The sequence below is a fragment of the Eubalaena glacialis genome, chromosome 1 (genome assembly GCF_028564815.1).
Source record: "Eubalaena glacialis isolate mEubGla1 chromosome 1, mEubGla1.1.hap2.+ XY, whole genome shotgun sequence".
Taxonomy (NCBI): domain Eukaryota; kingdom Metazoa; phylum Chordata; class Mammalia; order Artiodactyla; family Balaenidae; genus Eubalaena; species Eubalaena glacialis.
In genome coordinates, this window is record NC_083716.1 from 229,338,409 (window position 1) to 229,482,587 (window position 144,179).

Here is a 144,179-nt window from a genome sequence, read left to right on the forward strand (position 1 = left end):
GGGTCTGACTTGATTGGGCAGGACAGGGAAGGATCTCTGAAAAACAGATATCGAGCTGGATCTGAGAAATGAGAAGGGAAAGAGGAGAGGGAAGGCTGTTTTGGGACGCATCAATGGCATTTGCAAAGGCCCTGCAGTGGGAGAGAAGAGAATATAAAAAACTCAGAAGGCAGGGGGGTTGGAGAAGACTGGTGGAGACTTAGGGTGGAGCTGGGGCAGGGTCGGGGAGACCAGCATGGGTAGCAGGAAGGAGGCTGCCTGTGCAGGGCTGAAACCGAGCAAGACCTTGTGGGGCCCTACTGGGCAAAAAAGCCTTTGCTTATCCCCTATTCCTTGTTTGTAGGAAAAAGGTTTCAGCCTCCTAGACCTTTCCTGAGTTCCAAAGGGCAAATTCATGCTGTTACTAATTAGAGGCGTGAGGGAATGCAGAAACAAGGGAAAGGCAGTCAAGAAACAATACTGCAATGATGGGGCAGGGTCCTAGTTCCTCCTTAAGGGATATACACAACAATCTGATATGAATCTCTTGAGTTCTTCTACAGGAACTAAGGCCACCACCCACGTGGAGGATGGTAACTTCAGGCTGAACACAAGCACATGGACCCCAGACTGGTAGGAACCAGAAGGCTGATGATTGAGAGTTCTGGAACACCACTGTGTTACCTCTCCACCAACCAGTCAGAGGAAGATCATGCATTCTGCAGACCTCCCCCCAAATTTTGCCTATAAAAACTTTTCCCTGTAAACCATTAAGAGTTCAGGTCTTGGACTTCCCTGGTGGTGCAGTGGTTGAGAATCTGCCTGCCAATGCAGGGGACACAGGTTCGAGCCCTGGTCCGGGAAGATCCCACATGCCGCGGAGCAACTAAGCCAGTGCGCCACAACTACTGAGCCTGCGCTCTAGAGCCCGCGAGCCACAACTACTGAGCCCATGTGCCACAACTACTGAAGCCCGCGCGCCTAGAGCCCATGCTCCACAACAAGAGAAGCCACTGCGTGAGAAGCCCGCGCATCGCAACGAAGAGTAGCCCCCGCTCGCCACAACTAGAGAAAGCCCGCACACAGCAACAAAGACCCAATGCAGCTAAAAATAAATAAATAAATAAATCTATAAAAAAAAAAAAAGAGTTCCGGTCTTTTGGGCATGACCCACCCATTCTCCTTGCGTGGCCCTTGCAATAAACTTTTCTCTGCTCCAGACTTCAACGTTTCAGTTTGTTTGGCCTCACTGTGCATCGGGCACAGGAACTTGGGTTGGACCACAGGGCCTCTGGGTCTCCTAGGGTCTCTATCTTCCTATCAGCAATGCGAAGTCTCTGAAAGGCAGGGGGAGGAGACTGAGGACGCCTGAATCATATTTGCATTTGGAAAGATCACTCTGGCTGCAGAGCTAACTTCTCTGAAGGTAACTTCTGCTTTGCAAATCCAATATGCAGGATCGGTATTCAGTTACTGGAAGAAGAAGGTGGCGCCTTGCAGCCGGATCTGGGTTTGAATTCCAGCTTCATGCTTCATTTATGGCGAGGCCTTGGGCAAGCCAGCATTTCAGAGCCTCAGCTTCCTCGTATACAAAATGGGGATAATAATACCTCCTTCTGCATTGTTGTGAGGGTTAAGAAAATTAAAGAAAATAGTTTTGCTTGACACGCTGCAAACTCTCCTTGGGATCTGAGAAAGTAGAAGCCTACTTTGATATTATATGGGGTATAAGAAAGGTAAAATTCAGCAGGTCATAACCACTTTCGGCTTTATTTGGAGAAAACATTTTGGACTTCACCTGAACTTCACCTTCCTACAGAACGACAGTCTGGAAGTACCTTCTCCTGACTCTAAACAACAACACAATAATACAACAACCATGTATTAAACTGTTTGTACCGGGGCTACGGTCGCGCCTTCGGATTTTGGCATTTATCAGACGATAGACCATGCACAGATGAACAAACAGAAAACATACAAATGACAAGTGAGCGTTATAAACATAGAAACAAGTAAGCCATTGGCTGTGGGTTGAGTGCATTTGTTGGTGATGAATAACAGGCTGCTGGGTGTCACGTTTAGTCAGAGGGGGCTGAGTAAGCCTTGTTTTGATCAGTCCAGGATTGAACATTTCAGTACTCTCCTCTGCTAAACAGCCAGGGATCCTGTGGCAATGACACTCCACCTGACCTTAGCTCAAGGGTTTTGTCAAAAAGACTCGGGAGTCAACTTTAAGAGGCTCCCCCATCTGATGTTGAGACAATGTGAGTGCCGAGGATGTGAAATATATCAAATATGTTTTCAAATTCTTGAGTTTGTAACGACACTGAAAAAATATTGATCACCATTGCAAGGTGTTAGGAAACCAATATATTATTTTGAAAATTTGTGAATAAATGAAAGGAATCAGATATTCACCCTGCCTTTCTGATGTGAACTGTGCCAAAGAGCAGCTGAGGGAGAGTTTTTCTTCATAGGAAAACTTTTCTTTCAGCTGATACATGAGGAAGGAACAACAGAGTTAGAATATCACCATTTTTGAACCCTTAATGAATTAATGAATCTAGACATTAATCATCAATGGCTGCCAATGTCATAAAAAGATAGAAAGATACCCCCCCCCACCCCGCCCCATTATGCGACTCCTGATGGAAGAACACAAAGATAAAATTTGGCCAAAAAACAACAGCAAAAAAATCGAACTGGATACAAGTGGACTGGATCCAACAACATATTCTTAGGCAACAGAGAGGACAGAGAAAAATGTTAAATGACAGAGACTGTGGGAAATGACATGACGAAGGGTCCAGTTCCTAAAAACAAAATGAATTGCAAGGAAAAAGGAGACGGAGGGGCAACCATAGACTAAAAGAGATTTTAAGAGACATATTACCCAGTTGCAAGGTGGGGATTCAAACAAACAGTAAAAACCTTTTTTAAATGTTGATAATCGGAAACTTCAACTCTGATGGGATATTTGATGGTTTTTAAGGAATTATTGTTAATTTTTTAGGTGTGTTAATGGTACTGTGGTTAAGTTAAAAATCCATTGGCCAATCCAAAATCTGTCGATCCCTTTCTTTTAATATTAAAAAGATTATTACTAATAGTATTGTTGACTTGAAAAAAAATTCACAACCTAAAAATTGAGAGTTACGTTTTATTCGGCGGGAAGTTTTAGGACTTCAAGCCCGGGAGGCAGCATCTCAAGTAACCCTGAGAGAACTGCTCCGAGGAGGCGAGGGGGGAAGCCAGGGTATATAGGAGTTTCGCAACAAAGGGCAGGTAGTCTGAACATCAAAAATTATTGTTAAAGCAAACCAGATATCCCAAGTTAAGGAATTTAGTGCTTTTCTATATATGGGAAGAGGCAAGAGTCCGGGCTCACTGAAATCATTCCTTTGATAGGCACCTCAGCTATCTGGGGCCGATATCCCATGTTGTCACATCCTGAGTTTCCTCAGGGCTCCCTGTAGGGAGTGGCTGCAGTCTGATGGCTGCTAGATGGCAGGTATTCTTTCCTTCCTGAGTTTCCTCAGGGGTCACCAGCCCACCATCGGCTGTGGCTGCAATCACTGATGACAGTGACATCCTTTGTTTACTGATATGGCAGGCAATATTCCATTTCTCAGTATTATATTAATATGAAGTCTCATTTGGTTGATTTATCCAGTCACTTTCATGGGAGATCTGGAGGCTGGCTTTGGCAATTAGGAAACCTGGAATCTAATCTTACTTTCAGTCATTCACCGGCTGAATGACTTTGGACTCACTGGGTCTCCCTGTATTCTTTTGGGAAATGAGGGGCAGGGATGATTTTTAACGTCCTGCTGGTTGTGGATTCTTGGAGTGATTAAGAGATTTGAGTCCGGCAGTCTGACTGTCTGGGCCAACCCACGTGTATTCTAGGGTAAATTTACTTAATCCTCCAGAGCTTTGGCTTCCAGATTTGTAAAGTGGAAAGAACAATAATGCTTACCTCGAAGAGATCTTGTGAAGATTAAATGAGATAATGCATTCATTCCATAAATACTGAGCACCTAGCCTCCAGCTCTGGGAGGGGCAGAGGGTGGAGTCGTGAAGAAAACACTGGGGTGCAGGCTGTTTTTGGAGCCTAAAGGGAGATCCCAGATAAAACATAGTAAACACTAAAGGAGTAGGATTTTAAACAGCTAGAACTATGAAGACAATACAACACAGCCATTTCATGGAGAGTGACTTTCCAGGAACGTGGAAATATTCACATGGAAATACTGCACTTTCCAGGCTGCATGGATGCATGGATGCCGTGGTCTTCCACGTGTAGCAGTGATCCTCAGCCCCGTTGATTTCACTTCCCTCTCTCATCGCTCCACATACAGCAATGTCAGGGGATTTTTGGTTGCCACAGCTGTGGGAGGGATGGGGAGGTCGTTCTGGCATCTAGTGGATAAAGGCCAGGGATGATGCTCAATATCCTAACACCGCACAGGATAGCCTCCACACCAAAAAATTAACTAGTCCAAAACGTCAACAGTGGCATGGTTGAGAAACCCCGCTATAGAGAGAACAGCAAGGGCAAGGGTCCTGAGTCAGGAGGGAGCTTGCTGTGTTCGGGATACATATGGAAATCCATTGAGGCTGAATAAACCAGGATGAAGTGAGAGAGGTAGGCTGGGCTAGATGATGGAGCGCTGTTTAGGGCACACGGTGAGGAACTTGGGATTATCCCCAAAGCAGTGGACAGCCCTTGGAGAGCTTTAGGCAGCGGGGGAAGGCAACCCAAGTAATGCGCTTAGCCCTGTAAGCGTGGCCGCAGTAACTCCTCCTGGCCAGCAGAGGGCGCCGGCCGACACTTGGCCTCCGGCCGCCCGGGGCGGGCTTCCTCTTGCCGTCCTCCTTCCTCGTCTTTTCCCCTCAGGAGAAGTCGGGAAGGTGGAGGAGGAGGCGGCGGCGGCGGCGGCGGCGGCGGGGGCGGTTGTCCCAGCCGGGCCGGTTGGTGTGGCCCGTCAGCCCACGCTCCGCAGCGTCCGCGCCGCGCCCAGCCCAGTCGAGTCCCGCCGCGGCGGCCGGGTCCGGCGCGGGCGGCGCGCGCTGACGGAGGGCGGCGGCCGCGGCCAGGGCGGCCGGTGGGACCGTGGGTCCCCGGCGCAGCGCCGCCCGGCTCCCGGCCCTGCCGGCCTCCTCTCTCGGCGCCGCAGCCATGGCGGCCAGCGCGAAGCGGAAGCAGGAGGAGAAGCACCTGAAGATGCTGCGGGACATGACCGGCCTCCCGCACAACCGAAAGTGCTTCGACTGCGACCAGCGCGGCCCCACCTACGTGAACATGACGGTCGGCTCCTTCGTCTGTACCTCCTGTTCCGGCAGCCTGTGAGTGCGGGGCCGCCGGGCGGGCGGGGGGCCCTTCCCCGGGCGTGGGGAGCGGGCGGCTGGGTGGGGGTCCTGCGGGGGTCCGGCCGGCGGCGGCGGTTGGGGCGCGGGCTCGCGGGGCGGGGCGGTTGAGGCCAGGGGCCGGGATGCGCTGGGCCCGGGCCGCCGGGCTGGGGATGCGCTTTCGATTTCGCCGGGCGAGGGTCCAGGCCCGGGGCAGCCTTTGTGGGTGGGGCGTGGGCGGTGTTGGGGTCCGGAGGGGGCGCCCGGCGTGAGCATCTCTGGTCCCCGCGGAGCCGGCGCCGCCTCCCTCGGGCCTCGGCTCTCCCGGGCGCTGACCCGACGGGGCTGCAGGGGAAAGACGGGAGGAGGCTGGGGAGGGCCGTGCGGGTCCTTTGTGTGCCCCGCCTCTCCGCCGGGGCGCGGCGGTCCCGAGTGATACACCTGCCGGGCGCCGTTGCGGGGTGGGGGGCGAAGCTGGGGTGGGAGAGAGCAGGGACGCTCAGCTTGGGCTTTTTTCCCTCGGGTCGAGAGTACCTAGGTCAGTGCGAGGAAGCCGGCACTTAGGAATAGTAGCGGGATTAAAATGTCTTGATGGCAGAGATGTGATTCCCAAGGGAAAAGTTAGCTAAGATTAATTGCGGGAGAGGGAGGCAGAGAAAGCAGACGTGAGGTTGCGGGGCTTTAGCTTTATGGTCCAAAGAGAGTCTTGAGGAGTTTGGGGGAAGTTTTAGTGGAAATAAGATATTGACTCGGAGCTGTGTCATTGTAAATATGGTGGTGGTATCTGTAAGATTTCTCTGTCAATAGCTTAAGTGTCCTGGCTGTGTACAGAAATGAGGAGGGATGGAAAGACAGCATTGTTTCAGAAAAAGGGAGACCACCGTCTTGAATTACTGGGATGGTTTGTATTTCTTCCTCTTTGCTCCATTAAGCTGCGTTTTCATAAGACTTTTGTTGCTGTGATTGAAGGTTTCTTTTGGAGAGTTTGCAGATGAATTTGGAACCGAATAAGTTGCTTTTATATGCTAAATTATTTTGTATTAAGTTATGGACGAAGTGGTAGTTACTAAATGTTTGTAAAACCTTTGGTCTACCAAACATCTACTTAAGTTCTTTCACTTGTACCATTCTTTAAAATAAAGTAATTTGGTATCCCACCTCTCCCCCAAAAAACTTGTAAGAGTAATACTGAGGCAATGGATATATGAGAAAACTCATTCTTGGAAAATGCAAGGTATGCCTAGTAGTGTACGATTTGTTTTTGTTTTGTTTTCTTCTTAAGTTGGGCAAAGAAGCATTATTACTCTTCCATGACTACTATTTCTTCAACAAACATTTATTGGGTGCCTACTAGGTTCTTTGTAAAGCCTTGGGCTGTGCTGATGATTAGAGCAAAATCCTTGTTCTCTTGGTGCTTACGTTCTAGTGGAGGAGATGGGAACACATAATAAGTAATCAAATGAGAAAAATGTCAGGGGCAAGTATGCACTAAAATAGTATGATAGGAGAGACCTTCTCAGAGAGGTCACTTTTATTTTATATATATATATATATATTTTAAATTTATTTCATTTTATTTTTGGCTGCGTTGGGTCTTCGTTGCTGCGCGTGGGCTTTCTTTAGTTGCGGCGAGCGGGGTCTACTCTTGGTTGCAGTTCGTGGGCTTCTCATTGCGGTGGCTTCTCTTGTTGCGGAGCACGGGCTCTAGGCCTGCGGGCTTCAGTAGTTGTGGCACGCGGGCTCAGTAGTGGCTCGCAGGCTCTAGAGTGCAGGCTCAGTAGTTGTGGCGCACGGGCTTAGTTGCTCCACAGCATGTGGGATCTTCCCGGACCAGGGCTTGAACCTGTTTCTCCTGCATTGGCAGGTGGATTCTTAACCACTGGGCCACCAGGGAAGCTGCAGAGGTTACTTTTAGATTGTAGAGTCAAGAAAGCACTCTGAGAAGTTGATAATTAGTGATGTTATTGAAGTACAACACAATCCTAGAGCTAGGTGGTATTTAGGAGATCGTCTGGTTCATTCTTTTCATTTACAAACAAAGACTTAGTTTGTGGGCAACTTTTGGTTTTAAAATGAAGCCAGTAGTCCAATTTGTTTTGAGTATACTTTTATTATGTGCATGATAAGTATGCCAGTGTTTTTACTAAACACAAGGTCCTTTGATACATTTAAAGTATTTAGTTTGAAAAGTATGTATATATTTACTCTTCTGGATTTCTGACATTTCTGCGTAGCCATTTGCAAGTATAAATTTACTTTATTGCAGCAAATGTGTAATATGAAAAATATTTACAAATTTCTTCCTAGAGGTCACATTTCCGAAACATTATATATGGAAGGATATCTTATTATACATGACAATTGTTTATTTTATTGGAATTTAATCTGTAACAGGTAGGACTCCATATCTCTGTTTAGTGGTGATTTTACAAATATTTATTGCTCACTTGGCCTTTGTCATGTACTGTGGGAGGCACTGGTCCTACTTGGATCCCACTATCCTTAAGGAGCTTGCATTCTAAGTATGTAAACATAGTTACGATACACTGTAATATTTCATATCTTTGAGCTATCCCTGAAATATGTAAATGTATAGGGAAAGCTTCACAGAAGATTTGATGCCTGAGCAAAGACCTTTAAAGACAAGATCCACATGGCAGGTGGCTTCATGTAGTTGAAAGAACAAGTACTTATGAGCTAGATAAACCTGGTTTTGAATCCTGGCTCCACTTATTAACTGTGTGGTACTGAGAATGTTAGTCTCTTTGAGTTTGAAGTTTCTCATCTATGAAAAGGTGAGGATAAGGTTTACCTTATACATTTGGGATGTAGATTAGTTTTCAATATTAGAGATATTGTATGTTTGACATCTCACATGATGCCTGGGATATATAATATCAATAGCTCCCCAGTATATGAGGGGCATTATTAACAAGGGGGACAGGATATTCCATGAGTAGGGAACAGTATGTGAAAGATGCTGAAATGAGAAGCAGCTTTATAAAAAAATCTATCAGTTTGGATTCTTTAGATGTAACTCAAAACCTGACTCAAGTTGGTTTAAAAATATGAGCGGAGGGACTTCCCTGGCGGTCCAGTGGTTAAGACTTTGCCTCCGGTGTAGCGGGTGCAGGTTCCATTGCTGCTCAGGGAGCTAAGATCCCACATGCCTCCAGGCCAAAAAACCAAAAAGCGGAAGCAATATTGTAGCAAATTCAATAAAGACTTTAAAAAATGGTCCACATCAAAAAGTCTTTAAAAATATGAGGGGAATTTATTGTTTGTTTTTAAATAAGACTTTATGTAGCGGTTAATGATGTTGCCTCGATTTTCCTCATCCAAAGATGGCTGCTCCCAGCTCCTGGGGCTACATACTGCCTTAATTTATTTCACTGTTACAACTTTTCCAGAAGTTGTGATTCGGTCTGGGTTAGCTTAGGTCATATGGCTAAGTAGAACCAGTGCCCTCATTGGATGCGTTCTATGATGACGTTATTGGAACAACAAGAATCTCCAAATAGAGTTCCCAAATCAGAAATCTGGGATCCTTGTGAAGGAAAGAATGGATCCTGGATCAAATGTCTGCTGCAGAAATATTGAAAGGACAGTAATTCCTGAGGATTTTTTTCTTTGGAAAACAATAATATAGGAAAATACTTTAAGAATAATATAACTATTGGATTTAATAATAATGTCTTTGCTATTTAGATGACATGGTATAATTGAAAGAATATGAATTTTGAAGTCACATTTTGACACTGCCACTAGCTTTGTGACTTAGGGCAAAGTATTAAGGCCACTATGTGTAGGTTGGCCTGGACCCATCCTCTCAGCCTCAGTTTCTTTATTTGTGATAAAAGATGATAATATATAGCTTAAGGTTGTTCTGAGGATTAAATGGTACAATTCATTGAATGTTTATTGAACATATATTATTTTTGAGTATGGGGCTAAGCAGTGGATATACATATATGAACTGAGTCATGTTAGCTGCTGGTCAGAAACCTTGATGTGCCTAAAAAATGCTGATACATAGTAAAGAGTATCTACTATCATGAATTTAAAATTTTAGGATAGTCACATGCCTTTTATCATTTATTTAGCAGTATCTTTGTTTAAATAAATCGAACAAGTATCTTATTGTTAATGTTACTAGACTCAGCTGATCTTTTATTTCCTGTTTTTTTTTTTTCAGATGACTGCACTCTTTGCTTGTATGATGCTTATTTAGAATATGTAACTGAATTCCGATTGTGAAACTTTAAAATAGATTTGAGATAGATGTATTAAACTGTTTGTCACTGAGGTAGATTGGGGTTGTTCTAACAGATTGATTTGTCACTCTTTCTGCTTCTGTCTACAGAAATATTTAGAATTATGAATGGCATTCTGTTACAGCCAACATAAAATATTACCTTCATGTTAAAGAACTTACAGTTGATTTAAAGACTAGGTTTAGACCAAATTATTTATTTTGTGGAGAGTTTTAGCATTTGTGTAATCAGTAAATAATATGAGAATTGTTCTATCCTTTAAAAATGATTCATAAACTTTTCAGAGCGAGTTTAGATAAAAATAAAAAATTTGAGAAACACCGTGTCCCACTTAATACCAGCCCTTTTATGTGAACAGTGCGTTTAAACTTGGAATTTCACAGGAGGATAAATGTAGACAGATAGTAACTTATACTCTATTAATTTCGTGTGCATTTTGAGTCTTTTGGTGAATCTTATAAGAATTTTGACTTTAAAGTTGGACAGATGAAAAGAGGCATTTGTTTTTATACACTCATTAGCATTTGAGTGGATTGCAATCAAATACCCTTTTGGAACTCTGTTTATAATATTCAGTACCACATGAGCTCACAGTTGGCGGTGATTTATATCCTTAATGCCCTTTTCACTTTTTTTAGTACTCTAACCTGGCTACATTCAGTGAGATATTTTGACAGTGTAGTACAACTTCAATTTAGTGTGAGTGGGAAAACTGATACTTTTTCAATTGTGAAGGGCAGAGGTTTTTTTTCTTTTTTAAACAAATATTCATTAAGTCCAGGCACCAGTACATGTGTTGGGGATACAAAAATTAAAGAAATGAAAAATAAGATAATAATAACTACTAGTTAGAATTACTGAGTGCTCACTCTGTGTCAGGCATTATTCTAGTAACAATCATATAAGGAAAGTACTGTTATCCTCCACAACTTTAAATTGTAAAATGTAGCTTACACTCTTAATGCTTGATGTAAATTGTTGTGAATTCTATATTTGAGGGATTTAAATGGTGGATTTTACTTCATTGGATTTTAAAAGGCAGGACAGGTAGTTTACGGATGTATCATGCATTTTTGTTTTATAGTTATGTCATGCTTTTCTTTAAATAGTTTTAGTTAGCTTCAAATGTCTGTTCGTTGACTTATTTAGAAACTGTTGCTGTGTATTGTGAGTGTAATGGGATATGGTGCTGCCTGGTTCTGATACTGAGTGTTTTGAGTTTGGCACATAGGTACCAAGGCACTTTTATATCAAGTTCGTATCTGTTCTTCTCTCATTTGTCTGTGAATTTGGATCAGTGTGGTTGTAAACACTTTGACCTTTAGTCAGTTTCAAAGTAGTGGTTGTACAATTTATCTAGATTAAATCTATATTAAAATTTTGTGAGTTGGATTACAAATAAAAAGAATTAAAACATTCTTTTAAGGAACTTGCTGATCTCTGGACCTCAATTTAAAATTTATTGCCTCTTTAGAAACCTCTGTATCTAATTTCAGTACACTCTTTGGAAAATAAGCAAATCCCCAGACTGATAATTTTCAGTCTTCTCTATGCAACATGCATAATGCTTACATTCTTGAGAAGCTTCTGTGGAGATATTCAGGACTAGGTGCCATTACCCTTCCTGTTTTTTCCTCCACTCAGTAATGCATTTCCCAATCCACATGGTCAAATCGATGATTATCTAGGAATATAAACCTTGGATTCTTCTAATGTATATTAAAAAAGTAAATCATTCATAACTTTGGGTACTTTGTTGATAGGTTCCTCGTGACATTCTTTACAGCCTCACACATTAGAGCTGTTGCCCTAAAGACACCTGATTGGACATGATTAGAATGAAATTTATTAACTTATAGGAGGGATAGGAACCTTATTTGAATTGTTCTATGTATGGGGAATGAGTTTTTGTTTGTTTTTAAGTTAGAACGTGTTTTTCCGAAGACTCCTGAGTAAGACATGGTCTCTTTTTGATTGGTACCATAACTGCTTTTTAGAGGGAGGGAAGTCATAGTTACACTTTGCTTTTATTCTAGTTGCTTATTTTAAGAGATGAATTAACAAACTGGAGCATGGTGTAAGGAAGTTGATTAGGATAAGGAGATTTGAAATTCTGTATGAGAGGAATATTTGCAGGGACCAGAAGTGTTACTAGCTTAAAGAAGAAAAAACTAGAGAGTGAGGGTGGGGCGCTGTTCGTGTAGTCACTGTCTTTGGGTAAATTAAGGCCTTTATGTGGAAGAGGTAATAGGTTTATTCTGTAGGGGGAGATACAAGATCAGGTATGGAAGTTACAGAGAAACATACATGTTTAGAAAAGGAAGAGGAATTTTCCTTGTAGTGTCAGATTCTAAAAATTCTTGTTCTTCCCCCATTTTTTGGTTAAATTTTGCAAGATCTTTGATGGGGGAAGTATGAAAATCAGCAGAACTAATAATGTGGGAAGATGTGAAAACTTCCTCATTTCTCTCTTCTAACCTTTATTTCTTACTCTGTGAATCTTGGTGGCTCTAACTTGGAACAGTTGTGTTCAGTAGGTACTTCTATAAAAAGATTGCTAGTGTCTAGTAAAGAGACCTGATATTTTTGAAATAGGAGGGATTTAAAATTTTAAAAATTCCTCATGTTTTCTAGGAATGTTTTTTCATCAAAGAAACCAGCCTACGTATATGTCAGTTAAATTTGATTTTGAAGGGAAAGAACCATTTATTTTCCATTCTTTTTTATGCTTAGTTTTAAAAAAAAATTTTTATTTATTTATTTATTTTTGGCTGTGTTGGGTCTTCGTTTCTGTACGAGGGCTTTCTCTAGTTGCGGCAAGTGGGGGCCACTCTTCATCGCGGTGCGCCGGCCTCTCACTGTCGTGGCCTCTCTTGTTGCGGAGCACAGGCTCCAGACGCGCAGGCTCAGTAATTGTGGCTCACGGGCCCAGTTGCTCCGCGGCATGTGGGATCTTCCCAGACCAGGGCTCGAACCCGTGTCCCCTACACTGGCAGGCAGATTCTCAACCACTGCGCCACCAGGGAAGCCCCTATGTTTAGTTTTTAATTGAATTTTAATTTTTATCAGAAGAATATATGCACGTAGTTTAAAAAGGCCAAGACTTACAACGAGCAGCAGCAGTCGCCTCTTCCCTTTCTCTGTTCCTGATTACCGTAGACCGTCGGTTCTTTTTTTCTTTATTCACCTTAGTATTTCTAGCTAACATGCTTACAGCTATTTTTTGATTTTTCAATTTTTGCTTTTATCTGTTGACTTCTCTACTGTACAAGAGGGAAGATAAGGCTTTGGCCCTCTTAACACTCCTCTCACTCTCACTCTCCACCTGTACTCTGCATCTACTCCTTCAGTATAACATCACAATTTTTGGTTAAATCACTGTTTAGTATTTACCTTATTGCATTATGTACATACTGTTCTCAGCTAAGTCGTACAGTATATTACTACTGCATTTTCTTTCTTGTACAGCCTTTTCCCCCTGAAGTTTGTAATTGTCTAGGTTTCTTCACTTGCATTGTTTTCCATGTGTGTATCATTAATATATCCCCAGATAAATTATCTCTGGCTGAGGTATGTAACTGTTTTCAATATGACCAGATATGTCAGATACTTTTTCTTTTTTTCCTGGGTACTTCTGTCATCCTCTCGTCTGGAAATGCTGCTCTCTAGGCCTGCTCCGCAGCTGTCATCCTGGGACTTTCTCCTGCCTTCACTGTGGAAATTCCCTTCATGCCTAACCTGTGTTGAAACCTCTTTTTCCAGGACCCCCACATTTCCATCAGCCTCCTGATTCAAGGTTAATGCGAGATCAGTTTTGAGAGCTACATGGCTGAAAATGTCCTATTCTGCCCTCACATTCACAAAGGTGAAAATACTTTACCCTTGGAATTTTTAAGGCATCGCTTAATTGGCTTTAATTAATTAATTAATTAATTAATTAATTTTTGGCTGCATTGGGTCTTTGTTGTGGTGCGCAGGCTTCTCACTGCGGTGGCTTCTCTTGTTGTGGAGCACAGGCTCTAGAGCGCAGGCTCAGTAGTTGTGGTGCACGGGCTTAGTTGCTCCGCGGCCTGTGGGATCTTCCCGGACCAGGGCTCGAACCTGTGTCCCCTGCATTGGCAGGCAGATTCTTAACCGCTGCTCTTACCAGGGAAGTCCCGCTTAATTGTCTTTAATCCTTCAGTACTGCTATTGAGAAGTTTGATTCTATTCTTATTCCTCATTCTTTGTGCCCTATTTTCCACTCCCTCTTTGGGAGTATATATGATCTTTTTATCCCTGCTGTTCTGAACCTATACTGAAGTATTTTGGTATAGGTCTTTTTGTTCAATGTCTTGGGCTTTATTTTGGACTTGTTGGATTGGAAACTTATGCTTGGCTAGTTTATAGATACTTTTTTCTCCAGTCTTCTTACTGGGGAATAAAAAAAACCTGGCTGTCATTCTTCTAGGCGCAAGTTGAGGGAGGGAACTGGGGGCATAGAACCTATTATCATTCAGTGTGTAGAGTCTCAGATAAGCCTCCATTTTTTAGCATAGTACCCAGTAGTGATCCTCAGCTGTGCCTGAGTCCAGAGTCTGTTTGGTTTAGCCTCTCCAGATCAGATTTTCCTTCAGACTTCTGCCTAGGACTTCTTAGGGGTAGTCTTATGGAAGTAGGGAAACTGGGTATCTATTTTTGACCCTATGTAAATCCCCCAACTTGTGGCTTGATTCCTTTCATGAATCTTCCAGGGGTTCTGTGGTGGGAATCATCTTTAGTTGGCTTCTCCCACCTCTACAGGAGCATCTGTTTTGGCTTTCTTTAGTTTGCACAGTCAGTTACTGCTGGTAATTTTCTAGATTTTGGTATGCCTTTGGGTTCCTTCTTTGTTCTCTGTTCTCTTTGTGGGTTAATGCCTTTTTATTACTTTGCTATCATTTCAGTAGAGTTTAGAGAGGTAGTAAAGACATTCTTGGGTTTCGTCCACTTTTAGCAAGAATACCTTAATTAGGTTTAAATTGTTACTTGGGAATTATTTTTCAGGTGCTTGCCCTAAATGTTACAAGGACCTTACAGTGTAGTGTTTCTGGCTTTGAAAAACAAAAACCCAAAATAACAATTATAGTTGGCACCATGGGTGTGTGTGTGTGTGTGTGTGTGTGTGTATTTTCAGTGTTTTAAAGTTGGGTTCTGGATAAACTAATATTCTGGACTATCTAATACATACATATCTTGGTATCAAAAGTCTGTAGATTTTTGATAACCTGTTAAAGGCATCTTCCATTTGTTGTAGATTTTAAATGTATAATTTTTATAATATGAAGTATTGTATGTAATATTTTTACTAAATAAGATTGGAATAGATTTAAATGTCAGATTAGCTTTATTACTTTATGCCAACATTAACAACCACCTAAATTTCCACAGCCTAGTAAAATATTTTAACCAGCTTTTCCCCCAGCAGGAGAAAAACAATTAATAAAACTAGCTAAATAAGCTTTCTTACCTATTCATCTAGCACACATTGTAATTTGAGTTGAACAAATGGCTATTTGGAAGATTGAGGCGTAGTTAAGAGTAGCATACTGGTGGACATATGGAATGAGCCACACCATCTGGTTGCAGTCATACCTGGGTGGTGGTCGTTAAAACTAAAACTCCTGGGAATCTGCATATGACTTAATTATACTGCAGAAGCATATTGGGCTCCACCAGTAGATGACTTTGGAACTTCTTGAAACCAATTAAGTGACAAACATGCTTTCAAAATATTAATACTGCTGTTATTAAATGAGTCATTAAAAAAAATTTTTTTTGCACTAAACTGGAGACTTAAAACGTGTATTTTAGGATCCAGAATGGGTGGTACTTCAATATTGGCACAGTAAAAATGATGTGGTTTACTTGCCTAACACTTTCATCCAATAGTTATGACTAATGTCATTACAGTAAAGTGTTTTATAAACACTGGATTCACATGATAGCTAAACTTGGCTTAGCAAAAAAGGGGAAGTGGCACCAGCTTCCAGGAATATATCTTGAAAATAACTAGATAAATGAATAATTCAGTTTTGATTGAGGATTTCATTCATTTAAGTGATCAAATTTGGTAGATGGAGAAGGTAGTCTGCCAATGAAAAAAATTTAGTTTGTGTAAAAATTGTGGTTCTATAGATAGTAAGATGGACTCTTAAGTTGACATACATTAAAACCAACTTTTTTGTTGTGTAGTTTTCAGAGTCTTAACATCTGTATAGATTCATGTAACTACTACCACAATCAGAACATGGAATGGACCTGTTCAGTTACCCCTCAAGACTCTCTAACCCTTGTCTTTCCTTAACCCCTGGCCTCTACTGATCTATTCTCCAACAACTATAGTTTTTCTTTCTGAGAATGTCATTTATACAGTATATAACCTTTTTAGATTGCCTTCTTCACTCAGCATAATACCTTTAAGATTAATTCAGGTTAGTTGTTATTGGATGGGCCAAAAGGTTTGTTCCGTTTTTTTCTGTAGGATGGCTCTAGTAGCACTTAGTTGTCTTTAACTTCATTTGAAACAATTTTGTTAGATTGTATGTGGCAGCTGTCATATCAGCATGCATTTAAAAAGACTTATCAAAATTGGCCATTTCAATATTGAAGATGGAAGAAAAAAAAGCAACATTTTCGGTATATTATGCTTTATTATTTTGAGAATGATAAAAATGCAACTGAAACACACAAAAAGATTTGTGCAGTATATGGAGAAGGTGCTGTGACTGATCGAACGTGTCAAAAGTGGTTTGCGAAGTTTCATGCTGGAGATTTCTCCATTGGACGATGCTCCATGGTCAGGTAGACCAGTTGAAGTTGATAGTGATCAAATCAAAACAATAATTGAGAACAGTCTACGTTATACCATGCAGGAGATGGCTGACATACTCAAAATATCCACATCAAGCGTTGAAAATCATATGCACCAGCCTTGGTTATGTGAATCACTTTGATGTTTTGGTTGCACATAAGTTAAGTGAAAAAAACCTTCTTGACCATATTTCCGCATGCGATTCTCTACTGAAATGTAACGAAAACATTCCGTTTTTAAAACACATTGTGACTGGTGATGAAAATTGGATACTGTACAACAATGTGGAATGGAAGAGATCGTGAGGCAAGCGAAATGAACCACCACCAACCACACCAAAGGCCGGTCTTCCTTCCAGAGAAGGTGACGTTGTGTATACGGTGGGATTGAAAGGGAGTCCTCTATTATGAGCTCCTTCTGGAAAACCAAACGGTTAATTCCAACAAGTACTGCTCCCAGTTAGACCAACTGAAAGCGGCACTCAACAAAAAGCGTCCAGAATTAGTCAACAGAAAATGCGTAATCTTTCATCAGGATAACACAAGACCGCATGTTTCTTTGATGACCAGGCAAAAACTGTTCTAGCTTGGCTGGGAAGTTCTGATTCATCCATCATATTCAGCAGACATTGCACCTTCGGATTTCCATTTATTTCGGTCTTTACAAAATTCTCTTAATGGAAAATATTTCAATTCCCTGGAAGACTGTAAAAGGCACCTGGAACAGTTCTTTGCTCAAAAAGATAAAAAGTTTTGGGAAGATGGAATTACGAAGTTGCCTGAAAAATGGCAGAAGGTAGTGGAACAAAAGGGTGAATACGTTGTTCAATAAAGTTCTTGGTGAAAATGAAAAATGTGTCTTCTATTTTTACTTAAAAAACTGAAGGCACTTTTTGGCCCACCCAATACATATTCCAGTAGTCCATTTCTCCTTATTGCTGAGTAGTATGTCATTGCTTGGGAGTTTACCCATTCCTCATTTGAGGGACACTTGGGTTGTTTCCAGTTTTTGATACATATGAAACAACCCAGTTGTTTCATACAGATATTTATATACAGATTTTTTGGTGAACACAAGTTTTCATTTCACCTGGGTAAATACCTAGGAGTAGAATTGTTAGGTCTTATGGTAAGTGTATGTTTAATTTTTTTTTAAAAAAAGACAGTGTTTTTGTTTGTTTTGATTTGATTTCCCCTTTATACTGGTTAGGAAGCTGTAAATTCTATGTTATTTTATGGTCGCTGTTGAAATTTTATCATCCATCCTAACATTCTAGAGTTAATCAGTATTTTAACCTTCCCCTAATAATACAAAGTCTTTAAAAATACAAAGTACTCTCACTTAAGTGTTATTTTTGGTAAAATGTTAAATTTGCCCCCTCCCCTCCACCATACATAGGACATTTTGAAATCAGATGCTATTTGTTTAGATTTGCCAATGTGTTTCCCAGTTTTTTTGCTCACCCCTTTGCATCCCACGACCTTCTTGGGGTTATTTTTCTTCTTAAAGTGTATACAGTCATCCTTTAGTATCCATGGGGGATTGGTTCCAGGATGCCCCACAGATACCAAAATCTGACGATGCTCAGGTCCTTTATATAAGATGCATATGACCTATACACATCCTCCTGTTTACTTTAAATCATCTCTAATTACTTATAATACCTAATAAAATATAAACGCTATGTAAATGGTCGTAAGTACAATGTAAATGCTATGTAAATAGGTGTAAATACAATGTGAATACTGTGTAAATAGTTGCTGGGCACATGGCAAATTCCAATTTTGGTTTTTGGAACTTTCTGGAATTTTTTTCCCCCAGTGTTTCTGATATGCAGTTGGTTGAATTCCTGGATGTAGAACCCAGGGACACAGAGAGCCAACTGTATGTTTCTTTCGTGAAGATCTCCTGGGGGTAAACTCTGGTTTTTGTTTATCTGGAAATGTCATTTTGATCTTAGACTTCAAAGATATTTTTGCTGAGTTCACAACTTTTTTTTTTTTAACTACTTAAAGATAATAATATTCCACTATTTTCTGGTTTCCATTGAAAAATCTTTCAGTCAGATTTTGTTTCCTTTGTCTTTTCTTTCTGAGTGCTTTTAAGATGTGCTGTTTATCTTTGAAGTTTCACCCAAATGTTTCTAAGTGTGAATTTTATTTGTCCTGATTTTGATAAGCTGTGCTTCCTATATCTGTAGACGCATGACTTTCATTGGATTTAAAAAAATCTCAGCCATTAGCTCTTCAAATATTGCCTCTCCTTCATTCTTTCAATTCTGTCTCTCAAAAGCAAGAATAGCCCCCCCACCCCTGTTTTTTTTCCTTTTCTAAAAACGCTTGCTTTTTCTGTCTCCTTAAGTGTCTGCTGCCTTCTGGGTTATTCCTTATTTCTGTTTTCTAATTCACCAAATCTCTCTTTTGGTGTGTCTTATCTGCTCTTTAACTAATTTGTTGAATTTTTAATTTCCACATTTATAATTTTTCATTTCTGAAAGTTCTGACTTTTAAATTTAACTGTTATTCTGATAATTACACATTTCCTCTTCATTTTTATTCCATCTTTTGTTCGTTTTAACGTTTCCTACATGCTATACTTTGTATTTTGTATTTGATAAATCCAATGGCTAAAGTCTTGGGAAGAGGTGGCATAAAGCTTTTGTTTCTACTGACTCAAGCTCAGTGATTTGTTTTGTTGTTGTGTGATGATTTTTATTATAATCTCATCTTTTATTGAAATTAATATTTCCAAATCCTGATAGCATAATTTATAAATTAGAAATGCATTTCTCTTGAGAGGATTTGTATATTCTTCTGCGATCTAGGGATACTACCACCCTGAAGCTACTTAATTCTCCATCCAGGGTCTTGGGTTTAGCAGGGATATCTCAGGTTTACCTCTCATCTTGTCTTAGTTATTGTTGGTATTTGCCTTCTGAGCAACACTGAATTTTCTTGTATGACATGGGCCACTCTTCTGGTTTCAGCTCACTCTTTTTTTTTTTTTTTTGGTCTTTTTTTTTTCTTTTGGGAAGGGGGAATTCTTTGAGAGCCCCCTTACTTTCTAGAAATGTTAACAATTAGGGGTTTTTTTTTCTTTTAAATAATTTATGGGGTATCATGTTTTAGCAGAGGAACCTTTCGAAATATCTAGTTTGCTATACTATTGTAAGTAGAAATTAATGAGATTAGATATACAAAGTGCCAGTCTAGGTTACTTTACAAATATTAATTTCCTTCTGTCTTATTAAATTATATTTTGTCTACCAATTTGTATAAGTGTGCTTGGCATCATATGGTTACTTTTTGTGGACACTTTCCTTAATCTCTTCTAAGGGTTTCTATTTTCTTTTATTCTGGAAATAGTAAATTTATGGGAAAATTTAAGTTTTTTGTTGTATATGAGGTAAATGTGTAGAATGTTCTGTAGAAGATTGAACCTAGGTAGAATTTATATCTCAGTAGTGATCCAAAGGAATTCTGCTTCTTTCTTCACTTGGTAGTTAACATATTTGGTATATTTAGAGCAGTGGTTCTCAAGTAGAAGGACTCTGCTGTCCCACCCCACACCCCTGAGGGACATTTATCAGTATCTTGAAACATTTTTCATTATTCCTACTGGGTTGGGCATGCTTCTGGCATTTAGTGGGTAGAGGCCAGGGATGCTGCCCTATCTCCTACAGTGCACAGGACAACCCCCTCATGGTAAAGAATTCTCTGGCCCAATATGTCAGTAGTGCCTGATTTAGAGAAATGAGGTAAAGATAAATTGTTGATGCTGGTGGCTATATTTGGGAGGAAAGTTTTCCAGGTTTTTTAGAAAAACTGAAAGAAAGCCTTAAGAACTGTTCTTTCATTTTCTTTCTGTAATTCTTCAGCACAGACATTCACATCCATAAAGCCAGGACTGAAAGTCCAAATTTTTTGACTACTACTAGTTAATTGAATTGTTTATTATTTCTTGCAGTTTTTTTTTTTTCTGTTACAGAATAAGTAACAGAATAAGTAACAAGTTTTCATTGTGGAAAACTTGGAGAGAATAGAAAATTATAAATAGAAAAAAAAATCAATCAGTTCCATAATCTATAAGCAAAGACTGTTAACATTTTGGGGTATTTAGTTTGTCTGTTTTCTTTGAAGATATTTTTAATATAGCTTTGAGAATACTATATAATTTTCGTCTTAAAAAAAACAAGCATAAGTATGCATAGTTGTATAGTTTTATTGTCACTTAACCACTTCCCCTTCGATAATGAAGTGTTTATGTTATTTATTTATTTTTTTTAGTATGAGTGATGTTTGATGAACATCTTGTACATAGTTAAGTTTCAGATTCCTCCTTTAGAATAGATTCCTAAAAGGTTATTCCTGGGTCAAAACACATGAATAGGGTTATTCACAGGTTGGTGAATTTATCCTACTGTCATCAGTGTATGAGACTACATTTTTTACTACAGCCTCATCAGTCTGCATTCTTCTTAAGAAATTGATAGAGTCAGCCTTCTATTTTTTTACCAAACTATTTTGTTTTAAATTAATTAATTAATTAATTTTTGGCTGTGTTGGGTCTTCGTTTCTGTGCGAGGGCTTTCTCTAGTTGCGGCAAGCGGGGGCCACTCTTCATTGCGGTGCGCGGGCCTCTCACTGTTGTGGCCTCTCTTGTTGCGGAGCACAGGCTCCAGATGCGCAGACTCAGTAGTTGTGGCTCATGGGCCTAGTTGCTCCGCGGCATGTGGGATCTTCCCAGACCAGGGCTTGAACCCGTGTCCCCTGCATTGGCAGGCAGATTCTCAACTGCTGCGCCACCAGGGAAGCCCACCAAAGTATTTTATAGTCATGTTATATCCACATACAAAGCTTTTGGAAGCTAAAAAAGGAAAAATTTTTGCACTGAAAATACAGTTAATCTACCAGAATTAATGGACTATAAAAGAGTAATTAGAGAAACCAATATGAACAAATGTAAAATTTCCTTGGAGTTACTCAATTTATGTAAGTAATCTGGCCTTGCAAAATTGTGTCTACCAGTTTTGTAAATTGAATCTTATATTAAGTGCAGTGAGAGAGCGCATTTAAAGAAGCTCTGTAATAGGTCTTCTTGTTAAGTGGGAAAATGTCCTGTCATATTTTGGTTATGAGTATGTTATGGTTTTGTTTGTTTCACAAGTGAGAAATTTTGTTCACTTATTTAAGTAATATGAATACCTTCTTTATGCAAAAATGGACATTGTGGTATGGTAGGGCCTCGAGATGTATGAGAGAATAAGCTATACAGTGCAGTGCTTTCATGAGATTACATCTGTATGTAACTTTTAAGAGTCAGGGGGTTCCCTCATTTGATGATTTGAGAAGTACAGGGATATAATTCATTGCTCCAAACTTTCTTATTCAAAACATACACCCTTGTAGCAGTGTTTGACATTACCTTGTTAGAAAGTTATTCCTTTGCTTTTTTTATTGAAAGGATACTATAAGGGAGATGGAAGGGTAGAGGGTTGGCTGGAACAAGGAGGCAGTATTAGGGAATAAGGAGAGACAAAGATGCTAACTGTGAGGGAGGGAGCAGAGGAATTTGAGAGAACAATAATAAGTCAATTCCTTTTTAAATTGTTTTGGAACAAGATAGGACTTGTTAGGATAAATATCATAAATGAATAAGCTGTGAATATGATGAATTTAGTCTTATTCTCATAATACAGATGAATTTGTAAAACAAAATGTTCTGCTTTAAAGGAATAATAATGACTTTGCTAAATTTTCACTTTTGGAAATTTAGATGATATCGTTAAAGCCTTAATTTGTGATTGCTAGTTGTAAAGGTACTTGAAAGTAATTCATATGGTAGTTGTTTCTTCATAGTTAAGTTTGGAAGTTTTACTAGGATGAAATTGCTGTGTTCAGTTTTTCCTACTGTGCAATCTTCTTTTCTGTATTTTATGACTTACCAAGAGCTGGAAGGAAAGTAATTTATTAGTTTAAAACTTCAAGCAAAACAACAAAACCTAACTTAACGTTTCTCTACTTCGAAATGTGAAACAGATAACGTCCAAACCTGACATATCATTGTCACTTTCTTAGGAAATATGAAAATATTTAAATAATTAATAACTTTGAATTCTTTACCATTGAGCCCGTCGTATATATATTATTCTCCTTCCATCAGACATACACTAAAGCAATATTTGTGTTTCCAGGAAGCTCATATGTTACAGGTACTGTTTGCTTCTAACTAGGTGGTTACTTGAATTTATCTTTAAATATATTATTTAGTGTGGGTCTGACTAAATTTACATTGACATATCTATTGTGGGGATTAATAGTTTAAGATAATTTTTAAATATTTGTAGTTTATGGAATGAAAACACTGTTCCAAGTTTAAATGTGCTAATTAAAAATGTTTTGAACTATCTGATACATAATTTTTAAAATACTATAGTTTGTAATAGTAAATCTGTAAAATATTTTATCTTTCAGGCGAGGGTTAAATCCACCACACAGGGTGAAATCCATCTCCATGACAACATTCACACAACAGGAAATTGAATTCCTTCAAAAACATGGAAATGAAGTAAGTGTTTTTTACAATTTTCAACTTTTCTGTTGGTAGTCATTTTAATAAGATTTAATAAGTTGTTTAGAATGGTGAATTTTCACTGTGTAAAAAGTTATTTTTGTATTGTATATTTAGATGTTGTAGAAAGTACTCATTTAATAATGTGTTTAGAATTAATGTCTACTACATAAATACTTTGCCTTAAACCTGAGATGAAACCTGTGTGTAAACTTTGTCAGTATTGAATGTAAAAGGCATTTTTGGAGGACATCTAGTATTGGAGTAACTGTTAGTTTTTGCTTTAAAAGACAAAAAAAAGAGAGAGAGAAAGGGAATTAACATTATGGTATTGTAGTAAACTTTTGTTAGGCTGTTGTATGATCAGCTTTCACTTGAGGACCCCTCTTTCCTTTTTACGTTTTTAACTTTAGATGTATGTGTGATGTTTAATATTGAGCAGGTGCTCAGTAGGGAGGAGGTTAGTAGTTCTGAGGGGGCAGCCTAGCGTCATGAGGAACTCAGTAGAGTAAAGATTTGCAGGGGAGCCTTTTCTTTCTACTCTGCTTTAATGGGCTTCCAGGAATTCCATTCTGTTTGTTTGCTTTCTTGTTTTAGTTCCATGTTTTTTTATTAGTAAAAGTGGTGGTCTACTATTTTTTTAAAAATCTATAAAATTAACAGCGAAAGCAAGCATGTTTTATATTTTATAATCTTGGGGCAAGGATGAGCCAGTCAACCCAATTGATCAGTAATGGCCATTATTATTTAATAGACACTTTAATTACTTCCTAGAAAGGAAATATTACTTTAGTTGTACTACAGTGGTTGCATGTTTTTGTTTTTTGGGTTTTTTTTTTTTTTTGCATGTTTTTGATATGACACAGAAAAGAATTTAAGTCTTAAGATTTTATTAATTTCAGTCTTCTTTTTCACCCTCAGAAGATATGTGCAAGCGTTTTGTACTCTTCCTCTTTTTTTCCCTAACACTTTGATAGTAACATCTTAAACTTGCTTGTCTACTTGTGATTCATGTGTGTATATGGTTCTAAAGTAGTAAAGAAGTGTAGATTTAAGATTATGAAATATTTTTAAATACATGATTTAGAGAATTGAGCACACACTTTGAAGTTTCCAGATTTTGCCGATAAAAAATTATCTTGAGTAATCAAGTTCCAGACTGATGTAGGTACATTACAGGAAAATCTAAAGCAAGATGAAAGGGCAGAAGGTGTGTAATGACAGTCAGTGTAGAAATGTATTTTTGGATTAAAGGACAATTTGAACTATTTGTATAAAGTTTGGGATTAGCCTAGCAGTGCATATTTTAAATTACTTTCTTAGAATTTTGGCCTTCTGTACAAAATTTTGGACGTCAAGAGTGGAGTCAGAAATGAAAAAATATTATCTGTTCTTAGATTAAAAATCTATTGACAGTAGATAAAGTCAGAGTAGTAGAACTGGAAAGGTAACAAACAGTGCATTGGAGAAGTAAGTAAAAAACATTCAAACCTGTCAGTAGATAAGATTAGGTGGAGACTGGTTCCCGAATACTACGATTGAAGGACCTTTTTTCCTGAAATTGTGGGAAGTACAGTTGACATGAGATTTACTCTTTTAAAAAATTTTTAAGTGTAAAATGTAGTATTGTTAACTATAGGCAAAGTGTTGTAAATGGATCTTTAGAACTTACTCATCTTGCATAACTAAACTTTATACCCATTGAATAGCAACCACCATTCTATTTTCTGCTTCTGTGAATTTGACTGTTTTAGTTGCCTCATTTAGGTGGAGTCACGTAGTACTGTTCTTCTGTGACTGGCTTATTTCACTTGGCATAATGTTCTCAAGGTTCAGCCATGCTGTTGCATATGACAGGATTTCTGAAGGAACAGTTATTAAGACTGTAATATCAAAATAAATTTAGAATATATGAAAAGAAATTTTAGGTAACTCATTATATCAAATAGTAGAAACAAAATACGAACAATAGAGATGACTGAATCTTTATGAATCTTAAATCCTAAAAGGAGTCATGCAAATTAATAGGCCATTTAAAGCCCTCACCATGACAGTCACTGTACTAGGTACTTGGATACAGTTATAGAAATGGCACATAGGCTTAGCTGACATAGAGCTCATGGTCTAGTTAGGGAGACAGGTATGTAACAAATAATTACAACAGTGTGTTAGATAATTAATGATAAAGAATAAGAAGTTTCAGAAGTAATGTGGAAGGAGGGACTCAATCTGTTGGTGAAAAGGAGAGGATTGGGAAGATCTCACAGAGGGGGCTGAACATTTGCTGGCTTTTGAGGGTGACTAGGACTTAGGCTGGCAGAAAAAGATATTGCAGGCAGAGCAAACACAGTGCACAAAGAAAAAGAGAAATTTGCAATGGTTCTTACTGCTAGAAAGTGTACCAACCATTTAATTACTTGTTAAGGGAGAAAAACATACTTTCTTGTGTCCCTAAGGACATCTTAGAACCAAAATATTGGACTAGGTATATTTGATTCTTTACAATATTAGCAACATCTGTGTTCTTAAAATTTCAAGAGATGTATAGAAGGTGAGGATTGATATCATGAAATGCAGGATGATTGGTACAACTTAATAAAAAACTATAGACTTGAAGTGCAAGTGCTTTATTATCAGTTTATCTTATTTAAACATTTAAATCTTAAGTATAACATGCATAGAGAAAAAATACAGATGTTTATTTTTTGTTTCAAATTATGTTGCCATATTTGCACTGTGTGTTCTCTCTCAGTAGTCTGGATCATATAAATTTTGGATTAAAAAGAAGGTACTATCATACATCTTGTGCATGAATGGGTTCATGCCTGAAGTTAAAAGATCAAAAAGTATATTAACTGGCAGAAGTCTTGGATCTTCTACCCCCATGAGGAAGTTTTAACGTTGTGAGGGGCATGTTTGGTTGTCACGATTAGGGAATGTTGCTGGCTTAAGCAGGCAAGCACCATGGTTGCTGGATGATTCACAAGATGTTGAATAGAGTTAACCTATATTCCACATGCTTTGGATGTTCCTCCAGACCTTTATAAGTGGGGAAAAACCTTCTTACAGTCGGTCTGCATGTATAACTTAAATCTGTTTTATATGCTTTCATTAATAGTCGTGAACAACTTATTGCCAGAAGTCATGCTGCCAAGTCCAGAATCAAGTGTGGGAGGGGACTACCAAGTTACAGGGCAGAGGGCTTGGATACAGGAAGCCTTTAATTGAGACCGTTGATGCAGTGACTTGACACATTTGTATATCTGGGAAAGATTTCACTTTTCATTGAGAACTTTACTAAGAATTGTTCACTGTTTTTGGCAAGTCACAAAACTGGTGGCAGCACTACTCACGGTATTTGAGTCATTAATAAAGTACATCTGAATTGGTCTGAGTTGGTAGCTGTGGTAAGCAGATGATGTTATTAGTATTTATAAATATGTATCACGGACACCCTTGATGTTTATAACATATCATGAGTATCTACAGATATAGTTTATAAGTTACTTGAATATTACTCTAGAATTCTTAGACTCCTACAGTGTGTTCATTGGAGGAGATATGTACATTATCAGGTTTTAGAACATACCTGCCAGATGTTAGTAAAATATTTTATAGCAAAGCACTTTGTGCTTATTGGTGTTGACATTTTTTCCAAAAGTCAAATATTTCACAAAAAATTTTCACATATTTATCTTGTAATGCTTTCTTTTGTATCATGATGTTACTTTAAAAAAATCTTTAGTGGTTTGCTCCATATGTCCTCTTTTATGATGTTGTGGGTCAACCGTGGTCCTCTAGTTGAAGGAATTTCACTATTGGGTTAACTTCTGATTATCAAACTTAATGGAAGGAAGGCTGGCTAACAGTGCTATAGATAATTCAGTAAAAGGAAAATGTAGAAGTAATTTTATTTTGAACCATACAGTTTTTCTTTTCTAGTAATAAATTAATCTTCCTAATTATGTTTCAGGACTGAGAGTAAAAGGGTTACTGCTGATGCTCCACAGGCATAAAATCTACATGTAGAAATAAAATCATGCATTGATTGACAGTATTTGATCATCTTTATGCTAGATTAAAAAAAATAAGCCCCAACCCAGAAGCTAAAGCTTTAAAAAAATCCTTCTTAAACAGTAGACCCATAAGGTAAGGTGTGCTTTTCCCTGGTTAACATTCATGATTGATTCATTCTTCATTCTTGAAGCAGAGATTTATTAATCATCTACCATGTGCCAGGGATTGTCCTTGGGTGCTAGGGATACTGTCCATGATTTGTGCCCTCAGGTAAAGCTTACAGTCTAGTAGGGGAGAGAGACAGTAAAAATCAGTTTTGTCAGTTCCATTTTGGTATAAGAGTGAGAAAGGGCTTCAGTTTAGAGTTGTAAATGCTTGGGATTATGCAGATAGTTTTTTTCAAGAAGTTATACTTATGGCTTAAATAGGCTTTATTTTATGAGACAGCTCTTTAGGCCTTTTGTGTAGTTAAATTGCATCTTTGGGAAGATTAGAGCTATTTTATAATCAGAAACAAGCATTGCCACAAAGAAAAATATTTTGATATCTAAAAAATTTAAAATTCCAAATTCACATGCTGTGACAGTTTTGCTGGAATATTCAGGTATCATTTTATGATATGTTATACTCAATCTATTATGCTGTTAAACAGGACATTAGTGGTTATTTCCTAAATCATCCTGTCTTATAAACTATAATAAGTGATGGTCATTCTCAGTACAGAACAGTGGACTCTGTAAAGTAGAAGGCCAATATCAGAAAGAGCCCGTAGGCCATTATCATAGTAAAGACAATGAGCTTTTGAATTAATCCTGAATCAGGGCATGGAACTGTCAGGGAGTTTCAAAGTGTTGTATTCATTTCTTTTAAGTTTGATTAAAAACTAAACAATCTAACCCAAACTGCAGCTCTGTAGGGAAATTGATAAAATTTGGGCTGGGCCTATTAAAAGAGTCCTTGAAGTGCAGTGGTCTTGTGCAGAAAGGATTGGATTTGGACTTGGAAGGTTGAGAACGATGGACAAGATGCCTCTGAGCCTCAATTTCTCTAAGTGTAAAATAATAACAATATCTTAATATAGAAAGGCTAGAATAATTTGAGCTCAAGCACCCTGTGAAAGTTCCCAGCATATTTCTTATAGAATAATATAGATATTCAGATGTTTGTTGAATCAGAATCTAAGATAGTAGAAGGTATAGAAGGATTATCAATATTATTTTTTTTTTTGACTTTTTGCTCAGAGTGGTTTCATTAGGGGAATTTTTCACTTTTAGAATACAGTAGCATCATTTACATTAATATTTAGGTTATGTATTTAAACTCTTGGAGCATTTTAATTATATGCTGAGCCTAAATAATATTAGTAAAATTTGGCAGTTATTTTAGTAACAGCATATTAAATGTCATTATTTAGTGGCAGAGTTAAGTTACATACTCATTACTCCAGGGTCTACAATTACCTTGCTGTCTGTGCAGAGGTTGGCAAAACTGTTTCTGTAAATGGCCAGATGGTAAATATTGAAGGCCACCTACGTACAGTCTCTGTTGTATATATTCTTGTTAGAAAAAATCTTAAAAAAAGTAACCCTTTAAATATGCATAAACCAAATGATCAGGGGCAGTACAAAAATAGGCCAGTGACCCAAATTTGATCTGCAGGTGGTTGGTTATAGACTCCTGGTCTATGGAATTCCAAAGTTTTCAGTTCTCAATATAAATTCTTTTATAACCTTGCTTCTTTTCCTAGTTAATCTTTTTCTTGCTTCATTACCAATAGAAATGTTTGAACGCCAGTGGTTTCTGGTTTGTTTTCTATATATGCTGTCTGTATCCCACTTTTCTTGCCATTTTGCTCAAGCTGAATCATTTATCCTGAATCTTTTTTTCAAGACTTATCAAAGTTTTTACCCTTCCATCAAGTCTTTCAGGAGTATTTTAGCCCACAGGGACTAACACTCCCCCCCATACTTTAAACTTTTTTTTTTTAATATAGCATTGACTCTGAGATTTTACACAGATTTTTTTTATTGCTCTCATAGTTTCTTCTGTATTGGTCTTATTACCCTCAAAACATTATAGACATTTCCAAAGCATAATCTTATATACTTCTTCATTATACCTAGAGCAGTGAGAATGATGAATGTGTGTGTTTGTGTTTGTGTGTGTGTGTACATATATGTATATGTAAATGTGTGTGTATTTTATTTTATTTTTAATTTTATTTTAATTTTATTTGTTTTATTTTATTTTATTATTATTATATTTGTAAAAATTCCTGGGCTTTACTCCTCAGAGATTCTGACCCTGGGTGTGGGGTGAGGCAGAGGAGTGTCTGTCTGCATTTTCAGCCAGAAGCCCCATGTGATTCTGTTGCTGATGGCTACAGACCACCTTTTGAGAGAACCAGTATAGTAACTAAAGGCTCCATCCAGTCTAGACTCAAAATAATCTGTGGTCTAGTTTCGGCACCACTAATTGATAAGCCTTGTTACCTTGGGGAAACTGCTTTTCCCTGAGCTTCATTTTCCTTTGTACTCTATGGGAAGTACCTGTCCTGCCTCTATTTGATGAGGTTGATTTGAAGGCAGTATATGTGAAAACGTTTTGAAAACTGATGTATTGGGTAGATGGAAGATGTCAGTTTTAAGTGCAGATGTACTTTTTCATTGACTTCTAAGCTCAGGGGAAAAAAAAGTATCATATAGGAAAATGGTGTGCTTTGAACTGAATTTAGTTTAGGGAGATTTTTGCAGAATTACAGTCAATATGATGGTATTAATCAGTATGAAAAGTTAATTCAATAATAATAGTAACATTTCAAAAAATTTTAACTAAAAGTATGTAATTATTTGAGAGACTAGCTTCCTAGTGAGATATTTGAGGTTTAAAACCATCTAGCTAAAATATCGAAGCATGTTCTGTATTAAAGAGGCTATTTGTTCAACTTCTGCATATTTATGAAGAAACACATATTTTAAAGTCTGGCCTCTATTTTGAAAGAAAGGCGAGGTGTTAAGAGTTTCTAAAAATTCTGCTGAATCAAATCAGTAATGACATAGTAATCTTTAAAATATTCAGAGTGCATTCTTTGATATTAGTTGTTGGCTTTCAGAGAAATATCTAATAATACTAATTAACAAAAAGAATGTTGGAAATGTTATCTTCGTTTTGTACATATTGTAGCATGTGGATCTTTCTGAATGATGACTGAAAACTCAAGAGTATTGTAGAAGGAGCTGGACGGTAGTTTGTAACTACTCTGAGCATTTATTTAACTTTTTATTGCATTTGTATCCCAGTTCACATTATTTATTTCCTTCTAACTCCTTGCTTCAGCCATTCTAGCTTCCTCTTATCTCTCAGCTTTTGTTTCTTTCTTTCTTGCCATTAAGTATGTTATCTTTTTTTTAAAAAAAAAAAATCTTACTTGAATCTAATTAAAAAGAAAATTATTCATTCATTTTGTTCTTTTTAAAACTTTTTGTTGTGGAGCTGCTCATATATCTACACAGTAGACAGAATAATGTACCAAACTCCTGTCCCTTTTTTATTATGTGAAGCAGATCTGAGACATACAATTTTCCTCTGTAAATTCAGGAACTAGATGTTATCTCTAAAAAAGGACTTTAAAAGAGTATATAACTCCATATCGTTTTCATATCCATAGAAATTAATAGTAATCTAATTACATAGCTAGTGTTCAAGTTTCCTTTTATTTCATAAATTTCCTTTTTTCTCTTCCCTTAAGTATATGTTTGAATAGAGATGCAAGTAAGGCTCACATGTTATGAGTGGTTAATATGGGTTTTGAAACTCTGACAAAGGATTGGAGGCTAGATGGGTCAGACTTTGGCCTGCCTAGGCCTGGCTGGGACCAGGCAACTTCCTGGGGCCTGTACCACTTGGTCTATGGGATAGAGTCAGGTTTGTGCCAGGACAGTGGGGGCCTCAGACCAGGTGGTTACTCTGGGGCTGGATAACCTGTAACTGGGGGCCCTGCCAGCTCAAGTCCCTGGGAAACATAGCAGTTGAGGTGAATCCCAAGCTTTGCAGTGAAACTCGTAGTACAAGTTCCCCCGGTACATATCTGAGTTGTAGTCTTTCACGTGTGTCTTCCATTGCTCCAGCATCGCCTGCTACTAGGCTGCTGAAAATCGATGTTGGGTTCTTATTATAGAGCAGGAATGCTAGTTGGTTGCTAGGACCAACCAACAACCAACAACTGGCATTCATCTTGGCAACAGAAGATGCCATCTGGATGCAGGGTGCTTTATGAGCTGGTAAGAAGGAACTTAAGACAAGCTCTGGGGCCATAGATTTTTGAGGAATTGGTGATGACATCGAAGGTTTTTTGGTTCTGTTTCATGAAATTCAAGCCATCCTGCACAGGCAAGATCATCTTTGGGTAGTAGTAGCCATAGGCCATGCCTGGCAGGAACTTCTTAGAGATTTAGATGGTATCTTTTGTCAGTTTTCTCCTAGACGATGGGCTCCACCAGTTCGCCAGGGATGATCTCTTACTGGCCTGTGATGCTAGGATTTTTCCAAGGATGGGGTGGCTGTGAGCAGTCATCTTCTGGCACCAGAACCTGTCCTGCTTTGTGCCACCTAACTGCAGTATGGTGCCATAAGTCTTACTGAAGGTGAGCAAGGTCTCCTGGTAGTGTGAGTGCTGTAGCTGCTCTGCTAGAGGTGGGCCTGGTTGGGTTATCTGCTAAGTTGTCTCTCATACCTCCCTCTCATGGATGGCCATAGCAAGATCTTGTCCCCGGCAGAGGCTGCTCAAAGCCACAGCACAATGGCCATATTTGGCTGTCTTCTGCCCCCCACCTCTCAACATTTTATTATGAGAAATACATAAAACTTTAAAAATTATGCAGGTACATTAAACACGGTGCTGTATTTGCACTAGCAAATATCTGTGTGTGTCTCCATTTGATCATCCACCTTATATTTTTCTTGCATTTCAAAGTAATTTGCAAACATTAGTTCATATCACCCCTAAAATTTTTTGTATATCATTAATTAGAATTCGATATTTGTTAAGAGTTTTTTGAGGTATAATTTATGCACAGTGAATGTAAAAGTCTTAAGTGTACGTGTGGAAGAGTTTTGATAAATGTATCCAGTTTGGTAACCCAGAGTCCTATAAAGATACAGAACATGACCATCATTCCCCCAGAGTCCCCCTAACATCTCTTCCTGTTCAATCCCTCCCCTTTCCAGAGGCAACCACTGTTTTGATTTTTATTCATACTCGTATAAAGAAAATAATTAAGAATGTGCTTTTTTTGTTCTACAAATAACAAATACTGGAAAGGGTATGGAGAAAAGGGACCCCTCCTACACTCTTGGTGGAAAGGTAAATTGGTGCAGCTACTATGGAAAACAGTATGGAGGTTCCTCAAAAAACTAAAAATAGAGTTGCCCTATGATCCAGCAGTTCCTCTCCTCGACATATATCCAGACAAAACTATAATTCAGAAAGATAGATGCATCCCTATGTTCATAGAAGCACTATTCACAATAGCGAAGACATGAAAACAACGTAAGTGTCCATCAGCAGATGAATGAATAAAGATGTGGTACATATACACAATGGAATACTACTCAGCCATAAAAAGGAATGAAATAATGCCATTTACAGCAAACATGGGGGACCTAGAGATTATTTGTACTACGTGAAGTAAGTCAGAAGACTTATCGTATGATGTCAAGTATATGTAGAATCTAAAAAAATGTTACAAATGAATTTACTTACAAAGCAGAAACAGACTTAGAAAAGAAACTTATGGTTACCAAAGGGGAAAGGTGAGGGGGAAGGATAAATTAGGAGCTTGGGATTAACATATACACACTGCAATATATAAAATAGATAATCAACAAGGACCTACTGATTGCCTTTTCTTTTGATTATGGATCACGCTCTCTTGTTTCTTTTTGTGTATCTAGTGATTTTGGATTATATCTAGAGCATCGGCAAATGGTAGGTTGTAGAGCCTCTGGGTTCTGTTTTGTTTGTCCAGAAAGTATTGATTTTGTTTGTTTGTTTTGTTTACTTTTTACTTTAGCAAACTCTGCCTCTCCTGGTGGGAGCCAGTTGAAATCTCTGTTCAGTTCTTTTAGTCCTTAATTGAACTGCTTTGAATTGTCCCTGTACATGCCTCGATCAAGGGTGAGCCAGAGATTTGTGCAAAGTTGTTATGCAAGTTTTGCAGCTCTCCCTTCTTGGACATACCCTTCACTTTCCAGTTGCTGTGGTTGTGAACTCTGTCTTTAAGCTTTTAGATTTGTGGATTTCTCCTTGAGTTTTGGCAGCTCTGCTTGGCAGAGGTCTGCTTTCAAATGATGATCCTTAAAAAAAGAGTAGATACTTAGTGCTGTTTCTTTCTTACAGGTGTTGACTCTTCTCCAGAATCTGTTTACCTTGTGGTTGCTTTCTAGTGTCTTCTGGTAATTCTTGTAATGTGTGCTGAGTTTATAGTTGTTAATTTCTGGGAGCTGGGTTTTAATTTGAGCTATACTGACGTTACTGGAAGTGGAACCTGCTCTGCTTGTCTGTTAAGTTTTTTTTTTATTCTATAAGTTTCCCCTTCAGTTATTTACTCCTATTCTCTCTCCCCCTCCCTTTTTCCCTCTCTCAGCTCAGTAATTTTTCAGTAGTGTCCCACTATCACGATTTTGCTGATTCCATCCATGCAGTGTCAGTGTTCCTCTGTCATCTCAGTTCCCTATAAATTGATAGTCGGATCTAGTAGCTTCCTAAGATTCACATTTAATTGAGGGAAGAGGGAAGACTTAGTGTTTCATAGGGTGGGTGGTGTGTTCTTTTGTGGAGAAACACATTTTCGTGTTTTTGTCTGTGTTGAGAGGGGGTGGCTAATACTCTATGCCTACATCCATTAGTAGGGATTGTAAAATGGTGATAACTTAGTCTGGGAACCTGTAAGGGGATCCTTAAGACCTTTACAGGGGTTCTCTGAGGTCAAAAAATTTTTTAATAATAATTCTAAGACTCGATTTGCTGTATTTACTCCCAGTCTCATGAGTATACAGTGGAGTTTTCCAGAAGCTACATAACATAATGCAGAAGCTCATCAGAAATCAGCTGTCTTCTATTTAAACAGGTATTAATGAAATTTGCAAAAATGTAAAGCAGTGCCACTCTTCTCACTAATTTTTGCTTCAGAAAATATAGCTATTTTTACGATTAAAAGTTAGTTATATTAACATACAGTAGTTTTATTGCTGTTAAAAGTACATTAATATTGCCTAGGATGTGGGAGTAGGGGTAATGTAGAGCGACTGCTAATGGATATGGGATTTGTTTAGACTATAATAAAAATGTTCTAAAATTGAGCTGTGCTGGTGGCACAACTCTTGAATATACTAAAAACATTAAATTGTACACTTTAAATAGGTGAATTAAATGTTATACAAATTATATCTCAATAAAGCTTCTAAAAAGTCAAAAAAAAGTACATTAAAACTGTTTTTCATAAATATCAGTAGATAGAGTGCACATAAACAAAGCCATTTATGGTCCTCAACATTTAACTGTTTTTAAAATGAGTTAGTTCTGTAGCATCTCCCACAGTGACCAATCAGGGTGTGTGTGTGTGTGTGTATACAATAAATTGGTCATATGTATATCATTGTGAAATTGTTTATTTGACTTATTTCAGTCAGTAGCAGTTATTCTTGTTGATGTTCAGTTGTCCCCTTTGGACAGTTAGATAATCTGTTTTGGAAACCTACTATAACTTACCACTTCTGCAAATCTCATTTTTACTTAGAAGAGCTTTCCCTAAATATTCCTTTTCCTCTTTTTATATTAACCTGTGAGCCATCTGTCTATTTGCAAATATTCAAAGAAAACTAAATGTTTCTTCTCATGACTGATTTATGTAGAATATGGTACAGATCACGTTTACTTCAGAGACTTGTTTTGCATTTGGGCCAGTTAATCTCTCTGTTCCTTTGCCAAGGGCTACATTCCCAACCTTAGTCAACTGCCTGGCAAATGCATGCCTTCAGTCACCAGGACAACCAGACAATAGAGTGTCAGTCCAAATCAATCACTATTATTGAGCCTTAGATGAAGCTAAACAGTGGATGAGTAGTGTTCATGCTAGAGGTGGTGCTCTGGTATTGATGCTATCCCTAAACATTGATAATCCACGAACAGTTCTTACTTCATATCAAGACAAGTAAATAAAACTTCTTAATATTCAGTTCTAAATGAAGTATCAGACCAACTTACCCATTCTCCTCCCTTTCTCACCTCTGTGTTTATTCTTGTTATATTCTGAAAAATGTAAAAAATGTAAAACTTGCCCTGTAGGGAGAGAAACATAAACCTTTGGTAATTTTTCCTTCTTGGCAAGCTTGCTTATCAGATTCATACTGTCTTAGGGAATGAGAATGCTTTGCTTTAAGAGACTTCACAAATTAAGTTTAGAACAAATGGAACCAAAATGTTGGTGGGAATTTTTTTTAATACCATTTTAGCAAATGGTTCTAAAGTTTATCCAAAAGCTCAAAAAAAGTAAAACTAGCTGGAAAGAATTTATAAAGCAAAGAGTAAATAGGATTGGCTCTAGTAGATACTAAATGTGTCTCTATGTTTATAGGCAGTAATTTGCAATGCAAACTTGAAGTAATTAATTACAGTAATCTGAAGCTAGTGCAGGGCCTAGTAGACTAGATCTGTGGAATAGATCCTGAGATATACTATAATCCTTATGTATATTAAATATGTATATGAAGTTATTATAAAATAAGTTCAGCAGTCTGCTGTGGAAGGAATTTGTTATTCAGTAAATGGAGAGTCAATTAGAATGTTAACTGACATGGTATGCCAAAATAAATTTCAGAAAAATTTTAGAGTTAGGAAGCCATAAAAATATAGAAAATAGTCTCAAAGTATTTCCCTACAAGATACTTATTCATCTTAAGGGGAAAAATAGTGTCTTTACTGTGGAGAAATCTGGCCTGTATTGTTTTAACCAAGTGATTAAAGTTAACATCACCAGGAATGGGACAAACTGACATCATGTGCTTCCTGATATGATGCACTGGGAAGGATACAACATCACTTATGTGGTATTCCTTCCCAAAATGCATAACATAAATTTAATTATGAGGAAACCTAAATTAAGGAACATACTATAAAATAACTGACTTGTACTCTTCAGAGATGTCAAGGTCATTAAAGACAAAAACAGACTAAGGAACGGTTCCCGATTAAAGGAGACAAGACAGTTACGGATACTGTACCAGGAGAACTTTTTCCATTTGCTGTTAAGGATACTGTTAAGATAATGGTTAGTCTGTAGATTAGATAGTAATAGTATAAAGTGTTAATTTCCTGATTTTGATAATTGTGTTACGGTTATAGGAAAGAATGTCCTCATTTTTAGGAGATACACATTTAGAGATAAAAGGTTCATGTCTGTAATTTAAATGGTTCCAAAACTTTTTTTGGAGAGAGAATGATAAAGCAAATGTTAATCTTAGAGACTCTAGGTAAACAGTACATGGGATTTCTTTCCACTACAATTGCAACTTTTCTATAAAACAGATTATTTCATAACTAAAAGGCAGGCAAAACTAAATGGTAGTGTTTAAGGTTAGCTGACTACATATTTAACATTTAAATGTGTGGAGACTTTATAGACTAAAAGCAATGGAAGAAATCACAAAAGTAAAAATTGGCAAATTTAGCTAAAACATGGAAACTTATTAAAGACATAGCATACAAAATTGAAAGACAGAGCAATACAGGGTACAGGGTAATTTACATATGTCATCTTAGTTTGATAAAATAGGGCAGTTGATAATCTTTCTCCAAACTACTTGCCCCTTTGCTAATATACTAAATCTTACATTTATAAAGCTGTTTATAATTTATAAAGCACATTCATGAATAAACGTGTGTTTAGGAGGTGGGGGGCAGCTTACCAAGCTCATGCTCCTTACTGAAGAAAGGGGGGAAGCCTACCTCTCCTGGGAAAACCACAAAACACACACACAACACACAAAACACACAGCTGTTTGGACTAAGAATGGATGCCTAACCCTAGGGGCCAGGGACTAATCAGATCCTCTCTCTTTTACGAAATTGAATTAAGGTTCACAGAGGCTGGACTGAAAAGATGAATCACTTAACCGAAAAGGCAGTATGTAGTTGGGCCATGTGCAGTCTTAACAAGTAAACAGGAAAAAACAAATTGTACTAAGATAAGCAAGAGCAGGGATTAGACATAGTATGAGAAGCAAAAGCGATAAACTATGTGTTTGCAGGGGGCGGGTTGTGGAGAAGGGCTTTGGAAACAGGTTATCAGACTGCCTAGGTCCCAGATGGCTTCCTGTTTGCAGTGCAGGTTCCCATGTTTTAAGTGTTACTGTTCACTTTGCATAGACTTGTTTTATCTGATCAAATGTGGCTGAGTTTTGGTTCTTTGCAACCTACCTGGAATGCAGTTCTGACATTAGAGACATTAAATGAAACAAGGCATGGGAGTGTGCTGTGAGTCGTATATACTGACTTTTACCGTAGGTGTCTGAATTAGATCTGCTGGTCTCCTTCACAACTCGCAAACACTTGAAATTAAGGTTTATTGCTATTTCCACTTCATTTAATTTCTCTCTAGTATCCTAAATATTTTCTTCTTTTATCTTTTCTATTTCTTTGTAATTATCAGTTATTTTGAAAAGTGTTACTCTCTCCCTGAAACTTAAACTCTGGTACTTTTCTCCTTTATTCTCAAGTGAATGGGTATGTATTATAATTGGCCCTTAGATAGTCCTCACTCTTGGAAAGTTCTTCCTGCAGGGAAAGGCTTCTTTCATTTTATGTTCATCTCTCTGTTGTTATTCCCCATGCACATTATAACACATACCTCAAAAACAGGCTTTTATTTATTATACTATTTAAATCATTATTATTCTTGGATGCTGGGATGGTATCATAGTAAGTCCACGTTGCACGTAATTCAGGCATCGGCAAGCGTTTTCTATAAAGAGCCAGATAGTAAATATTAGGCTTTTGTATCATACAGTCTCTGTTGCAACTACCTAGCAAAGCAGCCCTAGACAATAGATAAACAAGCGGACATGGCTGTGTTCCAATGAAACTTCAGCTATAAACACAGGCTGTAGGCCAGATTTAGCCTGGGAGGTATAATTTGCTAACCTCTGGCCTAAATTTGATTTGAGAATTTGGATCAGTGAATTTATTACTTCTGCGTAAGTTGGTAAGCTGAATGTTCTAGGTCAGCATGTATATTTTAGATGGAACGAAGGGGAAAAAAAGATAATTTCTACTGTACATATATTTCAGGGCTGTTAGGAAGTTGCTTCCACTCATGCACCAGATATTTATTTAGTGTCTGCTCTATGTTTGGCAGGCACTGAGAATACAGATAGTGGCGAATCAGAGAGAAGGTTCCTGCCACGTGAAATTTACATTTAGAAGTTGTGAGATAAAGGTCTGTGAAAATAAATAATACATTGTGATAACGTGTATATGAGTTTTGGTGTGGGGAATGTTACCCCTTTAGAATGGGTGGTCAGGGAAGACTTTATGAGGGGGCCTTTGTGGCTGGAAAGAGTGATGATGTAAGATGAGTTTGGAGAGTTAATCAGGCGTAAGATCCTATGGGGCCTAAACAGGTGGTGATGAAGAATTTGATTCTTAGGCTAAGGAAGCCATTATAAGGTAGTTCGTGCTTAAATTAAAAAACAACAACAACAAACTAGGATTAAATAAATTGGATTTGATGTCTCATAAATCTGATACTCCCTCACATACCCAAATTATCTGTCTGGTTCACAAAGGCTCTGGTGTCTCGGTGGTCTGCACATACAGCTTGTGCATGCCTGTTTTCAGTGACTCAGTTGCATATGTTCTAATTCTTGCTAAAACATTTTTTAAAACCAAATTTTAAGATGGAATATTACCATACAGTCCTAAAAAGATGTAAATAATTGCAAGACTGTCTGTTTCTTTGCATAAGGCACATGGATAGTGTTATTTCTTTAAGCATTATTAATGAGTATAAATCCTTTATAGATAGGTCATCACTGAGAAATAACCTGTCAGCTGTTGACCTAGAAATACTAGCATAGTCATGCTCATGTAGACTTGGGTGAGTGTAGAAAATTTTAATAATGTACTTGTTTTTTCAGTATTTAACTTAAATCATGACATATATATGAGATATTGTTTCTGATTGTTAGTTTTTAGGACAAAATAAGGCAAAAAAAAAAACCCCCTTGTTTTCCCTTTTAGGGAAAAATGTTATGTTGCTGATAGAATTTGTGTAGGTCTATCGTAACTCTCCAGAGAGCTTCTAATGTTAATATTTATTTCTGTTAAATTTTTCTTTCTGCTTCCAAAAAGTGGATGTTAGTTACTTGCTCATGAATTTTTCAGTTCTTTAAGTCTCCTATTTGTTCCTATATTTTATGGGCAGTACTGTTAACTGCTGTAATTATATCTTACAGAAGAAGGCGCTCCATCTCTCTACTGAGGAGAGAAAGGACAGAAAGGAGTCTGAACTCTAGTTGATGTGTATAGATTGGCTTAATCAAAAAAGTTTCTCTACTTCCAGAGCATCTTTCTGTCCTTTCCTTATTTTTATATCTTTGGACCTAGAGGTTGCAAGCAGGGTCATGTCACATTGTTTATTCTTTGTATCTCTTTTATGAAAATAAGGGGTTGTCTGAATCTTAAAGGTAAGTATCTATTCCAGCAAGTTTCCACCACTCTTATTTTGTTGTCCCTGAGAGGATTATAAAACTATAACATGTTATCTCTATTCATATCTATTTGTCTGATGCAACACTGTTTTCTTACTCTTCCTTTTGTATGTGAGTAATTGAGAATTAGTATGGATGTTCCCTGTTTTTGGTGTTCATAATTGAGTTTGTTAAATTGCTTGCACTGCATGTATTTACTATCATGATTTAGGTTCAGTGCTGCATAGCTTTCAGCTGCCCTTCTAACTCTAGCTTTTATCCTGCTCTGTCTCCAAGCACCTGGTTTGTCTGGATACGCGAATGGGCTTTATTGCCTCCTGGCTTCTGGGAGGGGGGGGTTCCGCTGATGGGAGAATGTTGTCAGCGGATCAAAGAAAGGAAGGAGGGAAAGGTTAAGATATTTACTTTCTAAACTTCTTTCATGTGGGATTTCTGTAGCCTGGCTGCCTCCTTTCATTGAAGGTCAAAACTCCCATCAAATAGCCTTCTTAGTTTTAAGGTTGCCAACCACTTCCTCTCCTTCTACCTTCACTGCCAGCAGGTGGTGGTAGGTCCTCCTGTTGCTAACCCTGGGACACTATACTCTCACTTGTGATTTCCTTACAGCCTACCTACGCTTTGAACAGTCTCTATTAAACTTCTCAAATTACCCAAATTGAGTGTGCCATCTGTTTCCTAAGGCAACCCTGACTGATAAATATACTTTAAAGTATTTTAGATTCTGTCAGTGGTTATTGTGATTGCAATTCTAAAGTGGATTAGCACTAGAATAAGGGAAAAAATTATTCTGACAGTTTCATGAACTTATTCTGTTGGTTGATGTGTGATTTTATTTTTAATTCCTCCATAAGATCTGGTTTTGAGTAGTATCGGCCTAGTTACTGAACACTTAATACGGCACAACCCATTGTTTTCAGTATTGTGGGGAATTCAGAAGTAGGTGAGACACATGCTCAGTAATTCTAATAAAAAGCAGTTTGTGGTGAGTTTCATGTGAGAATTACAAAGTGCTATAGTAGTTCAGAGAGGGTGATTGTTCCATTAAGACCACTTTGATTCCATCTGCAGCAGGACTGAAGAGAGACCTACAGTTTCCTGTGTTTCTGGTAAGGCCTCTATTTCCCAGTCCTTGCTTACTTCATCACCCCATAACACACCAGTGCAAACCACATAAGATACCAGGCCCCAAAGTAATAATAACTAATACTGTTTAAAATTCACTTACATATACCTGTTCTGAGTAGACAACATATTAACTCATTTAACCCTTCCAACATCTCAGTGCAGCAGGTTCTCTTACCTGAGTTGGAATTCACATTAAGGCAGTCTGATTTCCTAGTCTAGGCTCATAACTACCATACCTACAATATTATTCTCTAATTAAAACTAATCATCCACCTCTCCAGAGAGATCATCTAAACGAATCCATCACATATGCAGCCCTTTCAAATGCTGGCTTTTTAGGCGTCCTCCTTGCTCCTCGGTGATGTTTCAAGGCCCGCAGCCCTGTGTTCCTCTTGCCAGTAGAACTTATCACTTGCTCTGTCATCTGTTGCAGTCATACCAGTTAGCCCCCCTCATTCAGTATAGATTTCAGCACTTCACGTAGTGAGTGTCTTTTTTCCACTAGTGTTAATCATTTCTGCCAATCCCAGTGTCTACACAGATAACTCAGCCTCTGGAATTCTTTGACTTCTTATGTCCAGTAATCCTTCCTTCTGTTTTAGACTTTATTTAGCAGTAACTGTATTACTTCTCAGATTTCAGGTGTAAGCATCCTGTTCTCTGACCATCACTGCTTCTCTCTTCCCAGCTCGTTCCCTCTAATTTCTTACTCCAGCAGCTCTGGGACAGCCACAGGAGGCCTCCAGTCCACTGACGCTGAATTTCTTTCTTGTGTAGCATCCTTACTGTGTTGTCATTTTTCTTAACCTAGCTTTGATTCTGTGGTCTGTTGTTATAACCACTCACTTTAACTCCTGTTGTATTTTACCTGATTAAAGCCAATACTCTACCTACTTTGTACCTAAACAACCAGATGAGACTGGTGGAAAACACACCACTGTCTTGACTAGTTTCACTTTAAATACTCGTGACCTCAAAACCTTAGTGCTGCCTGCAGTTTTAGTTGGTTCACTCTCCCATTTTTCTTCAGCTCTGAAAAACCCTCCCTTTTCAGTTGGTGGTATTTATTATTTTACTTTAAAAGAAAAAAACAAAACAAAACAAACATGGAGAAAAGAGAACTTTATCCTTTCCTATCAGCAGATCTACAAACCTGAAAGAGTAGTTTCAGGAGAATGGTGGGAGCAGAAGCCAACTTTTCAGGGACTAAAATGTGAATGGATCAAAAGAGATAGAGACTGTGACGTTTTCCCAGATGTATCTCTGGAACACTGTCTTTATTTAATGAATCTTGTTGCTCAAGAAGAGGTTTAGTGGCTAAGTAAATTGGAGAAGTGCGGAAAACTATGTATAGTATTTATATGGAAAGGAAGTTTCCATTTGCTGGTCTAGATTTTACTAAAGCATTGGTTTTCAAACTTTGGCCTATTTCACAGTCACCTGAAGGGCTTGATTGCTGGGTAGCACCTCCAGAGGTTCTGATTTCACAGGTCTTGGGTGGCTCCTAAAAATTTGCATTTACAACACGTTTTTAGGTGACACTGATGCCGCCAGTCCAGGAAATTTGGGAATCCCATTTTGAGAGTCACTTCACTTGAGTAAGAATTCAGCTGCCAAGAGTGGCAGGTAGAGTTAGGATTCTGAGCAATATAGCAAATAGCTATTGTGGGATAGCATAGTCGGAAGAAATAAGAGCTGACTAACAACAGCATGGAACTTTGATAGTAGGATAGCAGGAATTTGTAGTGGACCCAAGCAGTGAGTTTTAATGATTTTCCCCAGCAGTTTGACCTGCCAGAGAGAAGGATCAGAACTGCCAGCAGTTAGTACAGAATTTTGAGTGACTCGTCCAGGCTGCTAATGTCAGATAGCTATAAAATGTATCATCCAGCACTCCATCTTTGCTTTGTGTTCCCATGATGAGTGCCAAGACAGTAACTTTATGATCTGTCTTTAACCCATCTCCTTTTTATTTGTTTGTATCAATGTGTTTATTATTTACTATTCATTAATTGTTTTTAGTTAAAAAAATTGTATATGTTAGTTACTAGGGGTTTTGGAATGCAAAGACTAAATGTCATGAAGGACTAAATGTCTGTCCTAAACTAATTCTGTCCATTACAGTTAATAAGTCTTTGAGCAAATTTCTCTTGTTTTCTCACTTGGGAATTTTTAAAATAAAAGAATTAGAAACTACCAGTTCTCGCTTTATGAATGTAATTGTAAAGCCACAGAATCTTTTCCTGAGGAGAGTCTCATGTGGGGTTTGGTTTTTTTTTAATATTTTAATTTTATTGGAGTATAGTTGATTTACAATGTTGTGTTAGTTTCAGGTGTACAGCAAAGTGATTCAGTTATACATATGCGTATATTCATTCTTTTTTAGATTCTTTTCTCATATAGGTTATCATAGAATATTGAGTAGAGTTCCCTGTGCCGTACGGTAGGTCCTTGTTGGTTATCTATCTTATATATAGTAGTGTGTGTCTGTTTATCCCAAGCTCCTGATTTATCCCCCCTCTCCCCTTTAACCATAAGTTTGTTTTCAATATTTGTAAGTCTGTTTCTGTTTTGTAAATAACTTCATTTGCATATTTAAAAAAATTAGATTCCACTTATGAGTGATATCATATGATATTGTCTTTTTCTGTCTGACTTCACTTAGTATGATAATTTCTAGGTCCATCCATGTTGCTGCCAATGGCATTATTTCATTCTTTTTTTATGGCTGAATAGTATTCCATTGTATATATATATATATACCACATCTTCTTGATCCATTCCTCTGTTGATGGACATTTAGGTTGCTTCCATATCTTAGCTATTGTAAATAGTGCTGCAGTGAACGTTGGGGTGCATGTATCCTTTTGGATCATGTGGTTTTTTAAAAGTAGCTAAGTATATATTGGAGAAGCTGGCCCTCTACAAGATTTATATAGTATTTCTAGCATAAGTTGCATTACCGTTCCTGGGTATCTGAACTTCTTGGGCTTTGCCACTGAAATGTTTTTATAATGAGATTGTGCCTTCACCTAGGCCTCACTTGTGTCAGTTGTACTGCCTTAATGACTTTGTAGTGTCTGTACTGAGCCTGGAGTAGGAAGGAACCACAAGAAATGCTGTTTTGAAACATGCTTGGGATACATAATAAGAGAGGAAAAGGGTGAATCCTTTTTTCCTATCTTTATTTCTCTCTTACCCACTTCAGTGAGGAGGTAAGCTTGAGAAGGGTGCTACCTTTCTGTCTCTGATTTCTCAAATCTTTGTCAGGCTTTTGAAGTTAGATACTGCCTTCTTTTCACGGTGTTACAACTGGTTATCCTTTAAAGTAATATAATTTTGGAAACTTGTGGATGTGTTTTTATAGCATTACTGAGGAATAATTATAATAAATTGTGTATATTTAAAGTGTACAGTTTGAGTTTTGACATATGTTAAACCATCATTACAGTAACAAGATAACATACATTTTCATCATCCCCAAGAGTTTTTTGTGCCCCTTTGTAATGCTTCTCCTGATCTGCTTTCCATCACCATAGATAAGTTTACATTTTCTAAGATTTTAAATGAATGGAATTACATAGTATGTACTTTGTAGAGGGTGGTTCTGAGGTCTCTCAATCAGCATAATTGTCTTGAGGTTTATGCACATAGTTTCTTGTGTCAATAATTTGTTCATTTTTATTGCTGGATAGTATCTTACTTGGATATTCCACAATTAATCCATTTACCTGTTGATAGACATTTGGGTTGTTTTCCGTTTGGAGTTACTAGCAGTAAAGCTGCTGTGAACATTTGTGTACAAATCTGAGTATGGACATGTGCCTTTATATTTCTTGAGTAAATACTTAGGAGTAGGATGGCTGGGTCATATCGTAGGTATATGTTTAACTTTTAAGAAACTACCAACTGTCTTCCAAACTGGTTGTACCATTTTTACATTCTTGAGAGTTCTGGTTGTTCCACATTCTCACCAACATATGATATGGTCAGTCTTTTTTTCTCTTCCTGGCTAGAACCGTTATTATTTCAGAAATAACCATCCAGTGTAACTTGTGGTTAGAATAGTTATTTCTGGATGACTGTAATAAATATTTGTCAAAACACCAAGTATCTCAATAATCATACACTTATTTCATTCATAAGAACTTCCAAAAGTTCTTATGTATCAAAAAAACTTACAAATGGCACAAGAGAGTTAATGGTCTATAGAGGAGAGAAGGAAAATTATTCTAGGGGAAATTCTAATGAAGCATTTTCTCCATTGCATTTTTGATTAACATAGTTCATGAAAAAAGTCTTGCTTTGCCTTCCTTTAGTGTTTTTGTTTTTGGCCATTCTAGTGGTATGTATGGGTGTCTGTGTAGTGGGGTCTCAGTGTTTTTTAAATTTGCATTTTCTGCATGACTAATGATGTTGGGATGCTTATTTGCCATTTGTATATCTTCTTTGGTGAAGTGGCCAACTTTTCTGCCCACTCTTTGAAAAAAATACTGATTTGGGCTCTGTTTTATCACTGAGTTTTAAGAATTCAAGGTTTTGTACATTTTGTAACTACCTTTTTTCAGTTGTTGGCTTGCCTTTTCATTTAATTTTTTTGAAGAGCAACAGTTTTAAATTTTGATAAAGCCCACCTTATAAATTTTTTCTTTACAGTTCTCTTTATGCTTTGTGTCTTATTTGAGTTCTGCATCATTTCATTTCTTTGATTTTACTGAAAACTTAAATCTCAGATTCTCATTTTTTAGCCATTAGGGGGAAAAAAGCATAGGAGGTAATTATAAAGCTAGAGTTGTATCTGCGTTGTATTTGTGTTATGTTATATTTTAATAGCAAATTACTTATGATTCTAGTACTTTTTATTTGTTCTTTTTGGTTGATTTTTAAACTTGTCAAGGATTCAGGAAATTGCCACTCACTGGTCTAATTCCTTTGTTTTACGGGGTGAAGGAACTGAGGTTCATAAAGGTTGCATGACTTTGCTAATTGTTTACAGTGTATGATTATTTTAAGACCAAGCAATCTGAGGTCCTCTTAAATGCCATCTCACTGTTTGTTCCCCTGTGAGGGGCTGCTCTTTGTGATGCTGTTGGTAAGATTTTACTGCTGTAACATTAACATCAATTCAGTTCCTTCATTTGTTGCTTCTTCATTGCTCATTGCGATAAATATCCTCATTGAAAGCAACATTATTAAAATTAAGTAGGTTATCTTTCTGAGAGAATCTTAATTATCTCTTAAAATTTCATTAAGTTAAGATGTCAAATTTAACACTTTTGTTTTTTTAATTCTTTCCAAAGGTCTGTAAACAGATTTGGCTAGGATTATTTGATGATAGATCTTCAGCAATTCCAGACTTCAGGGATCCACAAAAAGTGAAAGAGTTCCTACAAGAAAAATATGAAAAGAAAAGATGGTGAGTGAATAGTTTGTATTTAGAGCAAAGCCTCCCCAAATCGCATTAATTATGGGTAAGATTAGTATAACAGGAAGGAAGGAAGGAAGGAAATAGGTAGGTAGGTAGATAGGGAATAAGGAAATAGGTAGATACTCATTATACTTTGGCTTTTTATTGAATTTCGTTTCCACAGACCTTTACTTCTGCTTTATCTTAACTCATCTGTGCCTAGCAGTAGCCTGTTTCTTATCACCAGACCTCCTACCCTTTTTTGGGAAGTTAGGGATTCTTCCTTCTAAACCTTCTCTATCCCTGTTAGCTTCTCTAGACATTTTAGTCTTATAAAGTTTCCTTTCTTAAAATCTTCCTTCATTTCGCAAGTGTTTATTTGGTATCTTTTATATACTAGGCACTATGCTAAAGCACTCATGAAGCAATCTATTCATTCACTTAATTGCATGTTGTAGTAATTCTTTGCTCAAAATATCACTCACTGTGCAACCAAGAAGTCATTTTATTACCTGTTTAAGAAGGAAGATTTTATACCTTTTTAACTAAATCTGTCAGATGTTAATTTTTAAAAAGGAACTAAAACAGGTATATATTGGCTAGTAAGCCTTTTAAAGCAGAGCAGGGGGTATGTTCGTAGAACTAGTAGTGTTCAATTACTTTGAGCTGTTCATTTTTACCTGTATGAGTACAATTTAAGTCAGTTTACTAAGACTCATTAATGATGAATTCTTGGTTGTTTCTTTATCAATATTCAGTAGTGTATATTTTCCTTCTTGGGACGTTAGGAAGATGAGAGAGAGAGTCACAGATAGAAGGAATAGGTAATGAGGAAGTACGTGGCCTTTTGTTTCCCTGAGGAGCTGTATTTGAACCCAGAGAATATCTTCAAGAGCTTGTTTTGGTTGAGGGAATACTTGCCGTGGTTATGAGTGAGGTATCTCTACCTTCATTAGGTGAGCATAGTAGAAAGAAGTGGCTCTGATTTGTATGTTCTGTGAACTTTGTATTCTTACTGTTCCCTAGAGGAGACTAATTTTTGCCAGGGCTATATATTCAGCATTACTAGAAACATTAAATATGAATATAGAAGAAAACATATCAGTAAGATTTTAGTTCAGGAAAGAAAAAACTTAGAAGATGCGGTGATAGTAAAAACATGGTGCCATAAATGATTCTCTTAAAATGAAGTGTATAATTATCTTTTTATCATTTTAGTTCTTAATTTCCTAGACCTTTTCCTAGACCCTTTCCTGTAGTTAAGACCTTTCTGCTTGATAGCCTTGGCCTAATTTTTGATTTTCCCAACAGTTATACTTTTACCAGCTCAGAGTTAGTTTGAATAGGACTTAGCTGGGATTTCAGATAGTTTAGCTTCAACTAGTAAGAGAAAAGTGTGTGTGAATAAGGTTTATAGAATTAAAACTAGGAAACTCCCCCCCCACATGAATAATAATAACAACAAAATAAAAATAATAATAAAAATTATTCATTCAAACAGTAAGCAAATAATTGTAAACCTCAAATAATTGTAACCCTCCAATAATTACAATTTGTGTTATCTTTTCTGTCCTGAGAAACAGGATAGTTAATAAGAGTAATACAAATACAAACTTCAGTTGGTGGGTGGGGGAGAGGGAGTGACCAACATTCAGCTAGGCTGGGACCTGTGCATTTTAAACTCACGCTCCTGCATAGCTGCATACCTGTGACATGTAACTAGAGTGGTGCAGTGGGTTTTTAACAGGACATAAGCACTATCCAAATGCAATCTCCCTAAAAATCCTCACTATGGGCAACTACACTTAAAACATAGAGCCTGTTGCTATCATCTAAAGGGATTTTGAAATTGTTCTTTTAACCGGTTTTCAGACTCAATTCCTATGCTATACATGCTTAGCTGTTTTACTTTTAGTTAAGCAAGCCTTTGAGCCAAAGACTATTATCTGATTTTATCCTTTAATAAGACTTGGCTATACTCAGAAATTGGCATTATCACTGATAGACCAAAGTATGGGAAAGTGTGACTTCCTGTTTTCTCCCATATACTGGAAAAAACAAAGCAGTTTTATTGTTCGTGATTATTATATAATTTGATAATAGCCAACACTTGTGTAGCTAACACCTGTACCAGAAAACGGTTCTAAGTGCCATAAATGTTAACTTGTTTATACCTCATAGCAACCATATGTCAGTGTTTTAGAAGAAAATTTGGATGCACAGAGAGTTGAAGTAGTTTGCCCTGCGTTTCATAGCTATCGAGTGATGGAGCTGGGATTTGAACTCAGGTTCTAGAACAGAGCAGAAAAGCTCTGTTTTTCTACTTCTCCCACCTGTGTGATATGGGGAAGGAGAGTAGGTAGAACAAAACCCAGAAATACAGAGAACAAAAGCTCTCACATAATCCCAGCTCTGGAGATTAGTGTTGCCAATATTTGGGCATTATATTCTTACTACCTCTCTTTCCTTCCTTTACTCCCTTGATCCCGTGAATTCTTACATGACTGAGATCAAATGTGAAAGACCTGTAAAGTCTTACGGACATCTTTCCATGTCAAGACAGAGTAGCTATGTATTATTCTATTATATAGATGTTAGTATAATCCTTTTAAGCATTTTTCTCCTGGTGGATTTTGGTTTATTGTCCAATTTTTTGAAATTTTAAAGAGTGCTGTGATAACCTATGTATACATTTATTTGTGTACACTTAGTCAGTTATTTCCTAAGGATAAGTTACTGGAAATGGTACTTCTGGGGCACAGAGTATACCTATTTATGTATTTTAATAGAGAGTGACACAGTTTGTAAAGTTTATACTCAGATCAAATGCGACTGTCATTTTAATTTACATTTTTATTCGGTTACAAGTATTTTCATTTCTTTGTCTGCCTTGGTGAATTGCTTCTGTCCATTTAAAAATTGCGTTGTTAATCTTACAGATTTGTAATAGACCTTTATATTTTGGGCTACTAACTGTAATATAATAAATGTTTCTCCTTCCTTCTGCCCTGTTTTCAAACGTTATTTATGAGCTTACGATACTTCGGTTTTTAAAAATTAGAGTTATTAACTATCATCATGATTAACTACGAGTCCTCTGTTTTTTTAAAAAAGCAGTTATTTAATATATTGTATTTATTAGAAAAACTGTAAGTAAATAATCGAAACAAGTTTTGTGTTTAGTCTTTATTACCCTTTCTCTGAATATTTTAATTAAGTGTAGTCTTAAGCTATCAATTCTAAGATGGTTTTGAAATAAGATTAATATCAAAACAGTCTTGTACAAAATTAGAATTAAGCTTATCATTTTGAGCTTAGTGTTCCCTACATCTTCCTTAGTTAACTGCCTGTTCAACTTTGCGTATGTTTTAGGTATGTCCCACCAGAACAAGCCAAAGTGGTGGCATCAGTTCATGCATCTATTTCAGGGTCCTCTGCCAGTAGCACAAGCAGCACACCTGAGGTCAAACCACTGAAATCTCTTTTAGGAGATTCAGCACCAGCACTGCATTTAAATAAGGGCACACCTAGTCAGGTGAGTAGTTTTTAAGTCTTTGCAGAGGCTTCTGTTTAAGGAGGATTGAGTACCATGAATTTGGGAATTCATTAAGACAGTTGCATAACCTTGTATACCAGTAGCATTATGTCCTAATGGTTTATAATACATTAAAAGATACTTGGTTAAGTGGTTAGAATGTGTCTATGTTTGTTCTTTTTGCTATTGCGAATGCTATTGCGAATACGAGTTTGTAAAGCTGTACAGGAACATTGTTATAGCTATCTATCAACATATATGTATCATATGTATCATATAACATACAGTGGTAAAACATGAATCTGTGGTGACCATCAGAGTTAGAACAGTATGGCCTCTGTGATATTCTTTTACAGGAAAGGATTTCTCAAGCATAGAATTTTTTCTCCATCCTGATTGTGAAGCATGTTTATCGTTGAAACGCAGGTGGCTTTGCATTACATAGCTTATTCTAAAAAACTGAAGTCTTTTCGGCAGTTGGTGTCTAGAGTTTATGCTTCTGTACTTCATGATAGTCAGTGAGCTGTGACAGATCTGTTACTGTGTGGCGTTACAATGTCTGTCACACACAAGAATGATTCTGAGGCATGGTACTATTTGAATTAAATTCCACCTTTTTTAATAATGCGTATACTAGGGCATCTAGATAAGTTGCTCCACTTTCATCAAAGGTTTGAGTAGAAAATGAAGAGAAGGGTAAAGTCAGTATATTGTAACTCTTCCCATGGATAAAAGATTTGTTCTGTGAAAGCCTTATCATCATACTGTCTTAGCAGTAAGTCTGTCTCGTGTCATGAGGTGTAACAACTGTTGTAATTGTATTTCATTGCTTTTGACTCTGTACTTAACATTGAAAGATAATATGGGAATAGATGTTGAAAATTTGTGCTTTTCAAAAAACATCAAAGAACTCAAAACTCTACAAATAGAAGATTATGTAATCTTTAAACTGTGTTTTAAGCTTGGTGAATTGGAAATAGTGTTATAAAAATTCAGCACATCTGACTGGAAGCTCTTTATAGTTAATATGTGGTTTATAGTCCCCTGTTGTAGGTCGCTCTCAAGGGCAGCAGCAGGAAAAGAAGCAGTTTGACCTTTTAAGTGATCTTGGCTCAGACATCTTTGCTGCTCCAGCACCTCAGTCAACAGCTACAGCCAATTTTGCAAACTTTGCACATTTCAACAGTCATGCAGGTAAGTTTTTTCCCAGTAGCTTTTGCCAGAGTGAGTGAATAATCATCACATTAAATGTTGTACACTAATTTAAGAATTGATTTGGTCATTTTTTTTTTTTTTTTTGATTTGGTCATTTTGAAGCAGTTTTATTTGATAATTTGAAACTTTGCTTTATGTTTTTTGCGTGTATATGTTTCACTGTTTTATAAGCATAACAGAAGCCAGTGCTTACTGAATTGATTTCCTATTTGTATTTTGGGATTTCTTTTACCTTCTTTTATTCACCTATGAAATTGTGATGCTATCCCACTTTTTTTTTTCCTTTCAATTTCATGTCCTGGCTTATAGTTGGATAATAATGGTACAAAGTATGTCATGTATATATGCATCCAGAAATGTGCCTTTTGAGATAGTTTGGAAAATTATAGAAAACCTGCTCTTCAGCCACATTTCTTTCTATCAAGCGTTGAAGGAATTTTTTGTTTTAAATACCGGTGGAAACATTTTGTAAGAATATGCTACAGAAGGAAGTTGTGGTGTGACTTATGTATGTTTGTGTGTGTGTGTGTTTGCTTTTTCAAAAGGGATTCTAGGATGAGAATTTCTTTCAGGAGAGATTATACTGAGAAGGGTAAAAATCGGGAGGCTCACGCTGTTAGGGCTGTGGTAGGTTTCCATCTGCTTTACATTAGCTGAGCCCAGAAATCCAGAAGGAGACTGAGGAGACTCTTTTCCCTTCATACTGTAGGTGGGAAGCCAGTTCCCTCTCTGAGCAGACAGGAGCTCTAACTCTCTGTTTCCCCTCTTGCTTTTCGAATGGTGGCCAAAAGAGTTGGTGGAAGACTCAGTGAATAGAGAGTGAACCTTCTGTAATTTATGAGTATTCTGCATTTATCTCAGTTTTAGGTTTATGGAAATGTAATTTGAAATGACGGAAAAGTAACTGCCAAACTCTTGTGTAAATTTTCAGCTTATTTCATGACTTATTTCATGTTTCCCTTGTGTGTGTGTATGTGTGTTTTTGTTTTGTGTTTTTGTCTCTAAATGCAATTTGTGAATATTTGCAAGTCAGGGAATTGATGTTACACTTTTCTGTGTAATCATATTAGCCAAAAATAGACAAGACAGTGCAGCTCCACAGGCTAATTTGTACCGTGATTACCCTCATACTTTCAATAACTCCCTTAAAATGCTTTTTGAAAATAATTGTCATTATTTGATTGTAGAAAATGTTAAAAGAGAGAAATGTATGATTTTATCAGATTGATAGAAGGTAGTATATCTTAACTATTTTGTCTCTTTTCCACATGTGGCAGAAATGGTAGGACAGATGTGTCTGTGAGGAAGTAGTTGAATAACCATGTAGATTAGGTCAGGTTGCCTGAGAGTAATAGTTTTTTAGCCTGAAGTTCTTTTGTATTTACAGATGACAACTCACATCACTCTTTTCTTACTTCATTTGATTGATCCCAGGAGCATAAAATATATATGGATATTGCAAGAACAAGCTAATAAAATTACCCATTTATTTTCCCTTCTAGTATAGTTGATACCATCTTTCACATTTTACCTTAAGTAAGTTTTAAATCAGTGTCACGGTTCAATCTGAAATGTCTTTTTCCAGAGCCTTTGCAAGCACTCTGAATTTTTACTTTTCCATACATGGTTCATAGATACAAAGTCATTGATAGCTGAGTTTTTGCCCTGAAATTATCATTTAAAAAAAAACAACACATTTGGTGAAAATTTTCTCCTGAGCACATTGATGTGACAAATGGAACTTTTAATAGCAAACAGTAATTATTCAGATACGCCAATCTGGCCGGCATTGTTTTAAAGGGAAAACTGTTCTTTTGCAGATAGTTCAATGGGTTAAAAGCCAGAAGTCTTCACCCTTCTTTATTTGAACATTCTGGCTGAGTTGGTGTGTGTGTGGATATGTGTCAGTGGTGGGGTCAGTATTATGTTCAGGAAAAGTCATCTTCTACAGAAATAGGCATGCAGTTAGAAACGTAATTTACTACAGCATGTAATAGTTATTTTGCCTGATAATAAACGTATCACAAAACCTGTGAACTGTAAACTGTAATTGATTTTGGCCACACCTTGTATGAGGGATGTCAAACTCAATTGCCTTGCCACCCAGTTAACACAAATGAATAATATAATGCAGTGCCCCCTTTCAAAGGGGGATGGTCTATAATCTCCTGTCGCCACATGAAAATACAGGCTCAGGATTACTAAATACACCGATTTTCTTTTAAGAGAAGTACGAAAACTTGTTATGTAATGTGAAATGCTCTCTTTTTAAATGTTAGGAATTAATGAAAATAAACTGTCATATAGGTGAAACAAAGTCTGTTGGTTAGCTGAATTTGATGAGGGTTGCCTGTTTCCATCCTCTGGTCTCTACATTTTTTTTTTCCTTTCTCATGAGTATCTGTTGCTCAACGAAGAGTAAAGACAACTCTTGGCAAGATTCAGGCTCGTGAACTTGGTGCCTTAAATTCTAAATTCTGAGTTGACTCCTTTGTACTTTTTGAATAAGACTATGTAAAAAGCGTCTTTATTATTTTGTCACATTCTTTTTAGTTTGGATTTCTCTGTGTAGAGATTGATTGAGGTTCCAGATAGTAATTTTTGTTTATTGAATTTATTAGTGTTTAATTTCCAAAGTTATGTTTATCAAAGTTTCATTCCACAACACTTTACAAATTTAGAAAGTTACTATAATCAGTTGTTGAAGACAGTAAATTCAGTGTCTACAAATAAAAATGAATAGTAGCATTACAAAGCCCTGTCTTGCTGTAGTGAGTAGGTACTTGAGGAGTGTGTGTGGTGCTCTGGTTGGAAAACACTGGGAAAATATAAATGTGACGAAATAGGCTGGCCCAACAAAATGGATTGCATTGAACTGATTTTTTTCCCCAATGATGTTTGAAACATGTTAAATGCAAAATTTTCCCATATGATGTTCTAAATATAAGTTAAATGTAGAGTATGTTATTATTATAGGCTACATATATGTTCGAGGTTACAAGCCACAAACTAGCTTAGGGATCCAGTTCTTGTTTCTGCAAGGGACAGATGTTTCATTTGTTGTTCTCAACTGTACAGCTAAGTGTTCAAAAAACTTGGAAACTTGCGTTTTGGAATATAATCCACTCTAAATTTGAGAATTTCCTATATCGTGTTCTCTATTCATTTGGTTTATAGTTATATTATCTATTTATTATCTATTTTGGCCTTAATAAACTCATTTTGTCTTTTAGTAGAATTTTCTTCTCTTTGGCTTAGTATTTCAAAGCTCTTAAATTTATTTCTGTTGTTTCGTAAGTTGTAGAATCATAGTGTTTGTTGGTTTTGCTAGTAGAGACCATCTAGCACATCTTCTCATCTTGTTAGTGAGAATACTGGTAGAGCCAGAACAATTGAGGGACTCGTCCAACGGTTTACAGTTACTTATGTTAGGATGGAGTTCCCTGATTCTTATCTTAGATTCCCTTTTCACTAAACTGTACTTGCTTACTGGTGTTCTCAGCAATGCTAAATGGTAACTGTATTTAAGCTTATATTTAAACTGGTATAGATATTCCTTTCAAAATATTTTTTAGGAAATTAATTTTTTTAATTTATTATTTATCTATTAGTATTTCTTCCATTATATTTCTTTTGGGGAAAGTAAAATTTCAGCCTGTAAAGAAGTTGAATTTTATCATATTAAGTAAAAACAGATAAAATATTGTAGGGAGTCCAGAATACAGAATTTATATTGTTAAGCAGTAAGCAGCCTTTTAATTTAGGTTCTTCTGTATAGTGCTTAAGGGCCAGGTCAAATGTGTTTCAAAAAAGTTTTCAAGAACGCAGTGTGAGCAGTGATATGTGGGGATAGCACTCCACTCGTCAGAAGTGGTAGGTTCGCAGACACTAGAAGGGAAGTGGCACAGGTGTGTAGGAAAAGGGGGTTACTCTAGGTACATTCCCCCCCCCTGCCCCCATCATATCCATTTAGATAGATAAAACAGCAATTACATGAAATACTGTTAAGTTTTCCTGATTTTCTTCCTAGAATAATGTTTTACTTTGTTAATGGAAAGTTTTTTTGCTTAGTGACTTCTTTTGGTTTGTTTACAAGTAGAGTACATATTCATTGAAAAAGCTTGGCGAACTCAGGCAAACAAAGAAGGAAATGATACCTACATGAAATCTCACTACTTCGATTTAACTAAAATGCAGATTTTCTATGCACATGATGCCATGTTTAATGAAATTAGCAGATGAAAATGTATCTGGAATTTATTAACCTATTTATCTTATTTACTTTGCTGTAAGTATTTTTGTATAGGGCTGAATATTCTGTTACGTGAATTTTTTAAATGGCTGCATTATATTCCATTGTATGATGTTCCATAATATATTTAAGTGATCTCTTGTTGGCCATTTGAGTTTCTAAGTTTTTCATTATTATAAAAAACACATTGTTTAGCTGTTAGATTCAGCCATGCTCATTTGCAATATTATCTCTTTACAAAAACTACCTAGAAGTAGAATTGCCTGCAGAGGGTTTAAGTGGCTCACTCACTTTGTTGGTGACATATAACCTTTCTCCATCTTTTGGACATGCTTTTCGTTCTTACCACTTAGCATTCCCTTTCCTGCATACCAACCACTTCTTATTCTTATCTTATCCTCTATAAAAATCTTATCCAGCATCTGTTTTGGCCTTAAAAAAAGTCTTTTGAGTTATTTCGTTTTACTTACATATTTTAACTTTAGGGAAGCCTAGAATTTTGCTCTTAGGTTGGTGACCAGTTGGGAAATACCAGTTGGTCTTTTTCACTGGGTATGAGGTGCATTTATGCTATGATTTTTATGTTTCTATCGTTTCTTAAGTTTTAATATGTTTTTTAAAATGGCAGGCTCCTAATAAAATATGAGTATCTTCAATTTATTTGGTGATCATGTCCTTCTTTTTATACACTCGAGTTTTCTTTTTTTAAATATGCTATGGTGTGACATAGTTGTAAACTTAAAAAGCAACCAAAAGATTTAATGTAATTAAGCCATCTTTGTATCATTATTTTAGATTCACATAACTGATGAATCACTTATCACTATTTTAAATCTGAATTTTCCAAATGTATCCTGTATCCTGCATCTCTGTCTGCTTTACTGTAACTAAATATTTAGTGCTCTTAATTCAGAGTTTCCTTTAATAGAGGTACTTTACAGTACTATTCCTGAGGTCACTCAAAGGCTATTGTGTACAAATTTATCATTGTACAAAGCGTTTTTGGAAATTCCTGGATACCCTTTAATAAATTGCTTGAAGTTGGGTGAGATAAACACTGGTAGAATTTAAAATCTGATTTCTAAATGAATTTTCTTTAAAGTAAGTTGTGAGACATAGAAACTTTCATAGAATTCTTAAATTCATTTATCATATTTTTCATTTATAATTTTCATATTCATTAACATATATTGTTCCTTACCATTTACAGCTCAGAATTCTGCAAATGCAGATTTTGCAAACTTTGATGCATTTGGACAGTCTAGTGGTTCGAGTAATTTTGGAGGTTTCCCCACAGCAAGCCACTCTTCTTTTCAGCCCCAATCTACAGGTAGAGCTCTCCAGCATTATGCTTAAATGTTTACTTCAAAAAATAAAAAACTCTCTAGAGGTAGTTTTGGAAATTTACTCTAAACTTAAATTCTGTGATTATCTGGTTCTAAAATAGTTCTGTCTTACAAAGCTCTGGGGAAACCTGAAATCTTTATATTTTTCTTTGTTCGTTTTTCTGAACGCTAGTATTTTGTCTAATTCACATCTATTCTCCTTTTCCTGCACATGAGTCTTCCTTAAATTTCTTAGGCACAGAGGTATTAAAGTACTAAAAGTTTTTTAGGTTCACAAAACACATTACAATTTAGGCTCTGAATAAAGGAAGCTAGTTGATTGCTTCCATAGAACTAAAAACGTTAAGTAATTTCCAGGGCGACAGGCTTCAGAAAATAAATATTATTAGTTGAGTCGATTATTTAACAATCACTTTAATAAACTTTAAATAGTTTTCTGTGCAGGAATTGGTCTTTAAACATTGAATACTCTCCCATAAACTGTATTGTTTTCAGAAACTCATTGAACCTTTGTTTAGATCTTTTGGCTGATTATTTTTCGTTCAACTTTTAACTCTGTATTGTCTTAAAGCCTTTTCTTTCAATTTTCTTTTTTTTTTTTCCTTTAAATTTCATCATTTACATAATATCTGGCTGTCCAGCATTTAGAATGCTTTCATCTAGCTGCAGTTTTGGTGAATTTACTTCAGCTTTTCCTCTCCAGGCTTCCAACAGTAAGTTCTGTTGTCAAGTAGGCATCTTTTACTAATTTGTATGTTTTGTGCTATATTTTATAGGTTTTTCAATTATAGAATGTTAATCATCTTTTAACGATAATACTTCAGAAATTCTCACTTTTACTCTCTCCACTATTGCTAAACTCAGAGAACACAGTAGTATACCATAACAGAGTTAGTTGATTTAATAATTCAGTTTTTATTAATTTGAAATAAATTTCATACAGATTTTGAAAGCTCAGTATGTACTTTGTTTATCGGCTCTTTGTAACAGATCACAGTCTTTTAAATACAAACATTACTTAGTTTTAATCGAAAACAACTAGAGTTTAATTCCTGAAAGAAATGTATTTGTTTTAGAATGCATAAGAAACTGATTGATGGAAAGTGTTTGTGGTTTTTTAAAAAATAGGGTGTAACCTTTCTGTTTCTGAAATACCTATAAGTGTGCTTTGCTCTCACTTTAATATATAAATATCTATATCTATACCTACTATCTTGATTGCTGAGACTAATGTTTAGGCATAAAGAACCAACATCAAAAGTGTAGCACCAAAAGTGTAGAATGAATATATACTGGTTTTAGTATTTTAGTAGTACCTTAGGGAGTACTCTAGAATACAGAACAGTCTTTAAAATCTTAGCAGGATAAAGTTGATGTAATATTTATATTATTTATATATTATGTGCTATAATTTTTTCCTTGAACTATATGTTAGGGCATAATTTTACTGAAGACATTGTGGTGGTGTGTGTACATTAAATTATTATGTGGCATTAAGTAATAACTATTCAAGTAAAAATAAGTCTAAAGCTCAAAAACCACCTTTTAAGAAATTTGGATCAAAATAGTACATTGTAAACATTTTAAATCTCTACGCTGGGATTTGTTTCAACCAGGTCTCCATTGTAACTACAAAAACTTCTGTAGTGTAAGATATTTTGCATCTTGCCTACAGAGTTTGTTTAGGGAGAATTGGTAAAAGGTCATAGTATACATAGCTGAATGTTCTATGAAGTAACTGAGTTTCAAATTAGGTAGCATGGAGACACTCTCCTGTGAATTATTTTCTTCATTCCAGGGTAGAAAATTACACACAGAAACTTGTTGCCCTATATGTTGCCAGGGCCTTTGAAAATCTAGTTTTGTAAATTATGAAAAGTCACGTGTAGATAAAGTTGAATGCCACTTGCCAGTTTTTAATTTTAAGAATTTAGGATTGCTTATAGCACACTTAATTTAGGAAGAAATGATCATATAATCTTTATCAAAGGATATTGGGAAAAGTCTAGCAATTTCAAGTTTTCTGTCTATTCTGTTACAGGTGGAAGTGCTGGATCAGTAAATGCTAATTTTGCTCATTTTGATAACTTCCCCAAATCCTCCAGTGCTGATTTTGGAACGTTCAATACTTCCCAGAGTCATCAGACAGCATCAGCTGTTAGTAAAGTTTCAGCGAACAAAGCTGGTCTACAGACTACAGACAAATATGCGGCACTTGCTAATTTAGACAGTATCTTCAGTGCCGGGCAAGGTATCAAGCTTTAAACAAACGAATACAAATTTGTATATTAAACAGTCCTCTAAATTTGGTTGTATTTATTAAAATCTGAGGATGTGCTTTTCTTAGTTGTATAGACGTTTAGTTTACACTAAATGTTCATGACTATTTGGCACATTTTGGATCTGAAATAACTACACAATGGAAGGCCTAGAAACTAATTTGTAAACGTCTAGATTTAAAAGAAAATAATTGACAAAAATTTAATTTTGTCTTAGAAAGCTTGCTTTATTGTTCTAAGGCCATAAAGGGCCAAGAAATCCTATTAATAGAGACGACTAGAGGATTATTTGGTAGTTCCGTGATATATTTGTTTTGAACTATGTTCTATTAATATTTTAGTATTTATTAAAAAAAACAAGATATTTACAGTGTATTTTTATACCTAGTTTTGGTCTTAAGGCTAGTATTTTTGCCTCTCAAAGTGCGTAGCGTAGTGGGGGAACAGCAGGGGGTCTCCTTTCAGACTGGGTTCTGCATCCTGATCTCTGAGCCTGATTCTCATCCACCCTCCGAAACGAGGGCAGTAGTAATAGCATTGAACTTAAAAAGTTGTATTATATGTGTTATTGCATGGGAGGCATTTAGAACAGTGCCTGGCACATCGTTAAGTGCTCTGTGAATGTTTCCTCTTACTACTATCTCTAATTTTTTCATGAACAACCCTGGGAAAATGATATTATTAATAGACTGTTCACATAGTTCAAGCATTTTATGAGTGTATATGTTCACTTTGATGAGATGTCCCCATCTTGCAGATTTAATGTAGCACTTTGAGAATTTCTTCTTTATGTGTAATCTAGACATGTTATTGGTACTGGATCTTAGTTTTTGTTACAGAAACAGTATTTTGTCTTTATCAGAGTGGTATGTATAGCACTAATCTTGTCCAATATTTTCTGGATTATTTATTGGATAAGACTCTAGAATCATGTCCATTTATTTGCTAAGCTCCAGATCGGTTTTAAATTTACATGTGTTTCATGGCAAGTGTGGTTGTAAGTTGAAAGCGTAAGTTAAGCATAAGTTAAAATTTTTGATGTAATATGTTTTTGTTTGTTCACAGGTGGTGATCAGGGTAGTGGGTTTGGGACCACAGGTAAAGCTCCTGTTGGTTCTGTGGTTTCAGTTCCCAGTCAGTCAAGTGCATCTTCAGACAAGTATGCAGCCCTGGCAGAACTGGACAGCGTTTTCAGCTCCGCGGCCACCTCCAGTAACGCATATTCTTCCACAAGTAATGCTAGCAGGTAGCTTGTCTTAGTCTGTGTTCCTGCTTTGTGTTTTATCTTTTAAACTTTTTTTCAACTCTGAATAATAATGCTGTTAAGTAATGATCATTTGGGGCTTAAAGATTCCTGAATATTTTTGTAAGTTTGAGGAAACTGTGTTTAAATTTTCTAATTAAAATATAATCCTTGAGTAAGTGCCATAGTTTTATTTTTTTATTTAATCGAAGGCTTTGTTACTTTTTTCCCTTGAACACTAAAATGTAATTTAGAGTATATACACATCGATTTTTTTTTTTTTTAATTATTAGCACCTTTAATTATTATTTATTTTATTTTATTTTATTTTGGCTGTGTTGGGTCTTCGTTTCTGTGCGAGGGCTTCCTCTAGTTGCGGCAAGCGGGGGCCACTCTTCATTGCCGTGCGCGGACCTCTCACTATCGTGGCCTCTCTTGTTGCGGAGCACAGGCTCCAGACGCGCAGGCTCAGTAGTTGTGGCTCACGGGCCTAGTTGCTCCGCGGCATGTGGGATCTTCCCAGACCAGGGCTCGAACCCGTGTCCCCTGCATTGGCAGGCAGATTCTCAACCACTGCACCACCAGGGAAGCCCTAGAGTATATACACATCTTGAAATGGATAGTCATATACACATTTAATTGTACTCAGCAGAGAATCCATTTACAAAATTATTTGCTTTTAATGTACAGTTCTCAGTCATGAAAATTAAACACTGAAAGTAGCATGTTATGGCCTTAGTTGTAAATAAGCAGTTTTAGAAATGTTTGCACCAGAACCCAAGACCAATTCTGTATCTCTTTTGTCATACTGGTATTTATAAATAGACATATCTGTTACTGTGTTCAGATAGATCTGGTGTAAGAAATTCTTGGCAGCAGAAAGTCTACTGCATTTTAACAGTGTTCGGTCTTTAAAAACTCTTCTAGTTTTGACTTCTTCATCTTTGGGTCAAGGAAGCAGACCTAGAAGTACAGGTGACTTACCTGTACAGTGTCTTACCCATCTCTTAGTTTTCCATTCCTGCAGATTGTCTCTTCTTTTTTTGTTACCCGAGTAGCTTTTTATTTCCCTTTAGCACCTTTTCCAGAGAGAAATGGTAGGATTGTAACATTAACTAGTTTGGCTCACTCTCCAGTAACAAATTTTCTGTATGGCAGATGGGAAAAATTGAATCCAAAGAATAAAATTTAGAGTATTTATATATTTTTTGCTTTATTAATGTTGTCTGCATTACACATATATAATAGTGGACTATAGCAAGGTGGTCGTAAAGTCTGGAAACGTAGACAGGTATATGTAATGAAATGGTTTATTGGTATTACATTATAATCATAAGTGGTCCCCAGAGTGTAACCCATGGAATGTTTGAAGTACCTGAGACCCATTCAAAAGGTCTGTGAGGTTAAAACCTAAATTCATAATAATTCTGAGGGGTTATTTGTGTTTTCAGTAATTGACCTTTGTATTGATGGTGCAAAAACTATGACAGGTAAAACTTGCTGGTGCCTTAGCATTGATTTACAGCTTTGGCACCAAGCCGTACAGTCATCTAATAGTCATTATATTCCTTACCACCACACATTCAGTTTTACTTAGGAATATTTTTGATGCAGTTTTTATTATGAATATGCTTTATGAAGCAGTAAAGGAATTTAAGTCTTGACCCTTAAATATGTCTTCTTAATTTTCTGTGTGTTGAAGTAAGGTATGCATCAGGTAGTTCTGCTATATACTGAAGTATAAAGCTGTCTTGAGTAAAATCAGTTTGTGTGGTTGCTTGAGTTGTGGAATGAACCAGCCACTTGTTTTACGGAACACCATTTTTCCTTGAAAGTATGATTGATAGACAAACCATGGTTATTCAGATTTGGATATTTGGTAGACATTTTCTCAAAAATGAAATTTTAAGTCTGTCACTTTAAGGAAAATAACTACTTAAAATACATACTCTCAAGCAAATAGTAGAGTTTTGGAAAATATAGGGGCCACCGTGGGCTTAAAATTAAGCTTCCCATTACTTTTCTGATGAGATGGATGGTGATATTAATGATTGTAATTTTTTATTTTGCATAGGGATATATGTTGACATTTGAAGGTTGGCATCAAGTATTTTCCAAATGATATAAAGTTAGTAAAAGATTCATTTAAAGTGTAAGATAGACTAGTGGATGTTACTTTACATAAAAGTCCATTGATATGGTTTCAACTTCCATATTGCAACTAACCTTTAGGAAACTATCCCTGGTGTTTTTTGTATGATGTCAAGGAAAATATCCACAGTTATCTGGAAAAGGTGTTAAAATTCTCCTGTTTTGTTCAACTATGTTACCATGTGAGGCCAGTTTTTCTTCATATGCATCAACCTAAACAACATATCACAACAGCTTGATCTTATATTAAGCCAGCCATTAAAGAGATTTGTAAAAGTATCAGACAGTGTTACTCTTCTCATTAGGTTCCTTTTGTTTTAGAAAATATATTTACTTATAAAAATGCTACTTAGGTTAGCATGTAATGGCTTTATTGTTATTTTTAAATGAATAAAATTATTTAAATTTGTTTTAATTGATGTACTATATATTGGTAAATATAGCAACTTAAAGTTCTTTGGGGTTCTCAGTAATTTTTTAGAATGTGAATGAGTTCTGAGACTTAAAGTTTGAGAACTGATGTGATACCTGATATGTTCAATATTATTTGTTTCCATATTTTATGGCAACCTTGTAGATAGATTACCGTTGCTTTTTTTTCCCCTCAAAACATGAACTCTTTCAATACTTGTTTTCAGTAATGTTTTTGGAACAGTGCCAGTGGGTGCTTCTGCACAGACACAGCCTGCTTCTTCAAGTGTGCCTGCTCCATTCGGAGGTGCGTGTTTCTGGTGTATATATACTGGTTTTTATAAAGAACCCTAATACATAGTGTATCGCATTTTCTTAGGGATACCAGAAGACAATCAAAGCACCAGTTTATTATCAGAAAGCTCTAGTTTTCTATCTTCATAAATATATGAACAAATACTTTAAATAATTGAATACAAATGCATTAGGATTTTATAGTGTATTTTATAATTTTTTAAAGCTACACCTTCCACAAATCCATTTGTTGCTGCTGCTGGTCCTTCTGTGGCATCTTCTACAAATCCATTTCAGACCAATGCCAGAGGAGCAACAGGTAAGAAATAAATATAAATTATAGAACAGTAAGCTTTGGAAAAGGTATATATTGCAAAGACACCATGTGAAGAACATCAGAAAATAAGGTTCCTTTCTTACTGAAGTGACTGTAAAGTGGATTAGTTTTGTCCGTAAAGACATATAGTACCTGAAAGTTTATAGAATCCTTGAATTTAATATTTGAAAATGGACCAGAGAAGGTATCTAGCACCCACCACTCAAAGCTTTCGTTTTTCAGGTGCGGAAGCCCAAGCATGGAGATGAGAGTTAAAGCCTTAAAGCCCACAGCCAATATATGACAGAGATGGTACTTGAACATTGTAATTCTGGCTTATTTGTTGGTCTGGTTTCACAATTATTGGTTATAACTCAATCTTAATAGAAAAAATGTGTAAGTTTTTTTGCTTTTTTCCTTTTCATGGGATTGCAAGGAATGGATGGGCATTATTACATGAGATCTTAATAATGAGGTCTTTTTCTAGTACGTATTTCTTTTAGGTGTTCACATTTTTTTAGGTTGTGGGAAACTGGTTTAATTTGTGGTATATAGCATTTGAATATTTTCTCTTCTGATAATTTTTTAAAAATCCTCTTTATCGCTCCCCCCTTTTTTCTTTTTGGTTCACAGTGTAAGCCAGCTACATATTTCTTGTATTGTACCTCTTTGATTTTTGTCTTATTACCCTGAACACCAGAGTTATTTGCCAGTACCTTGGAATATTAGCAAGTGCATGTGGTATGGCCCAGTACCCATTAAACTGAATTTGTCAGTTTTGTTTTTAGATTTAGATAATTTTAGAACTAAAGCCTTGAACTTCAGTTATAGCCTTTGTTGATGTGGTGTTTTGAGAGATTAAGGTGTTTGTAACATCACAATAAATTTGCACCATTAAGAATTGGTAATTACTAGCATATCTTTTTGTCATTGGCAAGGTTGAGAATATGTGATATTGGGAGTTTGAACCATAACTTTCCTTTTCATATAAATGTATTCAGTCATAATCTGTTGATATCTCACATAATAGATGTTTAATAACTATTTGAATTTTGCACATAATTTGATTTTTAAAAATGGTTTATTTTAATTCAAATATACATAATCAGCGATTGTTTCAAATTTCTGTTGTGTTTTGGACAAAATATTTATACATCACTTGTGATATATGTAATATTTCTGTTTCTAAGCATATTATTTTGACTTCGTGGAATGAATTTATAAAATGTCTCATGACACAGGGTTTTCTACATTTTCTCATTTAGTCCTCTTAACTCTCATCTAATAAATGTTTTAATCACTCTTTGACAGCTGAGGTAACTGAGGCTCAGAAAAGTTAAGTGCGTATGTTTTGGGTACAGCCAGATTTGTGTTCAAATCCTGATTTAGATTTACTTGCTAGGTAATCCTAAAAATGCTTTCTGTATATTATTTTTTTAATGAATGGAGGAAAAGTGATAGGAAGATATATTATCTGCAAGATACTGTTGAGATGTTTATAGCTATTATAACCCCATTTGACAACTGAAGGATGGAAATTCAAGTTATACCTTGACCAAGGTTATGTTGATGTAACTCCTCAGAACCTTATTGTTGTCCTTTTCTGTAAAATGTGAACACTATTCTCTGGCAGGGATGTTTTGAGAATTAGGTGATGTAAATCACCGTCCATGGTCTTTGCATTATTGTGTATACTTGGTAAATCATTCCTATTATTTTCCTTTCATGACTGTACCTCCAGACTGGTTCTGTTATTAGAGCTAACGGCCCACCCCCCCACCCTAATTCTTTGGAGTATGAAAGTCCTTTAAAGTTAAGGTTCTACATGGGATGTGAAATAATATAAAGTGTACAAAGTATGTTCAGATGATATAAAGTAATTTTAATATTAGCCTAAACAAAATTTATTGAAAGGTAAATCTACTGTGTCCACAAATTTTTATTTCAAGGTAAAAAATTTTTTCCCCTTATAAAGCATTTTGATTTATCACATTGATCATCTTTACTAGGTTATTATTGAACTGACTAAGTCAAAGTAAATGTTAACTATATAACATGTTTCTGTTGAAACTGAAATATAAACAACACTTTGACAAATACACTGTGCTTAGGTATTTCCAGTGTTTTTATACCATCAAAATTAATATTAGTTCTTTAGGAAATATTTTGTGTTGTTCTCAAATATATTAGTATTGTTAAATTCCATTTGAGGTAGCTTTTGAAAGAGGGTATTGATAATAGTTCAATGTGAACTATTTAAAAAGTTTTACTGATGTATTTCATTCTTAAAATGCACATTTTAATAATAACTTTTTTCCTGCATTTACAGAGCTTTTGGGCTTTCTTTTACCATGTTATATAGAAACCTTCAGTAAACTAGCCATTGTGGCCTAAGACCTTTTTTATTTTAGGATTCTATAATATTTAGCATTCTTTTTCCAGAGCACTTGAGCCCTTAAATCTAATTAATAAAGTTAATATAATTTTCAGTTATTAGGAAATTCTCTTATAACTCTTAAATCTCTCCTTTGTCCCTGAATGAGTACCTTTATTTTCTAACATTCATTTAATGAAAAAATGATTTTAAAAGATTCCCCCCCGCCCCCCGCAAGGAGATAAACTTGTAGAAATGTAGAGCTGAAAGAATCATGGTAGCATTTAGCCAGGTGTCTTTGTTTTATTGCTTAGGTGGAAACCAATTTGATGGATTTGCCTTAAGGGTCCACAATTAATCAATGACTAATCTAGTATTAGTACCCAGAGTGCTTCTAAACCAGCACTGTTTCCACTGGTTCTGCTCATTCCACTCATAGGAAAGTAAATGAAACGTATATCCACACAAAAACCTGTATACAAATGTTCACAGCAGCATCATTCCTAATAGCCAAAAAGTGGAAGCAACCCAGGTGTCCATCCACTGATGGATGAATAAACCAAATGTGGTATAGCCATACAGTGGAATTTGTTTGATAATAAAAAGTAACGACGTGTACTGATAGATGGTACAACGTAGATGAACCTAGAAAACATTAGGCTAAATAAAGGAAGTTAGTCACAGAGTGACATATAATGTATGATTCCATTTATAATCTGTCCAGAATGGGCAAATCTATAGAAAGTAGGTGGGGCAAAATGGAGAGCTGATAGGTATGGAATTTCTTTTAGTGAGGGGGGTATGAAATGTTCTAAAATTAGATTGTGATGATGGTTGTACACCTGGTGGATATGTTAAAAAAAACACTGAATTCTACCCTTTAAGTGGACAAATTGTATGATATGTGAATTGTATATCAAAAAGCTTGTTAAAACAAGTCTAAAATATTTTTATAGCAGCCCAGGACTAGGCATCATTGTTGCAGATTGAGGTACAGAAATTAATACTGGTTAACAATCACTGTTGACTGAAAGTCAGTTTTTGCCAAAGCCTATTTTGTAGAACATGTGTCCTGAGATGGTGTTATCAGTGCTTCGTGGAAAGGGATTCTATGCCCAAATATATATGGGAAATGCTGAGTTAAACAAAATTTAACCAGTATTATTAATGCAGGATTTCTCAGAGCTTATAAAGTGCTCTAAGAAAGGAGATAAACATAAAGTGACCAAACTTGTTTCAGAACCCTTCTCCCTCAATCAACCTTTTGTTGAATTTAGAACACGCTGTAAACATCTTTTTAAGTTAGCAAGAAAAAATAACACTCCTTGGATATTTACTCTGTAGCACTTTTAATCCCAGCAGCTTTGTAAAGTAGATACGTATTATACTATCCCTGTCCCTCCACCCCCTGTTTGCAAATGAGGAAACTGAGGCTTAAAGAAGTTGTGGTATCCTGTAATTAGAATACTACAGAACCAAGACAGAACCACTCTAATCTCTCAATCGCTTTGTTTCCCCAAATTTAGTTGGTGTTAAGTATGTTAATTTAAAATGCATGGCCATATATTTTAGAAACAACCCCACTCCAGATGGTTAAAACAGCGGTTCTGGTACTTAACAACCTAAATTTGTTTTCTGTTAATTACATTTGTTTATATGTAACCTGTCTGACCTCAGTCATGCCAGGTAAGATCTGCACAAGATGTATTTTTCTTTTCTCTCTCTTTTTAGCCATCATATTTTAAACTGAAAGTGCTGCTCGCCTTTCTAATGAACTACATTGAATAATTTTCCCTACGTAATATTTAATTAGTTCATTTGAGTTATCGTTAGGCTTTTCTAGTTAATGTATGGCGTCATAAATAAAACAATCAAACATTATTCAAGTGCTTTCTCCAAGATTTGACTTTTTATTTTATTTTATTTTTTTAGATTTGACTTTTTAGATGCTAAAGGTAGATGCTAGATCATTTTAGATGATCCTATGAATAGCATTTTTGGGTGTAAGTGGTGAGGCCTAGAAAGTCTTTTTATGGATATTATTGTATCTTCACATGAAAAAAATGTTATTTGTCTAAAAGATGGATTTCGTAAATGTTTCTTCATTTGATATTTGTTTTTCTGGTATTAATCTAATCTCCCCTTTATTTCAAACAGTGTAAATACCACTGTCATGAATATAGTTGAAATAAAAAGACTCTGTTGGATGTGTCTTTATTATGTGTTCTGATGCTACCTACTTTGTAACAGTATATTCTAATTTTAGAACATTTTAATGAAACAAATTTACTTTTATTTTGCCAGTAGTTATTCATAAGTTAATTGACATTGGTCTCTTTATGGCTTTCCATAAGGCCTTTCTGGAGCAATGCATTCTCAAGTGTTTCCTCACGCTCATTTTGGTAGGTGGCCACAACTAATATCTAGATTTGTGTGGCAATTTGTCTACCTGCTTGTGGAAGCTTCTGCTGGTGTTCTGGATCCCTGCATGTGGAATTAAGTTTTTTCCATGTTTTAAAATGGAGTGGTCATGGATGTGTGGCATTGGGAATACATTATATTTAAAGTTACATGAAAATCTTCTGTGGCGTCTTAATACTGAAAAGCATATTGCTTACCTCCATGGTCACATTAGAATGTTAGTAGCTTTCTCAATTATTTTTCTTAAGTTTGAATTCATAGTACTTTGAGTGACACACCTTTTCAATGTACCAAACCATTTTACCACATTATTCCATGGAGTTTGGTTTTGCTTAACTGTATCCAACTTTTGCTTTATACTGCCTTCTTAAAAGTGATTTGTCAAAGTTATGTCAGTGCATTGTTGTCTGTTCTGAAACCCTCCTGTTTCCCTTGCAGTGTGCTTATTATTCTTTAATTCACTTGCTTCCCAGTGGCTTAGTTCCCCTTTTTTCTTACCAATAATAAAAAGTAATATTTAAAATTGGAAAATCTAATTCGGTCCATTGCGGAGAATTGCACTGTTGTAAAAATTAGGATTATGAGAATTACTTTGGGCAACATCCGTAACATGATTTTTAGTTTTTTTTTTTAATAAAAGATAATTCTGTGTAGCACTTTTAGTATTAATTTCTTGTGCCTTAAATCAGCAATCAAGTTGGTAATTTTTTCTTAAAATCAGGAAATTCAGTGAATTACGTTTTTTGATAGCATCATGCTGAAAATATTTCACTACGTAATTACTAGTGTTCTGTATTAAAAGCACCATTATCGGCTCTTATTTCACTTAGGCCTTTCCTACAACATATAGTTGGAAGGTTCTGTTTTGAATCTTCACTAGCAAAAAGTAATATACTGTTCTACTATGTGTGTTTATATAAATAAAATAATAATATGATAATGTAATAATGTGAATTAGTTCATAAGTAATTCGTATATGGGGGGAGTGATGGCAGCATACCATGTATATATATAGCTGTAGTTCACACACGAATTTCCCCAACTTGTGAATGAATGCTTTATTCCATCAAGTTATAGTGGCTGGACATGGCAAGCCATGGAGAAGTTATTGGACACAGTGTCATTCACCTTACATTCTTTGTCTCTTGTAAGAATGCTTATTTCACTTTCTGTTCAATTTTTATGTACTCTGCCCCAGTTTCTGTAACTCATCAGTCCTAACCTAACCTTCCTTATACCCCTTATCCAAAGCAGTGTTCATTTACTTTCCAAAAAAAGGAATGGGAGTCCATATGTTTTCAGTTTAATTGTGTTAGTGTTTTTATTAGGACCGCCCCCCACCCCACCCCTTTTTTTGCCTTGGGTTAGAAAGCTGCATAGGTTTTGAGTGGCCTGCCTGTGACCCCATTTCTCCTGTCAGTTTTATTTATAGTGAACTGTTTTGCAGAGGTTTTAAATGTTTTTCCAGGAACACATATATTACATTATAGCAGACAATTCACTGGATACAATTAAATGTTTGACTATTTTACTGCTTATAGCAAAACAAAACTTAAAAGTGTATATACTAGTATACATGTGAATTGCATGATGATGGACTTTAAAAGTAGACTGCTGTTTAGACTCAAACTATATAATTACTCTGAGAAGTTTTCTTGTGATTTCGAATGATAGTTTTATTAGTTTCATTCTGGTCATTGGTTTCAGGAGAACAGATATAGATTATGTTAAACTGGAGCTAAAACTTACTATTAAGTTTGTTGGGAGTTTTGGAATTTAAAATACATTGTGCTGTTTTTAAGGTAAATGATGTCTGTTTCATAATGTTGAGTATGAGTATACCATTCGTTTGTAAGTGATCAGCCTTCCTTTTCTCCTGCCAGCGGCGACCTTTGGCACCGCATCCATGAGCATGCCTGCGGGGTTCGGGACTCCTGCTCCCTACAGTCTTCCCACCAGCTTCAGCGGCAGCTTCCAGCAGCCGGCCTTCCCAGCCCAAGCAGCTTTCCCTCAACAGACAGCTTTTTCTCAGCAGCCCAATGGTAAGATCTAACATTTGGCTAGCTGTAGGTCCACTGCAGGTATCCTTTATGTATCATAATGTGAATGTTTGGACAAAAAGACTTATCTGGAGAATGCTGTAGCATTATCTGCTGAATGTTTACTACACAAATATAGAAGCCTTTGGTGATTTGGGCCACAGAAAATTGAGTGATTTAGTAAGTTTTTGTGACCAGGTTATAGGTTTAGGAGAAATCAGGAACTAAAGAGTACCTCTTCTTTCTCAGAATCTCCAGTGTCTTTCTTATATCTTCTGTGTTCTAATATGCCTCTTGCTTTTAAAAGGAAACTTTATAGACCTAGAGTGTTTTTGTTTGTTTTGCATTGGAGAACTGTTTTTGTTCCATTTTGTGTACATTTTTTGTTGTTGTTGTTTTGGGGTTTTTTTGGTGACATAAACTCATTTTCTAAATAGGTAACTGTTGTGGTTGGAGTTTGTTACTTGTTTTCCGGAAGATTCACTAGAGACCAGTTTTTGTTTCTAGGGGTTTTTTTGTTTGGTTTTTTTTTTGTGGTGGGGAGCCCATTTCACTCATTTGCTAAAGTTTGAAATCCCTGGATCACAGCCCCTCTCAAATAGTCACAAGCTTATCTCTTGATTAAATCCTTTGTCAGCAATTCACGTAGCTGAGACAAACTGGAATTAACCATTTCTGGAGAGTCAATGTAAGCTGTTTAAGACGTGCCAGTGGAAGTTTAACTGCTATTTGAAGGAGCATGAGACTCAACAGTTTAACATTGATTTTTTTATTATTGTTACTCTGGTAGGAATTTTTCTGAAACTCATTATGAAGCTTTATAAGCATCAGATTGTCTCAAAGGTATGGTTATAATTGGTGGGTTTTTTTAACAAGGTGCAGGTTTTGCAGCATTTGGACAAACAAAGCCAGTGGTAACCCCTTTTGGTCAAGTTGCAGCTGCTGGAGTATCTAGTAATCCTTTTATGGTAAGTGAGATGCAATTCAATTTTAAGCACTTTATAAGTTGTTGCATTGTTTTCAAATTGGGAAAAGCAGGATGTGAGATGCTCTTTGGTATTCTGCAAGATTATACAAATCGAGGCAGCCATTGTGCACGATCTCTTTTTGATTTAAGAAAACACATTAAAGGGGGGAAGTGGCGGGCTGGGGGCGTGGTGTGATGAATTGGTTGGGAGATTGGGATTGACATATACACACTAATATGTATAAAATGGATAACTAATAAGAACCTGCTGTATAAAAAAAATAAAATTCAAAAAAAAAAACCCAGAAAACACATTAATCAGTTGCAAATCAAAGCACTGACAGTAAATAAGCTATTTTAGACATGAAACTTGTCTGCTTTCTTGTCAAAATAATGCTTTATGAGAGGCTGTAGATTTAGTGAACAATGTGAAAAAGGAATCCTGGAGCCAGGTTTGGTTTCAATCATAAATGCATTTTTTTAGGGCCAGGTCCCTTCTTAGAATCTATTATGAGAATTATATGAAATAATGGATATAAGAGGCACAACACAGTACCTGATAACCTATCGCTTTATTACAGTATATTGCTAATAACAATAATGAATAAATATGATTGCCAATAATTATGAAACAATTCCTAATCTAAATACTATTTAATTAAATCTAGTTTAATTAAATAACATTAAATATTTTCATATTTTCTCCACACACTCTTATTTGTTTGTTTATTTATTTTGTCTTATGTTTTCCTTTAGACTGGTGCACCGACAGGACAATTTCCAACAGGAAGCTCATCAACCAATCCTTTCTTATAGCCTTATATAGACACTTTACTGGAACGAACTTTTACATGGTCACATATTACATCTCTCCGCCTCTTGCACTGTTGTCTTGTTTCACTGATCTTAGCTTTAAACACAAGAGAAGTCTTTAAAAAGCCTGCATTGTGTATTAAACACCAGGAAATATGTGCAAAGCAGAGGGCTCCAGTAACAACTTTTAACCTGTGAATTGGCAAAAAAAGTAGCGGTATCATGTATATTAAAAATTGGCTAATATTAAGTTATTGCAGATACCACATTCATTATGCTGCAGTACTGTACATATTTTTCTTAGGAATTAGCTATTTGTGCATATCAGTATTTGTAACTTTAACACACTGTTATGTGAGAAATGTTACTGGGGAAATGGATCAGCCACTTTTAAGGTGCTGTCATATATCTTGGAATGAATGACCTAAAATCACTTTAACCATTGCTTCTGGAAAGTTAGAGTCAAAATTGGAAGGTTTTATTCATTCTTGAATTTTTCCTTTCTAAAGAGCTCTTCTATTTATACATGCCTAAATTCTTTAAAAATGTAGAGGGATACCTGTCTGCATAATAAAGCTGATCATGTTTTGCTACAGTTTGCAGGTGAAAAAAAATAAATACTAGAAAATATGCTATTGTTTTTGTGTTCTTGCTGCAATGCCTTTACCAAAGTGGCCTTAAATATCAGTAGTGAATTGAGAACATCTTGAATTCTTAAATTAGAATTTCAGAAGACTGCTAGTGACTAACTTTTATGTCTAAAAGAGAAAATTTTATAAAAAGGCCATGTAGAAAATTTATTAAAACTGCTATGTTCAGGAATATGTCAGTGGTAAAGCATTTAAATGTAGCTTGTTAGATTCACCGTAATCCTTCTGATTTCTTTGCAACTTCTTAATTTTGTGAAAATTTGTATATATGAAGAATTTGCATGTATGTGTATTTACAAAATTTTTAAAGTATCTTGAATTCTCAGACTGCAAAAGGCTTATTTTAACTATTGATTTTTTTTTTTTTTTTTTTAAATACTGTCTTTGAATGTATTGGAAGCAGATATGCATTAACTGTGACATGATTGCACCTCAGTTTTTTTTTCTTTGTTTGGACAAACTGATATTAATAGGACATTTGTTTATGTTCATTTCTAGGGGGAAAGAAACTGGAACCCAGTGTTACCTTAAAGTTATAGAATACTTTGTTTTAAAAAGGCAACAATACTAATGTTTAGTTATAGCTTTATGTTAATATTCAAATGAACTTGTTTAAATATTTATATAATGCCTCATTCATCCAGTGATAATCTGGCAATCTCATCAAAACAGAACACAACTGAGAAACTTGTAATAGTTTTTTAAAAAAATGCCTTTGAGCAGCCCATATAAGTCACAATGTCTATACGTTAGAGCTCATGCATTTGTCTTTATGTGAAGTTTTGATGAATAGATTTCCCAGACCAAAAGAGCATATACTGTCAAAGACCAGTTAGTGTAGGGACAGCCAGCCCAGCTTAGAGGGCATCAGTATATTACATCTTCTTCTGATAATTGTCTATTACTGTGACTCTGTGTCATCAAGAAAAGGTGAGATTACGTATATAAATATGTGATACATGTTTGAAAAACTTTCTTGTAATGATTTAAATTGTTTTTAAAGCTTGGTATTAAAAGAGGTGAACATCAGTTTCCTCAGACATTATTTATTCATGTTGAATACCTTTTCGAATGGTGACTACAGGAGTTGTTTTCATACTATATTAAAATCTGTGTAGAGTTCCAGACTTCTTGAAACATTGCTGTCCAGTGCATATCTAGCTGAATGTATGGTTATCTGAACTATTTTGATAAGCAAGAAAATTGGGAAATCGCTGCCCCTTTTCTGAGCAGTATGCCTCTTAGAATTAAATGAATGCTGCAAAGGTCTGGGTGTGTGTTGGTGTATACTTGAAATGTCTGCATTTTTTTGGGGTGTCCTTCCAGACCCCTTCTCATGGAGGGAGTTCTTAAGAAATGTCTTTGAATTCCTATGTTTTAGATTGTATTGGGTCCCAATCAACTCATGTACAAAGTTATGCTATAAAATTGTAGGCCATTATTCAATTAACCTACCAGGCTTTCCATCTAAGAAACAAGTAAATTAAACAGTTGTTAATAAAATAATTTTAAAGACTATTTTTTTCTGGGTAAATCTTGAGGTTTGTAATTAAGTGGGAACTCTTGTTGACTTTAAATGAAAACTTGTGAAATTGAAATGCTTAGTGTAAGAAGTGATCCAGATTTGATGTGGATTAAAATCTGCAGTTAGACTTTCATATTCAGATTTGCTTCTGGTTTTGCACAGACCATCAGAATTGTGTTGAGAACTGAAGAGGAGAAAATACTCAGAGTGGCAAGGATGAAGACTCGAGTTTCCTGACTTACCAGTTGAATCAGGTCTTCTCTGTTTGCTGAGGAAAGAAAATTTTCTTTTCTTTTAGGGTGACAAACTTTATTGATAAGTTTAAAGGCATATTTTACTCTCATTTTTGTGAAAATAGAGATTAGGTAATCACTTTCTTCTGTAGAATAATTCTTTCTGTAAATTTGAAGAAGCATATCAGTGCTTTCTTTACTTGGGAGTTGCCCCTGCTCCCAGTACACATCCTCGTTGGTACAGTTCCTGTAAATTGGTAAAATGGAAGCAGTAACTGGCTGCTTTCCTGTCACAGTACCAAGAGTTCTGAAACAGTTTGGTCTCAGGACTGTTATTAACTCTTAAGTTATTGAAGATCCCCAAAGAGCTCTTGTTTATGTAACTTATATCGCTCAGAATTTGTTGTATTAGAAATTAATACTGAGATATTTTTAAAACATGTTTATTCATTTAAATATAACGATAATAAACCCATTACATGTTAACATAAATACCCTTTTTGATGACAAATTACTGTTTTCCACAAAGAGTTATTTAGAAGACCATTGTTTTACATTTTGCGCATCTCTTTAATATCTGGCCCAATAGAAGCAGTGGGATTCTCATACTACTTCTGCATGACAGTTCTTTTTATACGACATGGCATGTGGGCACTGGAAAACTCCACTGTGCGCTTGTGAAACCATGCGTGAAACAGACATGTAACATTTTAGTATCATGAAAATAGTTTTGACCTTGCATTTTGGGGGGGACCCTCAAGGGTCCTGACACCACACTACACTTCACGTTTGTATTTTCTGGAACAACAATGTTTAGTTTCAGGGTAAATATACTACTCCCTGAACTTCTAAGTGTTTTTGTTGGCTTGGTGGGAAGAATTGAAATTTCAGTTGAAATTGTAAACTTTTTAAACACTGTTTTCTGGGTTTTCTTTTATTTTTATTTGACTGTATTTCAATAATGCTGAAATTAGTGAATAGCTCCTTTTTAAAAGGGATATTACAAGTTCTGACTCCTGGTTATGAGTGTTTATTTGGGAATTATTTACTATTCTGACCACTTTGAAATTGTTTAATTGTTTCGGGGGAGTATCAAATAGCTATTTAAAAATCAAAACACCTTGCTAAAGAAAGTTCAAAACGAAGAATAATTTCTTCTCTCTCCTATGCTTATAGTTAACAAAGAATTTTAGCTTTGTTTGTGTATGTATATATATATTTTAAATGAAAATTGGATTTCTCTAACAGAAATCACTACCCTCCAGGAAGTCGGCTACAATTAAAGGAATGTGTTTACTTCTTAAGAAAGAGGTTTGCTATGGTTTTCTCCCCCAGTGGTTTTTTTATACCTTGTCCGTTTTTAGAGAGAGCATTTGTTGCTTCTCATTTAAACAGAATGTTTTAAAATTCTTTTGAAGACAGAGTGACTTTGTAAAAGGTAGTTTACGGTAGGTACATAGTCACCACAAAAAGCTCTGGCTCTGTTGCTGCTGCTGTTGGCACAGCGCAGAACATGCTGCCGTCCCCAGGCTGGCCTGTGCCTTCCTTCTGGGGCCTCTTTGTCCATATATTTGTGCTCCACTGCTGAACTCACGTTCAGAGTGACTCACCTCATGTTTGGCCTCCACTTGTAGTCTCAGACTTATATCAGAAAATTAATCTCTAGGGGACTTTATAAAGATATATTTCTTCAAAAATAATGACTTGAAAAGAACCTGGTGGTGGTATTACAGAGGGTGGCTTATTAAGCCCTTTCAATGTATCAGAAACTTGCTAAATGCTTTTCATGTATTATCTCATACAGTCCTTAAAGTGCACTCATACTTTAAGGATGAAAGAAGCAAGGCACAGGCTAACGACAGAGCTTTTGCTCTGGGGAGCAAATATTTTATTGTTGGATTGAAATGCTGTCTACATTTATGTGTAAGTAGATTTTTTACAAAATCTTAGGAAATTCTGAGAGAATTGCTTTCTATATCCTATATACCTAAATAAACTTAATCATTTTTAATTTGGGTTCTCTTCATAATTTGCTGAAATCAGTATGGTTTATTCTCTAGGGTTTTATTTAAACTTCACAAGTAAATTAATGGGATAATTAGTGGATCAGGTTTTAAACTAAAGAGACATCTGAAGTATCACAGGGACTCCTATTTTGTAAAACATTTCAACTTTATTGATAAAGTCTGTGCCCTAGACCGTAGTAAAATTTACTTTTGAAAGGATGCTGTTACTAACATTTGTGTTACATTAGCCTGTTGTATTGAATTTATCTTCATTAGTTAAAATTTTTTCTTTGTATATTTTAAAACATGTCATTCATTAAAATTTTTATGTGATAAATTTGAACAAATGAAAATATGACCAAGATGTACTGGTCATATATTGTACTGGTGAATGCTTTTCTCTTACGAAAAAGTGCCCTGTTTTGTAGTGTTTACTGACATTTGTGGTTATAAATACTCTCACCATGGCTGATTTCACCTACCAGTCTGATATTAAATTTGGCGTTGGAAAGAGACACACACCAGCCTTTCTTTGCAGGCCAGCTCCAGCACACAGCACTGATGTGTAATCCCACAACCCAGTTCATTAAATATACTGGTTACTTGGTGATTGTATCCGGTATTTGAAGAACCTTTTGTTTTATGTTGTTAATCCAGAAAACATTGGAACACTAGTTTACTTCTAGAAGTGTACTGGGCACTGAAGTATTTAATCTGGAAAGACCCAAGTATTGTGAATTCTGGTTTTAAAAAGTCCAGTTATTGTGCTAATGTAGAGGTTGCACATTCATGGCGTATACTCTGAATTCTGTCTGCAGTTGTGTTTTGTTTGACCATCACAGTGTTTTAAAAACTCCGATTTTATATAGTTTGAAGGGTATTCATACTCTCAAGGTGGCCACTAGCCTACCACTCACAGTGTTCTGAGCCTCAAACGTTCAGACATGTTTTAAGGCCTTTGAATTGGCAAATCCTGAGTAGACATAAAAGGGCTCTTCTTACGCCACCTCTTAACTGTTCTAATTTTGGAGTCCTGTAGGATTTGAATTTATGATGATATTTTCTGGTGAAGACTCTTGCCAAAAATGTATTTCCTTTCAAACTTGATAACCTCTGTATTTTGCTTATTTTATGCCAATGGATAAAAATTCAATATATATTTAACTATATTTTTGAAATCTGTGCTTGTCCAACTCACAGGGCTATAGAGTTTAACAAAAACAGAGTGCAGTGATTCAGGCTTTTGTAACAAGGAAAAGTGATCCTAGATAAAATATTTTAATTGGTGAATCAGATGTCCATTGATTAATTCTTTAAATACGGTTTAGGCAATGAGAGTTAAAACTTAAACTAAATTCTCAACATTTCCCTCAATCTTGAATGGAGGGACAGAGAAAGCAAACACCCCAAGGAGCCTTCTAATTTTGACTAAATGACCATTAAGTAAAAGGCAGCAAAGGATTGCGAATTGATGTTATACAGTGTTTCATAGAATGCTGTGGGTACAATCAGGTTTTTTAAAGACTTTAAAGGTTTTTTTATATGTTACCATAGAATAATACATGTTTATGATGTTTAAAAAGTATGCAATATACAAAGCGAAAAAGTACGTCTCCTTCCTGTGACTTGATTCCCACATCCCAGAGAAATACAGTTTCTTGTGTTTTTGTATAGTCTTTCAGAAATGTTAACATTTATTTTATATACCTCTTTCTCTAAATGCCTCTCACTGTCCTCCCTTATTTTAAATGTATGGTTTTATAACTTGGTTCTCTTTGTTTAACTTGGTTATTTTTCTGTATATTTCAGTGTTCTCGAAATCCGTGTTGGTCTAGCTTGGCTTTAAGACAGTATTTTTTGTAATTGGATTTTAGTTACTCTACTACCTATTGATATTTAAAAGGTAAATAGTGAACTATTTTTAGTTCTTCACACTCCTAATCTTATTTCCTGGTAGTAGTCACCATTATTTTTTGTATATCCATCTCAGTTATTCTGTCGTTTTTGTTGTTTAAATTATTTTCATTAATCATCACCAGAACCCAGAAGAAAATTTACTTTCCTTAGAATCAGTAATTCCACCACCACTACCACCACTCTTCCCTCCCCTCCCCCTAGGGGGAAACTAATATTTATTTTAGTCTCACTTATTTAATGAGGAAAGATTCAAATTCTTACTTTTTTCTTAAGTAGTATGCTAATGGTTTTGTTTGTTTTTTTTTTTAACTGAACTTTAGGATTGGGAGTCTGAAAAGTACTAACCCAGAGTCAAGTTTCCTGTGTTTCAGTCTTAAATTCTGCCATTAACTGGCATTCAAGCAGGTAAGTTAGATGCCAGTTCCCCAGCTTTAAAGTGAGATCTCTTCCAAATGGTAAAACATGGTAGAACGTCAGTCGTTTGGTATACATGTTTAGAGAACAGTTAAGCTTTGGAAATTGGAATGAGACATTTCAGAATAACAGCTGTTCGGTTGAACATAAGAAACTTGTGTTTTTGTAGGTTGAAAGTACCAGGTATCAACAACATCATATAGTTTAATGTTATGGCCACTATTTGTTAATTACCAACTTTGTGAGGTGAACCTCATATAATTGATATCATTTAATGGCCACAACAACTTCCAGGCAGTATTTGTCACAAGAAAATTGGCATTTAGGTGTCTACTTCGCTGAGCTTATACAGCTGTTTAGTAAGTGGCAGGACTAGAAGTCTGCCTGACTTTAAGGTTCATCCTCTCATATTGTATTCCTCCCTGGAAGCTCTTAGTTCCAGCAGTGTTAATAAGAAGAGTGTGAGTTTAAAAAAAAAAAAAAAACCTTTCACAAACATTTAATGGAACTCAAACTCAGTGTTCTTATCCCCAGTGATCTAATTTTGGTTTTTTTCTCTCCGTATTTGCTTTTTGCCCATATGAAATTTTGCATTGTGATCATAGCTGGTTAATTTTTAATATTGTACTTTTCCCAGATAATTTTCTTCCAAATTGGAACAACATTTATTATTTTTCCTGATTGTAAAAATAATATATGCTCACTGTAAAGAATCTGAAAATACAGAAAATTATTTTTTAAAAAACTATAATCCCGTGCAGGTATATTGTAAGTACTTCTGGATTTTGTTCCATGTATAAGTGAATATGAAGACTTCTTCCAGAATGGAATCATGCTATGCTTACTACTTTGTAACATTTTCCTCAATATATCATGGGTTTCTTTCAATTTCAAATATCTGTATTCTCTTACAGTGATGTTTCATCCCTATGATAAACATTTAGATTGTTTCCAATTTTTCAACATCAGAAATTTTACCTATACTTTTGCACACTTGGGGTTTGGCGTCATGCTTCTTAGAAATGGAATTGCTGAGTGAAGAATGTACATCTTAAGAACTTGGGTACATCTCAGATATTTTCTGTATTGCTATGTAGTCTTCATGGTCATTTAACATTTTTCATAGTTTAATGTTAATTGAGTACCTTGCTGTATATAACCTTTCATTTGTGTTATTTCTTGGAATAAATTCTGAAAAAAAAAATCACACTGATGGCTTGTAAGGATTAGCATTTTATCCTCTCAACTAAATTACTGTTTAAAGGGATTATTTTAATATTTACAAATACGGAAAAGACATGTGGGCCATTCTTTCTTCAATCTCCAGTTGTCAGAGGGAATTCCTTTCAATGATTGCTAATTTAAGGCATATGAAATAATGCCTTATCTTTATTTATTGGTGGGGTTGATTTTACCATGGTTTACTAGTTGCATTTTCTCACTTATGAATTGTTCTAAAAGTTAACTTGGAAATATTAATTGGATCACCTAAATCTGTATTTTTATTTATTACATTCTATATTGTTTTGAAATTACAGAGGCACAATCAAGGACTTTTCTATTGTTAATAATGTCATTTAACTTTCAGGCTGAATAACGTCATCTGTAATGGAATTTGAAATCTAGAAATTTCCTTTTAGTTCCGTAATTTTTCCCCGTTTAAACCAGTTAGAGAAGGATGAATGTATTCAGATACTCTAGTCGAACTGATCATTATTCAGGTTCAGAAGCTCATCTTTTCTCCCTACCCTGTATTTGCGACACATAGCAACCTAGAAATGGCTATTGGCGGTCGGGGGGAGGGGGGAGGGGCGGGTATTAGTTTCACTCAGATGTGTCTGGATGTGGGTGTTTATTTTTATTTTGTGCTTGGAATTTGATGTGCTTCTTCAGTCTGGATCGCTCTTTTTACCAGTTCTGCAAGTTTCTTGACTGTTCTGTCTTCAAATGTTACCTCTGCAGTATGCTCTTCTTAAAAACCTTTAAGGTTTTTAAGAGAGAGAATTTTTGATGAGGGAACTAAATAAAATTTTGTGGAATCATAGAATTTCAAACATTGAAATGTTTATGGTTATAAATAACAATTCAGACTAAATTTCCGTAAGGTTATCACCAAAGAATACTGTAAACTTACAGAATACAGTAGTTAACGATTTTAGAACCGTACAGTTCCTTTCAAGCCTTATTGTTCTTTGCAGTTACTAAATATATTTGGGTAGCTCCCTCAGAGAAGAGAGGAATTACCAGGCTTTCCAGATAAGATGTCCAGCATCCTAAACTGTGGGAATTCTAGATGAGAGGACCTTGCAAATCCTAGTGCGCCATGCAGAGACTTCCAGTATTTTGAGTTTCCCCTATTCAGAAATAATACCTTTAAAATGCAGAACAAATTTGACTTTTTAAGTAACGTTTGAGAATTTCTCATGTGAAAGAAATGATACTGAATGCTGTATGTCATTGTCATAGTAGCTTCCATCTAGTCGGTGTTAATTTGGTGCCACTTTGCTAAATGTTTCTTAAACATTATTTCCTATAATTCACAACCTTATATGACTTCTATTTTACCAGACGAAACAGGCTAATGTGGCAGTTTACTTGCTCAAGGAAAGTAAGTGGCAGAACTCTCCAAGCAGATGTTCAGAACCTCTCCACCACAGTGCCCCGGAAGAACTGATCGTCTAGATGGGGGAAGGCTGATGTATACAAGCACGCAAGCCCAGGGCAGGGAAAAGGGCTCTGGAGAGTAGGAGGGATCTCAGTCCTTGCCTAAGGCAGACATATAAAGGAGTAGCCGCCTTGAAAGAATAGTAGAATGTAAGACTGAGGGCTAAGGCTGAGCAAGAGCTGAAGGAAGCAGGAGAGAGAGGAGTTTATGTTGTGGGAACTCTGTATCGATGGAGAAGCCGCAATTTGCAGCACTTTGGACAGGTTTGTCCTCCCAGCATTTGAATAAAGGATGGGGTATGTGTGTGTAGGAGTACTTGTTGCAAACACTTCCGGGTTCCTAGGGCATGAAGAACATGGAAAGCAGTGTAAGAGTCAATAATAATAATTGTATTTAAAGTTAGTGTAAAATAGTATTAGTTTGGAATTCTCTAAAGCAGGGGTCCCCAACCCCCAGGCCGTGGACCAGAACCAGGCCGCACAGCAGGAGGTGAGCGGCGGACAAGCAAGCGAAGCTTCACCTGCCGCTCCCCATCGCTCCCCATCGCTCACATTACCGCCTGAACCATCCCCCCACCCCTGTCCGTGGAGAAGTTGTCTTCCACGACACCCGTGTCTGGTGACAAAAAGGTTGGGGACCGCTGCTCTAAATATTGCGCCTATTGCATTAAAGATGATTATGGCCACTTGGTACTCAGTGTGTGATTTGAGGACCTACAGCCTGGACGTTGCCTGGGAGCTTGTTAGCCACGTAAATTCCCATCCCAGGATAGTAATCAGAATCTGCATTTTATGCAAGCTAGTCTGTATAGAATGGATGAACAACAAGGTCCTACTGTATCACATAGGGAACTATATTCACTATCTTGTGATAAACCATAATGGAAAAAGAATATAAAAAAATATAACAGTCATTCTGCTGTACAGAAATTAACAACATTGGAAATCAACTCTACGTCAATTTAAAAAAAACACCTTATTTAAAGAAAAAAAGATCTGCATTTTAATAAATCTTAGGTGACTTGTATGCATATTCAAGATCAAGAAGCACTGATTTAGGTACTATGTATTAGATAAATAATTTTTGTATTTAGCTTTTTAAATCTTTATAAGTGTCAGTTTATTACGCAAAAATTGCTCTAGAGAATTTTAAAAGGTAGGTTAAGAAAAACTCATCAAAAGATATTATGTAGAAGCACATTTGAATTAAGTTCCCTTTTAAGAATGTTCAGTCTAAGTGTTTCTAGGAATTAAGAGTCAGCGCAGAGGCCATTTTATTTATTAAAAAGGATTAGTAAAGAAACATACCAGTATTGACCTCATAGCACATAAAGGCATTAGAAGGTTTGTGTGAAGAGGTGAATTCAAGGAGCACAGGTGTCACTGTCACCATGAAACCAGTCACTGGAAAAGGGGAGGCGGCTCTGCAGACAGAACAGAAGCACCAGGGACGCCGGAAGTATCTCTTGGTGGCAGTAGTTGAACCTTGCCGGTCCACCTTGGAGTGGTTGGCTCAGAAGAGTGGTGGCTCAGAGGACAAAGATACATGCGTGTCACATCCCCTGACACGGGCTGGCCAAGGTATGGCCCAGGCGCAGGAAGCTGGCCAAAGAGGGCCAGTGTATGGTGATTTTAAAGAACTGGTGTTTAAAATTGTTTTTCTTACACCCTAACCATTTTGAAAGCAGTTACTTCACAGCTCGTCCTCTTCCATTTTTACAAAAGTAAAGATGTTTACTGAAGAAAACTTGTTCTTCCACTGAAGAAAACTTTTAAAGACAGCCCCCCCCTCCCCCAATTATCTCAGATCACCAATATCAAAATCTTGGTGTAGAATTTTTCCTAGCTATAATTCTCTTTGTATACAATTTATGCAAATAGTATATTGTCTGCTTTTAAATTTTAACAATTGACAAGTGCCTTTTAAATGGCGTGTAAAGTCATTTTTAATGGCTGTAACTGATACATATCTCTTTTTGGACAGATCGTATATTTCTTTGCTAGTTCTATAGATTAGGAGTTTGTAAGCTTTTTCTTTAAATGGCAGATAGTGTTTATTTAAGACCTTGCAGGCCATGTGGTCTCTGTCCCAACTACTGGACACCACCTTGGTAGAACCAAAGCAGCCCTAAGGGATATGTAAATGAGCAGGCTCCGTTCTGTCCCAGTGAAACTGCAAAACCAGGCTTGCAGGCTGTAGGTTGTTTGCATTCTCTGTAATCATGAACCGTACTTTCAGCATCTTTGCACAATTGTAGTTCCATCAATTAATCCCTGGAATGGGTATTTCTGAGCCCAAGAGTATGCAAAACTTTAACTTGTCATGTTATAGTTCTCCAGTTTAGAGTTCCCACAAGTTTTCTAGTGTTTATTCCTCTGGAACACTGATAACACTGGTTATCTTTAAAAACCTGTCAACTTGATAAGCCAAAGATGTTATCTAATATTTCATTTTTTTCTTGGATTGCTAGTGAGGTTGATCATCTTTTCATGCTTTGTAAATTACTGTTTCATGAGATTTATTCCTCTATTCTAGTAGGCGCATCTTTTAAAAATTGTTTTGTTAGACCTTTTTGTATATTGATGTTAAGTAAAGTCACTTAGGTATTTTGCAAATATTTCTAAGTTTTATGTTTTTATAAAGTCAAATCTGTCGATATTTTCTATCATTTCTAATTCTGAATTCTTACTCAAATTCTTAACCAAACCAATGTTATATAAATAATCACATGTCATTAAATACTGTGAAAACAAGATTTTTAATATCTATGTAGTATTCTGTAACATAGATATGCAGTAATTTATTAAACATTACCCCATTTAGTTTGTTTCCTATTTGCATTACTACAAATAATTTTTAAAAAATTCTTATAAATCTGTGTGTATATATTAATGTTACTATTTGAAAGATATATTTCCAGGAGTAGGTTTTTTGGGATTGATCTTTGCAAAGTGTTTCATATTGCCGAATTGCATTCCAAAGAGATTTTACCAAGTTTATACTCCCACCGATCCTTACTGATGTGGGACTTTTAGGAACTAGGCATTATTGTAAGCAAAAGACCGTATCTCATTTTCTAAATTGTAGTTAAATTGCCAGAGAAGCTGACTATTTCCCCGAGTGTTATTTGCTTGTTCTGCTTCTTCTTTTTTTTTTTTTTTTTTTTGATTGCCTGTTCATGTCCTTAGCCTGTTTCTTAATTGCTTAGTAAATGCAACATTTTTCCTGCTTGGAAACCATTCATCCTCCAAAGCTCATTCCAAATGTCACTTTATTACTGTCAGCAGTGTTTCTAATGCACCTTATGAATGCTTCTGCTTTAGCATGATGTTTATAATTCATTTATTCACTTGCTTCCCCACTAGGCAGTGAACTCTTCCCGAGCAGTAGCTCTGTCTCAGTTACCTCTGGATAACTGTAACCACCACTGGGCTGGGCACGTGCTAAACATTCAATAAATGTTGCTTGGATAAATGAGGGTTTCTTGGATCAACTTCTGGGAAAATAAGAGTTGGCACTGGTTGAGATAACAATCCTTCAGAAAGATACCTCTCCATACTTTTTGAAAATTTTGTTATCTTCATCAACATATATCAAGTATGGAGTATAAGCCAGGAACCAAGTTAGCTACTGGGAATTAACAGTAAATAACATATAGTGCCTGTCCTGAAAATTAGAGGGAAACTTGGAATTACAGTGTAGTGGGGGTTATAGACACAAGTGCTTAATGAAATAAGAACTAGGGTAAAGTCTAAGGTGCAATGGATACAGGTAGGAGATACACCTAACTCAAGTTAGAGCCTTGAGAAAGGCTTTCTATAAAAATAAACATCCAGCTGAGACTTGAAGAGTGAGGAAGAGTTATCTAGTTTAGTGCCTAGAGAAATGCAGGCACTGGTATCACTGAGTGCAAAAATCTGGGGCTATGGGAAACTCGAGGAGAATCTCAAAGTATAAGGAGTACAGAGACTGGGGGCAAAATGGTGAGAGATCAGATGGAATAGACAGAAGCCAGGTCTTGAAGGGCTTCTTTCTTATGCCATTTGAGGGGCTTTGACTTGTTTTAGTGTAGAAGTTCACGACAAGAGTGATTAAGCATTAAGAGATTTAAGGAGATGAATGATATGATCAGACTTGCTTAGAAATATGGCTTAGTAAAAGTGACTTCCCCGTGCTAAAAAAAGAAAAAAGAAATATGGCTTAGGCGGCAGTGAGAAGAATGATTTACTGAAGAGACGAAAGTGGAAGCAGGGAGACGAGGTTTTTAGTAGTTTATGTGACAAATGATGGTGACTTGAGCCAGCATAATAGGGAGATGGAGTACGTTTTAGGGGTTAAGAGAAAGAGAACAATCACACATGATTTCTGGCTCAGGTAGTTGGATGAATGGGAGTGACATCTGTTGATTTAGAGACACAGTTGGATGAAAAGGTGTTGCGTTCAGGGTCCTATATGCAGACATAACCAATAGGTTATTACAGAGATTCAAGTGAAAGGTCTCACCTGGAGATATGCACTTGAGTCTGGACACTCATAGCATTTAGAAGTAAATTAAATGTATGAGAGCACTTCCATCTTTCAGTAATTCCTGTGTGACCAACCCTCGCACAAATAACTATGAATTCTGGAAAAATGCTGAAAACAGTTATCTGAAGGCAGTGGAGAGCAACCAATAGCAGGTAGAAACTGCTGCCTACTGAGAGGAGCTGACAGTTGGAAGAAGGGAACAGAATTTCCTGCTTTTATAGCTCTTGGCCTGAGCACAGGCTCTAGTTGACTTCTTGTGGAGCAGCTCAAACTTATTTTTAAAAGTACTTAAACATCTGATTGAATTATGTACACACAAGGCTGACAACAAGCAGCCCAACTCTGCCCTGTAGCATAAAAGCAGCCATAGATACTATGTAAACAATGCACATAGCTATATTCCTATACAACTTTATTTATTAAAACAGGCTACATCCCAGATTTGACCAGCAGCTCATAGCTTGCCAACCCCTGAAATATATAAAGAAGTAGGGAAATTTGATCCATACTCAATGTTGATGACATGTCGACAGCAGGAGAACTGGCGGTTCTTTCAAATGTAGACTTGTGTTCAGTGATGAACTGTGGATGCCCCACTCATTATGGAGTTTCTACTTCCACAGATGTCAGCACACGCGGACTGGGCTCTTGGCCACTTCTCCCCTGGACCCTCAGTGCACACAGGGGGGAAATGTCTGTTCTTTCAGCCCACACTCCACCCCCAAACTCCAGGCTCCTAACTTGACGTTCATTCATTCATTTAGCAAATACTGTTTATCCACAATGTGCCTACATTGTGCTACACACGGAAGTAGACGAAAAGTAAGACCCCGGTCTTCCTGGAGCTTATTTTAGTGAGAGAGGGGCTTTCTGTCTGCTCTCCATCTTCACCTGACCCTTTTAGTTGGGCACAGGATGCATTCTTTCTTGGCTTTGATCTTGGCTTCCATCCAGATGTGTTGTCCTTGGTTTAGTGCATCTCTAAGAAATCTTGGGGCCCCCCTCTTCCCATCTGACTGGACCCTGAAAAGAATCTCCCTGTTCACCCCAGTGGGCAGCCCCTGCCTTATATCTTATCTGGACTCAATTGGGAGCCAGGAGGTGGGTAGCAGATATGATGCAGAAAAACTCAACCATTTTGGGTAATTAAGAATTATCTATAGACTAAAATACAGGTATTAACCCTATTTGAGATGACTGAGAAAAAAGTACCATCTTAAAACTTTGAAATTATTTCTGCTAAGATTCCAAGATAGGACAATATCTCAAGTATTAGAAGGTTGAAAATTATATGGGAGGAAGATGTTCTATCTTCTTAGAAAGGAATTGTCACATCCCTGATGAGGCATTTTAATGGTATGAAATATAATAGACACACATGACATTTGTCTTGGAATCTTGAAGTGTTACTGAATTTGAACAACAGTTTGTGGTTCAAATTAGATGAAGACAGTAATCAATTATTGATGGACATCTTGCAACCATTGATAATTTTTCTTATCACTGGAAAAAGTCATGTGGCCAGTCTACAAATGAAGAGATTAATAGTGACTTAATAGTATATAAAATAGAGAAATTATTTTTGTATAATAAAATTAAATTTATTTGGCACTTTTTCTTTTTTTAAACTTCTTTATTGGAGTATAATTGCTTTACAATGTTGTGTTAGTTTCTGTTGTATAACAAAGTGAATCAGCTATACGTATACATATATCCCCATATCCCCTCCCTCTTGCATCTCCCTCCCACCCTATTTGGCACATTTTTATTGCTGTCTGTTTAAGAGTTGGCAGAGCTTTTAGCACTTCTTATATTTTCCTTTTTTATTATAACTGGATGAACTTAATTTTCTAAATATTCATAAAAAATTATTTAAATTGCAAGACAAAATATTATGCCCACATAATAATGAGTTTTAAACATGTATTTCAAACTCGGTGTAACATAAGTGTAATACATTCCTTTCTGTACTTCTAACGGTTTGGAGCAACTCTTAACTAAACAATAAAAAGACAAATGACCCAACTGAAAAATGCACAAAGGATCTGAATAGACATTTTTCTTTTCAAAAAAAATATACAAATGGCCAATAAGCACATAAAAAATGTTCAACATCATTAGTCATTAGCAATATACAAATCAAAACCACAGTGAGATATCACTTTACACCTATTGGGATGGCTATAATAAAGACAGACAATAACGAGCGTTAACGAGGATGTAGTTGGAACCCTCATACATTGCTGGTGTGAATTTGAAATGATGCAGTTGCTTTGGAAAACAGTTTGGCAGTTCCTCAAGAAGTTCAGCGTAGAGTTACCATATGATTCAGCAATTCCACTTCTAGGTATATACCCAAGAGAAATAAAAACATATGTCTACACAAAAACTTGTACACGAATGTCCATTGCAGCGTTATTCATAATAGACAAAAAGTGGAAACAACCCAAATGTCCATCAACTGGTAAATGGATAAATAAAATATGGTATGACCATACAATGGAACAATTTTCAGCCATAGAAAGGAATGAATTACTGATTCATTCTGTAACATGGATGAACCTTGAAAACATGCTGAGTGAAATAAGCCAGATACAAAAGACCACATATGTATGATTCCATTTATATGGAATGTTCAAAACAGGCAAATCCATTGAGACAGAAAGTAGAAGAGTGGTTTCCAGGGCTTGTGGGGATGGAGGAATAGCAAATGACTGATAATGGGCACAGTGTTTCTTTCGGGGGTGATAAAAATGTTCTAAAATAGTGAATTTTGTGAATATCCTAAAAAACATTGATTTGTACACTTTTAAAAAAGTTTTTTAAATTAATTTTTTTGGCTGTGTTGGGTCTTCGTTGCTGCGCATGGGCTTTCTCTAGTTGTGGCGAGCGGGGGCTGCTCTTCGTTGCGGTGCGCGGGCTTCTCATTGCAGTGGCTTCTCTTGTGGAGCACAGGCTCTAGGCGTGCGGGCTTTCAGTAGCTGTGACTCGCGGGCTCTAGAGCGCAGGCTCAGTGGTTGTGGCGCACGGACTTGGTTGCGCCACGGCATGTGGGACCTTCGCAGACCAGGGCTCGAACCCGTGTCCCCTGTATTGGCAGGTGGATTCTTAACCACTGCGCCACTAAGGAAGTCCTGAATTGTACACTTTAAAAAGGAAAAATGTACTAGGGTATGTGAATGATATCACAATTAAAAATGCAAAAATAAAATAAAAGAACTGTATGCATGGGTAAGTCATTCAAATATTTAATCTCCCCTAACTGGACTATAGGGACTTCCTCTGTATCCCTAGCACCAAACCAGTGCTAGCAAGTAGTAGGCTCTCATTCTTTTTTTTTTTGGAGCAGTTCAACAAGTGAACTAAATACATATGTCATCCTAAATTGAATTCCTTTGACTCATTTCCCAGGGGTGATGAAATGGGTCCCTGTGACTCATTTCCCAATGATGATGTGGCTGGCGGTTCCACTGCTTCTCTTCCTGGAATGGCCTTTTTTTTTTTTTTAATTTTTTTTCTTTTTTTTTTTAAATTTTTTAAATTAATTTATTTTTGGCTGTGTTGGGTCTTCGTTTCTGTGCGAGGGCTTTCTCTAGTTGCGGCGAGCGGGGGCCACTCTTCATCGTGGTGCGCGGGCCTGTCACTATCGCGGCCTCTCTTGTTGCGGAGCACAGGCTCCAGACGCGCAGGCTCAGTAGTCGTGGCTCACGGGCCCAGTTGCTCCGCGGCATGTGGGATCTTCCCAGACCAGGGCTCGAACCCGCGTCCCCTGCATTGGCAGGCAGACTCTCAACCACTGCGCCACCAGGGAAGCCCCTGGAATGGCTTTTGCCATCAGCCACTTACAAATATTATCCACTTGCTCAAGTGATGTGATAAGCAGTCTGGTCATAACTGATTGTTTCAGCACTTTATTGACGAGTATTCTCAGACTTCATATAAGATGCTCTGATAACATGGATGAAGACACCAGGTGGGTTGTGTCTGTGATGAAAGAATCTGACGACTTTTACCGGGTCACGTTTGGGTTGAGGTGGCATGGGACGCGAAAAGCTGCAAGTGGCAGTGAGAAAAGCAAGGGATGGACTAGCTAAGGTACAAAGGGAAAATCGTCCTGTCCTCGGCTTGGAAAGAACCTGATATCTGTATGTTTCTTTGCTGCTTTTAATGTGATAGAGCACTGACACAGCTCGAATCAAGAAAGAATTTAGCTGGCCTCAAATATTTCCTGATAAATTGATTGTCCTTATCCAGAGAGAATGAACAGTGCTGGTAGTTACTGCTAAAATATATGGAGGCATCTGGTCCCCCCTACCCCACCATTTGCCTTAGTTTATTGAGCAACCCACTGTTTCTGTGACCCTGCTGGTGTTGGCAGTGCAGTAACTGAGAACATGGGCTATAAAAACTCTCAAATCTGGATCGAAATTCCAGCTCCACACCTCAGAAAGCCTTGCACCTTTGGCAGCTTATTTAATTTCCCTGAACGTTAGTTTTTCCCTTTGTAAAATGTGGATCATGATATTGGTCTTTCAGGATTATCATCGGAATTAAGTTAGATTGATGTATGTATGCCCTCCGTAAGTGGTGACTATTATTATACCTTCATTATTATCATCGTGGGTTTTGTTTTCAAGTTTTTACTTGTTCAGAGTCTAAATTTCTTTTAGGTCTGGTCTAACTTTTAAGAATAAAATTTGGGTCTATATGCTTATATTAAATTACAATTCTAGCATCATCTGCTTAACCTCTCATCATATAAGTAAATTTGACTGAAATCATTTCACAATTACATAGTTGTATACATTAAGTTAAAAAAAAATGAAACCATCAATCCAGATCAAATAAGAGTAACTTCTGCCCTCTTTAGATAAATCAGTAATTCCCTTTATGAGCATATATCTAGAGAATAATTTTTAGTTAAAATGGATCATTCTGTATTATCATTAAACTCACTGAAGAATTAAGAGCTGGGCGGACCCTTGGGAGAGCCTGAGCCCAATGCTTACAAGGGAAGAAATGGCTGTTTAGAGAGGTTTAGTGACTTATTGACAGGCAGACAGCTGCACTGTGATACGGACAAAACCAGATGGCTCTGCCTGCCGTTCCCACTCAACGCTTGTTCCAAGGCACCAATTCCTGTATTAACAAAAAGACAAATAGTGATACTGGTCACCTGCCCTTAAGGTCTTACTTTATGTTATCCCTTCTATTACCTGTTTGGACTCCCCAATCAATGTACATCTTCCATCTCTCACAGCCTCCTGACCATACTAGCCCATCAGTCTTACAACACTCAGGTTCTTTTCTGACCTCAAGTTTAAAAGGCATCGTAGAGGCACCAGTGGTAATTATAGCCTCCCACCCTCTATTCCCAGAGTCTTACGAACAATTACCGAGCTGGTGATTTCTGGGTAAAAATACTCAGCCCCATATCCTATGGTCTCGTTGAGAAGTGTTTGATGAAGATTTTGGTCCTATCTGCTGGCTCCTGGTGGGTTAGTGATGTGTCCCAGACACCCCTTTTTTGTTCCTTTCAGTGGCTCTTAGTTTCTAATTTCTTTATTCCGTCCTGTGTCAGAATAGCTCAAAGGGAAAAGAATATCCACGAATACCCTCCTTGAAAAATAGTCAAAAGTCATTTTGAAGATCTTGGGTCCCAGGGAATTAGGCGTATCTCTTTGGTCTTGCCTTGGTTCTGCTGGCAAGTCTTTTTACCCCAGGATGAAGAGGCTGGTGATGGAACTGAGCCGCGGCCCTGCCCCTGGGGCTAGGTGGGGCTGGGTGAAGCTCGGTCTGCAAGTGTGGAGCTGGTGGGAAGCACCGGGGGTAAGTCTTCTCTCTGGAAGCTGAGTTTCTGGCCTGTTGAGACACTTAGATGGAGGGTGTTAAGAAGTACCCACATAGATTAGACATTTTAGGTACCTCATTCCAAAGGTTTTCTTTTTATTGTCCAACTATGGGGCCTATATATATATATATATATATATTTTTTTTTTTTTTTGGTAGCTCAGTTTTGCTTCTATCTAATTACTACACTTTTTTGTAACAAGCAACAAAAACCACAATAAAAAAACTCTAGATGAATTGGGAGATCATCTTAATGTCTTTTTAAAAGGGCATTAGCATGATCTTATGCTAGCGTGGGTTTAAAAAAGTAATACTTCCTTTTTTTTTTTTTTAATTTATTTATTTATTTATTTTTGGCTGCGTTGGGTCTTTGTTGCTGCACACAGGCTTTCTCTAGTTGCGGCGAGTGGGGGCTACTCTTCGTTACGGTGTGCAGGCTTCTCATTGTGGTGACTTCTCTTGTTGCGGAGCACGGGCCTAGGTGTGTGGGCTTCAGTAGTTGTAGCACGCAGGCTCAGTAGTTGTGGCTCGCGGGCTTAGTTGCTCCGCGGCATGTGGGATCTTCCCGGACCAGGGCTCGAACCCGCTTCCCCTGCATTAGCAGGCGGGTTCTTAACCACTGCGCCACCAGGGAAGCCCGGAATACTTGCTTTTAAGATGACTTTATTCTCTGAGTTTCCATCATCTGCTCTGGTGACCTCCCAGAAGCAAGGTCACTTGGGCATCCCTTATGAAAATCACTGATTTAATTTTGAATGAAATTTGTTGTATGACTATTATGGGGCTTTCCTTTCCCTGCTGTTTTAGATGAGGTACCTTTTTAAAAAGCATTCCAGTTTAAAATCTTTCTAGAAGATGCAATTGTGCTTTTGGTTTTCAGCTTTGCTCCTTTATTTTGTGAGTTTTCTGTGAAGAATGTCTTTGGCCAGAAGCTTAAGGACATGGCTGAACTGCGTACTTTAATGAGAAGGGAAGTGTCAGGTCGTCAGTGTCTGACCCTTATACCTCACGTGAGACACTGTTCAATACCCATCCTTGCTGGCCTTGTAAATGGCTTTAAATGGATTCCTGGGGACGTGACCACCTGGTGTCATCCCCTGGAAAGAGGATGGTCCTTCATTCATCAAATATTAATTGATGCCTCATACTGTGAAAGGACCTGGGAATTCAAAACCAAAACATGTGGCTCCTGCCCTCTAGAACTGCAAGGTCCTGTAAACAAGCACATGTGTGATTGTGTTGATGTACCAGTGAGATCACGTAAAAGGCAGCTGCTCGCACAGGTAAGGGAGTAATTGACTCTGTGAATGATGGGGAGGAGGACAGCTGGTCAGAGACAGCCTCCAGAGCTCCCTTTCTTTCTCTCAGTGGGTGTTTACTGAGGATGTACCTGGCACTGTTGCAGGCACCAGGCACACAGCACTGATAGGCAGGTAGGACTCAACTCTCAAGGAGGGAGAGAGAAAAACAATAAATAAGGGCCGACGGAGAAGCAAAATTCTGGTGTTTACAAACACCATACCCTAAGGGCTACTTCAGAGTGAGTGATCAGAAAAGATCACTCTACAGAGGTGAGATTTAATTTTAGACCTGAAAGTTAAGCAGGAATCAGTTGTGCAAAGATTTGGAAAACTTTTTTCCAGGCATAGAAAGCAGCTAGGGCAAAAGTGTGCAAGTTGGAACATGCTTTATGTATTTGAGAAATGGAAAGAAGGCAAGTGTGGCTGGTGGGTGGGGCTGATGAAGGGAAGGGGAGGGGTCAATCATGTAGAGCCTTGTGGGCTGGGGTAAGGGATTAAGACAAACCCAGAGCATGAAGGGAAGCCATTGGTGGGTTGTCAGCTCGGGCATGATGTGGTCCAAACTCTAGCTGCTGTGTGGAAAAGGGAATTCATCGGGGATAAGGGTGAAGCGTGGAGAGTAATTGGGAGATTACACCTGTTGCTCAGAAAAGAGACAGTGGCTAGTAGCGGGGTTGGTGGTACTGGAGAAAGAATTGGATGTTGTTGAAAGAGGAATTCACCCAGTATACATGGTGAAGGTAGGACAATCCAGACACAGGAGGAAGTGTGGGAGGATCATAATCTTCACAGTCTAGACTGAGAATGAGCAAATGGAGTCGCCAGAGGAGAGCTGGAAAGCAGGGCTTTGGGGGTCTCAGTCAGCCTAGGTGCCACTTTGATCTAGACGTGTTCTTTGCAGCTTTTTTTTTTTTTAAGCTTTTTATTTGGTGATAGTTGTAGATTCACATGCACTTGTAAGAGATAATGCAGAGAGGTCCTGCACACCCTTCACTCAGTTTCTCCCAATAGTAACATCCTGCGTAGCTGTAGTACAGAATCACAGCTGAGAAACTGACATTACATTGCATTCGGATTTCACCAGTTTTACAGGCACTCATTTGCGTGTACTTACCTTTTTGCAATTTTATTGCATGTGTAGACGTGTGTGACCACCACAGTGAAGACACAACTGTCACCAGGACCCCTCCCGTCACCCTTTTCCAGTCACATTCACTCCCTTCCCTCTCTTCCTCTCTAACCCCTAGTAACCACTAACCTGTTCTCCATCTCAGTACTTTTGTTATGGCAAGAATGTTATACACATGGAATTATACACTATGTATCCTGTTGAGCTGGGCTTTTCTCTCAACATCATTCCATCGAGGTCATCCACATTTTGCATGTAGCAGTAGTTCGTTCCTTTTTTATGACTGAGCGGTATTCCGGGGATGGATATACCATAGCTTGTTTAACCCTTCACCTGTTGAAAGACTTCTGAGCTGTTTCCAGTTTGGGGCTATTATGAATAAAGCCGCCATAAGCATTTATGTATAGGTTTTTTGTGAACATTAAGTTTTCATTTCTCTGAGATAAATGTCTGAGAGTACAATTGCTAAACTGTATTGTAAACACATATTTGGTTTTGTAAGAAATTGCCATATACTTTTCCAGAATGCCTATACCATTTTTTATTCTTGCTAACAGTGTATGAGTGACTCAGTTTCTCTGCATCCTTGCCAACTTTTGGATTGTCACTATTTTTTATTTTGGTCATTCTGGTAGGTATATAGTGATATCTCATTGTGGTTTTAATTTGCATTCTTTAATGGCTAATGATGTAGAATACCTTTCCATGTGCTTATTTGCCATCTGTATATCCTCTTCAGTGAATTGTCTGTTCACGACTTTCGCCCATTTTCTAATTGGTTGCTTGCTTTCTAACTGTGGAGTTTTAGAGTTATTCATGTATTCTAGATATAAGTCCTTTCCTGGATATGTGGTATATATAAATATTTTCTCCAAGTCTATAGCTTGTCTTCTCATCCTCTCAACAAGGTCTTTAACAGAGCAAACATTTTTAATTTTGATGCAGTCCAATTTGTCAATTTTTTATTTTACTGTTCGTGTTTTTGGTGTCAAATCTAAGAACTCTTCATCTAGCCTTAGTTTCCAAAGATTATCTTCTCTATTAAAAAAAAACTTCACTGGAAAAATGAGATAGAAATAGTTAACTAGACGCCTATTATAATGAGATGGTTCTCTAAATCTAAATGGAAAAAAGCTGCTTCTCCTATACTGATACAGTCCAAAGGTCTCAAATTCAAGCATGCATCAGAATCACCTGGAGGACTTGTTAGAACACAGATTACTGGCTTCACCTCCAGACTCTCGGAGAATTTGCATTTCTAACAAGTTCCCAGGATGCCAATGCTGCTGGCTCCAGGGGCTACACTTTGAGATAGACTAATATATTCTAACTCTACTGAAGGTTAAAAATTTGAGGTTGTTGCTTATTGGGGAAAAAAAAAGACTGAAGACTGTCCTCAGGTCTATAAAGAGTTACGATGAACAGACTCTCGTCTAGGTCTACAGTGGACCAGGGGAAACATGAAAGCAGGGAAGATTCCAGTTGTACCTCTGGAAGATGTGAAGTACCAGGGTGAGGGTGCATTGGGATGGACCAACAGTGGAGGACACGGATTTTCTATACCTGGAGTCCTTCTAAAGAAAATGGGCCAGAGGCCATCCTTTGCTCTGAATTGTTGAGAAAGTCTCTTGTTTAAAGGTAAATGATTAAGTTTCTAAAAATGTAGGAGATGGCACAAGTCTGCAGATGAATTCTTCCCAGTTTCTAAAACTACTAAGTATAGTAATTGAATCCTTCAATTTTGTAGACGTTTTCTCTCTATGTTAGACTTGCATTCACTTAGTTACACACAAGGAGAATTTTCCTGGGTCTTGACAGTCAGGTAATCATGGTATATTCCTGGCATTGCTTGGCTAAGAGTCATTGTAATCCTTATCCCCGTATCACACAGAAATTTCAAAAATCTTCATCCTCTTGCACATTAATGTGCATACATAGAGGTGGGGGGGGCCTTGATCAACATCTTAGATCTGTCTTGCTCATTTATTTGTTCTTCTCATAAGAATGGGGTGGAGAATCTCTCTCAGAAACTGGCAAAAGCAGAATTAAAACATTTTCACCATTTCTAAGAGTAGTACCAGAGTAAAAACAAAGAAATTAGGACCTAAATCTTCAGGTGCAGGCCTAACCTTGGGTCAGTGAACTTTGATAGCACCTGCATACACCTCTTCCCAATCCATCGCAACACATCCTGGCACCGAGCCATGGCTATGTAGGAGCCAGAGGCCATCCATGGTCATGGCCTCTTACAAAAATCACTCTCTGTGTGTGATAAGCGTTTTGTGTCAGAGGCCATATACATGCAACTGAGATTTGAAAAGAAAAGATTTAAGGCAGATTTGGAAATGTATTACATTTGTCTTAAGAATATCCTTTTCAGAACGAAATTGAGTCATTTGTTGAGACGTGGATGGATCTAGAGACTGTCATACAGAGTGAAGTAAGTCAGAAAGAGAAAAACAAATATCGTATATTAACGCATGTATGTGGAACCTAGAAAAATGGTACAGATGAACCGGTTTGCAGGGCAGAAATTGAGACACAGATGTAGAGAACAAACGTATGGACACCAAGGGGGGAAAACCGTGGTGGGGTGGGGATGGTGGTGTGCTGAATTGGGCGATTGGGATTGACATGTATACACTGATGTGTATAAAATTGATGACTGATTTTAAAAAAGTATATATCCTTTTCAGGGATGGGGTAGGCTGATTTGGGTAAAACGCCAGCTGTTATTCTGGAGTGGCAACAACTCAAGCTGGGTTCATGTTCTTTCAAACCAAGGTGAGATGTAGGAATTTTTGGAAAGAATAATAACATTCCCATTGACTTCAAAGGAATGAGTGTCACAATGAGATAAGGAGACGGAATGTGGGTAAATCAGGCTGCTCTGAGACCTGCTTGTGATTGTTCCATAACGCATCAGTGCAACTATGATCGTAAAAGAAAAGAATCTTACAACTGGGGAAATCCTTCCCAACAAGAGTTTCTTTATTTAGCTTTCCTGAATTTAGAGACCACAGAAGGTCCTTTCATAGCAAGACAATTAATAAAAGTAAAAAAAAAAAAAAAAAAAGATCTTTAGCCATCAATGTATGGTGCATTATTCTATTTAAGATTTCATTTTTAGCAGTACAGCACTGCTGGGCAGAATACAGAAGAAATGGCATGTAATGTACGGGCACAGTGAAAACAAGTGCGGGCATTGAAGTTGTGTAAGAGAATTTCAGAAAAGCAAAAAAGTAACTATGATTCGATTTTCAAGTTTGTTCAATATGTGAATTGTCTCCAGCGGCTGGGCTGTCTTGTTTGCACAGTTCTTACTGTTCACCTCAATAGCACGGTCTTTTGAAATTATCAATTTGTGATGTGGCAGAGATTACAACCCTTGAGTGCACAGGAGTGACTTCCAGGTCACAGAAGGAGAGACGGGGAGGGCTGGAGGAAAGACTTGCCAACAGACAAACCCAATCCCAGCAAATGCTGCCAGCAGCTGAGCTGGCCCACCTAGCAGCAGCATTGCTTCCGGTAGCAGCTCTCGTGCTGGCAGCAGCCCTTCCGCAGCCGCAGCTACACGGGCTGCAGCTCCAGGTGCGGCGATGGCGGCAGACCGCGGGGACGCTGCAGCAGCTCCCAGGGCAGCCGTAGCAGCAGGGGCAGCAGCTGGGGCATCAGCCGACCCGGGAGCATCTGCGCGGGGCGCAGCTGCCGCCACCCCAGCCGAGGCAGCCACCACACCTTCCACAGCCACAGCTGCCCGCGGTGTCAAGTAGGGAGGACGCGAGAGAGATGAGGAAGGAGACACAGGAGGGGAGGGAGGTCTGATGCTGCCTTCTGCTGGGGGAGGCCCTTATATACCGACTCTGCGGACAGGAGAGGGAAGACACATGACCATTTCCCTGTTGCTATTTGGCTTGATTTACATGGAAGAATCCATCATCTCTTATTACTTCCCTTTTAGATATCTTTGTCTTCATCACATTTTCAGTTTTGTTAATTTTTTCATAAAACTATATTCCAATGCAATTTGAAAAGGCCTAAAAGTTCTAGGGAAGCCTGCTGGGAACCAGGCTGTCAACAGGGATGGGCAGACTTCTCTATCATCCCTCACTGCCCAGGGAACATTACTGTGTGTGTGGGCTGTCAGGGGGTCTGCAGACCATACCCATCATTGGACAGCCCCTAGGCCAGGTGGTCTGTGAGCTTCCAAGGGGGTCAGTACACTGAAGTTTAAGGTATAATCTCTGACCTCAAAGAGTTTGCAATAAAGTGACGTTGGGAGATGGGGATGTGAAAATGGCAACAGAGTCAAAGTCCACCGCCAAGGCCAGATGCCCTGAACGTGCTTTGTGACCAGTGGGAACTGCTGAGACTAGACGCTTTTATTCTTTACCTCTTCATTTGAAGCATACCATTGTGATTTGTCTTCTCACACGCAGGCTGTAATGATTATTTTAAAAACAGAAATACATCCTCCGACGAGTCTGAATTTTGATGATGTAGTTCTTGGTATGTTTAGCTTTGGATGAGGAACTAATTTTGTCTTTGATGATACGACATCAGTTGATGTCTGAGAGAAACACTTTGCTAAGTAGCCTGACTTAGGTGATTCTGACAGCAGGGCAGTTACCCTGAAGAGTGCGGGGGCAGAGGCCAGAGATGTAGGGGAAGTTGGGAAAAAAAGGAGTCTGTGGCTATGAGGTAAAGCATGTAGTTGTGGATCCTGGTGAGATTTGAGGGTTGGTGACCAACACGGAGGCTGTAAAAATATAAGGTAGGAAAAATGAAAGTGCAAGTGGGCTATTCATCACACAAGCTGGTGTAGGAGCATCTCCAGCCGTCACTGAGAGTTCAGAGACCTTGGTGGGGATGTTTGGTGGCTGACTTTCCCCCAAGCTTCATTTGCAACAGGCTTGCTGTTCAGAACCCATTTTGCCAATCTGGTAAGATTGTTCTTCAGGAATTTGAGTGAGAGGAAATGCTGTGTCGTCCCCAGGGCTGACTGTGGTGTTATCAATGATCCCAAACCATTTCTGTGGTATGCGGACCAAAGAGCATTTCAGCTGCTCAGGGGGTGCTTGTACAGGGGTGAGCGGCACAGTGGAGCAGAGATATGTGAATAGGTGCGAGAGCTTTTAAAGAGGCAGAATCAACAGAATTTGGTGAGAGACTAGATATGGGCTGAGAGAAAGGAAGGATTCAAAGATGACTTTTGAAATAGATTGCCAATTTGATGGGTAAGGAACAGTGGAGAAATTTACTTTTTTGTGTGGGGTGGGCAGGGAAGATTAGGACTTGAGTCTGGGGCAATCGACACTGGAAGTGCCTCTGAGATACCCGCAGGGAGAAGGTAGACTGCGAGCTGGCTAAGTTCGGAGTCTGGAGAAGATTCCAAGCTGGACGTGCACACTGAAGGAACGAGTCCAGGCACATACATGTGGAAGTGGAAACCATGGGTGTGGATGTGAGCGCTAAGGGAAGGATTGCAGGGCGAGAGAGGAGAGCACTGGATCCAGGCTTTCAATAGACAACTTTTGAGGTTAAAAAAGAAAAGAGGGTCATTTCATTTAAAAATTTTATTTGCATTTCATTCCAAAACTTTTGGAAATATAGCCGTGAACATGTAACTTCACAAGAACTAAAATGGCCAATTTAGTTGGTGAGGTGGAAGGCACACAGTAGTAACAAATGGGAAAATTTTGAAAGAGAATGGCGTTCAATTTGTATATTCACATTTACTCATCTGCATCTCGAAGTTTCTGTTAAAGCAGGGTGATTTCAACTGAATATTTGGAGAGAAAACCATTGAGGAGAAACAGAACAGGAGCTGGTAGTAATCAAGTGCCTTCTTAATTCAAAATCTCAAAGATTCAACTGTGTTTCTGTGAAAATGAAGATCCCTTCCAACATGTTAGCATCTCTTGGTTTGTTTCTAAAATGACTTTAAAGAGAAAAGCTAAAATTAGCAAATGTATTGGGTCAAATATAGTCCATAAGAATGTAAACAAGGAATAACCCCAGACAACCCTATTTGGAAACTGCAATGGCAACAACGAGGGAGTGACCACTGGTCAGGAGTCCTGGGTTGCTCCCTCTCCCTTCTCCCAAGATGGTATATAAGGGCTTGGTAGAAGGCGGCATCAGACCTCCCTCCCTCCTGGGTCTCCCTCCTCACCTCCCCCGAGTCCTCTCTACCGACGCCGTGGGCAGCTGTGGCTGTGGAAGGTGTGGTGGCTGCCTCGGCTGGGGTGGCGGCAGCTGCGCCCCTGCTGCTACGGCTGCCCTGGGAGCTGCTGCAGCGTCCCCGCGGTCTGCCGCCATCGCCGCACCTGGAGCTGCAGCCCGTGTAGCTGCGGCAGTGGAAGGGCTGCTGCCAGCACGAGAGCTGCTGCCGGAAGCAATGCTGCTGCTAAGCGGGCTGGTCTGCAGGTGCTGCTGGTACCCATTCTGTTGGTAAGACTTCCCTCCTTCCCATTCTGCTTGTTTTTCCTCCGTTCTATGGTCCTGGACTCTCTTCCTGGCTTTCTTTTGTACCTCAAGTCTTCCCATCTGCAAAGTTTCCAAACTAATAGGAAACATCTAATGGAAAAAATATGTATGCAGCCCAGCACCTGGGTAACTGTGCAAATTAGTAAACTCAGCTGAACAAAATAATGATTCCTAATGTTTGGTTTTATGGATATGAATACATCCAATTGACTGCCATTCAGCTCCATCTTTGCTCCGTTTTTACCTGTCCTCATGCATGGTTTTCTTTTCTTTTTTTCCTTTTGTGTTCTTAGTTATCACAGAATATCGTCCAAATTTCCTAATAAAATAAAAACTAGATGCCCATAAGAAAACATTCTTTTTGTCTTCGTTGTATCTGAGTACACTGAATCCTGGTTTGTCTGTTCTGAAACTTGAGAGAATTTATCTTTGAACAAAGCCTTTAAAACCCTCACAGTGGCAGCATCACAAGCAAAGGTCGGATAGGAAGCTCTGCCAGGTCTGGGGAGACTAATCTCTCCTCCCAGTGAAACAGCACTTTGCCTCAGTGACTCCTCTCTCCCTTATACCCAAGCTTGTAGCCTCTTCCCTGGTTCATTGATGCAACATGACATGGCCTGGTTCATTGATGCAACATGACATGGCCCATCAGCAGCTGGTCCGCAAGCCAAACAAGGCCATTCCCTGCAGGACCCAAATACAGAATTCAGTGGCAGGACTAAGACCACTTGGGCTTTTGATGGGTTTCTTTTACTGACATATTCAATCTTTTTCTTCACCTCTTCCTGTTCTTTGTGTATGAACTTTTCAATTTTTTCAGTACACTGCAACATTCAATAAAAGATATTGAAACATTTTAAAATAAAACACATTAGATTGCCACAAACTCTCCCAATGCCTCTGTCTTCTCAGCTATCTTTAGCAAAAGTAATAAGTGAAATGAAGGCCTGATGAAAGGAAGCCAAGGGGAAAGGGGGTTTTCAATGCATTTTTTCCAGGAGAAAGTCTTTTCTCCCACTCTTTCAATTTAATTAAAAGCAACAGGGTAACCGCTTCTTTTCTTTTTCCTTACCTTTCTATTCCCTTCTTTCCCTCTCCTCTTCTTTCCCCTCCTTTTCCTTTCCTTTTGTCTTTTTATGGTTATTCTCTACAACTTTCTCCAATTGTGGAGATTTTGCTGTTTTATAAGGAGTAGAGATGGTAGGCTGAGGAGATTTTGGGTAGCAATGGTTCAGTATTTTCACATTGATGCAACCTTTATGTTCAAAAAAGCGAAAAAAGATCTAGTGTGGATAACATATAAAAATAAAATAAGTTAATAGTATAGCTGGACTCAAAATCAAGATAAATATCCCCATGGAGAAGAAACAGAATGAGAATGCAGAATGCAAGGCTGTAGCCGTGGCCTTGTTGGGTTCTAGGCCTGAAAATGGGCTATTAAGAGAGTGGGGATATGATAGCAGAGACTAGATATCCCACATGAGATGGGAGACCAGAGCCACGCTCACTTTCAAGGTTAGGTGCCAGGGTGGGTCCTCTTGGGTCTTGAAAAATATCTACTGCTCTTTGCTGCCTGGGGCTATGGCTTCTAAACTATTGTCCACCAGAGAGACTGGAGGATGGACACAGTCCTGAGACCGCAAATCTTTTCCTCCTGCTTCTCCTCCTCCTCTTCCCCTCCCCTCCCCTTCCCCCTCTTTCTTCTTTTAAATATGAAATGTTCCATGACTTTGCATGTCATCCTTGCACAGGGGCCATGCTAATCATCTCTGTATCATTCCAGTTTTAGTATATATTCCACATCTGAGACCACAGATTGACTTAAATCATCTGTGGTTTGAGAATAATCTATGATATCCCATGACTACTATGGGATGGGGCCTGGGGGTGGGGCAGGAAAGATAACTACAAAACTTCTAGACAGGAAGAAGCAGGGTGTGGGGAGTTGGGGTGAGAAGAGAAAGAAATGAAAACAAAACCAAAACACCTTTCACTTTAAGTAAGTCTGCAAACAAGTTTCAAACACACTTTGTAGTAGGAGCCTCTAAGATGACTCCCAATGATCCTTGCCTCCTGGTGTTGACACACTTGTGAAATCACCTTCTCTTGAGTATTGGTTGGATCTAATGGCTAATGACCACAATGCCACACAAATGGTAGGATGCCACTTCCTTGATTAGGTCATAAAGTCTGTAACTTCCATCTTCAAGCTGACTCTTGATTTCTTGGCTTGTACGCTTTGATGAAGCAACCTGCCATGTTGCAGAGACCCACATGACATGGAATTGAGGATGGTCTTCAGTCAACAGCCAGCAAAGAATTGAAGGCCTCGGCTCAATGGCCCACAAAGAAATGAATTATGCCAACAGTCACAAGAACTTGAAATGGATCCTGCCCCAGGCAAGCCTTGAGAGGACCACAGCCCAGTCAATACCTTGACTGCAGCCTGTAAGAGACTCTGAAGCAGAGGACCCAGTTAAGCTGTACCCAGATTCCTGACTCAGAAACTGTGAGATAATCAACGTGTGCTTTTTAAGTCATAAAGTGTTGTAGTAATTTGTTATGCAGTAATAAATAACTACTGCACATTTGAAAACATCTAATGTTGAGAAAGAACAATGAAATAATGAATGAATTCGGACAATGAATTCGGATGTGAATTCATTTCAGATGAAATTGACTTTATAAAACTGACAATGTCTTTTTTTTTTTTTAACATCTTTATTGGAGTATAATTGCTTTACAATAGTGTGTTAGTTTCTGCTTTATAACAAAGTGAATCAGTTATGCATATACGTATGTCCCCATATCTCTTCCCTCTTGCATCTCCCTCCCTCCCACCCTCTCTATCCCACTCCTCTAGGTGGTCACAAAGCACCGAGCTGATCTCCCTGTGCTATGCGGATGATTCCCAATAGCTATCTATTTTACGTTTGGTAGTGTATATATGTCCTTGCCACTCTCTCACTTTTTTCCAGCTTACCCTTCCCCCTCCCCGTGTCCTCAAGTCCATTCTCTAGTAGGTCTGCGTCTTTATTCCCGTCTTGCGCCTAGGTTTTTCATGACCATTTTTTTTTTTAATTCCATATATATGTGTTAACATATGGTATTTGTTTTCCTCTTTCTGACTGACTTCACTCTGTATGACAGACTCTGGGTCCATCCACCTCACTACAAATAACTCAATTTCATTTCTTTTTATGGCTGAGTAATATTCCATTATATGTGCCACATCTTCTTTATCCATTCATCTGTCGATGGACACTTATGTTGTTTCCATGTCCTGGCTATTGTAAATAGAGCTGCAATGAACATTATGGTACATGACTCTTTTTAAATTATGGTTTTCTCAAGGTATATGCCCAGTAGTGGGATTGCTGGGTCGTATGGTAGTCCTATTTTTAGTTTTTTAAGGAACCTCCATAATGTTCTCCATAGTGGCTGTATCAATTTACATTCCCACCAACAGTGCAAGAGGTTTCCCTTTTCTCCACACCCTCTCCAGCATTTATTGTTTATAGATTTATTGATGATGGCCATTCTGACTGGTGTGAGGTGATACCTCATTGTAGTTTTGATTTGCATTTCTCTAATGATTAGTGATGTTGAGCATCCTTTCATGTGTTTGTTGGCAATCTGTATATCTTCTTTGGAGAAATGTCTATGTAGGTCTTCTGCCCATTTTTGGATTGGGTTGTTTGTTTTTTTGATATTGAGCTGCATGAGCTACTTGTAAATTTTGGAGATTAATCCTTTGTCAGTTGCTTCCTTTGTAAATATTTTCTCCCATTCTGAGGGTTGTCTTTTCATCTTGTTTATGGTTCCCTTTGCTGTGCAAAAGCTTTGAAGTTTCATTAGGTCCCATTTGTTTATTTTTGTTTTTGTTTCCATTTCTCTAGGAGGTGGGTCAAAAAGGATCTTGCTGTGATTTATGTCATAGAGTGTTCTGCCTATGTTTTCCTCTAAGAGTTTGATAGTGTCTGGCCTTACATTTAGGTCTTTAATCCATTTTGACTTTATTTTTGTGTATGGTGTTAGGGAGTGTTCTAATTTCATTCTTTTACATGTAGCTGTCCAGTTTTCCCAGCACAACTTATTGAAGAGGCTGTCTTTTCTCCAATGTATATTCTTGCCTCCTTTATCAAAGATAAGGTGACCATATGTGCATGGGTTTATCTCTGGGCTTTCTATCCTGTTCCATTGATCTATATTTCTGTTTTTGTGCCAGTACCATATTGTCTTGATTACTGTAACTTTGTAGTATAGTTGGAAGTCGGGGAGCCTGATTCCTCCAGCTCCATTTTTCTTTCTCAAGATTGCTTTGGCTATTCGGGGTCTTTTGTGTTTCCATACAAATTGGGAAATTTCTTGTTCTAGTTCTGTGAAAAATGCCATTGGTAGTTTGATAGGGATTGCATTGAATCTGTAGATTGCTTTGGGTACTATAGTCATTTTCACAATGTTGATTCTTCCAATCCAAGAACATGGTATATCTCTCCATCTATTTGTATCATCTTTAATTTCTTTCATCAGTGTCTTATAGTTTTCTGCATACAGGTCTTTTGTCTCCTTAGGTAGGTTTATTCCTAGGTATTTTATTCTTTTTGTTGCACTGGTAAATGGGAGTGTTTTCTTAATTTCGCTTTCAGATTTTTCATCATTAGTGTATAGGACTGCAAGAGATTTCTGTGCATTAATTTTGTATTTTGCTAATTTACCAAATTCATTGATTAGCTTTAGTAGTTTTCTGGTAGCATCTTTAGGATTCTCTATGTATAGTATCATGTCATCTGCAAACAGTGACAGCTTTACTTCTTCTTTGACAATGTCTTTTAAGTAATAATTTTTTGGGAATTTTCAAGGTGATAAATAAAGGGATGACTTCCCTAAAAAAAGAATAAGAATTTAGGAGGCAAATACAGGTAGAAATGAAATAAGAATAGGTTGATATCAAAACAACCAATCTGAAATCTTGGGAATAAAAATATGCAAGTTGAAATAAAAACTCAAGCAACAAAATAAATGTGGGCACCATCAAAGAGAGAATTTGTGAATTGTAAAATAGATATGAGGTGTTTACTCAGCACACAGCAGGGAGAGATCAAGGACCATAGTAGAGAATAAAGTCGTTATTCTCAACATTCTATCTAATCTGGGAAGAAACGTTTTGAAAACTTTCCCAGTGGAGCTGCCTCATATGCCCAAGCATTTCTTCCGGCTACCCCTAAACTCATTCGCCTTGGACTTAAATTCAAGACACCTGGGTGGATTAAATTTCAGGCATCTTTTATCCTTGGGTGGATTAGTTTCCAGGCAGCTTTCACTCTACTAAAAACATCAGACTCCAAATTATCACAAAGCAAATGTCAGTGTTTTCCATTAGAACTTTTAGTGAATATTGAGTTGCTTAAAATTAATTAGAACACCTCTGCTTAGATGGATCAAGTAAGAATTTAGTAGATTGTGCATCTGTTTCTTTTCTGGGGATGCTAACTAGCCAACACCACAGGTCTCTGAGTTAGGCTATTCTGATCACTGTTTTGGCTCCATTGTGGTAACCGTACCATCTTGTCTTTGGCAATTAAGTGACAGCACTTGGCCTCTGCTACCCCAGGACCCCATTATCTCCATTGCATTTAAGTATCTCATTTCAATGGTATCAGCTCCCACTGTAATTTCTGACCTGTAGAGAAAAGCAACCACAGAGTTCTTCAGGAATGCTGGGCTCCCCTCACAAATGTATTTCTCACAATCATGGTAGCATTTTTTTAGCAATAGTGTATTTTTTAGTTAAGATTTGTACGTTATTTTTTAAGATATAATGCTATTGCACATTTAATAGACTGCAGTATAACTTTTTTTTTAACACCTTTATTGGAGTATAATTGCTTCACAATGGTGTGTTAGTTTCTGCTGTATAACAAAGTGAATCAGCTATACATATACATATATCCCCATATCCCCTCCCTCTTGTGTCTCCCTCCCTCCCACCCTCCCTATCCCATCCCTCTAGGTGGTCACAAAGCACAGAGCTGATCTCCCTGTGCAGTGCGGCTGCTTCCCACTAGCTATTTTACATTTGGTAGTGTATATATGTCCATGCCACTCTCTCACTTCGTCTCAGCTTACCCTTCCCCCTCCCCATGTCCTCAAGTCCATTCTCTACTTCTGCATCTTTATTCCTGTCCTGCCCCTAGCTTCATCAGAACCAATTTTTTTTTTTTTTTTTTTAGATTCCATATATATGTGTTAGCATACGGTATTTGTTTTCCTCTTTCTGACTTACTTCACTCTGTATGACAGACTCTGGGTCCATCCACCTCACTACAAATAACTCAATTTCGTTTCTTTTTATGGCTGAGTAATATTCCATTGTATATATGTGCCACATCTTCTTTATCCATTCATCTGTCAATGGACACTTATGTTGTTTCCATGTCCTGGCTATTGTAAATAGTGCTGCAATGAACATTGTGGTACATGACTCTTTTTGAATTATGGTTTTCTCAGGGTATATGCCCAGTAGTGGGATTGCTGGGTCATGTGGTAATTCTATTTTTAGTTTTTTAAGGAATTTCCATACTGTTCCCCATAGTGGCTGTATCAATTTACATTCCCACCAACAGTGCAATACAGTATAAATTTTATACGCACTGGTAAACAAAAAATTCATGTGATTCACTTTATTTTGATATTCACCTTACTGAAGTGGTTTAGAACCAAACCTGAAATATCTCTGAACTATGCCTATATACAATACTAGTATAATAATAATAATCACACATTGAGCACTTAATATGTATTGGACCTGTGCTATGTATTTCTTTATCTATTATCCAAATCAAAACAAATCACACTTTTATGAGGTAAGGCACAGACAGCTAATATATATCATTCACTCTAGGATATTTCATCTTTCTGCTCTTGGATGATCCCAGTTGTCTGATTTCCATGTTATTTTGGGGACAGACTTGAAAGTATTGAAATAGTATTTTGGGTCCCAGTTGCTCACTGAGACCATACAGATGGTTTGTTTCAGTTTCATCAACTCCATCTTTTGGTTGTATCCTGTTTACTGCCCAATAGCTGAGGCTTTAACGTGATGTTGATGAGGTTCATGATGGTCCTGCCTTTCATGGTATCTTAGTCTAGGATAAAACACTAAAGAACCATGTATTTTAGCACCATATATATTCAGGAAGCCTGTAGATTATGTAAATGCTTATTATTAGGAAAAGTCCAACAATGACAGAAAATTAACTCCCCTATACTAAAAACTAAAAAAAAAAAAAAAGAAAGGAAGAAAAAGAAAAGGACATTAATGAGTCACGTAAGTCTGACACTGAATATATATAATGATATTTTACTACAAGCTGAGAGAGCTTCCGCAGGTCTGATTCTCTGTCTCGTTTTCTCATTTGTAAAATTAGAATAATAACAATACCTACTCACACACTTGTTGTGAGGCTTAAATAAGTTGTTAATGTAAGGCATATAGAAGGGTGCCTATATAGTATGAATTCAGTAAATTTTAACTTTGTATACTTCTGAAACTCTCCAAATATATACATATTCTAAAACTATAACTATATAGTTATATATACAGATATAGTACATATTTACTATATATGTATATATAGTTTATTCTTTTCCTATAATGTAGTATACTTGAAAAAATTGCAGTGTTTCCATCTAGAACCATTGATATTATATTAATAGACCTATAAAAGTTTAGAATTAATGTATGTTTCTAATGAAATAATTGAACCCTTAATTGTTTTAATGACTCTCTTTATATGTCTAGATCAAGAGGCCTTAATTATATTTTATATTTTAAAAATTTAACTATAGTAACTTAAAAATTTTTTTGTTTGTATGGTGTGAATTTTCTCTTTCCCCCATCTCCCCCTTGAACTTTAGATGTCCTTGTATTTTAGATGTGTTTTCTATAAATAGAATATATTTGGAATCATTTATAATGATTCCATTTATAATTGGAATCCTGTCTGGCAATACCTTTTAGTATTTTACTGTTTTTTACTGGGTAATTTAACTTAAAATTGTTTGAATTTAATTTTTAGAAAATTATGAACATTCACAAAAGTGGACAGAATAGTTTACAAATGCCTATTTATCCATCACCAGGCTTCATCAATTACCAGCTCAGAGCCAATCTTGTCTCATCAATGCCCCAAGCACTTACCCTTTCCCCTCATAGATTAATTTGAATCCTGTATCATATAACTTAATAAATATTTGTGTGTATCTTTAAAAATAAGGACTCACGAAAGCATAACCACAAACTACTATCACACCTAAAAACATTAATAATTCTTTAATATCTCTAGTCAGTGTTCAGATTTCCCTGATTAGTTTCTTGGTATGAATCAGGATTCAAATAAAATTCACACATGGTAATTGATTGATAGATCCCCTAAGATACTATCAACTTCTTTTTCTTATCCCCTTGAATTTTCTTTGTTGAAAAGAACCATAGCTTCCCAGATTCTGGTGTTTTTGAGTGATATCCCTGGATGTTATTTAATGAGTCCTTGTATCTCCTCTATTTTCTGTAAATTGGTAGTTCAGTCTAGGAGCTTGTTTATTATTTCTTACTACTATATTTTTCGTATTTTTTCATGCTCCTGAATTCCCCCCTCCTTTCTTGAATTCTTTAGTGTTATCATTTTTCCATAATATGTTGTATTCCTCTCTTCTGTATATAAATTATGTAATCTATTTCTAATTTTTTAGTAGTTACACTTGACATATTCACCCTTAAACAAAGCAGGGGTGTATAAGAATGCTGGTGGTGGGAGTTGCCTGTCCTGGGTACAGTCAGTAAGGGGGAGAATTGTCCGTAGAGAATTTAAAAGCAATAATAAAACTGATTAAAACTCTGTTTGCATTTTATTATTGCTATGATCCAGCAATTCCACACAATGATGCTGATAATTCTTTTAAAACCTTTGTTGGTCTGATTATGCTGTTTATTATTTCAGTTGATTTGCTTATGATATTTTATATCCTTATATGATTTTGGATTTTTTAATCATAAACTCATATTTGGTGGAATTTCATCTGTGGTAATATTTTGATTCTTGTGTTGAGGGACACTCTTCTAGAGAGCATCTGCTTTTAATACATATATGTGCCTGCAACCATTGCCAATCTGGACCACTTTAAACTAAATTCTCAGCTTAAAAAAAATTAGCTTGCAGGAATTGGGTTCTAGAATTACGTGAGTGCTGGCTTATGAAGACAAATTCTTAGAGTTAATTCTTCCAATTCCACCCAGATTAATCTTCTTTGTTAGGGTTTTTTTTCCCCTGTTTTATTCTATTTCACCACTCACTGAGGATGTAGCCCTTTGGGGTGCCACTGAAGCCCAAACTCCAGGTCACTGGGAGAATCAGCAGATGCCTTGAGCACATGACAGACTCAGTGCTTCCTTGTCTATCTGGTTTCCTGTCCTGCTTTGACCTCTGAGGATTTTTTCTTACTTATTACCAATTCAGACATTTATTTTAAAAAGTTAAATTTATATCCACAAGTTTTAGGTGTTTTGTAGTGTAAGGATTTTCCTGATATCTAGTCTGTTGTTGCTTTAATGGAAGTAAGCCTTTCTTATTTTAATATTTTTAAAAACACTTGTTGAAATTTGTTTAAATGTCAAACATCACTCTCTTCTCCTTCTTCAAGTTCAATCCCTCAATCCTATTCCCCTGAAGATAACTGCACTGAGGCCATCTCCACGAGAATAGAAAGGTAAGAAAAAAAGTTGTCCGAATGATCAGGGCCCAAACGCGTTGAAAATCCATATAAGTCGTTGTTTTGTTTGATATTGAAAATCTGGCTTTCAACTTCAGCTATTCTTTGAGTTGACTCCAAAATAGCTTATGAAATAGTGAAGCCTAAGGCTGAGCAACTGTCCACATCACAGGTTTGGATTAATGGACGTGAAGTGAAAATACTCATCTGAGCTACCTGGGCTGGCAAATATTACATGCTCTAAACACATCTGAAAATTTTCAGTTTTGGTGTGTGTGAGGCTGCCCCAAATTTGAACACATCCCTATTTCATGCACTTAAAATAACAGCATCACTGCTCTACTTTCTGTGAGGTAATCTTTCTGTTTAGCGTGTCCCTCCCTTAACTAAGCCCTTTGGGGTTATAACTAAAAGTCCATTTTCATGATCCTAATTTTATTTAATTTAGAGTAGACGAAAGCACCAGTTATCCTAGCTAGATAACCTAATGGAGTGTGTAATCAGGGTCCATCTGGCAGGTCCTAGAGTAGCTGAGTGCAATGGCTTTCTGCCAGGAGAGCTAGAAAGGATCACTTTGCATTCCCCAGGGAGGACAGGAAAGACAGAGCAGCACAGCATTGTGATTTTCATGACATCAAGTGGCCACTTTGCACCACTACTCTTCTCTTTTCTTTTTCATGTGTACTTCCCAAACTTGGTGGTAATGGGGTTTAGGACATGCTACCCCCAAATATGCATCTTGGCGTATTAAATATTTTTTTTAGTAGGTTCTCATTAGTTATCTATTTTATACATAGTAGTGTATATATGTCAATCCCAATCTCCCAATTCATCCCACCCCCCATTTTCCCCCCTCGGTGTCCATATGTTTGTTCTCTATGTCTGTGTCTCTATTTCTGCTTTGCAAATAGGTTCATCTGTACCATTTTTCTAGATTCCACATATATGCATTAATATACAATATTTGTTTTTCTCTAATATTTTTAATGGGAATTTGAGACATTGCAGGTGCAGGAAGGACTTTCTGACCTTCCCCTGAAGCAGGTCATTAGACCCTCATGTGAGAGGTGCCCTCCCTATACCCAGAGGAAAGGAGCATCCTTACCTCCAAAGACAAAGGGACACAGAGAGGAACCTGAATGCACAGGCTATGCTAAGTTTCCCCCAGTTTACTACTCTTAGCTCATATCCTTTCTGTCCTATCACATTTTTTTCATGACTTTCCAGTCTTCATCAAATCAAAGATAAAAACACACAGGTTTAAATATTTCTCTGGGTCTTCATTTCCTTATGAAGGCTCCTGTGGCACATAAAACTTAGATCAAATAAATTTGTATGCTTTTCTCTTGTTAATCTGTCTTTTGTTACAGAGACCCAGCTAAGAACCAAACACGGTAGGAGGAAAAAATATTCTTCTAAAATTGCAGAGTTGCTTTTCATATCTTAAGCCTCCAGACCATCCAGGGAGGAGGAGGGCGAAGGCAATGAGATTCATGAATGAGAGGAGGTCCTAACTGTCAACTCCCTTAATCGAGAAGAAACGGATGTTCACCCAATCTCTTCCCCATTCAAAAGAGTATCTTTGCAAGTTGGAGGGTGGAAGGATGTGTGTGTGTGTGTGTGTGTGTGTGTGTGTGTGTATGAGAGAGAGAGAGAGAGAGAGAGAGAGAGACAGAGAGAAATGGAGAGATAGAGTAACAGGCAACCAATTTGTCAATAGCTGGGTGTTTGGTGTGAAACTAGTGAGGTGTTATTACTTCATTTATTTAACTAAAGGGTTATCTGAAGAAGTTAAACTTTATTGAGAGGTTGTGTGGTTATTCACCCCCTTCCTCTAACACCCCGTGACCCACCCCCCATATTTTTAGACTGAGGAATTTCATCTATCTTTTAAAAATAAGATTCCCCCCAGGAAATTGTATCATCTATATATCACAACATATTCTTATGCTTTTAGTAAAGATAGAGACTTTATAGTTACCACTCCTTGCCTAATTGGCTGTGTATTTAAAGATTATTATTAAATTACTCCATAACTCTTTCTAGATGAGGTAAAAAGATTCTTTTAGCTTTTCTTATGGGCCTTTTTTCCCCCTAGCCTTTCAGTAATCTTTGAAGATGTGCTTGAATCATCTTTCTAAGCTCTTCATGGCTTTTTTTAAATTGCAAAATTCATAAATAGCCTATGTTGTCATAACGGTTTGAGAAATGCTAAGAAAATAGAATTACTTTAGGATGTTTCAATGCAGTCTTCTCTCTGATAAATCTCTGTGTCATGTGGAAAATGCTGACATCGTACTTTCTATTTTTTTAGATTCCAATCTTTTAAAATGGCATTACATTAAAGAGCTCATGGGATGTCATAAGTGCATAATCAATGATAAATGAACGTTTATGATGGAAATTAGGGTGTTATTAATCAATATATCTTTACAGTCTTGGCACTTAGAAGTTTAATTCAAGCATATTTAATTAGATTCCTACCAAAAATCAATTTTGAAGAAGTTTGCTTTTCAAAACCAGGGATTTGCAATAACACATTTTTGTCTAGGGAAATATTTTATTGAAATAGGATTTATCTTCTATTATGCCTCTGGATTGTGTGTTTTTTGCTTACTCTGCTCTGGCACCTGGGTAAACAAGTCCTTTCTTTGGGAGCTGAGGTTTAAAACAATTTTCAATGAAAGAACCTCAATGAAAGTTGTTCCTCGTGCTGAGGATGTTGGCAGAAACTAGAAGAGAAAATATAGAAATACAAAGAAAGATTTTGGAGAATTTTCTTAAATCTAGATTTCCCTTGGTTGAGAAGTTAAAAAGATTAAAAATCTTGTATTATCAGGGGAAACAAGATGAAGCTTGACTTTTTCTGCCAAATTTAATTTTTTTCTGAGTCTTTGATATTTGCATGAACTCCCCAGAAAGGTCAAAATGATTTGCCAGCAAAGCAGACATTTAAATCAGGTTATACAAAATAGCAACAGAAGGAGGATAGACAGATTGATGGATAATTTTCATCTCAAGTTCTATTTTGCCTACTTCAGTCGTAGGAATATATTCATGTCAAATTAAGACACAGTGGGTTTGTGTAAAAAAGAAGGAACTATCTGGAGATGATTAATGTAAAAGTCCTTAGAAAAAATAAGTACATCCTAACAGTGTGACTAATGTGAATATTTATTCAATTAGGAGAAGAGAGAAATGCACCCATGTGTTGAATACACTGTGGGCCAGAAATCATGTGTTTTAACAGGCTGGTGTTTCGTCTCTGTAAAACTTCATGAAGTAGGTGTTATATTCTCCATTTTATTGATGAGAAAACTGAAACATTAAAAAAGGTGAGGAATTGCATGAGGAGTACAGATGAAACAAGATTGACCACGAAATGATAATCGTTCAAGTTGGGTGAAGTTTCACTACACTATTCTACTTTTTAAAGTGTATTTGAAATTTTCCAAAATTAGAAGTTTTAAAATAGTTACTAATAAACTTGAATATTCAAATCTATATTTTTCTGATTTCAAGCTTGTATTCTCTCCATCACACACTTAATAATTTCTGAAAAACAGGGGAGAAAATTGCAAGCTAGATAATAAATCGGGAATTCAAATTTAATTTTAGACAGTAAAAACTGCTTGCTTTATTATCTCAAAAAGTATTGAATCTATATGAATCTTAGTTTTAATATTTACTAAATGCAGATATCCTTCCTTCTATTGAACAAGTGGGAGATTAAAATAGATTTTTTAAATATCCTGGTGTTATTTTATTTAATTGTGTTTTGTGAAATGATTTCTTTTTTTGTTTTCAAAGAAGATAGCTCAATATTCTAAATATTTTGTATTACATATTTATAGAGATATGTAAAATTGACCATTTTGTTCATGAGATTGAGTAGGCTTATGGAATTTGTGAACTAAGCTTTAATAAGAATGAACTTTAGCCAAGGCAAGGAAAAACCTTTAACTGTGGGAAATGGGAACCACTTAAACGGGAATGACTTTATGGTTCTATTTTAGGTAGTTCCTTCATTCTTTCACCTGTTTAATAAAAAGGTCATCTGTTTAATGAAAAAGTTTCTTAAGAGATAGAATGCGTCTTAACTACATTATATTTCTATTTCTCAATACAGAATTATTCCATCTGAAGACACTATGAGAAATGAAAGAAGCCAGAAACAAAAGGCTATATACTATTATAATTCCATTTCTATGACTTTCTAAAATGACAAAGCTATAGGGATAGAAAACTGATCAGTGGGCTGGGGAGGGAGGTTGAAAGAGGAGACTGATGAAAAAGGGGCATGGGGAACTGTTTGGGGTGAAGGAACTGTTCTTGATTTTCATTGTGGTGGTGACTACACAGTTGTATCTTTGCTCAAATTAATAGAACTGTACATAAATTTATTTATGTGTAAGTTTATTGTATGTAAATTATGTCTCAATAAATCTGATTGTAAAAATATATATATATTTAAAAATATGCCTCTGTGTCAGTGCAGGCACAGAAGCAATGCACTTACCTCAATGTGGGCTGGAAGCCCTGGTCCCTGTTTGTCAATCACGGCCACAGTCAGGATGGTTTGGGTCAGCAAGGCAATGAAGGCGTTGACTCCCAACACCAGGGCAGAGGGTTCCATGCTGAGATTAATGGCGATCTGAAATCTGACATCGTACAAATGGGAAGAGTTTTGAAAGAGCACATATGTGGGCTTTTAAATACAGAGCAGTAAATCGAGTTGCTCTGCTCAGGAAGCCAAGGCTTTTGTTGACACTTTTTTGCTAAAAGCTCTTCTAGCAGAGAAGAAGGAAAGGACAAATGGAATAGTGAAATGTTGTATTTTAACATTCCGTGGGGGGATGTGATAGATTATGATAAGAATTTAAAACTAGTTAACCTGTTTTAAAATTAAGCCAAATATTCCAACTACTCTGCAACTAGAGGATATTGAACATTATGTGATATTGAACATTAGATGAGGTTCAGAGGTCACCTTTTTTTTTAAACATCTTTATTGGACTATAATTGCTTTACAATGGTGTGTTAGTTTCTGCTGTACAACAAAGTGAATCAGCTATATGTATACATATATCTCCATATCCCCTCCCTCTTGCATCTCCCTCCCACCCTCCCTATCCCACCCCTCTAGGTGGTCACAAAGCACCGAGTTGATCTCCCTGTGCTATGCAGCTGCTTCCCACTAGCTATCTATTTTACATTTGGTAGTGTGTATATGTCAATGCTACTCTCTCACTTCGTCCCAGCTTACCTGCCCCCTTCCCCTCTTCTCAAGTCCATTCTCTACATCTGTGTCTTTATTCCTGTCCTGCCCCTAGGTTCATCAGAACCATTTTTGTTTTTTTAGATTCCATATATATGTGTTAGCATACAGTTTTTGTTTTTCTCTTTCTGACTTACTTCACTCTGTATGACAGACTCTAGGTCCATCCACCTCACTACAAATAACTCAGTTTTGTTTCTTTTTATGGCTGAGTAATATTCCATTGTATATATGTGCCACATTTTCTTTATCCATTCATCTATCAATGGACACTTAGGTTGCTTCCATGTCCTGGCTATTGTAAATAGTGCTGCAGTGAACATTGTGGTACATGTCTCTTTTTGAGTTATGGTTTTCTCAGGGTATATGCCTAGTAGTGGGATTGCTGGGTTATATGGTAGTTCTATTTTTAGTTTTTTAAGGAACCTCCATACTGTTCCCCATAGTGGCTGTATCAGTTTACGTTCCCAGCCCTTTTTAAATGAGCCATGTCAGTGAGTGAAAACACAGGTCCATTGATGAACTTGTACTTATTTGGAGATTGTTCACTGGATCACTGATTGTCTAAATTAGCAGTTTCAGAGTCTAATAGGTGAATTTTTCTCTAGAAAAGTCACAAATTATTTCCTTTCACAGGTGATAATATCTGGCAGTTAATTCATTTTAAATAATCTTACTGGTTTTTAAATTTAGTCAGGCCAAGCTAACATATACCAACTAGAATTCTTCCATGCAATTTACTCAAACATTTGTAACTGGAATCTCTTTAAAAACATAAAACCAAATCAGAAGTTTTAACTACTTTTATATCCCTTCCAAAATCCTCACATTAAAAACAAATGCAAGCTATTTACAATAGCCAGGACATGGAAGAAACCTAGGTGTCCATTGACAGATGAATGGATAAAGAAGATGTGGCACATATATACAACGGAATATTACTCAGCCATAAAAAGAAACGAAATTGAGTTATTTGTAGTGAGGTGGATGGACCTAGAGTCTGTCATACAGAGTGAAGTAAGTCAGAAAGAGAAAAACAAATAGTGTATGCTAACGCATATATATGGAATCTAAAAAAAAAAAAGGTTCTGATGAACCTAGGGGTAGGACAGGAATAAAGACGTAGATGTAGAGAACGGACTTGAGGACACGGGGAGGGGGAAGGGTAAGCTGAGACTAAGTGAGAGAGTAGCACTGACATATATACACTACCAGATGTAAAATAGATAGCTAGTGGGAGGCAGCTGCATAGCACAGGGAGATCAGCTCGGTGCTTTGTGACCACCTAGAGGGGTGGGATAGGGAGGGTGGGAGGGAGACGCAAGAGGGAGGGGATATGGGGATATATGTGTACGTATAGCTGATTCACTTTGTTATACAGCAGAAACTAACACAACATTGTAAAGCAATTACACTCCAATAAAGATGTTTAAAAATATATATATTTTTTAAAAAAACAACAAATGCAAGCATTTAAAAATTATGTGATTCAGTGAAAATGCACTACTTCAGGGCAAAGAATTACCAACTAAACATAACTAAAACCAAAAATAACCCTAGGTCCCACAAAGAGAACAGAGCAGGTGGTCCAAATGAGCCTTATAATTTCAGGTATTTCTTGTTAGGCTAAAAATTTTTCCCTTGAACAAATGTTATACTAGATTGATGTTTTGAAACCTAGATTAAATCAAATGGCAGATTCCCATTTAGTATGTAAATTATTCCAGGCTGGAATCTTGATTTAATTTGTACAGATGCTTAAACAGCTTGTCAGTGATGACTTGGTTTTGGATAAGACCTATGCACATGGTGGTTTCGGATGAAACCGCAATTCTGATGGCAGGCTGAGAGTGGCATTGACTACTAAGATTTCTCAGTCTAAACACAGAAATTACTTTCCCAGGTACCTGAAATTACATGTAATCATATTATCTAAGACCTTATTTCAGAATTCCTGCTGGGTCATTTCTCAATGGCACCCACTTGTTCACTGTGGAGCCATAAAGCTACCATGCAGAGTACATGGCCCCAGCTAGTAAGTTCTTCGAAAAAGAACTGTATTCATGTTCTTCTGTTAGGCATTTAACACTAAATACAAGTGAGCCTTTGGGATAGTCTATAATTTAAAAGATAGAACCACCATGAAATTTTATTTAATTGTTTATGCCCCATGTATTATGGAATCATGGGATTGGCATTTACCAGCTTACCCTGTAACTTAAAGGAAAGTAATAGGAACACTTTCTAAAGCCTTAAAGAACATTAATTTGTACCTATATGAAAATAGAATGGTTAAATTAAAAAGAATTCAATAGCCCAAAGTTTTTTAAATATTTTATTCGTTATTTTTTTTTCTCTAGAAAGGCTGGTCAAGTGCTCACCATGGAGCGAGAACCAGGATAAACACCGGGTGTATAATCATGAACAAGCTTGACACTATCCTCACAGAGCTTGCACTCCATCAGAGAATAAGTAATTGGTACTAGACAACTGTTTTGTCTAATATTTAATTAAATTTATCAGTTTTTGTATCATGAAAAAGAAATAGGAAGTAAATATATTTTTATAGAAGAATCACAGTCATTTTATGTGAACTTTTTATATCACATGATGGTTGAAACCATGGTCAATAATTTTTAGAATTTCTTCCAAACCTGAACACTAACCTTTTGCATTATAGATACATTTACCCCACACTTGTTAAGATTATTTTAAAATTTGCCTAGAAGTTAGAGTAGTAATTAGATATGAGTGAATTTACAGAGATTGGATCTTGAAGAGATATTAGCACTCCCATGTTCATTATAGCACTATTCACAATAACCAAAATATGGGAACAACCTAAATGTCCATTGACGGATTAATGGATAAAAAAATGTAGTACATACATACACTGGGATATTATTCAGCCTTTAAAAAAGAAAGAAATTCTGCAATATTGGACAACATGGATGAACCTTGAGGACATTACACTAAGTGAAATAAGCCACTGACAGAAGGACAAATACTGCCTGATTCCATTATTATAAGGTATCTAAAATATAAAATTCATAGAAGCAAAGAATACAGTGGTGGTTTCTAAGGGCTGGGTAGAGAGGAAAATGAGGAATTGCTAATCAACCTGTATAACTGTGTATATTTCAGTAATGCAACATGAATAAGTTCTAGAGATCAGACGTACAACATTGTGCCTATAGGTAACCATACTGTATTGTACACTGAAAAATCTGTTAAGAGGATAGATCTCATGTTACGTGTTCATACCAAGAAAGAAAAGGGGGGCACTATGAACGAAAAAAATCAATAAAATGATTCTGTTAAATAAATAAATGGAATACCAAAAAGATAAAAAGTCAAAACCTGAAAAATATATCACTGTTTATTAATTGTGAGAACTCTGATTTTTTTTGCCTGATTAATAATTTTAAGTCCCAAGAGAAAGTTGGTTAAAATAGGAATATAGTTCCATTGTCTCTTATACGAAGCATTAAATATAACAATGCAAAATGCTATTTAGAGGAACTGGAAGAATAAAGAAAGAAACATATTTTGTTGCTTGAGATTTAGATGGTTAAAGAAAGAAATGATACATACATAAGCTGCTATAGTTATAAGAAGCATGTAACTTGACTTGAATATCAAAGACCAGCAGAGCACACCCAGCTATTAGCTGTGGATGCATGAGAAATAGAGAACGTGCATCAGCTGCAGAGAAGATTCCCAAAGCCAAGATTCCCGAAGCCACTCTCCCAGAAGATTCTAGTTGACGTTTACATGGCCCACTGCCATGTACCCCTGAAAAGAGAGGAAAGCCCAATCATCCTGTTATTCTATGCATAATAAAGTAGTGTACTGTTTTGCTAAAATCTACATTGCATAAGCACTGAAGCATTTCCAGGCTATGGTTAATAAGGTTGACTTATTGTGAATTTTGATTGAATGAAAAATCACTTGATCCAGCTCTGCAAACTGAACATATCTTTTTTCTCTCAGCGTTTGAAATAGACCAACTATGTTGGGTTTCCATAAATCATAGACTGGAAAGGACCCATAGAGGTCACTTTTTCTTTCCTCTTCCCTTTGCAGAAGGTAAAACTCAGGCTCAGAAGCCTGGTGTCAAACAAAAGCAAATCCAGACTTCGACAGGGAGAGGCTTATTTAAAAGAAAAACGATTGGAATCTGGAGAATGCTGCAATTGCCAAAATCTGAAAGTATCTTAAAATCAAACCGAAAAAGGTTTTTCTTTTAAAAGATAATCCTTTGCTATTGGGCAAGCAGAGATATACAGGATCTTTGGAGGGGAAGTTGGACAAGCAAGGGGAAGTGACCAATAGGGTCTGACAGGAAAGTGTCCCTCTGTGGTCAGCCAATTCCCCGGAGGAACAGATAAGGCAGGGGGTGGAGGCCTGTAGGAAAGAGAGGAGCCTGATTAAAGTTTGGTCAAGACAAAGCAATAGGTAAGAAATGGGCAATTGTTAACCCTTGGTGACCGAGTGAGGTACCAAGTTCTTCAACACAAACACTAGCTCTTTCTAGCACACCCTTTCTCTGCGCCATGTAAGGATGCTCTAGTAAGAACGGCCTCTCTCTTTGTCCTTGTCTCTGTTTTTCTCTTTCTTCTCTGTAACATTGTTTAAAAATTTTTTCAAGGTCCCTGACAGATACTAAACTTCCTTTCCAGAATTCTCTCTACACACTTCTTCCCCATTTGTGTGTTTGTACATTCCCTTCTTTATTTGGTCGTTCATTCACTTACTTGCCCACCAAGCATTTTTGAGCTTCTCTGTGGGAAAACATGGTAGTAAACTATGGATCCTTGCTCTTGAAAATAATACACCCTACTGAAGAAATGAGACAAATAAGTTTGTAGTTTTTTTAAAGAAAAATGTCTTACTGAAGTATAGTTGAATTACAATGTTGTGTTAATTTCTGCTGTACAACAAAGTGACTCAAATATACATATATATATTCTTTTTCATATTCTTTTCCATTATGGTTTATTACAGGATATAGAATATAGTTCCCTGTGCTATACAGCAGGACATTGTTGTTTATCCATTCTATATATAATAGTTTGCATCTGCTAATCCCAAACTCCCCAATCCATCCCTCCCCCACCTTCCCTCCCCCTTGGCAACCACAAGTCTGTTCTCTGTGTCTGCGAGTTTGTTTTGTAGGTAAGTTCATTTGTGTCATATTTTAAATTCCACATATAAGTGATATCATATGGCAATAAATTTGTAGTTTTAATAGAGTGTGACAAAGATTGTAAAAGTTCTGATCCTAACTCAAATCGAACGTAACCCTAACCCAGTGGTTCTCACCAGGGGTGTTTTTGCCTCCAGGGGACAGATGGCAATATTTGAAGACATTTTTGGTTGTCATGACTGGGGGAGGGGCTGGTGACTGGAGATTCTGCTGAACATCCTACAATGCACAGGACAGGCCCCATGACAAAGAATTACCCCGCCCAAAATGTCAATAGTGTGAGTATGAGAAACCCTGACCCAAGCCCTGACCCAACTAATGGAGTGCTTGGGAGCATATGTGGCCACAGGACAATCCATTTTATAATGTGCATAATATAGACAAACTTCCAGTGTGTTCCCACAATGTGCTGGGAGCTAAGTAGCCAATTGTCAGATTTCTTACTACCCTCAGCTTTCTTTCTTAAAGACATAGTTTAATTTGCGTGAGGCCTTAGGTCAGCAACCCAGTCCTACCTCACCTGGTTTTGCCTAAAAATTTGACATTAAGTAAGGTCTTCACTATCACCAAGAGACTAAAGACTATTTGTGTTTAAAGGGCTTGTCAAGAATACATTTTATGAAAATTTTATCTTTTCTACACATTACCTGGAGAGAAGAGGAATTTTTCCTGCTTCTCCCCAGGAGCAAGTACTTACAGAGGAAATAAGTGAAGGGGAACCAATTCCTAGAACAGTTTTCTAGGAGTCAAAATAGGATTTCCAGAAAGGGAAATGAGAAGAATATGAGCTCCACAATGGACCCTGATATGTTCAATAAATACATGGGTGTGGAACACCCCAACTTCAAAAATAAGTATCTTCAAAGTCTTATTTGATGTGAAGGCTTTGTTTCATCAGGAAGATCCGTGTGCATTGTTGGGCTAACTTCAAAGACGGCTCTGGGCTCTGCCTTCTGACTGTAGAGTATTAACTTCTGCATCAGCCCATCTTCCCTCTCTCTCTGCAGTCCCCTCCTTTTGAAAAGTGTTTCAAATTTCACAAAATATGTTCTGGGAAAAAGGAAGAGTGCTTGGACATGCATCTAAAAAAACCCCAAAGACTATAGCTTCGCAGCTGGGAGGGAAGTTTTGCCAAAACAGAAAGCCCAGGAAGGGTTGAAGGGTGACTCCAGTAGCAGAAGCTGGATACCTTCCATCCCCTAGAGACCTTCTCAAGGCTTCTCTAGGCCACTCAGTCTCCCTGCCTTCTTCTTACTGGACATGATGCAATATCAGAAATCTGTAGTAAATAAGGATGAAACAGACACGTACCAGCCAACTCACGGAAAAGCCATAAATGCTCAGGTACACCATATCCTCTCGGAGGGCCTTTCCCTTTCCAGAAGGCTCTTTGTCCTCTGCTGCCATTTTCACCAAAATCAAGGATTACTGTTTATTTGTTAAGGGTGACTATGTCCTCAGTTCTTACTAATGACAATTGAATGAAAGTATTATATGCATGAAAGGCCAGAGAGAAAATTATATGGGATAATACAATAACTTGGTTGTGGAGAGAAGATTGGATGGAGGGTTGTTAGAATCCAGTCTGGATGCACTTTTATTCTAGCAGATAATTGGATATGGTAGGGAATGGGGTAAATGGGTATGGAAAATAGTCTTAATAGAAGGCAACAAACTTTGGCAAATCCCCACATGTATAGTTAAGGAAAGATACAGATATTTAAGTTGTCTCAACTGGAAAACTTTGAAGTGATAAGACAGATCCTAGAGCAGTAATTTTCAAACCTCTTTGACTAAAGCTTGAGAAAGAAATATCTTCTATATGTTGACCAGTACATATATATGTGTGTGTAAACTAATTTTCACAGAACAGAATTTATCCTTACAAGCTGATACGCTCTCTATTCTATTCTGGTTAGAAATCCACTAAGTTGATTTCAAGATTTGTATGTTATAAAGGGCCAGATAGTAAATATTTCAGGCTGGTGGGCCACATATCTTTCTTTGTTTTATTTGGTTGTTTGGCGGGATCTAGTTATTTATTTTTTACAACGCTTGTCATATATTCTTTTTTTCCCCCCTTACAATGTTTTAAAAATGTAAAAACTATTAGCTATGGTAGCCCATGGGCCATCATTTGCCCACCTCATATTAATAGTTTGCAAATCACAGTTTAAAGACTAGAGTTACTAAAAGGTTAGAGAGAGGAAAGAGTTTTGATAGTTTGACCTTGAACCACCCAACTCGCCATGGCCAAACCATGTTTGACCAGTGGGACACCAATTTGCAGCCCCTGTTTTTAGGGATGAGTGAAACTCTATCTTCCACGTATAGCTTCATCAAAGCCTTTTGTTATATTGTTTCTTTTAAATTTTGTGACAGTAACTCGTTTCTTTTTCAAAGTAGTTGGTATTCAATGTTGAAATCACTACAACAAGATTATCCAAGAATACAATTTGAAAGAATACATTTCTTGCACAATGATAAGATGTAACTACACGTACCCCTAAAGATAAACTATAGCTACCCCCAAAGTTTGCAAGGGCTTCTACTGCTCCATTATATATTGAGGAACTCTGGGACAGTGCCTTGTAATCTCACAGGATTTGAACATAGTTCAAAACCTGGTTAAAACCTGCTGTGGAAAAAGCCCACCATAGGGACCAGTAAAAAAGATGTGTTGAGGAGTAGCACTCCTTCAAGTCTTAGAACTACTGCAGAAACTCTCAAAGCTACACTTTCTGGCTTTGGGCTGCTCAACTAGCCATCATCCAGGTCCCCTGAAACAGTGATTTGTTCTTGGCAGACTGGTTCATGATCCTTTTGAGGTTCCTCTAAGACAGAATCCTTTCCTGGTAGCTTTGGAGGAGCTTCTTTGCTGGGTTTTGCATGAAAAAACATGCTCTTCTTAGGCATTGGTAGGAAAAGTGAGAAAAGGAAGGTCATGGAGACAGGGGCCAAGGATATGACGTTGAGGTAAAAGTATGATAGGTTGGCCAGGGATACCAAGAGTTGGGCCAGCACTGAGGCCACCGTGTAGGCCACCAGCGTGGCACTCCTGCAGTAGCCACTCACTTTCTGATAGTGCTCTGGGCTGACCATGCTGTAAATGTAGGCATAGTAGGCCACCTCGGTGGCGGAGACCATCCCATAGAAGAACTCTACAACCTGCATGGTCTTCACTCCTTGGCCAAACAACAGCAGCAGCCAGGTAATGATGAAGCTAATCCCTTGTAGGTTGATGACTGGCTTGTAGTGGACGTGATCGGTGAGGATAAACACGGGGAACAGCACCAGGTAAGAACACAAAGTGAAAGACATCTTTTGTGATCTATAAGAATAAATGGGCAGGGCGTGAGGACAAAACCCCAAGAGGAGAAATGTGCCATGGCTTTCTGACATATGCATTATCCGGATGGAATGTATCAATCCTAGGACACATTGCTTGGCCCCTGCCAAAGTGGGTCCACTTTGATACTTCACATGCATTTCTGACAGTATAATGAAAAGCAAAGGAAAACTGAAATTCAAGGAAACAAACTGCAACGATGATAGATGTTCATCACATGTGGATTTATTCCTCCAGGTGTAAAGAAAGAGCAGCTATTGCTCTTAGTTGTTATCTGCTTCTTACATTTTAACATGTAATTTGATCTGCATAAGCTATGGAGGCTGGGAAAAGAGTCCACGATGCATACATTCATCTTTCACACTGCATGGAATTTCCAGGGCAATTCAGGGCTGCTCAGGTACTGTTGCCTGTGAGCACTTAATAGTTTACTCTTCTTCAAAGTCAGAACCACAAGGGTAAAAAGGATGTTTCAGTCCTGAAGAACCTGAACATCTTCACCTTTGATCTGCATCAGTGTGCAAGGACAGACCATCGAGATACCATTATGGTGATCATGCAAATATAAAGCAAACGGTCAGTTCAAGATTGAGAGTCAAAGAAAGAAATATGTTTGTGTATCTTGCTCTTCCACATTCTTGGCCTTATTTTATTGGGCTGCGATGGAGGAGCCATGAGAAATTGCTAGTAGCTCTCTTGCTTAAGTCAATTTGGGTCACAGTTTCCCACAGAACACTGGCTGTATTAGCAAATTATCTGACCCCATCAATAGCACATGATTATTTCAATTTCCATAAGAGTAATGTATAGTGGACCGGAGATGAGGTAGAGGAGGCTGGGGTAGACCCTCTCGAATCTCAGTGTCTCTCAGACCTCTGAAATAAACCCGCTGATTTACTGAGCCTGAGAATGTCCTTTGTTTTGACAGAACCTGTGTCCTCACCTCTTGAGTTCCCCGGTAGACTTTTTTTTTTCTAATTTATTTATTTTATTTATTTATTTTTGGCTGCGTTGGGTTTTCGTTGCTGTGCGTGGGCTTTCTCTAGTTGCGGTGCGCGGGCTTCTCATTTTGGTGGCCTCTCCTGTGGCGGAGCACAGGCTCTAAATGCGCGGGCTTCGGTAGTTGTGGCTCGCGGGCTCTAGAGCGCAGGCTCAGTAGTTGTGGCGCAGGGGCTTAGTTGCTCCGCGGCATGTGGGATCTTCCCAGAATCGAACCCCTGTCCCCTGCATTGGCAGGCGGATTCTCAACCACTGCGCCGCCAGGGAAGCCCTCCCGGGTAGACTTTTATCTAAGTGTTCTTAAAGTTTGGTAGAACATTATTCTTGCTCTTCCTGGCCTTTAGGTCTAATTACCAACCTGGGAAAAGCTGCATTCCAGATCTGCTTTTTATGACAGTCTGGAGTCTAAGTCTGGAATCTAAATTTAGCTGGGATATCTCCCAGCTAAACCAGTTTGCACTTAACGGCATTCAAGGTTGACATGTACTTGTGTTTAGTGTGAGGAAAAAATGGTGGATTGGTTTAGGGGGCGAGGTTTCCTTGGTGTGGGGTGGGGGGATGCGGATGGTGGCCGGGCAGGGCAAGGAAGCAAAGGGAGAAAAAACTGTCATGCCCCATTTGCTGAATCACCAGGATGTAAATCAGATGGTAGTGATTTTTTTTTTCCCTAAAGAAAAGTGAACTGATTGAGTTCCTTGTCTGATCTTTTTATTGCTCAGTGGTTCAAAGCAGTGGTTCTCAAATTTTAGTATATCTCAGATTTGCCTGGAGGGATGGCTAAAAACAGATATTCAGATTCAACAGATCTTGGGTGGGGCCTGAGAATTTATATTTCTAACAACTTGCCAAATGATGCTGATGCACTGGTCCGAGGACGATACTTTGAGATCCACTGACTAATGGGCTTCTTGAGATTAGATCCTATCACCTAACAGTTAAAACTGCCTTAATGTTTACAAATAAAGAGGGGAAAATCTTCAGAGGATTTTTCACATGGTTTTCCAGTAACTTTTTCCCCTCCAAATCTTATACTATCTTCTAAGACTTGCGCTCATAACGAAGAATGACTTTATTTTAGGTTAATGATAATAAGCAATGAAGTCCTCAAGTATTATTTTTGTATAACTGAAAGATTAAAGTTGTTTTGCACCCACCCTATTTTTGTTGTAGCTTGAGTTTATAGTCTTACATGACAAATACATGAAAATCATTCAGGCCCATTTGTTCACATTTGAGATGTAGGAAGTGCTGATATTTTGCTCTTACCCAAGGCTTTAGACATTGGTTCTAACTAGACTTAAATCTAAGATCAGCATGGTAGCTAACTTACCACACTGAGGCTTATATTTTCTTCTGGTCCTGCTAAGTAAAATATGACAAATGGCTCTGATAGTGTCATCATTGAGAAAAATCCAAATAAGCCGAGAATGATTGGGGGAAAAACCCAGGAATGGCTTGGTGAAGTTTGGCACCAATTCAAGGATGGTTAAAGCACTGCAGAAAGAAGAGAAAAGCATGTAAGAAGAGTGGTCATCAATCCAATTGACTTCTTTTCATAAAACTTGCATTCTCTTCCCCATGCTCCATTGTGACAGTGAGAATGTATCACAGGTCAAAACACAAAACTTGAATCTTTTCTTTTGGATTTCTTGGTCTAAAGAGAAAACTAATGATTATTGAAAGACACTGTAGTAAGGGATTAAAGTTCATCTCAGATGGAATGATGGGGTCGCTGATAGAAAAGTACCCTCAACCTTTGCCTGAGTAAGTCAGTCACACCCTCCTTTTGTCTTTTATGGTAGAAAACAATCAGGAAATTGCTCCTGAGGCAGAAATCATGGACAGAAGATAAGATTGGTAGAATTTAGGTAGAGAAGAGCGTTTCCAACAGACATAATTGCTAAGCAAAAACATCTACTTTGTGCCCCCCCATCAAGAGCTTATTAACATGTAGCTGCTGATAAACTGGAAATTCATCTTACTGAGTGTTTAGAAGTGGTGAATAAAATGGCCTTTGGGAAGTAAGGATTTATAAAGCAATTAGACCCCTTGCTTTTTCTAAGTACAGTCGTCCCTCGGTATCCCTGGGACATTGGTTCGGGGTGGGGGGCAGGGTGGGACGCGGATACCGGTGCTCAAGTCCCTTATATAAAATGGTACAGTTCAGTCATCCCTTGGTATGGATCTGAGGTTAGTTGAATTCAGGGATGTGGAACCCGCGAATGCCGAGGGCCGACTGTATCAAACTCAAAGTGAACATTGATTTAGTGTAAGAAGCCTTAATTAATTTCAACTGTCATCCATCGAGGTGATTTGATTTGTTTTTAATACCTATTTTCAGAAGAAGAATTGTCATGCCATCTAGATAATATCATGTCATGGGTAAAATTAAAACACAACACTTAGAAGTATTTTTGGGAGTTGATATTTAGCCTGTGCCCTGTTCCTATTTTTTTCCATGTATGTTGCTACTACTGAAAAGTGAGAACTTATGTTCTGGATAATAAGCCTTAAGGTTGGCTGACAAAAAGGAAAGACGTGGGTATCCTTTAGAAAGGCAATACACAGCTCCAGGCGAAATCTCACTCACTTGGTCATTGACTGGGTTTTCCTCTCTGAAGCCTTCTGGCTCTCTCCTGCTTCTCTCCCTCCTTACTCTGTGTCTCATCTCAATTACAGCCCTGGGCAAGACATTATGGCACAGCAGTCAAAGACAGGGCTCTAGAGTCAATTAGGTCCAAATCCTTCTCTGCTACATACAGCCATGTGACCTTAGGCAAGTTCCTGGACCTCTTTGCACAGATTTCTCACGTGTAAAATGAGGATGATAATAACTACCTTATATGGTGAGGATTACATGCATTAGTACCTGGTAGAACAATGCCAGTTCATAAGCACGAGCTATACAGTCTGTAATATTGATAGCTTTGAAAGGTACTGACGTGTGGACGTGCAGTTCTGCTCCTTAACCTGGGAGCTCCTCGGGAGCAGGGATTCATCTTTGTCACCCAGAGTCTAGCACAGGACCTGACACACTGAAGGTCTCCTGGAAAGTTGTTGTTAAGTACAGCCATTGGACCAAATGGAGTTTCTAACTGACCAGAAAAATTCGAAATAATAAGAACAAGAAGTTTTCCAAGTGTTCAGTTATTTAAAATTGTTCTCTGGAGTGGGAACTACACGCCATTTGATTTTCAAAAATATGTTACGTTACTCTTGGAGCAGTTTTGGAATAAGGAAAGGAGGATTTCCTGGTGGGAAGACATCGGCTTTGTGGTCGAGCAAATTCAAATCTCTAATCTGCCCTCTCAAGTCGTGTGACTCTGGACACGTTTCTTAGTGTGTTGGGACCTCAGTTTTCTTCACCTGCACAGGTGTATTGTAATGTCCATCACATGAGTGTAGTCGTGGGGAGATTTCCTGGCATAATGCCTGTCATTGTTGCAGGTACATAACATGGCCTAGATTCCTGCCTCTACCTGGAGAATCCACATCCAACTTCTGTGGCAATGGATAGGGAAAATACTAGAGAGTGCTGGCCTTTGGCACCATTGTGCTGGTTTCTGTTGGAGCATGACATGTTTAATCTGCGGGTAGGTTCTAGAACCTGGGACAGTTAGGTTTTAAGTGAGTGAATTTAGCAATTGAGATGGGTTTTACACAGATCAGTCCTGCTGGCAGTTAAGGGGAACAGCCAGGGGAGTTTTCTATTCATCAGAAAGTAATCCCCTAAAGAGCAACATACTGAATAATTGCATACTTTATAAAAATTCATAATTTCTCACTGTCAGACCCACTGAAGTTTTTGAAAGTGTTTTTGAGAGAGTGGTAATTCTTGGGCTACTACTAATAAAATTCAGAGTAGCATCAGATAGTTTCTAATAGAGGTTGTATCGAGGAAATCTCATATCCCCCTCCTGAATCTATGCCTCGGTTGTTGGCAGGGATGAAATGGCGTCATTTTTGAGACCAGGGACTTTGATTCCAAAGAGACCATGTCTCAGGTTTTTATGCTGAAAATAACTTCCGATTCTACCCCTAATGTCGGCAGCCAGTTGGTAAAAGCAGAATATTGGACTCAAAATGTGTGGATTGGTTTGACTAGATTATGGAATCCATTACCACCACCATGAAAAGACTCATATAACAAGTGATCGCATGGAGAAATAGTACAACAAATCCTCTCAAATGTGAGATTTCCACTACAGTACTCCAGTCAGGACAGGCTCCAAGTTTGCCCCCTGCTGTTATCTTTATGTATTGCAAAAACACGGTGTGTTTTTATTTTACCTATCGATGTTCTGCCTACACAGCCCCTCTGAATTGAATGACTTTCCTATGGTTTACGGAAACCTAATGGCTCCCTAGGAAGAACTTTGAAAACATGAGGAGTACAGTAGTCCTTGATCTGTTGTCTCTGCTAAGATTGAAGGGAGCAGAAAAACTCAACCTGAAAGATGAAACACACCTTTCTTAGAGCTGTTTTTCTAATTCCAAGGCTTTTTTTTTTTTTAATTTTAAAAATTAGGGGTGGAGATGTAACTTTAAAAAAGGCCAGATACTGAATTTACAATCCCAGATTGTCTTAGTGGTACAATTTTTAATATTTCAAGCAGTTGATAATTTTTAGTTAATTTTTAACCCGTTGCTTCAAAGGTTACTGGTAATCAGTTAACATGTTACCAAACAAAGGCCTTGATATGCTCCTAATTATGTTAAAATGCAAAGTTGGGTGCACTGAAAGTGGGGGCCTTCTGTTTCAGGACACTGATCTATCCTAGCGTCACTGCAGCTCTGGAGTCCAGGAACCTGGGGGCCCTGGCTGGTTGCGTAGCTGGCTCACTCCATGAGTGGGTGGGAATTAAATAAATATCCCAGCTATTATGTGATGTGGACCATCAGACACACATATATATTTTTCCTGTTGTACTTAATCACAGTTGGCTGAACTTACTCAAATTCCTTAGTCTTTCTGAGTCCCACTGATTAAAAGAAGATAAAAAATTATCTACTTTACCATTTGTGAGGAGTAAATGAGGTCAACAGGAGAGGGCTCAGAGCAGTGCCTAACACAATAAATACCAGTGTCTTTCCCTTGCCTTTCTTTGAGAATCTGATCTAGCCTCAGTGACCCAGGAAATCACAAGGGCCAAAGAATTGCTAATACATTAAAAGCTCATAATATCAGAGCCAGCTAATTTGGATTGTGGATCATTAGTACAAAATGTATAATTAATGTCAAGGTTATTTTAAGACAATAAGGAGAGATTGAAAAAGTAAATTTACAGTTTAAATAAGGTTGCAAGGAAAACTATTTCTTGAAGGAATTACCTTGTCTGAAAACCCCTTATAAATACTAACTTACATAAAAAAATCATAAGTCATACTTATCTGCCCTTTAATCAAATCTTTATGGTCTTTCACTACAAGAACACTTGGTCAGTTTAGTTAGGTTCTGCTCAAAATACATGTTGTCCACACACATACTTCTCCATTCAGATGTTTTACTAGTTCATTTAGATTCTTCTCCTTATAGTCTAAATTAATGAACATTTACTGTATGTACTTTTTAAAGAATTGAAAGGAAATGATCTCTATATTCCAGCTCATCATGACTCAGTGGTAAAAATATTTTTTACCCAGATTACGTATATCAGCATTCCATAACAACATTCTCCGTCTGGACCCTGCCTTGCCCTTTTTAACCAGTAGTGTTGGTTAATACACACTGACTATGTAGCCTCATCATTTTTTAATGCTGATTAGACAGATTTTCTCCTAGTTCACTTTCAATGCTCACTTAACTCATCTCACTATTTCCATGCTATGAGCTAGCTGTAGGGACTCATTTCAATAGCATGTTTCCTTCGCACCCAGGAAATCACAAGGATTGATGAATTGTTGATACCAGTTTTGGTACTGGGAAGTGGGAGGCTGCTGTGACAAACACCTAAAAATGTGGAAGTGGCTTTGGAACTGGGTAATGGGTAGAGGCTAGAAAAGTTTTGAGGTACTTGATAGAAGAAACTTAGAATACCTTAAAGAGATTGTTGGTAGAAATATGGAATTAAAGACATTTCTTGATGAGGCCTTGGAAGAAGAGAGAGGGGCTATAGAGAAAGGGTCTACTGTCTTAGAGAATACATATATCATCATGAACAGAATATTGTTAGAAATATGGATGGTAAAGGTGCTTCTGGAGCGGTCTTAGATGGAAAGGAGGACCGTGTTATTGGACGCTGGAGGAAAGGTGATCTTTGTTATAAAATGGCAGAGAACATGTTTGAATTCTGTTCTACTGTTGAAAGTATAATAGAACTTGTAAGCAATGAACTTGGATATTTTGCTTGGAGATTTCCAAGCAGTGTAGAAGGTATAGTTTGGCTTCTTGAATTTTTGATAATTTGGACAAAATGTAAGATGTATTTCACATTAAAAAATTTTCACTAAATATACTCTATCCTGGATTTCCACGTATATATACTTTCATTATTATTAAATATAAATAGGACAAATAAGCCTTTATTTATATGTGGAGTAAAATTTCCCAGTTTGATTTTACAGCTATGGATAAATATCTTTAGCTAGGTGATGAACATCAGTTACACCCCATATGGTGGTTGTTTGAAAACTTAAGTATTCTCATAAAAGACTGAGATGTTAGTTTTTAAAATTTAATGTTATATGAATTGCAGAAATGATACTGCCTCGCCCTTTTAGGTGACCTGCCTTTTTAAGCAAACTGTAATTTTCAAATAAAAAAATTATAAATTTACTTATAGCTTAGTCATTACTCCACTTGTAAAGTTATCTTATACTGATTTTCTGCTTGAGAGACTAATGTGTATAACCATTGCTCTCCTTTTTACTGGCTCTGTTGTCTTTGTCAGGTTATCAAGTCTTGGAAACAAGTGTGCCATGGTGGCAATGAAGGTGCCTCTTGTATGGGAGGCTGGTGCTCCCAGAGCATTTAGTGAAATTCATGCTTTCAGCCAACGGAGCCCTCATCCAACCTAAGTATTCAGGCAGCCTTTGGGGGAAGGAAGAAGGAAGAAAGACTTTTTTTTCTTGTCATTGTAGTGAAATTGCTTTAATCCATTCATGCACCTTTATCTGGTTTCCCTGGTCATGAACAGAACATAAATTCACGATGGCTGGCCAGAAAAAAAAAACTTACGCTGGAAATACCATCCTTTATTCGTTTTATCATAGGTCAGCTTTATAGGGTTTTCACCACTACTTCACAATGCAAACCCTGTTTTTTACAATGGGTGTTATCACCACAGAAATTTTCTTTCAAAGTAAAGTCGATCATGTCCATTCTAGAATGTTCTTTTGTCATTCATGGCAGTGCAACAAAAAAATTGGGTCCAGTGATTTGTTGGAATAGATGTAACTCCTATGGCATAAAATGAAAACTGCTGAACAAATGCTAAGTGTGGAAACTCTTCTGTTTATGAGCTTTTGGGTTTTCAACAGGCTGTTCCCAAGTTCATTTTTTCTTAATTAAAGGCAACATGGTATAAAAAATTGCTATCCACCTGTGAGTGATAGGCTGAGTTGTGATTTTGCTCGTCATCTGGGAGGCGTGTTTAAGTACTGATTTTTGGGTCCCTCCCCCATTAACTGACACAGTGGGTCTTGGGGAGGGAGATGTGGGTTCATACTGAATATTTTCATTTCTAACAAGTTCCCAGGTAATGCTGATGTTACTGCTTGGGGACTTCACTTTGAGAGTCACTGCTTAGCAGACAGTCATCTTGGTCAACTCTTAGGTTGAAAGTTTGAAGAAGAGATTTCTGTAGTAATTTTAGCTTTACTTTCTTTGAAGATTAGACACTAGAGGGCAGTGTGACCACAGCACACACACTAAATCGAGCCTAGTGATTTCCAACTAGTCTAAACTACTGCTTCAGCCCAGGCGTCTTTGATTTTAACTGTTTTGTTTATTGATGTTTCACATTGGAATATATATGTAAGAAAGGTTCTGCTGCTAAAAATAACTTTAAAAGCTGCACTCTCTCCAGTCCCTTCTTTGTAAAGTCATAGATCCTGTTATCTGGAGAGCTGGGGCTCTGCGGGGAGTGTGTGTGATTTTATGTCCCATTGTTCAGACAATTTTATTTTATTTTTTTAATTTTTAAAGAATTTTTTTAAAATTAATTTTTATTGGAGTAGAGTTGACTTACAATGTTGTGTTTCTGCCGTACGGCAAAGTGAATCAGTTATACATGTACATATATCCACTCTTTTTTGGATTCTATTCCCATACAGAGTATTGAGTAGAGTTCCCTGTGCTATACAGCAGGCAGGCCCTTATTAGTTATCTATCTTATATATAGTAGTGTACATATGTCAATCCCAATCTCCCAGTTTATCCCTCCCTGGCACCTTTCCCCCTTGGTAACCATAAGTTTGTTTTCTACATCTGTGACTCTATTTCTGTTTTGTAAATAAGTTTATTTGTACCGTTTTTTTAGAGTCCACATGTAAGTGGTATCATATGGTATCTAATTCAGACAACTTTAGAACTGAAAGATGAGTTAGCTCTTTGAGGCGCACATTTCTAAAAGTGCTTTCAATGAACCCAAGTTCAATTAATAATGGAAATAGGGTTTTGAGACCAAGTAAGTTCGGAAACATTGGGTTAAATAAAGTTATACAGGTTCCTTTACTGGAATGTTCCTCAGAGCCTTTGTTTGTCAACTGGAAACCACTGGGAGGGGGTTGTAGAATGCAGGGTGACTGTGGGTATTTTGGACAGGAATCAATGATCTGGTCCTAATCCTTCATCTTTTCCAGAAGGAATCAGAGACCAGCAGATAAAATGACTGCTGGGCAGGGACTTTCCACAGGATCAAACACCTATGGGACTGCGTGCAGTGACAATGCCCAGCCCAGTCACATGCAACTCCCTACGGGCCCTTGGGTCTTCATTTCCACTTGTTGGAATATCCTTCCTCCAGGTACCTGCAGGCCGTGCCCCATCACTTGGTACAGACTGTGCTCAAATGCCCCTTATCAGAGACAACTTCTCAGACCACCCTGTTCAATATGGCCCTTCTGATGTCATCCTCTGTTTCCTTGCCTTGCTTTGTCACCACCTGTTATATATTAATATGCTTAATCGTTTTTATCTGTTTATTCCTTCTAAAATAGAAGTGCCATAACGGAAGGGATTTTTTTAAATTGAAGTATAGTTGATTTATAATATGTGTTAATTTCAGGTGTATAGCTAATGACTCAGTTTATATACATATATGTATTTTCTTTTTCAGATTCTTTCCCATTATAGGTTATTATAAGATGTTGACTATAGTTCCCTGTGCTATACAGTAAATCCTTGTTGTTTAACAGAAGGGACTTTATCCATCTTGGTGTCTGCTATATTCCTAAGTAGATGCTCATTAACCTTTTTTGGATAAATTAACTAATGCTATCCAAGTATATAAGATTGATTATTGTATCAGTCAGGGTTCTCCAGAGAAACAGAACCAATAGGAGTTTTATATTCAATATTATGTGCTAAATGTGTTAAAATGGTAAAAACTGGAGTGCTTTATGAAATAGTTCTAACAGGATCCAGATAATCTGAACACTCTTTACATTTATAGGAAAATTTCCACTTGCATTTCTGGGGTTAAAAGTCCAATATCTAACACTTTTTAGTTTAATGGTATTTTATTTTTATACCCTCTGGTTATGTTAGAGAATATTCTTACAGGCTTCAGGAAGTTTGAATTTAAATATTTTTAAGATAATGGGTATTTACATTTATGCAAAGGCATTTCTGAGAAGGAAATCTACACCAGGTTTGACTGCGATTAAAAATAATGTTATAAACCAGTGTTACTTCAATGAAAATAAAATAAAAATAAAAATAGCAGGATGAACGTAAGGAAAGTATACAGTTGGAAATAATTGAAAGCAGAAGTTAACCAACAGAAAATAAAGAGATGACAAAGGATTAAGAACTCATTGTGACTTAATGGGTGACCTTAAAAGACAATGTGTTCAAGAAAATCTGCACCAAATTTTTCAATAAATGTACAGCTTTCTTAAAAGAAAAGATAACTGCCTTGGAGAATACTGGTCATTTAAAAACCTTCCCCTCTCCGAACCTCACAGGAGTGCCTCTAATGGGCAGACTGACCTGCAGCCATAAAGGGAAGTGAATCCAGGCAAATGTCTTTCCAGGCTTCTTCGATGCAGGAGGGAGGGGGCCCCCGGAAGGCGGTGGTGGTGATGGTAGTGATGATGTTGAGTTGCCAGCAAACAAGGAAGCACAGGATCTTTCAAAGTTGTTTTTGAGGTTAACTGCCTTACAGTGATAAGGTCTACCTTGCCCGCCATGCTGAGTCTCAAAGGGCTTTATCTTTTCTCCTTGAATCACAAGACCCCTCCCATACTTCTCCTGCTGACCATGAGGTAATAGGGTAATAGAATTGAGGAGTGGAGGGGGGTGTGTGTGTGTGTGTGTGTGTGGTCTCCGAAATAAAAGAAAGCTTGAAAGTAGATGTGGTGTGTCAAAGAACTCACCTGTTAAATACCTGGCTTCTGGTATTAGCTGGAGCAATCCTGTCTACATGAGAGATGAAATTATCTTTATAAATGCACTTACACTAACTTGCTAGTGACAGTCGATTAGTCCTCTGGTAATTTTGCTTTGAAAGGAGGTTAGAGATAATGCTCACCATGAAAGATGATACTCACCTGAAAAAAGAATGAGGGTGGTTCCAGCTCTCAACAGGAGAAGAGCTTTGGGAGGGATGGACCTTCCAGGTCACCCTGTATTGTTCACCACCCACTCTACCCTTTCACAAGCTGGGTCCACATGAAGATGCCTTATTTGTGGACCTATTAGATGAACTGACCTCTTCTTTGAGGTAAAATAAATACTGATCCAATTTATATCAACAAAGCTCTTACTTAGAGTAGGTGGTGATGACAATCAGAAACAGGATTATGTCACTAGAGAACAATAATGACAATGAAAAAAAATTTGCCAATGATTAAGTGGAGGTGACTGCTTTCCATCTACCTCTACTTCACAGAAAGTAGTGAGTTACTCTTCTACGCAGGATGCTTCTGGGGTTTTCCAGATCTTTCTTGTGTAAGTAACTGATGAGTCATCGATGAGCCTTACTGGGGTCATCTCTTTTCTGTGCTTCTGGAAGCCCAGTCTCTTCTTTTGTCCATTATATTTCTATCTATTCTGATCATGGGTTGTTTGCACAAGTCCAAGGTTGAACTTTGAGCTGAACTTCTTGTCTTTTCTTCTCCATGTCTCTCATGGACCTATGACTATTTCTGCTGTCCTGGAGATGCTGAAATTCTGTCTTTTCTCATCTTTTTGTCAATTCTAGCATTCTTGCCCTCTGAATTTGGCTTGAGAAAATCAGAAATACACCTAATAGAAAAAACATAATCTCCCACTTGATGGGGATGGGAGAGGACCAGAGCCTCCTTGAAGAGAGGAGAGGATGAATAGGAAAATGTGCCAGGATCAGGCAGAAATAGAGGAAGATGATCTTGAGGAAGAAGGGAGATGGAAGTTATTTTGCCCAATTGATAAGGAGACCAATAATGTTGCCAGGGTTGTTCAGGTTCTTGAATTCAAATACCAGCTTTATCCTTTTCTAGCTGTGATTTTGGGCTTTTAACATGTGGTAACTGATATTATCCTTGCTACTCATTGCTGCTTCAGACAGTTATTCCCAACCTCCTTAAGAAAATATCAACAAGCTCATTTTTTGGTAACTCATTTAGCTTGACCACTTTCTCCTAGTTGCTGGTATCTGTTGACCTCCTGATCACTTTTCCTTAGTCATCAACCTCTTTGGCATCAACTCTTCATCCCAAGTCCTGCTATTATCTTGCAGTTCTTCAATAGCCACATGAAAATGTATCTTGTCTTTCCAGTTCCTTGATCTTCTTATTTCCAAAGAACTCTTTCTTCATTCTACTTCAGCTGTCCATCCTCATGGCCACACCCTATTCCCCCTGAATTAGAGAATTCGGTCATCTGGCTCTGACTACAATCATCTCTTCTGGCTTATTACTCGATCAACTAGTTCCACTGCACCATTCTTCATCAAGATACCTCTATTCTCCTTCCAATCTCCCAGGCTTCTCCTTTCTTTCTTTTCCTTATTATTTCTATAATAATCATACCAATGCCCTAAATTCCCTTGCCTGTAAATGTTTTAATCACACCTGTGTGGAAAAACCCCAATTCTGGGGTTTTTACAGAGCCCATTTCTTAGTTGGTGATTTTACATTCATTATTGTGTCTATTGGATTAATAGCTGAGTTCTCCCTTAGGCTGTAAACTCCATGACATCAGGGATTAAGTGTGTTATTTTGTTTGCAAGTTTATTTGCAGTGCCTAGGAAATGGTCTGGTAGAGTATGGGCTTAATAAATATTTTTTAAATGAATGGAAAATCTACTGAGCCCCAGTTGCCTCATTTTTTAAAGTAGGGATCATAATATAGGCTTCAGAGTAAGGCTGGTGAAGATTAACTGAGATCTGTGCATGGAAGGAACCCAACATGGTATCTGGCATAAAGTTACTGCTCAATATAGTTTTTTGTTTTTTTTTTTTAAGGCAAGGATTTTTTGGTCTGTTTTTTTTTTTTTGTTTTTTTCTTAAAATTATTTATTTATTTATTTATTTATGGCTGTGTTGGGTCTTCGTTTCTGTGCGAGGGCTTTCTCCAGTTGCGGCAAGTGGGGGCCACTCTTCATCGCGGTGCGCGGGCCTCTCACTGTCGCGGCCTCTCTTGTTGCGGAGCACAGGCTCCAGACGCGCAGGCTCAGTAATTGTGGCTCACGGGCCCAGCTGCTCCGCGGCATGTGGGATCCTCCCAGACCAGGGCTCGAACCCGTGTCCCCTGCATTGGCAGGCAGACTCTCAACCACTGCGCCACCAGGGAAGCCCTCAATATAGTTTTGGTTCAATATTTTTCCTTCTTCCATCTTTTTCTTCCTCCCATTTTATAACTAGCAACTGTTTACCTGCCTGCATGAGTGTGTGGGTGTTCAGTGGTCCAGACCCTGGTCTTGGCGGATGGAAACAATGAGTAGTGGCCTAGGGACGGGTGGAGGGCTCATTGCTGACCTCTGGGGAGGTTCAGAGGCTCCCTTAGCCTATATTTCTCCAGACCCTTGACCACGTCCACTGTGCCTAGAGCAGGTGTTTCTGCCAGAGGGAAGTGACAGGAAGACCATCTGCTCAGAACAGCCAACAGACCTTTGATCTTGGGAGGATGGGCAGAGAGGCCAGAGTCCAGGACTGCAGAGGAGAGCTGAGGTTTTCAGCAGTCATCAGAGGATTCCTTGGTAAGAAGCAATTTTATTGGCTTTGACCTTCGACCTCAGCTCTGAGATCTGCTGGGAGGCTTCTGAGCCTGAATCCTGCCTCTCAAATGCTCAGATGTGGGCACTCCTCCAATTCTACCTTTATTCCAATGTTTGGGTGACTGTCGCAGTTGATTCATTTATGTGCCGGCCTTATCCTTTGATTCTCTCACACACAGGCCATTTACCAGGACTATAATGAGTAGCTTTTAGCATTGTATTCACTTGGGGAACTTGGTAAAAATACAAAGGTCCTGGTCTTATCTCTATAGCTTCTGATTGAATAGATAAAGTTTGGAGCCCAAGAATCTGCACGTTTACAAAGCAGTAGTTTTACTGATGGAATGGTCACAGTTTGTAGCAGCAGACCAAGGGACACTGCATTTCATGCTCTCCATTGGCCCAGGTCTCCCAAAGACAACCCCCTGAGGTATGTACAAGGATGGCCATTCACAAATGTAGGAGGTGAGTTTATTACAACTATTGTACTTTGCGTTTTCCCCATCTCTCATGGAGATCCTGGAGTGCCCTTCCAAGAAGAGGTACTAGAATCTCCTATGTGCAATTTTCACCTTCTACTCTGTGATTCTTCTGTTTCTGATGTGCTCCACCCCTAAGCTGAGGACCACTCTGGCGTCCCTGCCCAGATCGCTTTCCCAGAAAGGGATCACCTGAGTGTCAGGTCTGCATGCTGTCCTGGTTTAGTGCTGTACAAAGTGGTATGGCAGGGCTACACTGGCTAAAGGAGACATGCACATAAATATCTGACACTCTTCAGCCCACGAAAGACTTCTACCACCTACACACCTCCTGGAAGTCCCTCAAGTAAAATACGACTTGTCTTCTTCTAAAACCTCTTTAATTTTAATAACCGCCTATAAATATGGCTTCTAGCAACCTAATTCAGTCCGCTTGTCCCTGTCTGTCCACATTTCCTGAGATTCTGAGCGTTCAGCTTGTCTTCCAAGTATGCAATTCTCCATCAACACCAAATCAATTCTGGGAATTCCCTGGCAGTCCAGTGGTTAGGACTTGGTGCTTTTGCTGCCGTGGGCCCGGGTTCAATCCCTAGATGGGGAACTAAGATCCTGCAAGCCGTGAGGTGTGACAAAAAAACAAAACAAAACAAAAAAAACCCAAAAACCAAAACCCCAAAAAAACCCTAAATCAATTCTTCCTAACAAATGCTATCAACAAGCTCATAAAATTAACACTGCTGGTAATTGCTGTTTTTTTTTTTTACTTAATTCCTACTTGGACAGCTCTTTATACCACTTGCTTTCCATGCCTTGTCTCTAATCCTTTGAAAAATTTGCAAAGTAGCTATTATCTCCATTCGGTGGATGAGAAAACAGAAATTCAGAGACAGATAATGTGGCTTGCCCAGGGTCATAGAATTTAGAATCCAGTTCTGTAAGGATGTAAAGCCTGAACTCTTTTTTTTTTTTTCCTACTGGGTTAGGACATGATAATCTCAGTTTCTTTCTCTTATTCCTTTCAGGCTGGTCCACAAGCTTGTTTACTTCCTCTGTCCTTGCTGTCTACTCCTAGAGATTGAACCTGGGATGAGTTCCCAATTTAAGATTGTCATCTAAAATGGTGAGTATCATAAATGTTCATGTGTCACCCCAACGGATACGAAGTGGAGCGTGCGTTCTTGAGATTATTTCAGTGGACATTTATAGAAGATCTCCTTTGACTAGTTTAAGCACCCCATCCCCAAAAGCTGTTCCTTATACCAAAGTGATCCTTGACTGTACTGCTGGTGACATCTACCAGTTGTCAGGCTTTTAGTGGTAAGACACTTAATTATCATCTGGAAAGGTTCCTAAATTGAAAGTTCAGATGAAAGGGAAGGAACATTTACACTGAGAGCCGCCTGTGTCTGTGAGGCCTGGGGATGCAGGAAGGGGGAAGACCCCTTTTCTTCCCTTCCCCCAGGACCCCTGTTCCAGTCTGCTGCTGGTGCTACTAACAGAGTTTTGGAGGTTGCTTTGAAGATGTTTTGCCTTTATTATTGCAGCTAATAGTATATAATTTTGAGTATATGTTGCAGACCCTCTCCAACCTATGGCAAATTACAAGATCATTGACATTTAAATCGTTATTTGACTCATGTAAAGACCTTCTCCATAACAAACCCAATGAGGAGTAGAAATAAGAATTCATACAAATTGCTGTTTTGCTATTGCCCTCTCTGTTCTGATGTAACATTTTTTCTTCCCTCTGGAATGAATAATTTTTCCGTACTATATTTTACCGTATTAAGATCAAGCAAGAGTGGTTTGATATTTGGTGAAACCAATGTCTGAAGCAAAAACTAGAAAGATGTCTTTCATCAGCTGCCTCTTCCAGCAGATTAAGTCAAGCTTGTCTGGGCTTACCTTTGTGGTCTTGGAAGAGAAGGCTTTACACAAAGGGAGAGTGTTAGCCAAAAAAAAAAAAAACAGAATTAACAAGGTGAATGTGGAGTTCTGTACTCTGCTCCATTGGAACACAAAAGCCAGCCGCAATCAGGCACAATCTCAAAGTTCCCACCTATAGGGCAGATGGGATAACACTTGCCACAAATCTTTACTGAGCAATGAAGCACGCCATGGAATGCCGCCATCCTCAGCAAACAGGAAGGACCACGTCAGAGTTCCATTACCACAGGTTAATGAAACATCTGCTGTTGCATTGGAGAGAATTGAGTTTTCCTTGTATTAAAAATAAATTACTACTATTATATCAACAACTTCCTGAAGAAGTTAAGTTTTTGGATTTTCTCAGCACCTAATTTTGTTAGTGACCAGAAGAACAGTCCCATTCTTACTATTTCACTAGCTTCATATGTTAATCTTATGCCATAGGGCTTTTCTAAAGTCACAGTTTTCTTCCTGGAACATTTAATTGGGTTGAACTTTTAGACATCTGCACACTTGTCCTTTTTCTCTGTGACATTTTATTAATTCCTATCTCCAAACTTGGTTGTGTTTTTTCCTCCACCATTTTCTTTGATATAGTCTTCCTTCCAGGATCGCAAAAGCATTTTGGTCTTTTAGGATTAAAATTTAGACATCTACCTCCTTTTATTTCAATTATTAGTGTGCTGCCTCATTTTTCCTGTTATAACACTTACAACCTGTTCTTGAATCACCTCCTTTAAGACATTTGCATTGTCTCCAGGCCAGCATTCCTCTGTCTGTATGTGGGTATAGCTCACAGGGCTAGATGTTTGCCTGTCAGCACTATGGATTTTATATAATGGCCCTGAAGCCCACAAACATTCTTAGGTTAGGTCAGCTGTCTTTATACAGCCATCCCTCGGTATCTGTAGGGAATTGATTCCAGGACCCCCTTGGATACCAAAATCCACAGATGCTCAAGTCCCTATATAAAATGGCATAACTTTTGCATAGAACCTACAAACATCCTCCTGTATGCTTTAAATCATCTCTAGAGTACTTATATATCTAATACAATGTAAATGCTATATTAATAGTGACCAAGGAGTGGCAAATTCAGGTTTTGATTTTTGGAACTTTTTTGGAATTTTTTTTTTTTGGCCTCGCCACATGGCATGTGGGATCTTTTTTTTTTTTTCTTTTTGGAATTTTTTTCGAATATTTTCGCTCTGAGGTTGGTTGAATCTGTGGATGTGAAACCCTCAGATACGAAGGATCAACTGTAATTATTTTGAAAGATCTGAAAGAGAAATGACATGCATGAAGAAAACAAAAAGGAACAACAGTGTTGCCAAGATTCCAATTTATGCAAAGTAGAAGAGAACAGGATGTGGGATGTACATTCCGCCAAATACACTTAAGAATTTGCTTTGGGGAATTTTAGCCTCCCCTTGCCCTTCAAGATTCATCCCTTATCTTTCTGGGTCATCCTGGGAGAGAAACTCAAACGCAGTACCTCTAATAATAGTGTCTGTGGAGTGGACACAGCCAAATGCCCCAATATTTTTTCACTCCTCCCCTCCTTTTTAATTCCAAAGGTCTAGAAGAGCTAAGCTTGGGATAAGAAATTTGTAAATGATTGATTTTCATTGCCCCAAATGCCCACATTATTTTGGCAACAATGTTTTACACCCTTCTTCATAACCCACTATTTCCTTATACTGTCCCCAGAATAAACTCTGACAATAAAGTTATAGATTGGGGGCTGGGGGTAGGGACTACAAAAATTGAATACCTAAAAATGGAAATTTAAGGATTTAGTTGAATTTCATATACATTCAAATAAAATAAATTTCTAATTTACTCCTAGTGTTAAAGCAAGGAAAATCCCCCATCCATTTAGATAAAGCCGTCATATGATGTCCTAATCTGGGCCAAGATCTAATCTGGTCCAGTTGAAGCAGAAGAGAATGCTAAGGGAAGAGAAGAGAGCTGTTTGATTTCTGTTTCTCTGCTGAAAATAGGAAAATGGAAGGTGGTTTTTTTAAGCCTTCTGATTAATGCAGGACCTAGAACAATGACTGGTTCATATCAAGCACTCCATTAATTACTAGTACATATAAGGTCTTACTTTCGATGGGATCTTCTCCAGGGCAATTCAGTATTTTCAACCTCAAGCAGACCGTCTCCTTTCAAGACCTCTAATTTTCCTATTAGTGCAGTGACAGTAGTTTCCAAAACCCAAACTACTGCTCTGCTACATAATTACTCAGTACAGTGAGATATTTGAAACTTTGTCCTAGAAAAATGCTAACAATGTGGTCTCTGAGTCAAAACTTGGGTAGCTCGAGAAAACATGTATGCCTGAACATCTCACATTTAGAGAAATATCATTAACAGTAATATTAGCCAAAACTTACCCCGGGCTTACTGTGTCCTGGGCCCTCTTGGGTACATGGCATGTATGTCTTAACCCATTTAATCCTCACAAAAATCTTATGATGTAAGATCATTCTTGTCCCCATTTTGTAGGTGAGAAAACTGAGGTACAAAAATGTTAAGTATCTTTCCCCAAGTCATTCGGTGCACAGGGATGGGAAGCTGGGCAGGCTGACTGCACAAATAAAACAAATCCCCCTGAAGCTCCATCAGAATACCATATCAAATCACCCGATTCCCTCTTCTGTCGTCAAGGAAGACAGGAGGTTGGCAAATGGATGGAGTTACCTTTTCTCATTTCTGCCTGTTTTGATTCCTTTCTGGATGAGTTCTTATTTCTGCTTCTCCTGCTCCCAGTATCCATGATTGCCCAGCTTCTGAGACCCCCACAGCCACCCCTGCTTCACTGCTAAACTGTAAGGGCATAGTCTGGACACTGAGGCATACACCCGGCTGAAGTCAACTTCTTTTGTAAAGTCACACAAAAACTCGATTCTTGGGTCCAGTTCTTTCTGGAAATATGGGTAGCTGGGGAAAAAAGCATAAACCAAGATTTTCCCCAGACTGATATGATCAAAGAAACCTAATTCAGAATTTCTTTAGAATTTTGTGTTCAGCGGCCTAAAGTCCTAGAACCTCAGATTTAGAAAAGACTCCCAGGGTAGCTTCCCGCCCAGAGTCACTGCCACCAGAGTACTCCCTC

General features: G+C 37.6%; 1 protein-coding gene, 1 non-coding gene and 1 pseudogene across 5 annotated transcripts; 1 reads left to right on the top strand and 2 right to left on the bottom strand.

The window, feature by feature from the left end:
* The first annotated feature begins 5,062 nt into the window (after nucleotides 1-5,062).
* On the top strand, nucleotides 5,063-73,656 carry AGFG1 (ArfGAP with FG repeats 1). Of its 4 annotated transcripts, none has more exons than XM_061205542.1 (13): nucleotides 5,063-5,328; nucleotides 22,911-23,004; nucleotides 46,215-46,330; nucleotides 49,694-49,856; nucleotides 50,897-51,050; nucleotides 56,534-56,653; nucleotides 58,711-58,920; nucleotides 60,014-60,194; nucleotides 62,981-63,060; nucleotides 63,274-63,366; nucleotides 70,042-70,200; nucleotides 71,074-71,165; nucleotides 71,921-73,656. In XM_061205542.1, exons 1-13 carry the CDS (start codon nucleotides 5,162-5,164, stop codon nucleotides 71,978-71,980), a joined length of 1,689 nt encoding a protein of 562 aa, XP_061061525.1. In that variant the 5' UTR covers nucleotides 5,063-5,161; the 3' UTR covers nucleotides 71,981-73,656. The 4 variants fall into 4 exon arrangements, with proteins under 4 accessions (XP_061061525.1, XP_061061532.1, XP_061061539.1 ...); XM_061205549.1 differs by having other exon boundaries at nucleotides 71,080-71,165; XM_061205556.1 differs by lacking the exon at nucleotides 63,274-63,366.
* A 28,733-nt stretch (nucleotides 73,657-102,389) lies between these two features.
* On the bottom strand, nucleotides 102,390-102,493 carry LOC133079016 (U6 spliceosomal RNA). Its single transcript, XR_009698010.1, has one exon. It is a non-coding gene; the product is annotated as a U6 spliceosomal RNA (small nuclear RNA).
* A 20,814-nt stretch (nucleotides 102,494-123,307) lies between these two features.
* LOC133092040 (thiamine transporter 2-like) lies at nucleotides 123,308-124,349 on the bottom strand (annotated as a pseudogene).
* Nucleotides 124,350-144,179: the final 19,830 nt, after the last annotated feature.

Bases quoted from the DNA above. Each gene is read 5' to 3' on its own strand.
- AGFG1 (XM_061205542.1), top strand. From the start codon at position 5,162: ATGGCGGCCAGCGCGAAGCGGAAGCAGGAGGAGAAGCACCTGAAGATG. The intron at 23,005-46,214 runs GTAAGTGTTTTT...TTCTTTCCAAAG, and splicing joins TTCAAAAACATGGAAATGAA to GTCTGTAAACAGATTTGGCT. The intron at 58,921-60,013 runs GTATCAAGCTTT...GTTTGTTCACAG, and splicing joins TATCTTCAGTGCCGGGCAAG to GTGGTGATCAGGGTAGTGGG.